Here is a 140599-nt window from a genome sequence, read left to right on the forward strand (position 1 = left end):
GATGCTCATTTAGCTGAGGTGGCACGTAAGCATTAGGGTTAGCACAACGCTTTACAGTACAAGCAACCTGGGTTCAACTCCCACCGCTGCCTGTAGGAGTTTGGGTACATTCTCCCCATGATCCTGTGGGTTTCCTCAGGGTGCTCTGATTTCCTCCCACATTCCAAAGACAAACCGGTTGATAGGTTAATTGATCATTGTAAGTTATCCCATGATTAAGCTCCATGAAATTGGGGAATTGCTGTGCAGTGTGGCTTGAAGGACCGATAGGACCTATTCCCTGCTGTACTCAGTAAGTAATAGAGAGTAACCACCACCACAGACTCACTGGGCTGAAAGGCATTTCTGCACAAAGTATTCTGTACAATCCCCGACCAGAGAGGAGAATGCTTCCAAATAAACCTCGATGTAAAACTTCTACCACAGGGAATAATTCGGTCAAGTGGGTTATTAGTTCCATAAGCCACAGCTTTGCAGAATTTTTCATTCACACAACATGCACACTGGAGGAAGGCCATCATTCGGTGTCTATTTATAGTTGGCCCATTTAGAAGCCACCTCAGAGGGCAACTGCAATACACTGGTGAGTCTTAACTCACGTCCGGCTAGACTGGGTACAAATAATAGATTTGCCTCTCTGAATGTAATTGGAGTGCTACACAGACTTTTATTCCAATTTGGTAGCTTCATGTTTGCTTTTTAATTCTGAATACATTTAATTATTGAATTTAAATTCCCCTGCTGACCTGCTGGGATTTGAACCTGCATCCGTAGATCAATAGTTCAGGACTTTGCCTGCTAGTCAAATAATTTAATCACCTTGCTACAGTACCCAGTGGATCACAGATCATTGTAAGCTATTGGGAACGCAGAGTGAGTCTGGGAACTTTAGAAACAAGCACTTTGATAACCTTTATTACCACCAGAGTGACTGTTCCACTAACTTGGGCAGATAAACGTAACACTGAAAGGGCTGACAATTTAATTTCCTATCCTTTTTTTTTTGCACTAACATTAACAGCAATTACCAGCAAAGTCTGTCCTTCTGTACCACAACCTGACATCTTCAATGCCAATAACCATTGTTCCAATTGTCTTGTCTTCAGCAAGCCTGTCAAAACTGCTTGCAGTGAGATTTCTAACCTTGCTCACCTCCACTGAGTGAGTGCTCAGAGGAAGAATGGGGGATTTAAAAAATCAATGCATGAGGAGGCAGGGTGCCGTTAAAGACTGACAAAGGCAAGAAAGCAATTTCTGATGTTCCAATTGCACACTGCTCATCTTATAACATGGGGCTCCACAGCACAGGATAAAGACCACTTGGCCAAAATATCCCCACTGGTGCTTATGCTCATTACGAACCACTCCCCACCAGCAACTCCCACATATCCCCCATGCAGTTTGCTATCCATTCCTTTACCAAGTGCCCCTCCTGCTTCCCTGTCAACATAACTACTACTCTCCCTTACTCCCTGAGGCAACAAGTTCCACATTATATCTGCCCTCTGGATAGATAGATTCCTCCACAATTCCACTTAGACTCTATATATTTATAATTATACACCACTGGTGCAAACAATTGCTCATTTTTTAAAATTTAATGAGAACATAAGGAAAAATTCAAGATTGTTTTTGTTCGTTCGTCAGCACACATGTAAAGAGGAACAAAATGATTGTTACTCCAGATCTGATGTAACATTAAAAAAAACAATGAAGAACACAATAAATATACATTCAGTTGACATTTTATTTGGTACAGAATGTACCTAATAAAGATGTCACGCAGAGTATGTTTGTGGTCTTCTGCTGCTGTAGCCCAACACCTTCAAGGTTCAGCGTGTCGTCCATTCAGATACTTTTCTGCATGCCACTGTTGTAACATGTGGTAACTTGAGTTACTGTCACCATCCTGTCAGTGTGACTGTTCTGCCGATTCTCCTCTGACCTCCTACATTAAAAAGGTGTTTTTGCCCACAGAACTATCAATCACTGGATTTTTTTTTTTGTTTTCCCCATCATTCTCTGTAAACTCTAGACTGCTGTTCATTAAAATCCCAGGAGATCAGCAGTTTCTGAGATACTCAAACCACCCCATCTGGCACCAACAATCATTCCATGGTCAAAGTCATTTATATCTCATTTCTTCCCCATTCTGATTTGGTCTGAACAACAAATGAATCTCTTGGCTTTTAGGCACTGAGTTGCTGCCACTAAGTTGGCAGATATATATTAATGAGGTGCATAAGTGTACCTCATCAAATAGCCACCCACAGAGTGTAAATACCTGAGAATAGTTCATATACATAGACTAATTTATGTACAAAGACTGGAAGCATTTAACATAGTTAGGACACAAAACAGTTAAATCTGAAAAAAAATTATAATGATGTATTAAAAGTCTCCTCTGATGTTCCAGATCTTTTACTTATATATTGCATAGGTTGCAGAATGCCATTCTGCTGACCCAGAGCCGCAGGCATATAAGGATCAGGGGAAGTCTGAGCAGAATAAATATAGCAGGTAGCAATTTAAAGGGTTAGAATGTTTTTTGCACTGTCTTTTATTATCATATCTTGTCTAATGAACGTACATTTATGCTGTGTTTGTTATCTGAAGCTACATGTATGCGTTGTATCTGAAAGCAAGTTGTTCATTTTACCTGTACCTCACTGGACTTGCACATTTGATAATAAACTCAACTTGACTTACTTATGTAACCTTGAATAGAAGCAATGAAAGCTCTGATTTGCCAGGAGAACTTCCTCTAGGACTGGGTTCTCCATTTTCTTCCCACATCCCAGAGATATGTTAGTGCATAGATTAATTAGATAAGATAAAGATTAGCTTCATGGGTCTCAAGGATCTCTGAGGACTTAACCTGGTCCCAACATATTGATATAGCTATAAAGAAGGCACGACAGTGGCTATATTTCATTAGGAGTTTGAGGAAGTTTGGTATGTTACCCAAAACACTCCCAAATTTCTACTGATCTACCATGGAGCATATTCTGACTGGTTGCATCACTGCCTGGTATGGGTGGGGTGGGGGGATGGGGCTACTACACAAGATCAAAATAAGCTGCAGAGAGTTGGAAAGTTAGTCAGCTCCATCGTGGGTACTAGCCTCTGTTGTATCCAAGACACCATCAAGGAGCTGTGCCTCAGAAACATGTCCATCATTAAAGACCCCCACCACCTAGGATATGTCCTCTTCTCATTGTTACCATCAGAAAAGAGGTACAGAAGCCTGAAGGCACACATTCAGTGATTCAGGAAAAGCTTCTTCCCCTCTGCCACCAGATTTAAGACTGGGCATTGAACCCATGAACATTACCTCACTACTTTTTAAATTTCTATTTTTGCACAAGTTATTATATATATATATATATATAGCTACTGTAATTAGATCATAGGACCATAGGACATAGCAGCAGAATTAGGCCATCTAGCCCATCACGTCTGCTCTGCCATTCAATCATGACTGATCCTGTTTTTTTAATATCTCCTCCTCAACCCCAGTTCTCAGCATTCTCCCCATAACCTTTAATGTCATATCCAATCAAGAACCTATCAATCTCTGCCTTAAATACACCCACCGACCTGGCCTCCACAGCTGTAAATTCCACAAATTCACCACCCTTTGGCTAAAGAAATATCTCCACATCTCTGTTTTGAACGGGTGCCCCTCTATACTGAGGCTGTGCCCTCTTGTCCTAGACTCTCTCACCATGGGAACCATCCTTTCCACATCTACTCTGTCTAGGCCTTTCAACATTCAAAACGTTTCAATGAGATCCCCCTCATCTTCCAGAATTCCAGTGCGTACAGACCCAGAGCCATCAAATGTTCCTCGTATGATAACCTTTTCATTCCTGGATCATCCTTGCGAGCCTCCTCTGGACCTGTGCCAAACTGTTCACAATACTCAAGGTGAGGCCTCACCAGTACTTTATTAAGCCTTAGCATCATATCCTTGCTCTTGTATTCTACACCTCTTGAAATGAATGCTAACATGGCACTTGCCTTCCTCACCACCGACTCAACCTGCAAGATGACCTTCAGGGTGTTCGGCACGTGGACTCCCAAGTCCATCTGCATCTCAGATTCCTGGATTTTCTCCCTGTTTAGAAAATGATCCACACATTTATTTCTACTACCAAAGTGCATGAACATGCATTTTCTAACATTGTCTTTCACTTGTCACTTTCTTGTCCATTCTCCTAATCTGTCTAAGTCCTTCTGCATCCTACCTGTTTACTCAATGCTACCTGCCCCTCCCCCAAACTTTGTATCATCTGCAAACCTGACAACAATCCATCTATTCCATCATCATTTATATACAGCATAAAAACAGGTGGTCCCAACACCGACCCCTGCGGAACACCACTAGTCACTAGCAGCCAACCAGAAAAGGATCCTTTTATTCCCTCTCACTACCTCCTACCAATCAGCCAATGCTCTAACCATGTTAGTAACTTTCCTGGGCTCTCAACTTGGTAAGCAGCCTCATGTGTGGCACCTTGCCGAAGGCCTTCTGAAAGTTTAAATATACAACATCCACTACATTCCCTTTATCTATCCTACTTGTAATCTCCTCAAAGAATTCCAAGGGGATTGTCAGGCAGGACTTTCCCTGAAGGAAACTGTGCTGACTTTGTACTATCCTGTCCTGTGTCACAAATACTCCATCACTTCATCCTTAAGTTTCTTTTTTCTATTATGTATTGCACTGTACTGCTTCTGCAAATACAACAAATTTCACAACATATGCTGGTGATATTAAACCTGATTCTGATCCCAAAGGTGAGTGAGCTACCCCAGCTATGGCCCAGAGGTGCTATCCCTCCCTGGACATGCCATCATCATCATCATCATCAGGTACCATGCCCAGTTTGAGCTTTGACTGCCATGGCCCACACACTCCTGTTTTGGGTCAAGTGGATTAATTCATTGATATTCGTTTCCAGTTCTCTGGCTGCTGTCTCCATCATCATTTGTCTTTGTCTTCCTCTTGCTTTCTTCCCTTCAATCTTTCCCATAATTACCATGCATTCTAACTCCTCTTTCCTAATCACGCGTCCAATGAAGTTACACTGCCTTTTCATGATCTCATACATTATTTCTCTATTATGGACATACCATACACTCTAAAAATGTAAAATAATTCAGCTGTTAATGCATCAAAAATGACTAGATGGGCATTGTATCATGTCCATGGTGTGTGGAAGTATGCTGAAGGGCAAACACACCTGTGGTGTTTACAGATTTATATTTTTAGCTCAGTGATTGAGCTGGAGGCAGAGCTTTGGACACCATCAATGGGAGGGAGGAGGTTTCCTGGGTGACTGGTATCAGGAAGCACTGACATGACAACAGACAGGCTCTGGTGGGCAGGGACTGCTTCTGCAGCAAGTAAGGATATGAGCCTTTGCAATTATCTAATGGGTTTGAGGGTAATTTTTTGGGGGGTGGGGATTAGGAGGGTGGCTCAGGAAGGATAAGGTAATTGAAAAAATTATGAAGAGTATAGAGAGGATAAACACAAGCAGGCCTCTTCCTCTGAGGTTGGGTGAGACCATGAGGTCAGAGCTTAGGGGTGAAAGGTGAAATAGCTAAGGGGAATCTGAGACAGAACTACTTCCCTCAGAGGGGGTGCAAGTGTGGAACGGGCTGTCAGCCGAAGTGGTGGGTGTGGGTCCAATTGCAACATTTAAGAGAAGTTTGGACATGGATGGAAGGGGTATAGAGAGCTATGGTCCAGGTAGGGGTTGATGTGACTAGGCAGAATAATGGTTTGGCATGGACTATAGGGGCTGCAAGGCTGTGCTGTAGTTCTCTATGACCATGACCAGGACACTGTGGACCAGCAAGCCAATTATCCAGAAGCAGCAAGTAAGAATGTTGCAGAATAAATGGGCACTATAGTTAGAAAGATTGACATTGTTCTTGCAGGACAGTCCAGAGGTTGTGTTGCTGCTGTGTATAAGGATACAGGATATCTGTCCTGGATTGAACTGGGACAAATTAATGACATGGATCCAGTCATGGCAGTACATGTAGTAACCAATGCCAAACAGGAAAAATTCCATCTAATCAGTTATGAAGACTAGTTAACAAATTATCAAGCCAAGCCTTAAAGGTAATTATTTCTAGATTGTTATCTGAGTATTGTACAAATTGGCAAAGCATAAATAAGGTTTGATTAATGACTATATGTGGGTGACAGGGTGGAGATACGTCTCTACCAAAGGAGGTGTAAAGCGCTCCATCCCTCCACTACCCTGCAGATCACCCTTGGGCAAGGTGTAGTATCTGCTTAGCCCCCCCACCCCTGATCAGGGTCACGTGAAGCCTGGAAGCAGGTGGTAGGTGGTCATATGAGCAGCTGGTGCACATCACAAGTCCTGGTTATGCGACTGCTGATGCCAGGCAGACAATCTCTGAAGAGATTGGCTGGGGTCACCCGTCTTGTGAAGACACTGCCAAGAAGAAGGCAATGTCTGCTGTAGAAAAAAATTGCCAAGATCAATTGTGGTCATGGTGAAAACATGATCACCATGTTACATGTCATGGCACATAAAAGAACAAATGACTAACTGAGTGACAGACTGAGCAGAAGTCGGTTCTGATTCTTGGTACTAAAACCAGGGAAAGGAAGAGATGTATCATTAAGATGATTGACTCCCAAAACAATGCTGGAATTAGTGTTCTATTTTGCTGCAAGACTGGGGAAACAGATTGGATTTTATATTAAATTAGTTAGGGCAAAAGATTGAAGATGCAAAGATACCATAAATCAGAAAAAGTGTAAGAGAGAAAGCTATTAATATGAGAAATGACAGACTGTGACAATAAGGGGTATAAATTTCTACAAGTAAATCTGTAGATAAGCCTAGAGGTTACAAATATAATTAAAGGACATGGATGAATGTAAACAGCATTCCAATGGAAAAAGACTGAACAGTATACAAATAGATATACAATGTGATTTGATGGAGACAGACGTGAAAGCACAGAGGAACATCTGGAGAAATTTCTGAAACGCCAGTTCGCTGCCACTGTTACTGGGCGTTCGAGAATCTTCCGGAGGGAAGGCTCCAAAATCCCCTGCTTTGCCTGCTGCTGGCGACCAAGACTGAGGTCAAATCGTTCGGATAGAGATGGTGCTCGGTACTCGGTACTCCAAGCTCGAAGTTTTCGGATGACTCAGAGTCGGACTGTGGTCGGGCATGGCAGGGAGAGTTTTCTTCCTGCTCCCGTCTGCATGAGATGTGGGACATTCGAGAGACTTTGAACTTTTTTACTGTGCCATGGCCTGTTCTTCATAAAGTTATGGTATTGTTGCACTGTTGTAACTATATGTTATAATTATCTGGTTTTGTTAGATTTTTCAGTCTTGGTCTGTCCTGTGTTTTGTGATATCACACCAGAGGAATATTGTATCATTTCTTAATGCATGCATTACTAAATGACAATAAAAGAGGACTGTGTGTCCTCATAATCTAATCAGATAGGAATTCCCAATACATGGCTACAAGCCTGAGCCTGAAGGTCAAGGTCAAGCCTGAATATTGAAGGGAACATAACTTTTAGAAAAGATGTGTATCTGGGAAAGGATAGATTGGCTCTTTTAATCTTAGTACAGGCCGAGTACCCCTTATCCAAAATTCCAAAATCCAAAAACCACCGAGATCCAAATTTGTTTTGAGCACTGACATGATGTCACAATTGCAACTCCACAAGGGGCTGGGAAGGTTCTCAAGTGATGCACAAGTCTCTGTGCAGCACAGACAGTTCTGAGAAGTGACCTCATACTCTGTATGTGATGAAAAGAAGCTAATGAAAAATAGAAAGGCATACCATAAAGTGAAAAATGGTCTCGATCATGTATTGAAAGTGTGGATTCGTCAGGCTCAGAGTGAACATATTCCACTTATCGGTACGCCAATCATGAAACAAGGAAAGAAGTGTCATGACAAGATGAAAATTGAAGGAATTTTGTTTTATGCACAAATTAAAAATATTATATGAAACTACCACCCATACCATTGTAGTTGCTGTGGAACGGGCAGCTGTTTGAAATGCATGGTGGAAATAAAGCCAACCTCAGCACTGGAACCAGTAATAGACACAGTTAGGGATGGTCATTCAACTCTGAGTTTGTGGAGGACCCAGCTCAATTATGTCATGGTGCTCTGATTGCGGACTATTCCCTCTGTGAGCTTCACACCAACTCAATTTAAGCTATACATTTTGGATTTTGTGTTTAGGCTTGGGTTCCATCTCCAAGGTATCACATTATATCAATGCAAATATTCCAAAATCTAAAAAAAATCCGAAATCCGAAACACTACCAGCCCCAACCATTTCAGATAAGGGATGCTCAACCTGTAGAGGAGAATGACATAACCTCCAAAAGTCAAGATGAAGAAGTGGCTTCAGCAGAGATAAATAACATAGTCCCCTGTGGAGCAGTGCAGAGATTCTTCAATCCCAAATAATAGAATCGATGGGACAGAGTACTAAGGTGGCTTGTGAAAAAGGTATGGCGATAATTGTAGCTGCAGATTTGCCAAATAAAGTTTACCGTGGAACAGCAAATAAGGCTGCATCGATGGAGGAGAATGAACAGTCGACTTTTCAGGCTGAGGTTCCTAATGAAAGGTCTCAACCTGAAATGTCAACTGTTTACTTCCCTCCATTTTCCAACTCCCTCACCACTTTGGTTAAGTTAGGCTTATAGGCACTAAAGTTTAGAAAAATGAGAGGTGATCTTTTGACGTATAAGACTGTGAGGAGGCTTGATATGATGGAAGCGGAGTACGTATTTCCTTGTAGAAAAATCTAATAACCCAGATTTCTTCTTAAAAATAAGGCACTATTCTTTTATGATAATTGTTTTTCATGACAGCAGGTCTTTAGAAAACTCTGCTGCAGTCTTTGCATAGTTTAAGGCAGAGGGACATCAGATTCTCAAAGAGCAGGAGGATAAATGGGGATATAGAGAGATGTAGAGTTCAGTTAAAATCAGATCACCTATGATTTTACTAAATGATTTGATTAAGCATCTTATTATACAGACCCGAGACGAGAATGCCATTCCTGTTCTTAACTCAAATCTTCAATTTAATGACTTTTGTATTTGATACTAAATCAGATCCCTTATAAAACAGATTGTCTCGGCTGGTGTAGTCCGTGCCCGCTAATATGATGAACTGATAAACGAGGCTTTGTGCTTACCCCGGGGTTCAGATCGGAGGACTCAACTTTGGTTCGAAATCCTGTAACAATTTATACATTCTTTGACAATAAATGAATCTTGAATCAGAGGTGGGTTTTGCACAAGAATTAAAAACAATGAAAATAGAAGGTTTTGTTCTGAACGCCACTATGTAGTAGCAACCAATCATTCAGTTTCCTCTTTCCTTCTTGAAGAAACCATCAAATCAAAATATTTTGGCTATTCATAGCAAAAGTGATGCAGACTTAGTAATCCAGATTTTGACCTTCAAGAGATCAGGAAAAGATAGAGATAACAAATTCTGTTTTACTGAGAAATTAAAAATTTTAGCCACATGTATTAGAAGAGCAGTCAATGTTTCTAATGTAGGAAATCTTCTGAAAATTAACACAGATAATTCAGATTCTGTATGAACACAACTCTAATATCTAGTACAAAATAAAGAGACCTCCATTCCATGACCACTTAATGTAAAATGAGCCAGCTGCAAACTATAGCAGAAAGTATTGACAACTGCTTCAATAGGCAAGGAAAAAAAATTGCATTTTGAGACAGTATTAAGACAGCAGTAAAAATATTACGTTCAAATAAAACAATTCAATTGGTAAATTCAACCAGATCTGCAAAATACTTACATTTTAACATGATACAGTATTGTCGAGAACACAAAGGATATTAACAGAAAGAACTAGCAAGATTCTGGGACAAGATAATCAAAGGTTCCCTCATTTTTATTTGTTCCAATCATGCCCAGGTTATTTAGACTTTGTAACTGTTTAACATTGAACCAAGTAACATAAATTGACAGAGAAAAATTTTGCGACTTGAAACAGAATGCATGATGTGTGTAATTATTTAATACATAATTAATGTCACTATATGTGGTAGTACAAATGACTTGTGGAGTGAATCCTCAAACAAAGCAAAGCAGATTTAAGCAGAAGGCGGCCATGAACCAAAGTAGCTTGCAATAAAATGCGATGAGATAAAGTTATTAAGATCTTGGCACACTGTGGCATGCACTGAACTTGGGCTAGATCCAGAAAAATATATATAATCTGCATCGTCCAAGAGAAAAGAAATTTAAATGCAAAATTCACTGTCACTGATAAATATTTAACAAATACAACAGTTAAATAATACGCGGTTTAAAATTGGCATCGATTTGTCCAAAGGCTCTGACTTTGCTGCCTAGTGTCTGGTAGACAATGACTGATAATAGAAGTGTTCTCTGACAGTGTGAGATGGAATCAAACTGATGAAATGAAACAATACCCTAGATTTCAGCATCTCCAAAAGTTTATATCTTCATTCCCAAGATTGTCAATCCTTACTTTGACATAATTGGGACAGTCAGTACCAAACTTTCAATTGGCTAAGCAAAAGGGTTGATATATTTTTGAGTTGAAGGATACTATAGTCACTCATTTCCACATGTGTAAATCCACAAAGGGTACAGTGGTCATATAATGGTTAAATTATCAGATCAGCAATCCGAAAAGTAAATTTTAATTCCTACAACAGCTGTGGAATTTGAATTATTAATCATCTGGAACAGTCATTAATATTACTAAACCACTGGATTACGATAAAAAAATCCATCTGCCTCACTAATGCCACTGCCATCTTTACTTGTCCTGGACTTCATACAGCTCCTGACACTTGGCAATGCTGTTGACCCTGAAATGGTTTAAACACAGGGATCATTGTGTCTGGATAGTAAATCTGGCTTAGTCTGCTTTCCAAAAAATATACAAGTTAATAAAATGGACCTAATGTTTGAAAACAGGACATTCTAAGTCAGATTTTTGAAACTCAAGTGAAGAACCAAGAGCGCAACAAAGTACAATAAAAAGTGAGACACAAGATTTATAATTTAATGTTCAGAAGGATTCTACTTTAACAAAATAATATTTCTACACATTTATTGCTGAGCTATCAAAGATAAAGCGTTGAACTTGCTTCAAGTAATTTGGTTTGAGGTAGTCTTTCAGCTCACTCTTGGTTACCCACACGTGGTCTTCATTCTTTTTCGTCTTAAGATCTCCATTTATCAGCAAGGCTTTAAAGAAAAATACTTTGGCTCCAACATTACTAGGAGTTCGTACAGCCTTGGGATATTTGTATTTGCAGAAACCGGACGGAGCATTCCCCAGAAAAACAGCTTGCAATTCATTTCCTACAAAATGGGATGGTGAGAGAGAGAGAGAAGGAAACAAGAAGTGAAATCCTAAAGTTAGCAAGAATCTTAATTGAGAGGAAGCAAACTTAAATATGACAGGGAACAGTAATTTTTTTTTGAAAAACGAATTAGAGAAGATACAAGAAGCTTTACTTCCCATTATAAATTGGTGTGAAATGAAATACACTCTAAGGACAATGAAAACAAATTCAATAATATTCAGAAATATCTGAAGAGAAATATTATTACTGGTTTACTGGGAAATAGCAGGCTTAGGCACAATGGATTGATTGGCTCTTTTCTTACAAGACCATAAGATATGGAGGCAGAATTAGGCCATATGGCCCATCGAGCCTGTGCTGCCATTTATTTCATCATAGCTGATCCATTTTTCGTCTTATGCTTTACCATGCTACTATTCTAACAAGAATATAAAGCTACCAAAAGAGCTATTACCAGACACAGTAGACAAGGTGCGTTCTGCAGTCTGCCTCATGGTTTCCCCTGGTTTCCAGTAACTCTGTGGTAGCAACCAGATCTCTTCATCCCCTACTTTTTCTTTTATTAACAACAGCAGCTTTTCATCCAATCGTCTGTTCAACGTTGATCTATCATTCTTCTTGTCAGCTTCTAAAATATATGAAGAAATACACATTTTGAAAAATTATTTGATTACCAACACTGTTCAAGAAATGATTCAGCAATATACATTGGATATTTCACAATTAAAGAATTATTTGCAATAAATAATCACAAACAAATAATTGATAGTTCTGGGAACTGAGATTCTCAGAGTCACAGTAATACAGTATGAAAACAGACCCCTCAGCCCAGATCTCTCATCCTATATTATTCTCCCTACACTCCCAGGTTCCTTAAGGTTTTCATAGTGAGGAAGGGTGTGGTAGTGGGGATGAGCTCCCACTAATTATTAAATGTTCCCAATGGTGTGACAACCAAGTCCAGCTCCTGGCCTTCACATTTGGCTTAGTTACTAAGTGCGGCATAATCATTTCTACTGACAGAAGGGATAAAGGTGGGTTTAAAAAATCTACAATTCTTCACCACTTTTTCCACCATTCTCCAACATCTAGCTGCTCTGCAGTAATTTTGTAAATGCTGGCTACACTCTGCTAATTTCCTCAAGTGGTCATTCAGTGCAAATACTTGGAATGGTGTCAACTCAGCTGTTGAGCACAATTACAAACGTTGTCTGAATTTGCAGTCTACTTACATTCTCTGGTATAGTTAGGAGCAGGAGCCTACCATTATTTTGCTTCTTAAAACACTCGGTTATTTACTGGCTCTATTTTTCACTCAAAAAAAGTTAGCACTGCATCCAACCCTTTCTTCCCAGCCCATTCGAGCCATTAGGGCAAGCAGTGCCTTGTGGCCAAGCAGTTTTCAAAATGTCCTGAAGGCTTTTGCTTCTCCCACATGTTCAGATTCTCACTGTCCACTGAGTAAGAGAATCTTTAACAGCTCCATCATCATTTCAACAATCTTTTTCTAACTACCTTCAATCTATGCTCTATCTTTGTGACCTCTCTGCTACAGGAAAGAGAATCATCTTTGCTCACCTGCAAAATAGCCCTCAATCCAGACCCCTGCCCCAACACAAACACCAGTCTCATCCATCTTTCATCAAAATTAAACTTCAAATTCTGCCAACATTCTGACAAGTCACTTGTTTCCTCTCCCATAGCCAAATTTCTTGTGTACTGGGGTAATCAGACTGTTAACTACCTGCCATCTTGTTGAGTTTAAGCATCACTTTAACACTTTTATATTCTATGTCCCAACTAATCAAGTGTCCCACATTATTTATCACTTTATCTACCTGTCCTGTCATTCAGATGCTGAAACTATTATAAAAGGTCTCTCTTGAAATTGCACAAAACCTTGGAATCCTTTATCTCTTCCTGCATGGGTACTCCGTAATATTGACATTCTTTTCTCACTCCCATTCAATCATTCAGAACATAAAATTAAAAACATTCCAAGAACGCAAGAGGAATTTTTAAAAATTGGTGATAACTCTCTATTCATCATCCCAAGGGAATCCCTCCTCTCAAGATAGATTCTGGTTCACTCTTCCATTTCCAATTATGTCTCCCTATTCAGCTATAAGAGATGACATGATCGGCCTAGACATCCACGAAAGGATCTCAACCCTGGGTTAACTGCTTTACTGAACATTTATATCCAGTCCACAAAGGCGATTCCGAACTTCAAATTACCTGGCACACTAATTCTCCTTCCTTTTGATCTACCCCTGACTTCTTGTATTAGTCCAAAAACGCCCAACACAACTCAAGCACCTCTGATTGAGCACAGAGCAGCAGTCAGGATTTAACATTGTTTAACTATTTTAGATAATCAGTTTTGTTCTAACTAGCCCTTTCTGACGAAAGACCAAATCAAAACGTGTTAATTCTGTTTTTCTTTCCCCATAGACGTTACCGGGCTTGATATCTGTTTCCAAAATTCTCTACGCTCACTTCAGATTTCGGCAGCTTAGAATTCCAGTTTCAGGACAGTTTTATTCCACTTTGCCTCTCCTCCTCTAGTTACATTCATAGCCTTCTAATTTAACCAGTTTCAGACTGAACAGTTACAATCAACAAGTTATTCTTTCTATTATCGTCTCAGCCAGCATCTCTATCACTTGTGACATTCTTTCTCTTAGTCTCTATTCTATCATAGACATTGCTTTAGTTCTCTCGATCCAGTCACCCCACCTTTTCTCCGCAGATTCTGCCTCATCTGCTGAGCATTTCCAGCCTTTTGTTGTTTTTATGCATGTCACTTAATATGCATAATATTACCTTAAACTGAGTTCCCAGATCCACAAAGTGACCTTTAGTTGCTCCAGCTCAAAACTACATACCACTAAGAACTTTATGAAATTTAAGAACACTGCAATCCTTTCCCCCAAAGTGATTAATGTAAAAGATTAGTGAGGCAGCAGTTTAAAATGTACCAATCTCAACAAGATGCAACTTCTTTGTGAATGCAAGGAGTCACATTGTGCTGAATCCCAGTTAGACTGCCATTGTACATAAGTGCAATTGTGAAGGAAGCAAGGCAGTGCCTCCTTCTCCTTAGGATTCTGCAGAGATTCAGCATGTCATGAAAAACCTTGACAAACTTCTATAGATGTGTAGTGAAGAGTGTATTGACTGGCTGCATCACAGCCTGGTATGGAAAGAGTAATGTTTTTAAACTGAAAATCCTGCAAAAGGTAGTGGGTTTGGCCCAGTAAATCACGGGTGAAGCCCTCCCCACCATTGAGCACATCTACATGAAATGCTGTCGTAGGAAAGCAGCAACCACCAGCAAAGATCCCCACCATCCAGGTCACGCTCTCTTCTCGCTGCTACCATCAAGTAGAAGGGAAAAGAGCTTCAGGACTCACACGACCAGGTTCAAGCACAGTTACTACCCCTCAAGCATGACAGACACAGACACACACACATCCATCCATCCATCCATCATTGAAATGTTGCTACAACTAATCATCTCACTTTAAGGACTCTTCATCTCATACTCCCATTATTTATTGCTGTTTATTTATATTTGCATTTGCTCAGTTTGTCATCTTTTGCACTCTGTTTGATCTTTCAATGATCCTGTTATAATTACTATTCTATAGATTTGCTGAGTATGTCTGCAAGGGTTGTATATGGTAACATATATGTATTTTGATAATAAAATTTACTTTGAACTTTGAAAATTCAGCCTACCAAAACAAGTAGACTGCCCGTCTGCCATCTTTTTAATTACAGAAATAGCAAGGTATGGGTTCAAAGCCAAATACTGAACCGTGCAGGAAAATAATGCCCTGAATCTTCCTGCTTTATTCTGAGATATCCTGAAAAGGCTATAACTAGAACTAAGGGGAACTACATTCTCTCTGCAAAGAGGAGATAAAAGTAATCCACATGGGTCTAGTGGAACAATTGTAAAAAATCTGTCAGCTCTTTGAGGAAAGATTAATTTGTGTTGTGAAACAAATCTGAATATACAAATAAGCTTTAAAGAGATTCAAGTCAGGACAATGACATTCTAAGCCATATTTAATGAATTGAAAATGTTAAGTAAGCCAAAACATATTAAAGACATAAAAATGAAACACAAAAAATTCCAAGAATAAATTCCCATGTGCTGGATGTTTCACTGACCTATTAAAAAGAGGTAAAAGCAGCTAATGAAACCAGTGTCAAGAGAAGTAGTCACCCTAACACTACCTATAATTAAACTAATGGAATATTCAAAGTTAAGTTTATTATCTAAGTACATACACGTCACCATGTACAACCCTGAGATTTGTTTTCTTGTGGGCATACTCAGTAAATCCAAGAAACATAATAGAATTAATGTGCAAAAGACAAACCGTACAAATACAAAATAATAAATAAATAAGCAAGCAATAAATATCGAGAACACGAGATGAAGAGTGCTTGAAAGTTAAGAGTCCACAGGGTGTGGGAACAGTTCAGAGATAGGACAAGTGAAATTAAGTGAAGTCATCACCACTGGTTCAAGAGCCTCGTGGCTGAGAGGTAATAACTGCTCTTAAACCCAGTGGTGTGGGTCCTGAGATTCCTGTACCTTCCTCCTGATGGTAGCAGCAAGAAGAGAGCATGGTCTGAGTGGTGGAGGTCCTTGATGATGGATGCTTTTTTTCCTGCTACAGCATTCCATGCAGATGTGTTCAATGGTGGGGAGGGCTTTACTCATGATGGTCTGGACCCAATTCACTACTTTTTGGAGAATTTTCCTTTCAGCACATTGGTGTTTTCATAACAGGACGTGATGCAGCCAGTCAATATACTCTCCACCACACATCCATAGAAATCTGTCAAAGTTTTAGATCTCATGCCAAATCTACAGCAATCTCTAAGGAACTGAAGGCACTGCCATACTTCCTTCATAATAGCACTAATGTGCTAGGCCCAGGACAGATCCTCTGAAAGGATAACACCGAGGAATTTAAAGTTGCTGAACCTCCCAGCTCTGTTTTCCCAATAAGGACTGGCTCATGAACCTCCAGTTTCTCCCTCCTGAAGTCAATAACTAGCTCCTTGGTCTTGCTGACATTGAGTGAGAGGTTGTTGTCGCACCACTCAGCCACATTTTCAATCTGCCTTCTATACAGGTGTCCCCCACTTTTCGAACATTCGCTTTACAAAACCTCATTGTTACGAAAGACCTACATTGGTACCCTGCTTTCACTTTCAGAAAGTGTTTTCACTGTTACGAAGAAAGGCAGCGCGCACCCCAAGCAGCCACTCTCCCACGGATTTGGAACGGCATTGCTTAAACATGTTGCATTGAGCAGCCGTTAGCAAGATGAGTTCTATGGTATCGGGAAAGCCTGAAAGAGCTCGTAAGGGTGTTACACTTAGCGTAAAACCAGACATAATTAAGCGTTTCGATCGTGGTGAACGAAGCAAGGACAAAGTGAGTTTGGCTTGTGGAAGCTGACGAAGATGACGTTGAAGAGGTTTTGGCATCCCATGACCAAGAACTGATAGATGAAGAGCTGATGCAATTGGAAGAGGAAAGGATAACAATCGAAACTGAATGCAGTAGTGAAAGTGAAGTCGTCCAGGAACTGAACGTGAAGGAACTGCGTGAGATTTTCACTGCAATGATAAAGTATGACTTTAATTTTGAAAGGGTACGTAGGTTTAGGGGATATTTGCAGGATGTTTTGAGTCCTTACAAAGAACTGTGTGATAGAAAAATGCTCGAGGCTCAGTAGTCAAGCAAGCCTTCTACATCAGCCACAGCAGACGACGAACCTCGACCTTCAACATTGAGGCAGGCAGTCATAGGAGAAGATGAGCTGCCTGCCCCAATCGACGATGAAATGACACCCCCTTGTCCCACCACCCCAACCCCCGGGCCCCGGACAGATACTGTACCGGTTCGTGGAGAATGCAGCAGTAGCCGGGAGGCACACAGCACATCTTTAAGAAAAAAGCCGAAATAAACATGCTAATTAATTAGGTGCTGCCTAGCACGTAATTGTCGGCCCAGATCAGTGCCGATGCAATCGGCAATCGCCTCTGATCTGCACTGACATTTACGTGCCGGGCAGCACCTAATTAATTAGCATGTTTATATCTGCTTTTTTCTTAAAGATGTACTGTGTGCCTCCCGGCTACCCCTGCGTGCTTCGCGGCAATGTATCAGTCGGCGGCCTGGAGGGTGGGGGCCACTGCACCACCCAACCTGCGACGACTCAGTCTAACACACCATCATCAGTGTGCTCAGCGCTGAACCAATTCCCGTAAGAGATACTACACTGTACATACATTATTTCTACTTTATATAGGCTGTGTATTTTTATGTGTTATTTGGTATGATTTGGCAGCTTCATAGTTTACTGGAGAGCGTATTTATGCCAACAGCGCTTGTGTGAGATTTTCTGCCGAGAGCCCTTGCGTGAGATTTTCACTACGGAGATGTGCAGGCAATCGTTGTAGAGAAGTATTTCTACTTTATATAGGCTGAGTAATTATCATATCATTCCTGCTTTTACTATATGTTACTGTTATTTTAGGTTTTACGTGTTATTTGGCATGATTTGGTAGGTTATTTTTGGGTCTGCGAACGCTCACAAAATCTTCCCATATAAATAAATGGTAATTGCTTCTTCGCTTTACGACATTTTGGCTTACGAACCATTTCATAGGAACGCTCCGCCTTCGGATGGTGGGGGAAACCTGTATAGTGATTCATCACCACCTTAGATTCGGTCAATGGCAGTGGTGTCATTAGCAAACTTAAATATGGCATTAGAGTTGTGCTCAGCCTCACAGTCAGAAGCATAAACCGAGTAGAGCAGTGGGCTAAGCACACAACCTTCTGGTGTACCTCTGCTGATAGAGATGTTGTTGCTAATCTGAATGACTGGGGTCTGCAAGCGAAGAAATCTGGAAATTTAATGTATTCAATTATTAATGAATACCATGAAACATTTTAATTATTACTAGCCTGAAAAAAAATCTTTAAAGAAGTTTGGGAGAATTTGGGTAAAGTTGGACTTCCATAAAGTCAACTCATTTGTAACCCAGGAGCCCCTGATAAGGAAATCAAGGGTTGGTATAAGAAAGTTATATATATTAAAAAAGTCATAATCTTATTAAATGGCAGAGAAGGCAGATTGGGTCAAATAGCTTACTTCTGCATCCATTTCTTATGATTTATGAAAAGCTTTGAATCATATTGGTGTCAGGAACCACAGTATCTAAGCAGCACATCATAGCACTAATGGTATGAAGCAGTGAAAGACAAAAACCTTGTACTCTATCAGCAGGTTTGAACTGTCTGAACTTCTGTTCCCACATATCCTCCAGATCCTGGCCAGTCACAATGTCATGGCCAACGTCATCCTCTTCATCTGAATCATAATCATATGCCTGCCTTCTTTGAATCCTTTCTTCATCTTCAAAGACTCGAAGTTCATGATCAGAATAGAGGCTTTTCTCCAGCTCCATCTATAAAATATAAATGAGATCATTTGCATTTTGAGAAGGCAGAACAAACTAAATGCACCATTGTATCAGAGTCATACCACACAGAAACAAGCTTTTCTGACCACCATATCCACTACAACCATCAAGCACCCATTTTTATTAAACCTATATTACTTATTTACTGCTCATTATGCCGCTGGTATTTAAGGCAGCAATGAAGGACTTCCATCCCTGTTTGTTTTATATCGCTGCACACAGATATAGAAGGATCCTTCATTGCTGTTTCCATTACAATTTTTTTTTGACAAGTCAGGGTTGTTAGCTCTGAGATGAACCCTCGAACCTGGAGGACAGGTGGACCACTCTTGGTCTGGCCTCTACCCTTTGACCTGTTTTGCATGGGTGACCCTACCAAGAGCCAAAGCACAAGGCCCTGACTCCAGCTAGCATAGCTCTCTGAGTCATCGAGGGATGCAAGCCTCCAAACCCTAGGACAAGGTTGTGGTCCTTGGAAGTAAACCTATACTAATCTCATGTTAATCAAATGGTTTGTAAAGCTTTTTTTATTTTCAAAATTAGCTTTGAAAAAACCTTTAAAACCTTTAAAAGAATAAACATGGGATTAGTATACATTTAGTAAAAATGAGTGCTTGATGGTAGATGTGGATAATCCTATGTTATTCTTTTCACATCGCCATCAACTTCCCGAAGGTTCTACCAGTCACCCGCAGCAGGCATATGAAACAAAGCCTCTAAATCTAGTGCCACAATTAAAAGATTAGACTAGGACTCTTGCCATTTCAATCTCAAAGTTCAAAATCCAGAGCCTGCACATTTCCAGCTACTGCAATCAGTTATCATAAGAAATAATTAATTTAGTCTTTGACACGATGATTTGTGTTACATGTACTAGCTGCTCTCCCACATTGATATTCTTCAGATATGCAGCTAAATATATATATATCATTTGCAAGCTAGATATACTTGTGACTACAGATATAGAATCTGGAGCAACTAACAAAATCTGGAGGACTTCATGGGTCAGGCAACATCTGTTGAGGAAAATATAACAGTCAATGGCTCAGGTCAAGACCCTTCACCGAACTTAATAACCCTTCAGAAAGCATAATTGGGGTTACAGTCAGATCTGCCATAATTTTATGGAGAGAATGTAACAATAAGACTTATAGGGCACTGGTCAGCCCACATTTGGAGTGTTGTGAGCAGTTTTGGGCCTCGTATCTAAAACCATTGTTCTGACACTGGAGAGGTTCCAGAGGTTTATGATAATCATCCCTGGAATGAAGGGATGAACAAATGGGGAACATTTGAAGGCTCTGGGCCTGTACTTGATGGAAGTATGGGGAGGGGCGGGGTGGAGTGAGAATCTCATTGAAATCTACTAAGTATTGAAAGGCCTAGATAGACTGGATGTGGAGAGAATGGCAGAATCTAGGACCAGAGGGCACAGCCTCAGAATACAAGGATGTCCTTTAGAACAGAGATGAGGAGGAATTTCTTTAACCAGTGGTTGGTGAATCGGTGGAATTCATTGACATAGATGACTGTGGAGATCAAGTCATTAGGTACATTGAAAGCAGAGGTTGATAGACTCTTGATTAGTTAGGATGTCAAAGATTACAGGGAGAAGGCAGGAGAATAGGATTGAGACAGATAGCAACTCAATGAGCTGAATGGCCTTATTCAGCTCCTATGTCTTATGGTCTTATTAAGTGGCAGACCAGGCTCGAGGAACTGAGTGACCCTTCCCCAATTCATAATACCTGGTGGACAAGAACATATGGATGAAGAGCCTTAACAAATCATCAACTGTCCATTCCCTTCCACAGATGCTACCCGACCTGCTGAGCTCCTTCAGCATTTTGCTTGCTGCTCATTATCAAGCCGCACCATTGCAACCTATCTCAGTAAATGTGGTATCTACATACATAAGCCAGAGATTACAGGACCACGAACAGTACCAATTACTTTTCACTCCTTGCTCATCCAAGACACAGCTGTCAATAAGAGTATCCAGATTTCTACTCCGCATGAGATCAAGTAATTCAATAGAGATAAGGATGAACTTAATGCAGCACGGCCTTATAACATGCTTAGAAAAGTTTATTTGTAAATGTCGAGTCTTGAGTCTTGACTGATCACTACGCACTATGTTGGTGATGCTCAGATCATTTTGTCACTTGCTAGTGACTAAGCATTATGAATGAATATTTTTCCACCACAGGATACACTATACTATATACACCCAGTGTCCACTTTATTAGGTACACCAGTACATCTGTTCATTCATGTAAACATCTAATCAACTAATCATGTGACAGCAACTCAACGCATAAAAGCATGCAGACATGGTCAAGAGGTTCAGTTTTTGCTCAGACCAAACAACAGAATGGGGGAAAAGTGTGAAATAAGTGACTTGGACTGTGGTAAGGTTGTTGATGCCCAGCAAGGTGGTTTGAGTTTCTCAGAAACTGCTGATCTCCTGGGATTTTCATACAGTCTCTAGAGTTTACAGAGAATGGTGCAAAAAATTTAAAAAAACATCCAGTGAGTGGCAGTTCTTAAAGTGAAGACACCTTGTTAATGCGAGAGGTCAGAGGTGAATGGCCAGACTGGTTCATGCTGACAGGACAGCGACAGTAACTCAAATCGCCATGCATAACGACAGTAATGTGCAGAACAGCATCTCTGAATACACAACACATTGAATTTTGAAGAGGGCTCCAGCAACACCAGACCACAAACATATAGTCAGTGGCCCCTTTATTAGGTACAGGGGGTACCTAATAAAGTGGCAACTGAGTGTAAGTAAATTAGTGACTATGTGAAGTGCATATACAGTATCCACTGGAATTTTTACTCTTTGTAAATGTTTTTATTATTGTGATAAGAATCTTACGTTATTTATAGATTACTGGAAAGAAAGTAGCAACTTTGATCTCACAATAAAAGAGTATCCTTCCTGCAGCAACATTCGTAGCAAATGTTGAACACAAAATTCATCTCACAACCAAGATCATTAACAGAGACCATCTGGTTAAACATATTGTCTCTTCTATCACTTAACTTCACCTGCCTTCTAAACTAAAGACCTATTGCAATGTGTTGAATGGAGGGGGGGGGGGGCAAGAAAGAGATCTTGCATCTATATTATTTCTTTCTTGACCTCAGGACACTCTGAAGAGTAATTTACAGCCAAATAACTCAAATAACTTACGCAATGCTGTAGAAATTGGGGTGGCGGGGCAGAGATACATCTCTACCAAGGGATGTGTAAGGCAATCCTTCCCTCCACTAGCCTGCAGGTCAGCTTTGGCAATGTGTAGCACCTGCACCTGCCTAGCCCCCGATCAGGGTCACATGGAGCCACGGGAGCAGGTAGTGGATGATCACAAGTGCAGCTGGTGCATATCACAAGTCTTGGTTATGTGACCACCAACGCCAGGGAGACCATCTCTGAAGAGTACTGATAACGGCTGGGGTCAGCCATCTTGTAAAGACACTGCCCAGAAGGCAGCAATGGCAAACCACTTCAAATGAACAATTTCCCAAGAACAATCATGTCATGAGACCATGATTGCCTATGTCATACAACATGGCACATAATGAAGACGATGATGAACGCTGCAGTGTAGGAAATCCACAAACTTGTACAGAGCAAGACTCTTTCAACATTAGTGACTATGACAAGATAATCAGTTATACCGTTGAATACTGGGTCAACTGACAAATGTACCATGTAAAAATAAGAAAAACTTAAATAGAATTAGATATAATAACCACAATATTTTTATTTGATATTCTCACCACCTTCATCTTTCACTTCTAGATACAACCACCCTTTCTAAAACTGCCAACTCATCTTCCCAATACATAACCTTTCTGCATTCACAAAGGTAGTGTCCATCAAAACTTCCCACTATTAGGGACAGCCATTGAGCAGAAGGTACAAAATCCTGAAGCCCCATGCCCCTTAGTTCAAGAATAAGTGTGTCCCTTCAACCGTTCCGTTTTGAACCAACCACTAATGTCACAATCACCACACTTTAGCAATGCAATGACTACTTTGCACTAAAATATTTATTCTAATTGCATTCTTTGTAAAAATTGTGTAAAATTTATGTTTCTCGTGTGAATGTTTTTCATATGATGTTACGTGCCTGTGATGTTGCTTCAAGTAAGTTTTTCATTGGACCTATACAAATGTGTATTTGACACTAAACTAAGCTATGACATCATTCATCTGCCCTCTAAAGACCTATTGTTCTTTATTTCCTCTCTTTATTTCTGTCTGCACTTTCTTAAAACAATACCAACAATTTTCAAAGCTAACAAAAGGTTAATTGAGCTGAAACCTCAGCTCTTGATCTTCTCTCCATGAATGCAGCCTGGCTTAGTGAGCATTTTAAACAGTTTTCTTTTAAATCTTTAGCATCCACTGTAAATAACAGAAAGTGTGCAGATGCTGGAAATTCGAGCAACACACACAAAATACTGGAGGAACTCAGCAGGCCAGTCTGCATGAATGGAAAAAAGTACAGTCGACGTTTTGGACCAAAACCCTTCGGCAGGACTGGAGAAAAAAAAGCTCAGGAGTAGATTTGAAAGTTGGGGGGAGGGATGAAGCAAAGAGCTGGGAAGTTGATTGGTGAAAGAGACAGAAGGCCATGGAAGAAAGAAGGGGGGGGGGAGAAGCACCAGAGGGAGGCGATGGCGGGCAAGGGGATAACATGACAGAGGGACAAGGGAATGGGAAATGGTGAAGGGGCAGGGGGAAATGGAGCCATTACTGGAAGTTTGAGAAATCTATGTTCATACCATCAGGTTGGAGGCTACCTAAACGAAATACAAGGTGTTCCTCCAACCTAAGGATGGCCTTATCCCAACAGTGGAGGAGGCTATGGATGGACATATTGGAATGGGGATGGGAAGTGGAATTAAAATGGGTGACCACTGGGAGATTCCGCTTGTTCTGGCAGATGGAGTGTAGACGCTCAACGAAGTGGTCTCCCAATCTACTTCAGGTCTCATCAATATACAAGAGGCCACACCGGGAACACCGAACACAGTACATGACCCCAACAGACTCATAAGTGAAGTGCTGCCTCAACTGGAAGGACTGTTTGGGGCCCTGGATGGTAGTAACCGAGGAGGTGTAGGGGCAGGTGAAGCACTTTTTTCTGCTTGCAAGGTAAGTGCCAGGAGGGAGATCAGTGGGGAGGGACGAATGAACAAGGGAGTTGCGTAGGGAATGATCCCTGCAGAAAGCGAAAAGTGGGAGGGGAGGGAAAGGTGTGTTTGGTGGTGGGGTCCAGTTGGAAGTGGCGGAGGTTTCGGAGAATTATGTGCTGGACACAGAGGCTGGTGGGTGGTAGGTGAGGACAAGAGGAATCCTATCCCTGGTAGCGTGGCAGGAGGATGGGGTGAGAGCAGATGTGCGTGAAATGAAAGAGATGCGGTTGAGGGCAGCTTTGATGGTGGAGGAAAGGAAGCATCTTTCTTTGAAAAAGGAGGACATGAATGAAAAGCCACATCCTGAGGGATGATGCCGCGGAGACGGAGGAATTAAGAGAAGAGGACAGCATTTTCACAACTAGCAGGGTGAGCGAGGTATAGTCCAGGTAGCTGTGAGAGTCTATTGGTTTATAATAGACGGTAGGGATTTTATACTATAGCCATATATCCTGACACTTTTAAAGGAATACAATCACAGTTACCTAACCACTGATGGGTTCTGGGCAGATAAAGAACTTCAATTTAAGACAATCTAAATCGACTTCCCAAACATTTTTAATGTCATGGAACCTTACTATTAACCGAGGGGTCCATGGACCCCAAGATGGGAACCCCTGATCTAAGTAAAAGCTGCAGCCAACTTGCAACTCTGTATCACTACAATTCAGAGCTTTACTGGTCCTCAAATTTAAGCAATACATAGTAATTCCTTCCCTAAACTTCTGTCTCACAAATATAGAAGGTAAATACAACATGAACATTCATTTCAAGAGAACTAGAATATAAAAGCAAGAATATACTGCTGAGGCTTTATAAGACACTGGTTGCGTTTGGAATATAGTGAACAAATTTTGGGCTGTACAAACTTACAAGGAGCTGTACTAGGGCTGTACTTGACAGAGTCAGAAGAATGCATAACAAGGGAGAGGTATGGGACCTCAATGAAACCCATGGAAAACTGAAAGGCCTGTACAGTGGATGCGGAGAGAATGTTGCCATTATCTGGAGACTCTAGGATCCAATGGCACAGCATTAGAATAAGTGGGTGTCCATTTAGAACTGAGATAAGTGGAATTTATTCAGCCAGAGTTTTCTTTCCATATGTTCAAAGTTAAGTACATTTACTATCAAAGTATGTTTACACTATACAGCCTTGAGGTTTGTCTTACATACAGCCACAAAACAAAGAAATCCAAAAGAACTCATTAAAAAAAGACCAAACACCCAAATGTGCAGAGAAAGAAAAGAAACAAATCACACAAACAATGAAAGTAAGCAAATAACACTTAGAGCAAAAGTGAGTCCTCGAACAGGAAGCATGAAGCAGGACACAGCCTCAACCTCAGTTTAGCGTAGAACGGAGTAAATTCTGCAAACACAAAGCCACAGCCTCAGCACAGCGCAGAGCGGAGTAAAAGTCACGGAGCAGCAAGAACTGACCCGACCCTCTCCTCTGGTCCCAGCACCCTCCCTTTTCAATCTTAATATCTCTTTCATCCAAATGGTTTTGAAATCCTACTTTGATAGATCCTACATCTTATCACCTCCCAGAATTTTTTGCCATTCAGTGATGTGATACTCAATTTGAAGTCAACAGTACTTTCTTCCCTGATCCCAATGAAAAAATTATGCACCCCTAAAAAGAATTATAAGCCTATGCTCAAAGATTAATGATTCACCCTCTATAGCTCTCTCTGGTTGAAAATTCTAAAGATTTACAACCTTCTAAGAAATTCCCCCCCCCCCCCACATATTATTCTTACATTACTAACCCCTTATCCTGAGACCGTGCCCCAATTCAACTCCTCCACCTATGGGAAACATTCACAGTGTCTATCCAGCAAAGTCTCTTCCAAACCTTCCCCCAATGAAATTACCTCCCCTTCTGAACTCCAGAGAGCTTATATCCATTTTGCTCAATTATTCTATTCACAGGATAGCCCATTCATATAACTATATAACAATTACAGCACGGAAACAGGCCATCTCAGCCCTTCTAGTCTTACTCTCACCTAGTCCCACCGACCTGCACTCAGCCCATAACCCTCCATTCCTTTCCTGTCCATATATCTATCCAATTTAACTTTAAACGACAACATCGAACCTGCCTCAACCACTTCTGCTGGAAGCTCGTTCCACACAGCTACCACTCTCTGAGTAAAGAAGTTCTCCCTCATGTTATTCCTAAACTTTTGCCCTTTAACTCTCAACTCATGTCCTCTTGTTTGAATCTATCCCACTCTCAATGGAAAAAGCCTATCCACGTTAACTCTATCAACCCCCCTCATAATTTTAAACACCTCTATCAAGTCTCCTCTCAACCTTCTACGCTCCAAAGAATAAAGACCTAACTTGTTCAACCTTTCTCTGTAACTTAAATTCATCCCACAGTTTCTAACCATTTCTAAAGTGTAGTGTATCGTGCTTTAAAGGATATCTGTTGTTGTTGCTGTTGAGTGTCGTCCAGTCATCATCGACTCATGGCAATTCTACAGTCATCCTTAGGGTTTTGTATAGTTCATGTAGCACCATGGTCCTGAAAAACGTTGTCTCGTTTTTACTGTGTACTGTACCAGCAGTCATGGTCAAAATGACAATAAAAAGTGACTTGAGTTGACTTGTGTAGTAAGATACAGAAGTAGATTGCCAGGCCTTTCTTCCACACAGATACTGCTGCTGTCCAGGTTGGGACCCGGCCAGATTCAAAATAAGGACCATACACCTCCAGTGCTGATGCCACCATGCCCAATAAAGGGCATCTACAAGGCAGAAATGCTCTATGCTCACTTGTGCAAATACAGCTCCAAAAACTCTTGAGCAGCTCAACTTAAGAATATTTGTATCACCAAGGCATAGAAGGCTTGGGATCACTTTGATGGAAACAGGATTAATATAGATGGATGAGCTGCAGGGCCTGTTTCTGTGCTACATGACTCTATAACTATTCAGAACAAAGCAGCCAACTCCCCACAACACCATCAGACACCCTAAACCTCCATGACAGCACACAATACCTGTGTACCATCTGCAAAATACACTCCAAATGCTTAATCGTACCACTCCAACAATGTGTTATACCATCATGGACAAGAGCAACAGCACTATTTCAGGCAGGTGGGGAATGTGCCAATGTGCCAAGTCACACACCATCTTGACATGAAATTTATTGCCATCCCATTGACTTTGGTTCCAAATGCTGCAAGTCTGTCCCCAATGAATATGGGAATGATGATAGGAGTAAGAAAGGAGCTGCAGTCTCTTTTGAATTATTTATTTATTTATAGTCATTGACCAGTACAGCACAAAAACAGGTCTTTCAGCTCACCTAGTCCATGTCAACCGTTATTCCCGCAGTTCTTGTTCCAGCTGCAGCCCTCCAACTCTTCGACCACATACTCACCCATGAGATTCCTTCTTCTCCAGCCTCAATCATCACTCGGCTTCACCTATTACTTTCCAGCTAGCCTCCTGCCCCTGCCCCCACCTTCTTACCCTGGCATTTTTTCCCCCTTCCTTCTCAGTCCTGAAGAAGAGATTCAGTCCGAAACATCGACTGTTTATTCATTTCCATAGATGCTGCCTGACCTGCTGAGTTCCTCCTGCATTATGTGTGTGTTGCATAAGTTTCTCTCTGCCTCTTCTGTAAATCATCCCTCACAATTTTATAAGTCCCAATCAGATCACCTTGCAACCTTCTCATTTCTTAGGCAAATAACCAAGAATAGTTACATAATGAAGTCAGCCCTGAAATTATTTTCAGAATTTTCATCCGGACTTTTGTCAAAGAAAGCCTTTACACCTTTCTATAAGTGGAACCTCCAGATTGTAATATAGATTACAGGTGTCCCCTGCTTTTTGAAAGTTCGCTTTACGAAACCTCACTGTTATGAAAGACCTACATTAGTATCCTGTTTTCGCTTTTAGAAGGTGTTTTCACTGTTATGAAAAAAAAGCGCGCAATAAAAAATCAGCGTGCGATAAAAGGCAGCGCGCACTCCGAGCAGCCGCTCTCCCACTGATTCGGAACGGCATTGCTTAAACGCGTTGCACTGAGCAGTCATTAGCAAGATGAGTTCTATGGTATCGGAAAAGCATAAAAGAGCTCATAAGGGTGTTACACTTAGACATAATTAAGCATTTCGATCGTGGTGAACGAAGTAAGGACAAAGTGAGTTTGGCTTGTGGAAGCTGACGAACATGATGTTGAAGAGGTTTTGGCATCCCATGACCAAGATCTGATAGATGAAGAGCTGATGCAATTGGAAGGATAACAATCAAAACCGAATGAGTAATGATAAAGTAGGACTTTAATTTTGAAAGGGTACGTCGGTTTAGGGGATATTTGCAGGATGGTTTGAGTCCTTATTAAAGAACTGTGTGATAGAAAAATGCGCGAAGCTCAGCAGTCAAGCAAGCCTTTCACATCAGCCTCAGCAGACGACGAACCTCGACCTTCGACATCGAGGCAGGCAGTCATAGGAGAAGATGACCTGCCTGCTCTAATGGAAACAGACGATGACGAGATGACAACCCAGTGTTCCACCACCCCAACCCCCAGGCCACGGACAGATACCGATTCGCGGAGAATGCAACGGTAGCTGGGAGGCACACAGCACACCTTTAAGAAAAAAGCTGAAATAAACATGCTAATTAATTAGGTGCCGCCCCACACGTAATTGTCGGCCAAGATCAGAGGCGATGCAATCGGCGATCGGCACTGATCTGGACTGACAATTACGTGCCAGGCAGCACCTAATTAATTAGCATATTTGTTTCATTTTTTTTCTTAAAGATGTGCTGGGTGTCTTCCGGTTACCGTTGGACCCCTGCGTGCTTCACGGCAATGTATCGCTCGGTGGCCTGGAGGGTGGGGGCCACTGCACCACCCAACCTGCGACAACTCAGTCTAACACACCATCATCAGTGTGCTCGGCACTGTCTTCCCAATTCCGGTAAGTGATACTACACTGTACATGCATTATTTCTACTTTATATTGGCTGTGTATTTTTACGTGTTATTTGGTATGATTTGGCAGCTTCATAGCTTAAAGGTTACTGGAGAGCGCTTGCGCCGTGTTTTTGCCAACAGCGCTTGCGTGAGATTTTCTACCGATGGCACTTGCGTGAGATTTTCGCTACGGAGAACAGTTCAGTAATAATTGTGGAAAAGTATTTCTACTTTATATAGCCTGTGTATTTATCATACCATTCCTGCTTTTACTATATGTTACTGTTATTTTAGGTTTTAGGTGTTATTTGGCATGATTTGGTAGGTTATTTTTGAGTCTGCGAACGCTCACAGAATTTTCCCATATAAATAAATGGTAATTGCCTCTTCGCTTTACGACATTTCGGCTTACGAACCGTTTCATAGGAATGCTCTACCCTCGGATGGCGGGGGAAACCTGGTACTTAACTGAAATATTAACTTTTTCTGTTCACATCGATACCAAGCGATCTGATATTTTAACTTGAGTGTTTTACGTCATGCACCATACTATAAACAACAAGTTTCATGATATACCTCTGTGATACTAAATCTAATTCTGAAGGTAAGCAGCAGTTCAAGGCGGCCACTCAACACCACCTTCTCAAGAGTAATTAGGAATGGGCTGCAATTGCTAGTCTCTTCATAGTCACACAGATCCCCCAAAAGCTTTGTTTTAATAGACAACTTTTGGGATAACCTTGTGGAAAACAGTGCCCAAGAGTGTTTTACGCACGACTTTCCTCAATCCAACGGAGAAGCGCCTCCCCCCGCCCTGTCCATACCTTTACCTGTGCGCACCACTACCAAAAGCCGCGCGTTCCGCGCACAAGGTCGCGCGTGTCCGCGCCCGCGCTCACACCCACCTGCTCCAGCAGCCGCGCGAACGCGCTTTCCATCTGGTTCATCTCCCGCGACACCACAGCCGGCCGCTGCAGACACACGGCGCCGCAGAGTTGCCAACCGTTCGCCCCCGGCTCCGGAGCGCGGCTCCCCTCGGGGGAACGCCCCACCAATCCCCGCACCGCCGCCGCCCGAAGTGCGGGGCCAAGCCGGGGGTTGGCGAGGCCTCCGAGCACGGGGAGTCGGCGAAGTGCAGCCATCTCGGCTCTCCGACTGCCAGATGTGTGGTAGTGGGGGGGGGGAAGCAGCATATAAACACTTATCGTTCCTCCGCCCTTTTAGCACTGTCTCGCATTGCGGCACTTATATATCTTAACTGAGACTCTTTAATGATGTCTCACAAACACCAAACGAGAACGATTCTGCTTCATTTCTGAAACTATTATTAACTCTCCCCCCATGAACGTTGGAACAGTCTGTATTGAGCGGGACCAACAGGGGCGGGGGCGTCATTTTTCAGCAAATACTTTAAACACAGCTACCTCAGAAAGGGAGAATCGTATTAGAATATTATTATTAAAGTTCTCTTAATTTGTTTCCAACCGAAGGGTTACTGTTGAGAATAAAGGGTGTATCTTTATAAGGACATTGTCGTGCTACACCCTTTCCCCTCCCACTAAGGTCGGGGTCATGAGGGGGTCATTGGGCCTGGTGATGGGAGAAGCCTTCGTCTGAGGCGCGGGCGGTAGGTTTAAAAATGTGGGGGACGCGGAGCCTGGCCTGGGGTCTGGGCCGTGGCTTGCTGCCGGTGACAGGCGGCTGGTAAGTAGGAGCGCCTTCTCTGGCAGTTCGGTGAACTAGAATCAAGGCGCTGGTGGGAGAGGAAGAGGGGCTACCACCTCAGCACCTTGGCCCAACACACACATCCTTCATGTAACATCACCTATTCAAGTTCAGGTTTATTATCACAGGTGTCCAGACCCCCGGGTATCAGTGCCCTGAAAATCAGAGCAATGTATTATTACAAGCACGACAAACTTAAGTTAACGTAGTACAGCATATAACAATAACACTAAGTTTGTAAAAACAAGATGCTGGAAATCCAAAACACCAGGCACAAAATACTGAAGGAACTCAGCAAATCAGCATCATATATGGATAGGAATAAACGGTCGATTCTCTTCAGGGTTCAGTTTGTAAAATCTTGCTGTGCAAAGCAAGTCTTTTCCTGACACCAGACTTCAAAAGTTCTTTGGAGGCACAAAAGACCGCAGATGTGGGAAATCTGGAGCAACGCACAAGGTTCTGGTGAAATTCAGCAGTTCAGGCAGCTCATGGAGTGAAAGGGACAGTCGACGATTGGGGTCGAGACACTTTGTCTGCACCGGAAAGAAAGGGGAAGATAACTCGTATTAAGATATTAAGGTAGGAAGGGCTGGAGCAGGAACTGGCTGAGATTCTCAAGTGAACCAGGAGGTTTGATGCGAGGTGGTGGAGAGTGGGAATGGTATCAAAAGGTGGCCAGCCCTTTGTCACTTCCAGCAAACATCAACCAGCTTCCAACATCATTCCTACTCTCCCCCTTCCCTCATCTACCTAACACATCCTCCCCCCTCAGCTGAATCCACCTATCTCCTGCCAGTTCTTGCACCAACTCTTCCACCTCGTCATCTTATACTGGTTATCTTCCCATATTTCCAGATGAAAGATCTCGACCTGAAACGTTGACTATCCATGTCATTCCATATATTCTGCCTGACTTACTGAGTTCCTCCAGTGTTTCTGTGTGTCTCTTCAAATGTTCTTTAGAAATTGTATATCTTTATTTGGGATGCCGTACAGCTGCTGTATGACCTAAGGTGATGTTGAAGTATATATCTTTCTTTTCTCCCAAATTTACCAGCTAAGTTTATTTGGCCTGTTTACTGTTGTTCGTTATGATTAAATTCATGATGATAATGCCCTATAGCTCATGCTATATCTGTGGAGGGAGAAACAGAATTAATTTTTGAGGTTGTGTCTGGTTTAAAATTCCACCTGTTAACCCTCCGCCCATCTTCGATATGGGCTGTTTTCCTCTCTCCGTTAGCACAGTCAAATCTGTCTGGCATCTATAAAAGCACTGCTTTTGAAATTAATTATGCTTCTTTGTATTATTACCCCTTAGCTTCCCCCATTAATGATTTTATCTGGACTTGATGATCACTGCTGTTTGTAAGTTCTCCCCGTGACCGTATGGGTTAGGGTTAGTAAGTAGTGGACATGCTATGTTGGCACCAGAAACATGGCGACACAGATGCTGCTGGAATATGGAGCGACAGACACCCTGGCTGAGCAGCATCTGTGGAGGAGAGGAAAGGACAACCTTTCCCTGTAACTTAGATCAAGTCCTGTCAATATAGTTATAGAGAAGCGGAGGAGAGGATAAGACGAAGACAGTTTACAAAGATGTTGACAGGACTTGACCTGAGTTACAGGGAAAGGCTGAATAGGTCAGGACTTTATTCTCTAGAATGTTGGAAAATGAGGAGAGATTTGATAAAGGGATACAAAATTATGAGGGGTATATGTAGGGTTTGGGTGGCAGAGTGGAGATGCATCTACCAAAGGGGGTGTAAGGTGCTCCTCCCCTCTACCAGCCTGCAGATCACCCTTGGTTTTAGCTCCTGCTTAGCCACCCAACCTCCACCCCGATCACAGCCATGGGAGTAGGTGGTGGATGGTCTTATGGTATCCGTTAGTCTTGGGAGACCATGGATCTGCGCCTGGAAAGTCTTCACTCTCCAGGGCACAGGCCTGGGCAAAGTTGTATGGAAGACGAGCAGTTGCTCATGCTGCAAGTCCCCCCTCTCCATGACACCAATGTTGTCCAAGGGAAGGGCATTAGGACCCATACAGCTTGGCACCAGTGTTGTCGCAGAGCGATTAAGTGCCTTGCTCAAGGACACAACACGTTCCCTAGGCTGGGGCTCGAACTCACGACCTTCAGGTAGCTAGTCCAATGCCTTAACCACTTGGCCACGTGCTCACACATGGTGAGCAGCTGGCATATCACAAGCCCTGGTAATGCGACCACTGACACCAGGCAGACAATCTCTGAAGAGTATTGTTAATGGCTGGGGTCACCCATCTTGTAAAGACACTGCCCAGAAGGCAATGGCAAACCATTTCTGTAGAAGTTGCTGAGAACAATCATGGACATAGACCATGTAATGATGATGGATAGGGTAAAAGCAAGCACGCTTTTTTCACTGAGGCTGGGTGAGAACTAGAAGTAGAGGTCATGGGTTAAGGGTGAAAGGTGAAATGTTTAAGGGGGTCATGAGGGGGAACTTCACTCAGAGGGTGGTGAGAGTGTAACATGAGCTGCCAGTGGAAGTGATGGGTATGGATTTGATTTCAACTTTTAACAGAAATTTGAATAGGTACATGAATGGAACAGATATGAAGGGCTATGCTCCAGACGCTAATCGATGGGACTGGGCAGAATAACAGTTTGATGTGGACTAGATGGGCAGAAAGACCTATTTCTGTGCTGTGGCGCTCTGTGACTCTGACAAAGGGGCTATCTGTGATAGAATGAGACCAGAGTTTAAATGGGGATAGGTTATAGAAATTAAAGATTAAAGGTAAGCTTTATTTGTCATGTGTACATTGAAACATTGAAAAACATACAGTGAAAACAAGTCAGCAGGGATTGTGCTGTGGGCACCCCACAAGTGTCACCATGTTTCTGATGCCAACACAGCATGCCCACTAGTTACTAACCCTAACCCATATGGTCATGAGGAGAATTTACAAACTCCTTACAGGCAGCAGTAAGAATCAAGTCCAGGCAGAATAGCCAATGGGGGAAGCTAAGGGGTAATAATGTAAACAAGCATAATAAATTTCAATAGCAGTGCTTTCATATATGCCATGCAGATTTAACTGTACTAATGGAGAGAGAAAAATAGCCCATATCAAAGGTGTTTGGAGGTTTGACAGGTAGAATTTAAACCAGATAAGTATGAGGTAATGCTTTTTAGGAAGTCTTGTTAGGAGTAGGACATAGAGCACTACGGAATATTGATGACCAGAGGGACCATGTCCGTAGTTTCTTGAAAGTTTCAAGAGAGGGTGGCAATTATAGTCTATAGCATGCTTAACACTCATAGAACTTCATACAGCATGGAAGTAGGCCCTTTAATCCATCTCGTCCATGTGTTACCCAGTGAGTTAATTCCATTTACCTGTGCTTGACCCACTCCCCTCTATACTTCTATCTGTCTAAATCAGGTTACCCCTTAATTTCCTACATCTCAGGAAATAAAGTCCTGGTCTACACAATGTCTCCATTTCCCCCACCCAAAAGCACAAGCAACATCATGATAAATCTTTTCTGTGATATTTCCAGTTTATTAATTTTTTTATATAACAGGGTAACCAAAACCGTATACAGTGTTCCAAGTACTGCCTGGTCAATGTCTACAACATACCTTCAATACTCTTGTGCTCAATCACTACTCAAAGTTGCAGCCAAAACTTTTAATTGGCTCCCTGGTTCTACTAACGGGAACAATGTCCTTCTCTCTATCCAATCGCCTGTTGCAACTTTACTGAAAGTCCTGTTTAGACTGCACTTGGAATACTGTGTGCAGTTCTGGTCACCGCACTTTTTGGAAGGATATGGTTGCACTGGACAGTACAGAGGAACTTCAGCACGATATTGTCTGGACTTCCATCATGGGGAGAGATTACATAGGCTGGGTTTGTTTTCTAGGGGCTGAATGAGTCTGATGTAGCTAAGGGGGAGTGATAAGGTAGATAATCAGATTTTTGTTTGCCATGGTATTTAAAAACATTAATTGGTTTGATAACCCTGTACATAGTTCTTTCTTACTCTTTGCAGTAATTTTCATTTTGTTCATAAAAGAAAAACTTAAGATCTTTGCTCTGTCAAGTAGCATTTCTAACCATAAATGTTTCCAACTCCATAAATTTACTCTGTTCCAAACACCTACAAAGTTGTCTGTTTTCTGTGACTTAAGTCATCTTCGCATCCCCTAGTCTTTTCCTCCATTGTCTGAAGAAGTACTTAAAGCCATAAAAATCAGAAGTATTAGAATTTTAGAATTTGTTGTACAAAGTTCTGCATCTCCTTATGCAGCCTTTCTGTCCTGGATTCATTTCAGTCTATTACTTCTAAACAAGATAATATTGAATGACCAGCTAATCTGTTTTTAATTAGCAGCTGAAGAAGAATGTTTGCCAGAGCATGGAGACCTCTAGTAATTGAACCATGAGATTTTTATCAGCTGCCTAAATCTGCTTATGAGGTACATCGCATAAAATGCCTTATTCATAAAGCAGTATCTCTGAAAAAAATGCAACTTTCAGTTCTGCTTTATATATAATAAGCATAAACCGATGGTCTTCATTTGCTTAATCCAATGTAGTGCCAGTGATATCAGAAATTCATCACTGTGGGAAGGTGATCACGACTTTCAAATATCAAAGTAAATTCAGTTCATGTTCTTTGTCTCCTGTATGGAGTTTTATTTGTGTTTGTGCTAAATTGGTCATGTTTTGTTCTCCTAGTTCTCATGTTTGTTCATTGGAGGCCCAGTGCCGATTAATGCAAACAAGTTTACAGAGGCAGCAAGAAGCAACAGAAAAGGAGAAAGTCTCTACAGAGCTAGCACAATCTAAGCCGTCAGCAGCAGACTTCAGGTATTCCATCTCTTTCCCAACTGCATTATTTTAAGTTAGTGTTTTCTTGAAGGTAACCAGGTGCCTAATTTTGATCTAAATGGTATAATTTTACTAGTGACCATCAAGAAATAGTAACATTTAAAAAATGAACAATCCATTTCCTCTGCTTTGGAATAGAATTTTAATAAGGACCATTGCAAAATAATCTGGTCTTGCAAGTGGAGCAAGGCAGTTGGTTTATATAGCTTAGAGGGATTTTTACTTTGCTTGCCAAATCTGGCTTTGAATTGGGCATAAGGTACCTTGTTTATTTCTGTCTACTCATAGTACAAAGCTTTACCAAGTATCCTACTATATTAATGCTAATCTGATCTGTCTAACATGTATTGTAGTAAAAAGTTAAAGAAAATTTATTCTTGAAGTATATTATGTCAACACACTAAGTTGGTGCTGGATCCCAAGAGAGAGTTTTGTAGAATGCCTATGAGATAGCTTTTTAGAGCAACTTGTGGCTGAGCCCACTAGGGGAAAGGCTATTCTGGATTGGGAATTGTGTAATGAACTGGATTTGATTAGGGAGTTTCAGGTAAAGGAACCCTTAGGAGACATGTGATCACAATATGATAGATTTCACCCTGCAATTTGAGAGGGGGAAGCTAAAGTCAGATGTGGAGTGTTACAGAGGCATGAGAAAGGAGCTGGCCAAAGTTGATTGGAAGAGGACACTAGCAGGGATAATGGATAATCAGCAACGGCTGGAGTTTCCAGGAGAAATTTGGAAGGTTCAGGATAGGTACATCCCAAAGAAGAAGTACTCCAAAGGCAGGATGACGCAACTGTCAGATATATAAAGAGTAAAAGAGAGGCAAGAGTAGATATCAGACCACTAGAAAATGAAACTGGAGAGGTAGTAATGGTGGACAAGGAAATAGCAGATGAACTAAATAAATATTTTGCATCAGTCTTCAATGTGGAAGACACTAGCAGTATGCCCGAAGTTCAATAGTATCGGGGCAGAAGAGGGTGCACTTGCTATAATTAGGGAGAAAGAACTTGGGAAGCTGAAAGTTCTGAAGGTAGATAAGTCTGGACCAAATGGACTACGTCACAGGATTCTGAAAAAGGTAGCTGAAGAGTTTGTGGAGGCAATAGTAATGATCTTTCAAGAATCATTAGATTCTGGCATGGTTCTGGAGGACTGGAAAATTACAAATATCATTCCGCTCTTCAACAAGGAAGGGAGGCAGAAGAAAGGAAATTAAATGACAGTTCACCTGACCTCAATAGTTGGGAAGATATTGGGAGTCAATTGTTAAGGATGAGGTCTCGGGATACTTGGAGGCACATGATAAAATAGGTCAAAATCAGCATGTTTTCCTTAAGGGAAAATCTTTCCTGACAAATCTGTTGAAATTCTTTGAAGAATTAACAAACAGGATAGACAAAGAAGAATTGGATGTTGTGTACTTGGATTTTCAGAAGGCCTCTGACAAGGTGCTGCACATGAGGTTGCTTAATAAGATAAGAGCCTGTGGTATATTACAAGAAAGATACTAGTATGGGTAGAGGATTGGCTGATTGGCAGGAAGCAAAGAGTGGGAATAAAAGAAGCTTTTTTTGGTTGGCTGCCACTTACTGGGGGGGTCTGCAAGGGTCGGTGTTGGGATCGCTTCTTTTTACATTATATGTCAATGATTTGGGTGACAGAATTGGTGGCTTTGTGGCCAAGTTTGCAGACAACACAAAGGTAAGTTAGGGGGAAGGTACTGTTGAGGAAGCAGGAAGGCTGCAGAAGGACTTTGACAGATTAGGAGAATGGGCAAAGAAGTTCCCTTTGGACTAAAAGGAACGAAAGTGAAGACTATTTTCTAAAAAGCAGAAAATTCAAAAGTCTGATTTGCAAAGGGACTGGGGAGTCCTTGTGCAGGATTCCCTAAAGATTAACTTGCAGTATGAGTCGGTGGTGAGGAAGGCAAGTGCAATGTTAGCGTTGATTTTGAGAGGATGACAATATAAAAGCAAAGATGTAATGCTGAGGCTTTATAAGGCACTGGTGAGACCTTACTTAGAGTATTGTGAGCAGTTCTGGGCCACATCTAAGAATGTGCTGACATTGGAGAGGATTCGGAGTAGATTTACGAGAGTGTTTCTAGGAAGGAGAAGATTATCATATGAGTAGTGTTTGGTGGCTCTGGGCCTATACTTGCTGGAATTTAGCAGAATGATGGGATCTCGATAAAACCTAATGAGTGTTGAAAGGCCTAGGTAGAGTGGATATGGAGAGCATGTTTTCTACAGTGGGGGAGTCTAGACCAGAGGGCATAGCCTCAAAATAGAGGGACATCGATTTAGAATAAAGATGAGAAATTTCTTTAGCCAGAGGGTGGAAAATCTGTGTAATTCTTTGCCACAGGCGGCTGTGGAGGCTAGCTGATTGGGTGTATTTAAGTTGGAGGTTGATAGGTTCTTGATTAATCATGGTGTGAAAAGTTACAGGGAGAAGGCAGGAGAATGGGGTTGAGAGGGGAAATGAATCAGCCATGGGGAAATGCCGGAGTAGACTTGATGGGCCAGATGGCCTAATTCTGCTCCTATCACTTATGTCTTATGGTCATATACAGGTCCTACAGTAGTGTAGCAGTTAGCACAACGCTATTACAGCTTAGGATGTTGGACTTGAATCCCGGTGGCCTCTGTAAGGAGCCTCTACATCCTCCCCTTGGAATGTGTGGCTGCTCCTGTTTCCTCCCACAATCCAAAGACATACTGGTTAGAAGGTTAATTGGGGACTGTAAATTGTCTCATGATTAGGTTAGGGTTAAATTGAGGGTTGTTGGGGGTTACTGGGCGGTGCGACTCGGGTCTATTATGCGCTGTATCTCTAAATAAAATAAATATAGTATACCACGCTGAGATTCATTTTCTTGTGAGCATACTCAGTAAATCCCAGAAACACAATAGAATCAATGAAAGACCGCACCCAATAGGACAGACAAACAACTGACGTGCAAAAGATAACAAAGAGAAAAAGAAATAATAATAAATAAATATCATGAGATGAAGGGTCGTTGAAAGTAGGTTGTGGAGACAGTTCAGTAATCGGGTGAGTGAAGTTATCCCCATTGGTTCAGAGCCTGATGGTTGAAGGGTAATGAGTGTTCTTCATCCTGTGGTGTGAGTCCTGAGGCTCCTGTACCTTCTTCCTGATGGCAGCAGCAAGAAGAGGACATGGTCTGGGTGGTGCTACCACAGTTGACTTCAATTTTCAATTGACACATTTGAAATTTGGAGGGGGGGGTGGTTGAGTCGTCACCACAACTGACTTCAGTATGCTTAGAGAGCATAAAAGATAACCAAGTTCATCACTACTGATCCTTGCTCGGAAGTGACCGCTTGATTTTTTCATAGCATTGTGTTCAACTGGGATAGAATAGCCTTCTATGTCTGCCTGGATAGGGCTGGTTTTAAATCTCTTCCAAGAAACTTTGTAGGGGGAATTCTTTCCACTTGCCTTCCCATGTTATTGATCACACTGTGCTTGTAATTACTTATCAATGACAAATCATAAATACAGGAGTTCAGTACAGTGTCCCTGTGCAATAACAATTAATAATATTGGGCAGGAATATAATGACTTTTGTTTATTTACAGGTGATTTATGGGGTTGGGGAGGAAGATTTGAGTTAATGTTTTGCTTGTTTATCAATTATTTATATTGTGAAATGAATAATATTTCTGTGTTATTTATAGTATCCTACCTCCAATGCCAGGACAGGAGAGCTCTTTGCGTTGGGAAGGCAAAAAATATGAAGATTTGCATATAGTGCATGTCAAGGCAACATATAATAAGTAAGTGGTGATAATTTATACATAAAGCAAGATTTTCTGAGCTAAGCTGCATACTTCTTTGTAGCCTGTTATGCCACTGGCACTTAGGGCAGCAATGAAGGTCCTCCGTCTCTGTTTGTCCATACCATTAGACACGGGTATAGAAGAATTTTTCATTGCTTTTCCATAACAATTTTTTTTCCTTTTAACTAGTCGGGGTTGTTAGCCCTGAGCCGAACCCCCAAATCTGGAAGACCAGTGGACCACTCTTAGTCTGGCCTCTACCCTTTCACCTGCTTGGTATGGGTGACCCTGCCAAGAGCCAAAACACAAGGCCCTGACTCTAGGCAACATAGCTGTCCAGGTCATTGAGGCACACAAGCCTCCAAGTCCTACAATAAGGTTGTGCTGCTCTTGGAAGAAGCTGCGTACAGGTCGCAGCATTATTATTCCCTTTGCTGCTCTAGGTTACAAGGAAGAAAACATTAGCTGTGATTCATCTTCCTCTGTTTTGATTCTTGCTTGTAAACATGCACCTGAGTATTATTAATTTGGGACAGAATCGGCTTGGCTGTAGTTGGTGTCACAGTCAAAGCTTTAGATGACATATTGCCCAATATGAAACATGTTCAGCTGTATTAAGACTCCTTGACAGTTATTGGCAAACAACATGTCCTCAGGAGCAAAATTGGTTGGCAAACTGGTGAGACAAGTAGAAATGGTAGTACAGAAGGCAGTACAGCACTATAACCTTCAAAGTGGTGTAAGGGGTCTGTTGTACCTCAAAAACAACAACTTCCATTTAAATAGAACTTTTAAAATATCAGGAATTGCCCAAAGAAAATTAACATTGCGTCACACTAGAGTGAACAACTAACTTCAGTCAATAATTAATTCAAGCCAGTTGATGCAGAATACAATGTACATCAAAATTCTAGTTTCTCCATGCATTCTTTCACTCTTCCTCTCCCCCTCTCTTCATTACATTAACCGACGTAGTCTTTCTGCCTCTGATACTTTCATCTGCATGAGTATAATCCACACTCTACTATTCCAGTTCTCTTCAGCTGCCCTCCCATTAACCTGCCTTTAGGATTGTCGGCTGATTCAAAAATTTCCTTTCCACATTCTGTCCGCTCCCATCCACTGCTTCTGACCTTGTGAACTTAGATTGTGTTTAGGTGCTCCAATATTTCAAGTTTAAAGTTCCTGAGTTTATGATTAAGTTACTTCATGGACTCAATTCACTTTATCTCTGCAAATGACTCCAACCCTAAATAATTTTACAAATTTTTATGCTTCTGATTCTTTTATTTCACGTTGACATGTTTTATCTCCTCCCAAGAAACTCTCCCACTGCTTTGGGCCTGATTTTGGAATTCTTCTGCCTTTTCAATTAACTTTCCTTTCAGATACCTCTTGAAAGTCATTTTAAACTACCCTTTCCATACTACAATTCTTTCTTTGTTCTACTTTTCATTTTTTCATTGCATTTTCTTGAAACATCTAGGGTTTTTTGCTACAGATACTGAGAAAAGCAACACACATAAAATTCTGGAGGAACTTAGCAAATCAGGAAGCATTTCTTCCATAGGTGCTGCCTGACTTGCATGAGTTCTACCAGTATTTGTGTGTGTGTGTGTAGGTCTCCTTTTTTCTCTTGAAGATTCTGTGCAAACGTAAATCGTAATTTTTTTGACAATATCAGTATTTGAATATGCTCTCATTGGCAGACTGGTTCTATGTATCAGTTGATGCTAAGTTTTTGACTTCCACGTTTTAGTACCATCCTCTCTTACTGGTCAACACTTTCTTCTGCGGACTGAAATAATAGTCATACCATCTTAGGTAGCAGAGCCACTGAACTATCCCTAGTCTGATACCAGTTAGAGATCTGAACCAGGGAGGTCCTATGGTGACTTTTGCAGGAAATAAGAAAAGCACATCGGAGCAATCTGATGTCAGGGTCTCTTGCAGCCCAGATAGAGAGGAGCAATGTTTTAGTCTTTGTGAGCATAGCTATAATTGACATGGGTTTGTGCATCAACAATAAGCATTCTTTATCTAATTTAAGATAACTTTGTGGTAATTAGGTAATCTACAAATTTCTATTGATTGTTTTCTTAACTTTCTCTCTCTTAACCGCCATTATATTTTTCATAGCACGCATATTCAAGTTACTACTCACGATGGGCAGAGTATGCTGCGGACTTCATGTGGTACCGAAGGGTTTAAGAATGCAAAGAAGGGAACCCCCATTGCTGCTCAGACGGCCGGCATTTCAGCAGCAGCGGTAAAGCAACACTTTTTCTCCCCAATATAGATAGCTAACTTGCTCATACATAGTGAATCTGAGAATCTGAGAATCTGTTGACACTTTGGACACTTTTTAATAAAATCCATGAATCCCTAAATCCAGAGTTCACCAAATTTCCTTTAGAGACTTGATTACACAGTGATTCTTTTTGCTGAAGACTCCAGTCAATCTGAGCAGCATTCTGCTGGCTGTGTGATTTCAACATGAAATAAGTTTGGGCAGTGTCATTTAATTAATAGTAAACATGGTCTCACAGGCTCGAGCATACTGATTTAGAGAGGCTACAAAGGTGATTGGTGTGAGAAATAAAACTCCCATGTTATTGTAGTACAAATTGCCATGTGATTTATTTTTTTTTTGGCACTGATTCATTGTTATTGTAGGAGAGAGAGAGTTGATGTGTCCTGGGAGTGCTTGACTGAACATTGTGGAGGGAACCACTCTGCATTGAGCACATTCTCTTTCTCATTGGGGACCATTTGATGCTGATACTGGCTCCATTTCTAAGAATTCATGTCCCTTGCCATGAAGCACACATAAAGTCATCAATAACATTAGCTCTTTCCCTAGTGAGAATCTGTAAATATTCTACACAATATCTTCCTCAGACTGGCAGACAATAGTCCTCTTTCAGTTTCTCGATTGGTGTCAGGCTGGATCTCAACAATAACTAGTGGTATCAGCCAAGGTATCCATGCATTATACATTTGCATCGTGTTTTTATCTACAGGGAAATATTAAACTATCGATTAGAAACAGTGCTGAGAATTTTTTCATTTTTGTGTTTAAGAAATAGAAGGCCTGAGTCTTTCATAATTTATCTTTTTTCTTAAAGCACAATATACCAATTCCCTACTTACTGGACCTGTGTTAGCTTAAGCCTCGAGGTAAATTTTCAAGAACGTATAGCTAAACACTTTTGTCTGAATTGCAGATGTTGGAAAGAGAGTTAAGCAGTGCAAAACTCTTGGGGTAACCCACCTGCTAACTCAGCATGAAGATCTGGTTTATGGTCATGGGCACTGGTGATACCATTATAGACTTTAAAAATATAATTGCAATCGAAGCATAAGTTACTTTATGGTTTGTTCCAAAGGTCTAATGTACATTCCTTGAGTAAGTTAAAATTAGGTGCATTTCAAACTGTGTCTTTGGCATCAGTGATGATTTCTAGTGGTAGGGTGTTATTCAATTCAGAATTCTAGCATTTCTTGATCTGTTTTAAACTTTTTTCCCCGCACTTAGAGGGAGGGCTATATCATTTTCCCCTTATGCTTTTTTTTAGGTAATTTGATTTTTTTTCTTCTTCTATTATGACAAGTCCTTTTCAGAATCCCTAACTAGAGGATGAGCAATCTCCTGGAGATTCTACAAACTCTGATTTGGGGAATATATTCTGAAGAATCAGCCTGTGTAAGATGTGATCTGTCCCTAACTAAAATCAACCAGAGGATGCTAGTTGGTGGATAGTGGCAACTACTTTTACAATGCAAGCTTTCTACCAGATCTGGATTTTGAAACCTTGAACAAAATGAATTGTTCAGGGATACTGGCAGTGTAGGAGCCAATCTTGTATTCATCAAGGGCCACATTAAAATACCATGGGATGTAATACTCTTGAAAGGTGTAATTGGAATAAGCTTTCATTTGTACATTTACATCTAAGGGTGTATTTTATTGTTTACTTAGATATTAGAGAGTGGAAATGCAGATCTTCTCAAGGTTATGACAGGGTCCCGTTCCTAAGGACTGTTTGTATGCCAAACAGTTTGCAAATCAGAAATGTGGTCTCCCGGCAACATATTTAAATTTAAAATATACAGCTAACAAAAGCAATGTAAAAGTCGAAAGTTCAAAGTAAATTTTATTATCGGAACACATACTGCCTTGAGCTTCATTTTCCTACAGGCATACTCAGCAAATCTATAGAATAGTAACTATAACAGTATCAATGAAAGATCAAATAGAGTGCAGAAGACAACAAACTATACAATTTAAATATAAATAAATAGCAATAAATAACGAGAACATGAAATAACAAAATAAAGAGTCTTTAAAGTGGGATCACTGGTTGTGGGAACATCTCAATGGATCGACAAGTGAATGTAGTTATGCCCTTTTGTTCAAGAGCCTGATAGTTGAGGGGTAGTAGCTATTCTTGAACCTGGTGGTGCGAGTCCTGAGGCCCTTGTACTTTTTGCCTGATGGCAGCAGCAAGAAAAGAGCATGGCTTGGGTGGTGAGGATATCTGATGTTAGATGCTCCTTTCCTATGACAGTGTTCCACGTAGATGTCCTCGATGGTTGGGAGGGCTTTACTGTGAGCAATGGCATTGACACTAACCTAATTCCTGCTTGGCAGAAGATTCCCGCGGCACTGCATCTACTAGCATGTCCATCACATGACTTCTTAAACGCTCATTAATATATGTGGACTGTTCATAAGTCAGGCATTCCTGACCAGGGAGAACCTGTAGATCACTTGTCCAATCTGTTTGTGTTAATCTGTCCTCTACTCCATCTCATATGCAGGAGGTACTTTCAAGCAGTAAGTTTATTTGAGGGTTCAGCCTGAATGATTTGTAAAAATCAAAATAATTGACAAATGAAACAGGGCTTCTACCCAGAATTAACACTAAAGCTGTATCTTGGGAAGGTTGCTCAGTATCTTCTTGCTTTCCATACTTGGTCCTGTCCCTGGACATAGTGTATAGAGATGTCCTTTGGACACCCTTTTGTATCCAGCTAATAGGATCACAGCTATCAGCCACTAAACAGTTCAGGTGTCATGTCATTCCGTTCTATATCTGCCAGCTACACTTTGTGCCCAAATGGTAACTTCCTTTCACTCATTTCCAATTCCCTCCACTCCTGTCAATCTTGTCTGATGTATTTCAAGATGGAATGTGTATTCATCCTGTTCAATAGCCTCTTAAAATCTAAGACAGCTGTATTTGCACTAATGGCTAGGAGATGCTCCTCACAGAAGACTAGCACCCTGCAAAGTTATGATGCCACTATAAATAATTATTCTGATAATCTAACCCTACATAATTTAACTATGTTTGTTGATGAATGAAACTGCAAGGAAATTTGAACCTAGCTGCAGATGACCAGACATCTGTAATAAAAAATTGACAGATGGGAAGGACTTAAAAACTCAACCGTAAGGCAATATTACACATTCATCTTAACCACCCAAATCCACTGCAACTTGAATTACAATTCTAAACATCTCTTGGAGCAATTAATGTTGATCAGATGGAAACATGAGATAGGTCTGCATTTCAATTAGAAGTTTATTTAGAAATGAGTACTGTCCTACCTATATATTTTTGGTCATCATATTTCTGTTAAATTTATGTGAATTCTTCAAAGTAACAGTGAGTTTCATTTACCAGATTGATCAACTGAAACAAAACTTGATTGTATACCCTCATTTATTTAATTTTGTTGTGTTCTTGAAACAGTATCTATTTGCAAAATGAGCTGCTTAACCCCAATAGCCCACATTTTAGACCATGAGATACAGGAGCAAAATTAGGCCACTTGGTCCATCACGGCTGATTCATTTTTCCTCTCAGTTCCAATCTCTAAACTTCTCCCGATATCCTGTCATGCCCTGACTAATCAAGAATTTATCAGCCTCTGCTTTAAATATACATAAATACTTGGCCTCCACAGCTGCCTGTAGCAACAAATTACATATTTTCTAAGAAGACGTTCAATATTTTGTGCGAAAAATACAACAAAAGTAATATTCCCGCAAATGAATGTTGCTATTTTCAGTTTCAATCAGTTTATAAAATCACTGCATCTGTGCTTGTTTTCTAGCACTGACTGAACTATATTCTATTAGTCAACTTGATCAACTCCAGTCATTGTGATTTTACAATACTCATGAAGTGACGTTGTCTTGCAGAAGATAGAAAATAGATCCTGAATGTACCTCTGTATGTCTTTATAGACACACAGATGAGCAGAGACATGGATGTATAGAAAACATTGTTAAGAATTGCTCATGCATTTCAAAAATAGTATAATTACCATATTGCATAGTAAAGAATATCTTCAGTAGGTGGTGCTATCACCATGAAATAGTGCAGAAAAGTACACATAGTAAGCACAATAGGAATATTAACTCCAAATGAGTCATTCGTGCTTTTACAATTTTCATATCTATAATAAACATCTTGGTACGTATGATAATGTTCATTTCAGTGAGCATTCAGTCCATGATGTTCTGTACAAGATCCATCTTATTTTCAGGATTTAATTTTACAATTATGTAACTTATTGTCAGTCAATCAACAGATTTGTTATTGCCAAGCCATGCAGTTGCCTATTTGCCAGTCATAAGTCATTCTTCGTGGACAGTCATTGATAATATGATCTACAAAGATAGCAGGGCAGGTAAATGAGGTGGTGAGAAAGCCAAGCAACACACGCAAAATGCTGGAGGAACTCAGCAGGCCAGGCAGCATCTAAGGAAAAGAGTCCAGTCGCCCCCTTGGCCTGAAACGTTGACTGTACTCTTTTCCATAGAAGCTGCCTGGCCTGCTAAGTTCCTCCAGCATTTTGCGTGTATTGGGTCTCGGCCCGAAACGTCAACTGTACCTCTTCCTGGAGATGTTGCCTGGCCTGCTGTGTTCACCAGCAACTTTGATGTGTGTTCCTTGAAGTTCCAGCATCTGCAGATTTTCTCTTGTTTGTGGTGAGAAAGACACATGGGTTGTTTTCCTTTATTAACCAAAGCTTGTAAGAGCAAGTTATGCTTGAAATGATGGAACATTGGTTGGGCCACACTTTTAATATGATGGATAATTCTCATTGCCACATTACAGAGCAGAAGTGTTTGCACTTCAGGAAGTTGCCAGGAATGAAAAGTTATAGCAATGAGGAGAAGTTATAGAACTAACAAATGCATAACCAGTCAGAAAGAAAAAGTGAAAATTAGCCCACTGTGTCTATTCTGGTTGGAAAGGAGCTGATCTAAACAAGTGTCACCTTCCACCGCTAGGTTCAGAGCCCTGCAGGTCGGTGCTCCAGAGTTCATATCTGAGTCTTTATTAATCACTCTGGCAGCTGGTAATAGTGGTTAAGGTGGAATAGGGGAAGCTGAAGAGAGACAAATGAGATGTCTAAAATTTGAAAGAGATAGAAGAATAAGTAGTAAGGATCTATTTCCTTTAGCAAAGGAGTCAAAAATCAGCAATACATTGACTCATTGTAATTGGTGAAAAGAATAGATGGGGGATAAGGAAATTATCTTTCACTCAGAGATAATAGAGGTCTGGAACTCACTGGCTGCCAGAGTGATTAGGCAGAAATCCTCATCACATTTTAAAAAAAGACTTGGATGCATTGACCTGCAGGCTTCCAAACTTAGTGCTAGAGGGTGACATTAGATTAGGTAACTCATTTCCAAGCTACATTGACAGAATGGCAAAGGCCCCAGCTCGGGAACTTTTTTGAAAAAAAAAATCTTAAAATAAAAACTAGATTGTTATCTTCCATCCGTGCTCTCTTGTTTTTCTTAAATCCTTTTTTAAGATAACTCAGAACCGCTCCAGTAAAACAAATTCTACTCGGTCTCAAATGAAAACAAGAAAATTCTGACAGCACTCAGCAGATCAGGCAACATCTGTGAAAATAGAAACTAAGTTAACATTTCAGATCAATATACACCAAATGCTGGAGGAACTCAGCAAGTGAGGCAGCATCTATGTAGGGAAATAACAGACAAAGTTTCAGGCTGAGATCCTTCATCAGGACTGGAAAGGAAGGGAGCAGAAGCTGTCTGACCTGCTGAGTTCTTCCAGTATATTTTATGTGTTGCTCAAGAGTTGCATTATCTGTAGCTTTTTGTGTGTATTTCAATGATGTTTCATTGATACTACATTGCAAGAAGTTCCACTCAACTAAAAAAAAAAAGTTATGTCATGATTTGTCCCTTTTTTGTACTGGCTTCACAATTATCTCTCCCACAAAAATGAAACAAAGCTGTGCTTTATCAAGTAAAACTTGTACCTTGATTTAACATTTGAGTTGCTCAGTAATATGTCATCCTCTGATTTGTTTTCTGAAGCTTGGAATGATCACTGTTAATTTCAATTTTTTGTTTTAAAGTCTTCGTTCCTCTTTGCTACATTTCCTGTCATGTTTGTATCCAATTTAATAATCAAAATTTGTCGCAATTATAGTTTGTTATTGTTTACAACATTATTTGGAATATTCATCAAAACCATGCTATTAACTGAAAAAGTTTCATCTTAGTCAAAAGTAATCATTATGAAGAGAGATTTTTGTTTACTCACCTAATGCTGATTAAATTATAAATATTATGGGTGGACTTTGTGGCTGTAAGAGGATGTAATCCTCATTTTATTATTTGAATTATTCATTGAACATTATGTAGCATAACACTCTTATGATAAAGTCAGTGTGTCACCAGAAATGCCATGAGAAATGCCTGTGTTGATCCGCCATTCTGTTGCCTATCTGTAATTATTTCTTCGTCAGTCATTCATGGGATGTGACTGTTGCTACCACATCAAGAATATGTTGACCACCCTTATTACCTCTAAACAGAGGTACTTGGTATCCAATTTCAGAGGCCATTTAACAATCAAACACATTACTATGGGTCTGAGATATATAAACTTTAAATACAAACATGCCAAATTTTGAACTGTTATTGATCAATTCCTTCCAAGAATAAATTTGGGCGTTTGGGGTGGCGGGGGGGGGGGGAGTGGGGGGGAGATATTGAAAATTAGTGTTTTAAGATTTTTTTAATATAAAGCTCCAAGACATTAGGTAATGAACCAATACCATGGATCACTATACTGAATGTTCAATATACTGAATTGGAGCAAAGGAGGATGAGAGCTGACTTGATAGAGGTGTACAAGATGATAAGATGCATAGGTCAAGTGGTATGCCAGAGACATTTCCCCAGAGCAGAAATAGCAAATATGAGAGGGAATAATTTTATGGTGTTTGGAGGGAAGTATAAAGGGGATGTCAGAGGGAAGTGTTTTTGACTCAGAGCATGGTAGTGCATGGAACTTGCTGCCATAGGTGGTGGTAGAGGACATTTAACAGACTCTTAGGTAGGCACATGGATCTAAAATTTTGACCGACCTCTATAGATGTGTGGTGGAAAGTGTATTGACTGGCTGCATCACAGCCTGTTATGGAAACATCAATGTCCTTGCACAGAAAATCCTACAAAAAGTAGTGGATACAGCTCTGTCGATCACAGGTAAAGCCTTTCCCACCGTTGACCACATCTATATGGAGCGTTATCGCAGGAAAGCAGCATTCATCATCAGAGACCCCACCACCCAGGTCATGCTCTCTTCTTGCTGATGTCATTGGGAAGCAGGTACATTGGGAAGGCTCAGAACTGTCACCACCAGTTTCAGGAACAGATATTATCCCGCAGCCATCAGGCTCTTGAATCAAAGGGGATAACTTCACTTGCCCCATCATTGAACACAACCCCACAACCTATGGACTCACTTTCAAGGACTCTTCATCTCATGATCTTAATATTTATTTATTATTAATATTTATTTTTGTATTTGCACAGTTTGTTGTCTTGCATACTGGTTGAACTCTCAAGTTGGTGCGGTCTTTCATTAATTCTATCATGGTTATTCTATTGAGGATTTATTGAGAATGGCTGCAAGAAAATCAGTCTCAGGGTTGTATATGGTGACATATATGTATTTTGATAATAAATTTGCTTTGAACTTCGAACTTTTGATGAAAATAAAGGGCTATATGGAAAGGAAAGTTTTGGTCGATCTTAGAGTTGGTTAGAAGGTCAGCACAATGTCATGGGCCGTAGGGCCTGCACTGTGCTGTACTGTTTGATGTTCTGAATGTTCATTATTCTGTTATAGACCCTTCAATCGCTGAGGGAAAACAAAAAAGATTTAAAATGGGAAGTTGCAAGCAGTAGCTTTTTCTAGGCTCAGGAGGAAGCTAATCAAATAATTGTATATGGAAAGTATACACTGACAAGTTGAATTAATTAAGATTAAATATAACTCATTATAACTTATCATGATTTTGTTTATTTACTGTGTAATTAGTGCAGCTCAGGTCTATTATATAGTTCTCAAGTTAAACTTCTTGGCATGCTTTTGAGGTATACATGTTCAAGATGTAAGCACCGGCAACAGAAACAGGTTACACTGGCACAAAACATCTAAGACCGCAGCCACCATGTTTTCTTTGTTGGGTCTGACAGTATCCTGTTAAAACTTCCTCCTTGTTCTGCCAAACTTAATGAAGTACTGTTTCTGAACCACAAAACTATATCCTGCCACAGATCTTGCTGATATTCTTTAAAGTTTATATTTGTTGATCTCTTTAAGTAGACATTTTAGATGTGATGAATTTTGCTTCCTAGTTCCCTCCAGCCAGTGTGTAAATTTCTCTGATAATGAAAGTTTCCCATCAAAGATGATCATTACATTGGAAGATTTCCACTGGTATAATCCATTACTGCCAGAACAGCGTCAGTCAATTTTCAGAGAAATGAATACCACAAAAATGCACCTCCTGTTGACAGTATCATGGCATCTTTAATCAACAGCTAGGCCAAGAGTGAAGAGTCACTGATAACGGATATTATAAGGAAAATCAGAGGGGAAGCAGAAACAAATGGGAATAACAATTAATTATGTTAGCAGAAATTAAAAAGATACCATCATTGATGAGAGTGCAGAGGGGAAAGGGAATTAGCTTTTTTAAAAAAAATCTTAACATTATTTTTAGAATAAATAAAATTCTAAATAAAATTTGGCAATTTTTGTTTTGTGGACAGAAAGCAATTGATCGGGGAATAAACTTTGTTCGTGTGATGGTGAAAGGTTTGGGACCTGGCAGGATGGTGAGTTACAGCATTTCAATTGCTGATGTTTCCATAATACCTTTTCTATCACCTGTTTATTGTTGCCTTTGAGTCTCCAAAGCAAAAAAAAAACATTTATCAAATGCATATTTGAGATCTCAGTACATACTTGCTTAACCACCAATTGTTTGTAATTTGAATAATATATCTTTGAGTGTTTTTTGTATTATGTCCTGAAGTGTTTATTGTATGATGCACTATTACACAAAATAATTCAGATAAACAATTGTAGACCAACAATTAGATTGTTTAGAAGCCTATACTTTGAAAACTATTGAGTTTTAAAAACTTTGAAACAGCTTACTTCAAACTAAGATGGAGCAGGAACCTGCCTCAATCGTGAAAAAGGAAGTAGTGCATTACATTTGAAATCTCCAGTAAAATTAAACCTGGGTTGCTGGCACTATAATAGTGTTACACTAACCATTATAGTACCATTCCACCCTATTTTCTTTAAGACGTCCCGTAACACCACCACCCCTATTAGATTTTTTTAATGGCTTTGTGTCAAATTTTGCTTGATATTACTACTGTGGCCCAAGTTACTGGCAATGGGCTTTCCATAATATGGTTAGTTGTATTGTACTATGGTGGGGGAGGGAAGGGTGGGTGTGTTGCTTGGCTCGAAGGAAATTGAGGACCATCCATATTTGTATCTGATTCTAGTCTTACCACAAGTGAGGTCAGCAGATTCTTTTGATTTTAATTCAGCAATATTTTCATTTCAGATCTCTATTTTTCTAGGCTGATAATGTAAGTACAGCTCCACAACATTGAGAAAAGTTATCAACTTCTGGGCAAAATATTCCCATCAATAGTTTAAGAATTAGTTCAGCTTGAATATGTTCTATTTTTTAAGTTCTGGAATCACTCAACAACGACAGTGATGTTGCACCTGGGAAACAAGGGGTGATATAGGGGAAAGAACAAAAAACGTATCTCCGTATAATGTGCAAATCTGAAATAAGAACTTTACCTAAACCGAGTGTTAGTTCTGTTCCTCTGAAGACCACTTTCCCTGTTCACTCTATTACAGTTAGAGTACGATTTCTCAATAAAAAAATAAAAATAAAATACTAATTGGATAGGAAGAATGAGACATCATTCTTGCAGTTAACCAATATTATGTATTCTAAAACACATTAACGGGCCGTGGGTGGTTTGAATGCTTAAGAAAGCATGAAACAGAAAGTGCATTTGCCGCAACAAGCTGATTCCCTTCACTACCTCCGTGCTTTGGAAAGAAAAATAAGCCTTTACACCCTAGAGATGGCTTCTCAGAACACTGCACATAAACATTATTCATTATTATACCCCAGACTGTCCAGAGATTAATTCTTAGCAAATTAACTTACAAAACATTTATTTGGTACACCAGACCTGATGCTGCATCTACTGATGGCATTAGTCTATTTGCTGTAAGACCTCACCGTTGTTAGTCTCCATGTGGACATTTTCTTCCAACTGGCTTTAGTCCTTAAGTACTTAATTTCTTCAGACTTGTTTGAATGGCTAATTAGTGGGAGTAACCACTATATACAGTACTGTGCAAAATTCTTATATGCATATACATAGCCAGGGTGCTCAAGACTTTCGTACAGTGTGTAATAATTCTATGTATTACACTGTACTGCTGCCACAAAGTAAAATTCATGACATATGTGAATGATGATAAACCTGATTCTGATACGGGTCTGTATTGTGGACTGAGAGTGGGAAGGGGGCAGGGAGAGGGGAATCATGGTTGGGAAAAGGTGATGGAGCGGGAAACACCAGAGGGACATTCTGTAAAGATCGATAAACCAGTTGTTTGGAATCAAATTACCTTGCCTGGTGTCTCAGCGCTGAGTGTGCCTTGCACCCACACCATCCCCTGCCCCTGGCATTCCTTCTCTGCCATCTGTCCCACACCCCCCCAGCGGCACTTCACCCTCGCCATTCCCAACATCCTTTGCTCCCACCAGATTTACAAACTCACTCTCCACTCCTCGTTGGCAAATACAGTACTGTGCAAAAGTCTTAAGCACCCTAGCTATATGTCTGTGTCTTAGACCTTTGCATGGTACTGTACCTTTGTAGAAATATTGGTACAAGGAGAGTATTTATTTAGCCCATTGCCCTTATTTATGCTTTCATACTCTCATTCCAGTTCCTTTTGTAATCATTTTTTCTAAGTGTTGCTCTAATTTCCCATGGGTTTATCTATTTATCACAATTACTGAGAGTATTAAAGCCATATAAAAGATAAAATTGAAGAGGTGTCCTATTTAGAAGTATACATGTAGGACTAATAAATGGACAACCTTGGTATTTGTTTTTTAGAAAGAGTTTGGTCTCTGTATTTTATAGGGAAATAAAATGATAGGATACATAGGCACATATTCATAATGTGAGGTTTTATTCACCTTGTTCCTCTTGCTTGTTCTGTCAAATCCCTCCTGACAATGATAAAGCTTTGTAATATTTGGCTCTTATTTTCTTGAAAGAATGTAAAGCTTCAGGCCAAATGATGGTGGGGAAAATGTAGGAAGAAACACACAATGTGGCACTTGAGAACAAATGTACATGCACTGGATGAGATTTTAATAGCTTGCCAGCTATAGGCCCCTTATCAAGAATGTGTGAAGCATGACATCTAACTTGGGCATTATTCAATGGCTCAAGTATTCTGACCTCCATAAATGATTTTTATATGCATTGTAAATAAGTTACCACTGAGGTCTCCAATTAAGTAGAGCATTTTCTCACAGATCCTTCCTCATGTTGTTGAGTGCACTATTTCCTGACTATTTCTAATTTGTCTGATTTGTACTGAAACTGATGATCTGGCTCCCTCAAGACTTTAGTAATGTGAGTCTATCAGATTCCAGACTTCAGGATATTCCTCTTGTAAATGACACCAACAGGCTTAATTCACCTTCATTAGGATTGGGGTTCCCAACCTGGGGTCCATAGACCCCTTGGTTAATGGTAGGGGTCTATGGCATAAAAAACGTCAGGAACCCCTGATTTAGATGTTGGACACTAATATAATGAACTTTCCAAGGACAATTGCAACTTCCTTTACAGTGAACAGAGCTGACAATCCCACACCAGTGGCTCCGTAACCTTGTCTCACAGTGCTGGAGAACTAAAGGACCAACGGGGCAAGGAATTGAAATTGCAACTAGAATTGGTTTATTATTGTCGCATATACAGTGAAAATCTTATCTTGCATACCGTTCATACAGATCAAGTCATTGTGCGATGAATTGAGGTAGGACAAAATAAAGCAATAACGCAAATAATGGTGATTGAAGGAAAGTTTAGGAGGCATGTCAGAGAGGTTTTTTTTACACAGTGCATGGAATGCACTGCTATGGGTGGTGATAGAGGCAGACATTAAAAAGACTGTTGGGTACATGAATGAAAGGAAAACAAAGGGCAATGCGGGAGGGAAGCAATAGATTGATCTTGGATTTGGTTAAAGGTTTGCACAACAACCTGGACCGAAGCACCAGTGCTGTGCTGTATTGTTCTATGAACCTAATGAGCTATATGACCTGGGATTCTGGAGAGGTTAATGCAAGTTTAAAGGGAGCACATGAAGTGTGTCCCAGTAAGCCAGCTGATGTACCATCAGGATTTCCGTCCGGTAGGATAGTAGATCATTGGAATTTTACTGTGGCTTTTGCACTTGTTTGCTGATGGTTGGTATCTAATTCATCAGTGCTGCTTGTACATCAGTTATGATCATTGTCTGAATGTTTATTCTGTTTCAATTACTATAACCTGGTTTCTGATGATACCCCTTTGGCATACTTGCCCCTCTCCATTTTTTTGTTTCTCTCATAAAGGTTGTTTCTCCATCCAGTAAGGTACATTTATGCTGTTGGCATTCAACCATCAGCCCATCATCTTATGTGAATATTCACCAGCAGGCACTGACATTAAGTGAAAATATGCTGTTTTTTTATAGAACATAGAACATTACAGCACAGTGCAGGTCCTTTGGCCCACGATGTTGTGCCAACCTTTTAACCTACTCTAAGATCAATCTAACCTTTGTTCTGGGATAGCCCTCCATTTTTCTGTCATATATGTGGCTATCTGAGAGTTTCTTCAATGTCTCTCATCTATCGCTCTCTGTCACCATTCCTGGCAGGGTACTCTAAGCACCCACTGCTCTCTGTACAAAGCTTACCTCTGACATTGCCTCTATACTTTCCTTCAATCACCTTAAAATTATTTATGGTGGGCTGCTAAATTGATCATATTTTCAAATGATAATTGTAAGCATTTTCAAGCAGAAGTGACTGGATAGCGCTGGGCACATGAATCTAGGTGGATTTTCATTAGCCCAAGGGCTGGTAAGTATTTTTTCCTATCACCTCAAGTGAATTCTTCATTTTGAAATTTAATCAGCTGAACACTTCTGTTGACAGGATAAGTTTACAGAGTTGCTGATTAAAAAGGTGTTCAATGCTTTTAAATACATTTAAGGATATGGATATAAGAAAATTAAGTTGCTATTTTTCCATTGCAGTCTGCTATAAAAGGACTAAGTATGGGTGGCCTCCAGGTGGTTTCAATTACGGACAACACTCCAATCCCTCACAATGGCTGCCGACCGCGGAAAGCACGCAGGATGTAAACCTTTGAAATGTGCAACTAAGGAGGAATCAAAAGGACCAGTCATTTGTTCTAGAATGTCGTCTTTTCAACCCACAGCAACATGAAACATTTGAACTCTAATTATCAGAGGCTTGTCAGAAGAGTGAGTGTAACAGCTAAATTGGACTGTGCGGGGTAAATGATGAGGAGATATTCTAATTCTGCATGTTCCCATTGAAGGGGCTGATTAGAAAGTGTTCATTTTCACAGCTCCAAGACTCTTCGTCCAAATGAGCATAGACGGCTACAGGAACTGTCATAAAATAAACTTTGAAAACACAGCAACTCTTTTGCCTCAAAAGCTTCTTTTCTTGCTAGTTAGTTTTTCTTATTCGCACTATAAAACTATTAGCTTCACTTTTTTTTTTAAGTTGATGTGGTAGCCTGGTAATTGTAGGGAAGAATTAGAGATAGATTAAAATCAGATGCATGCAGAAGTCTGGCTGCTCACCACCTTGGCCATGTTCCCCACTCTAATCTTTTAATGTCCACTGTGTTCCCAGTGCAGGTTGGATAGTATGATGAGCTAATTCAGCTCAGAGCTGCAGCATTTAGACTTATTTTGGGTTGTCGTATGAATGAGTTATTGTTCATCAAAATTTGTTAATATTAATTAAAGCTCTACTTTCCATTCAGCAGGGGGCTGCTGAATGCAAAGATTCATTCAATCCCAAGAAATTGTCATTTACATCCACAACGTTCACGAATACATTACAGATATTAATGAATACTTCCTCCAGTTCCTAAATCGCTGTCAGACAACAATTTCAGTTGCAGATTAGTTTGAATGATATTTGAAATGAAACGAAAGACAGCAGGATTGGTGTCTAACTTCTAACCTTGCATGATTTTTGATTGCAAGTTGACACAATTGCCACTTAGCATGCCTTAGCCACACACTAATTAAGCTGCAGAAGGGTCTGTGTATAGCCCACTTACTAGGGTTATGTCAGTAGGGATCTAAAAAGAATGAAAACTATTACTACTGTAATAATGTTCCAGAAATATCTGCTTGGTATATATGGTGTGTGCTTGACTAGAATAGCAGTTTAATCATAACCATCTTTTTATTAGACTGTCCTGAGAGTTATTTTATTAGCTGTACTGTTCCTTCAAGGAACGACTTGAATAATTACAAGTCCTCCCAGATTGACAGTAGTCTGATGAAGTGGGAAACAGGAAAATTGGTGCTTGAGTACATAAAAAAACACCTCCTCCCTCCACTATTCCATCTTGAAAGTTTTCCATGATATGTTTTATGATTACACCTCTTCAGAGAGTACATTCTGAAGTTATTTAGATATTTTGAATGAGTTTCACTACAATCATTTTTTCTGATTTAATTAAGCTCTGTTCACTTTATGTTATGTTTACATATTTAATGCTCACTTTGGAAAAGCTTGATGGAAAAAACAGTGGCCTAATAGAAGCAACACACACAAAATGCTGGAGAATCTCAGCATGTCAGGCAGCATCCATGGAGGGAATAAGCAGTCAACATTTTAGACAAAGACCCTTCATCAGGACTGTACGGATGAAGGGTCTTAGGCTGAAACATAAACAGTTTATTCCCCTCCACAGATACTGCCTGACTTGCTGAGTTCCTCCAGCATTTTGTGTGTGGTGCTCAGGATTTCCAGCATCTGCAGAATCTCTTTGTATTTGTGGCCTTATGGAAGAGCAGCTTCACTGCCCTTTATATTTGATATTCTGAAGTCCCTGAGAATATATATTTGTATACAAGTATAAATGAACTAATAGTTTAAAGAATAATGTACTTGAACCACAAAATCATAGAACCACACAGCAGAGAAACAAGCACCTTGACCAACCATGTCCATGCTAACCTTTTTGCCCACCTTCAACAATCCTATTTGCCCACATTAGTTTCCTTCTACGCCTTTGCCTTTTAAAGTGCCTGTCTAAATAACTCAAACTAAGATAACCTCTAACTCCACCACTTCTGTTATTAGTGTGTTCCAGATATCAACCACTTTCTATAAAAAAAAACTTAATCAGAATCAAGTTTAATATCACTGACATATGTCATGAAAGTTGTTGTCTTTACGGCAACCATATAATGCAATACGTAATAACAGAGAAAAAGAAGTGAATTACAGTGAAGTATAATTATATTAACTAGTTAAATAAGTAGTGCAAAAATAAAAATAATGAAGTAGTGCTCTTGGGTTCAATGCCCATTCAGAAATCAGATGGCAGAGGGAAAGAAACTGTTAGTGAACTGTTGTGTGCGTGCCTTCAGACTCCTGAACCTTCTTCCTGTTGGAACTTACCCCGCACATCCCCTTTCAAACATATTCTTTTCATGTTAAACCTATATCCTCTTGTTTTTGGTACCCTGCCATGGGAAAACAAATTGAATCTCCACTCTGTGATTCTTATAACTGTATAAACCTCCATTACCTCAGCCTCCTTCACTGCAGAGAAAACAAGCCTATCTACCTGTGTTAGCATTTTCAGGGAATTATGGACTTGAAGCTAAAGGTCTCTCTGTGCATCAATTCCTTGGAGCCTTACCATTAATTGCCTATGACCCACCTCTATTTGACTTCCCAAAATGCATCACCTTGTACTTATCAGAATTAAATCCATCTGCCGACACACCATAAACTAATCTATATCCTGCTGTGAACATGGAAGACCTTCCTTGCTATCCACAGCACTAACTTTCATGTCCAGTGCAACCATGCCAATCATACCTCCAACAATCACTAAGAATTTTCCATGCTATGCATTCTCTTTTTAATTAGACTACTTATTCAGCTTTTGTTTGGCACTTTAGTTCCTGGTGCATGAAATTGCAGAGAAGGTTTTAGCTTTATCTTTCCACTAAAGAATGTGCTTGATGTAGAAAAGCTTTTCATCCACTCGTAGCTGTTCCGTGAACATGTACTTAACGTAAGATATGCAGTATCAGTAGCTTTCCTTTTTATCTTCAGCATGTTCTTTATATTTCTATTGTATTCATTTTTTAAAATACAAAATCGGACTTTATTCATTGGAGCATAGGAGAATGAAGGGTGATCTTATGGAGGTGTATAAAATCATGAGGGGCATGGATAAGGATGAAGGCGCCCTTTCTTTCCCCAAGAGCTAGATAGAGGCTATAAGTTTAAAGAGAGGAGAAAGAGTTAACAAGGGCTACTCTCTACCCATTATGCTACTGGGCAGCTCTGGTGGTGTTCAGGGCTTCCTTCATCATGTCAGTAGCTCGGTTTTCACTGCTATCAGTCATGTAAATTCCAGGTGGAGACTTGGGAATACCATTGCACTCAAATGTAGAAGGATTCCTCATTGCTGTCTCCGTAGCAATTTTGTTTTACCAGTCAGGGTTGTCAGCCCTGAGGTGAACCCCTGAACCTTAAGAATCGGTGGACAACTCTTCGTCTGGCCTCTACACTTTGACCTGTTTGGCATGGGTGACCCTACCAAGATCCAAAGTGCAAAGCCCTGACTCCAGCCAACATAGCACTCCAGTTGATTGAAGTGTGCAAGCCTCCAAACCCTATGACAAGGTTGTGGCCCTCTTAGAGGAGTAGGAACTACTGAGGCAACTAATTTACCCGGCGGGTGGCCCATAGGAAATGGCTGCCAGAGGAGATGGTTGAGGCAAAGGCATGTGAAACAGTTACATAGATAGGAAGAGTTTAGGGGTATATGGACCAAATGTGAGCAGATGGGACTAGCATAGATGGCCTTTTTGGTAGGTCAGACCAAATAGTCTGAAGGTCCTGTGTCTGTGTTGCATGATTCAATATGTTGAAATATGATCCCATACTAGTCATTGTCAAAGTATGCTGGGAGATTGGGAGGGTATTGCACACAGTGAAGAGTTTGTTTCAATAGGTGCATGATAAAGTAAATGGCCTCCTGCTATCTCACAAGCTTTTAATTTATTAGATAACATTATTTAAAAAGAGCTGATAGTCTAAGGAAAACAGGGACCCAGATTTCGTGGAATGTTTATTTCAAACGCGATTCCCCTAAACAGTGCAATCTTGAAATTAGTTTAATTGCAAGAGATGGACAGGCAAAGGTTCTGAAGAGCTTATTAAGACATTACAAGACAGATGGAAGACCATGATTGCCCACATCATACAACACAGCGTATAATGATCATCTGTTTCTGACTATAATTTTATTTATTTATTGGATTTGTAGTTTGTGTTCTTTCGTACATTGGTTGTTTGACACTCTTTGTGGGTAGTCTTTCATTATATTTCTTTGTTCTACTGTGAATACCTGCAAGAAAATGAATATCAGGGTAGTATATGGTGACTAATACCTACTTTAATAATAATTTTGGACTAGTACAAAATGAGGCCATCTTACAGAGTATGGAACAAACTGAGAAGGTGAAAAGATTTGATTTGAAATAGGTGTATATTGTAAATCGAGTGTCCTGTGAATACTCAGCTTTGTTTCCATCTGGAAAAATTAAGTGGATATTTTCAGATGACAAATCTCTTTTTGAAATATTGCCCTGTCTTCTCTTATTTCAGGTGCTGGTTATTTCTGCCAATTTCCTGTTTTATTACAATAACAGAGGAGGATGAATCTGAAGCAAACAAATTATTTCAACAATCTCCATTACACTACTCTGGGTTGCCAAGACAGCAGCAATTAGTAGGCTATACTCAATTCTGAAAGGAGAAGATGAGTCCAGCTAGTCACTCAGGTCATTAGATTCTATTATGCCTGTCAGCAGAACACAGCTTTTTGTCAATCTTAACTCCTCACAGGGGAAAAAAAAACTGCTGTTGCATAAGTATTTTTCACAGCTTTGCCATGACGCACACAAACTATATTTTGTAGAGGAAAACTCAAAAGCATAAAGGCCTAAAAATTCAAAATAATGTAAATAATAAAGTCACAGGAAAAAGCAGGCTGTTGTTAAAGGAGGCAAGCAAGTTTAATACCTCACACACAAGACTGCCCAAGACAACAGTGAGATAAATTTTATAAAGGAATGCTGACATGGAATGCCAGATGGCCTCCTTATGATAGAAGTTAATGTAATTCAATAAATTATTGATAAAGGTATGAAATTAACAAATTTGGGGGATAATCTCAGCAGTTTCTTGGTGCTGGCTACTCCTGTGATTACAGAAACGATGTACATATTTTGTGGATGACAAAATTATAGAACTAAATTAGAACATGAGGTTTTGCTGGGCTGTAAAGAAGGTATATGGCATGCTTGCCTTCATCACCCAGGACATTGGGTACAAAAGTCAGGAAGTCATGTTGCAGATCTATAAAAGCTTGGTTAGGCCAAATTTAAGAGTACTACATGTATTATAGGAAGGCAGCTGAAGGTTTAGAGGGGGTGCAGAAGAGATTCATCAGGATACTGCCCGGAATAGTGAGTGGTAGCTCCAGGAGTTTGGACAAACTTGCTTTGTTTTATCTTGAGTCTCAGAAACTGAGAAGAGACAGCAGTTTATAAAATTATGATGACAGTCTTTTTTTCCTCTTTTTACAGATAAGAATTGTGAAATATGTGAGGGCATAAGTTTGTCTTTAAGGTAGTGGGGGGGTGGGGGAAGAGAGGATTTTAAGACGATGTCCACAGAGTGGGCTGGAATGCACTCCCAGGCACAGGGGTGTAAGGGGGTGTAAGCAGACACAGTCGTGGAGTTTGAGGCATTCAGATAGGCATATGAATATGCAGGGAATGGAGAGATATGAATCACATGCAAGCAAGTGTGATTAGTTTAATTTGGTATTCGTGGTTGGCATAAACAGGGTGAGTCAGAGGGCTTTGTTGTTGAGTGCCGCCAAGTCGTCATCCACGAATGATAGTGTAGTCCATAGGCTTTTTGTGGCAACGTATGGAAGTAGATTGCCAGGTCTTTCTTCTGCTGTCCAGTTTGGGGCCCAGCCAGATTCAAGCCGAGGACCATCTGCCTCGAAGTCCAGTGCTGATTCCACTACACCACCAGCTAACCCAGAGCAGATGTTGTAATCATTCATTGAAATGCAGTCATGAAGCATATGGCATTACTTAGAAACATAGAAACCCTACAGCACAATACAGGCCCTTTAGCCCACAAAGCTGAGCGAACATGTCCTTACTGTAGAAATTACCTAGGGTTACCCATAGCCCTTTATTTTTATAAGCTCCATGCACCTATCCAGGAATCTCTTAAAAGACCCTATTGTATCTGCCTCCACCACCGTCGCCGGCAGCCCATTACATGCACTCACCACTCTCTGCGTTAAAAACTTAGCCCTAACACCTCCTCTGTACCTACTTCCAAGCACCTTAAAACTGTGCATTCTCGTGTTAGCCATTTCAACCCTGGGAAAAAGCCTCTGACTATCCACAAGATCAATGCCTCTCATCATCTTATACACCTTCTATCTGGTCACCTCTCATCCTGCATCACTCTAAGGAGAAAAGGCCAAGTTCACTCAACCTAACCTCATAAGGCATGCTCCCCAATCCAAGCAACATCCTTGTAAATCTCCTCTGTAAATCCCTTTCTATAGTTTCCATGTCCTTCCTGTAGTGAGGCAACCAGAACTGAGCACAGTACTCCAAATGGGGTTTGACCAGGGTCCTGTATAGCTGCAACATTACCTCTCAGCTCCCAAACTCAACTCCCCGACTGATGAAGGCCAATGCACCATATGCCTTCTTAATCACAGAGTCAACCTGCATAGCATCTTTGAGTGTCCTATGGATTTGGACCCCAAGATTCCTCTGATCCTCCACACTGCCAAGAGTCTTGCCATTAAATCTATATTCTGCCATCATATTTGACCTACCAAAATGAACCACCTCACACTTATCTGGGTTGAACTCCATCTGCCACTTCTCAGCCCAGTTTTGCATCCTATCGATGTCCCGCTGTAACTTCTGAGAGCCCTCCAGACCATCCACAACACCCCCAACCTTTGTGCCATCAGCAAATTTACTAACCCACCCTTCCACTACTTCATCCAGGTCATTTATAAAAATCACGAAGAGTAAGGGTCACAGAACAGATCCCCGAAGCACACCACTGGACACCAACCTCCATGCAGAATATGACCAATCTACAACCACTCTTTACCTTCTGTGGGCAAGCCAATTCTGGATCCACAAAGCAATGTCCCCTTGGATCCCATGCCACCTTACTTTCTCAATACACCTTGTATGGGGTACCTTATCAAATGCCTTGCTGAAATCCATATACACTACATCTACTGCTCTACCCTCAACAATGTGTTTAGTCACATCCTCAAAAAAATTCCATCAGGCAGGTAAGGCACAACCTGCCTTTGTCAAAGCTATGCTGACTATTCCTAATCATATTATGCCTCTCCAAATGTTCATAAATCCTGCCTCTCAGGAACTTTTCCATCAACTTACCAACCACTGAAGTAAGTCTCACTGGTCTATAATTTCCTGGGCTATCTCTAGTCCCTTTCTTGAATCAGGGAACACATCTGCAACTCTCCAATCCTCTGGAACCTCTCCCATCCCCATTGACGATGCAAAGTTCATCGCAAGAGGCTCAGCAATCTCCTCTCTTGCCTCCCACAGTACCCTGGGGTACATCTGGTCTGGTCCCAGTGACTTATCCAACTTGATGCTTTCCAAAGGCTCCAGCACATCCTCTTCCTTAATATCTATATGCTCAAGCTTTTCAGTCCACTGCAAGTCATTTTAGAATAGTCTGAAAGTTACTCTTAGCCTCCTTCAACTTGAAACTATTCCACAGTAACACTTAACTCCAAGGAGTAACTTTATTAATTTACTTCTAAGTAAGATTGTAACTGATCTATTTAACCTTTGTAAAGGTCATACACAACATGAGACAGTTAATATTACACAAATACACATGAACCAAAGAACAAAACCAATATGGAATAAATCTGATAATCCCACTCATACTTCACATGATTGCTACTGATATGGTCCTCAGACAGGTTTAATTCTCCAAGTGATTTGATGGAGCTCAATAACTCTGAAGCAGAAATAATTTACTTGCATTTATACAGTACATTTCATTTCTTCAGAATGTCCCCAAGTTCAAAGTTTAAAGTATATTTATTATCAATGTACATATGTCACCGCATACAACCCAAAGATTCATTTTCTTGCAGCCATACTCAGTAAATTCAAGAACCATAATGGAATCAGTAAAATCCCACACTCAACAGGGTAAAGAGACAAACTGCAAATACAAAAGTAATAATAATAAGCAATAAGTATCAAGAAAATAAGACGAAGAGTCCTTGAAAGTGAGTCCGTAAGTTTTTGGGAACATTTCAATGATAAAGCAAGTGAAGTTGAATGAAACTATCCCCACTGGTTCAAGATCCTGAATGTTGAGGGGTAATAATTGTTTCTGAAGTGTGAGCCCTGAGGCTCCTGTACCTTCTTCCAGCAGTGAGAAGAGAGCATTACCTGGGTGGTGGGGGTCCTTGACGATGGATGCTGCTTTCCCACGACAGCGCTTGTGTAGATGGTGCTCAATGGAGGGACAGATTACCTGTGATGGACTGGGTTGTATCCATTACATCTTGTAGGATTTTCCATTCAAGGGCTTTGGTGTTTCCATACTATGCTGTGATGCAACCAGTGAATATACTCTCCACTGCACATCAATAGAAGTTTGTCAAGGTGCAAGATGTCATGCCAAATCTTCACAAACTTCCAAAGGAAATAGAGGCGCTGAGGTGCTTTCTTCGTAGTTGGACTTTGGTGGTGGGCACAGGAGGGGTCCTCTGAAATGATAACACCAAGGAATTTGAAGTTGCTGACACTCTCCACCTTTGATCCCCCGATAAGAACTGGCTCAAGGATCTCTGGTTTCCTCTTCCTGAAGTCAATAATCAGCTCCCTGAAGTAAATTAAGTACTTCTGAAGTGTAGTGGCTGATACACTACACATTTACTGAAAGAATGGGCAGTCAATTTTCCATTACAGCAACAGAAACTTGAGGAGTAATGAACTTACAATCCAATGGCTTCAGTTCTTTTTCCATGTGTGACCCTGTGTTCATATGTGTTTGTGCACCATCCTAAAGTGCATCTAGAAAACCTCTATATTGTAAATGACTATGAGTAGAGCTTAAATAAATTCAAAGATAGCCAAATATCATTCTTGAAAAATTTTATTGATCAAGTAGATGTGATGTCCATACGTAAAAAGGTGTTTATAAAATATAGCAGTCAGAAGAAAAAATTCAAAGTCCATGCAATATTCCATTTGTAAAATTTGTAATTCATAATACTTTAATTCTTGTATACAAGACCAAAATGAAAGCAGTTGCATTGTACCAAGAAATTCTCCATACAAAATAAATCTGGTCTAATAATTCCACATCACTGGTGAAATATAAAGGAAAACATACACCCAGAAATTCATCCCTGGTCATAACAAAATCAATGGAATAAGTTTAGGATCAGGGTACAAACACTCAGATACAGCTAGTTTAGCAATCTCAACCAGGGATACATTTCTTGGCAATGGTACTTTGTATCTAATTTCATTTAAAAAAAAATCAGTTCAGGAGTATAACTAAAAACTACTGAAAAAAAAAGGCAGGTTATAATTTGGAGAGAATCTACCTAATGACTCCATGATTCCAATGAAAGTGTTTAAATATGATTTTTCTGTATTCTGCAAGCATTAATGCCGGTTTATACTTTCAGCAATCTATGCTTTTATTATTAATAACATGAGCAATTCCAGATGCTCAGCACTATCCCCTCCCCTGTGAGCCATGGACTATCAAGAGGCTCATTGATCCATACCTTTCAATTTAAAATGGGACTTACTATCTCCAAAATAATAATTAATCAAGTTTATAGCATATACTATATTTTCGAACCAGGCAGCTAACTATTCAATGATTGAGTCCACGTTGTTTTAGCAATAAACTGCAAACAAATTATGGTTGCACGAAATTCATTTTCAGCTGAGTTGGCCATCCATTTGAAGTTCCTCGTCTTTCAACGGATTAGGTCTCAAAGACGGACTGGAATACTGAATCTAGGAGTGGCTGCCCTTGATTGCATTTCTTCAAATCTCTCTGCCTTTGGTTGTCGCAGGGTTTTATTTGGATCTCTTCATGGGGCTCCACAAGTACAAGCACAACTAAGAAGTACAATGTTTCTTGTGTTACATGGTCTTTACACACATGTGTGGCGCATGTGGAAGCTAACCACATATTCTGCATTGGTCCTTTGCACTGATATGGCAAATGGTTCGAAAGGATGAAAGGTGAAAGCTACAAGGCGTCGCACCGTGTGATTGATTGGCCGTCCCAGCAGCCCTGCTTGGATTTTAAACTTAAGTAGACCCGAGTCCCGAGCATAAAATCTAAAACAGAAAAAAAAAAGTTATTTTGTAAACTTTAACTCCAACAAGTTAACAGCACAAAGACTATTCTGTTATACTCAAGAGTTTCCCAACAAATGAAGCTGTGGTATAGAGTTGGAAAAAGAGGGCAAGACACTGAGGTATCAAGGTATCAACCAGAAAGCCCTGGTCTCCTCCTCTCATCTATGTTGAATTAACTTACCTCCATCACGCAGTTTCTACCTCTCTCTTGGGGTTAGAGAGCAGACTTCAGGGCATCAGGGCTTCCTCTCTCTACTGGTAACACACAGGAAAAGGTGCAAAAGTGTGCACATCAATAAGAATGGGATAGGATTTGATAGGGTACTCAGCAGGTCAGGGAGTGTCCATGGAATTTTTTATTTATTGAGATACAGCACAGGATAGACCCTTCTGGCTCTTCAAGACATGCTGCCCATCAATCCCCTGACTTAATATTATCCTAAACACAGGGCAATTTACAATAACCAATTAACCTACCAACTGGTACATCTTTGGACTGTAGATGCAAACCAGAGTACCAGGAGGAAACCCACACGGTCACAGGGAGAGCGTATAAACTCCTCACAGAAAGCAGCAGGAAGAGAACCCGGGTTGCTGGTACTGTAATGCGTTGTGCTAACCACCATGTTACTGTGCTTCCATGTAAACGCTGCCTGATCTGCTAAGTTCCCCCATCATTTTGCTGCTCTGGATTTTCAGCACCTGCAGAATCTCTTGTATTTAGGACTTGACAAAAGTGTACAAGATGATAAGGGGCATAGATCAAGTGACAGCCAGAGACTTTTGCCACCAGAGTGGAAATGGATAATACAAAGGAGAAAAATATAGGTGGGATGACAGAGGCAAGTACATATATATTTTTATATAGAGTAGTGAGTGCGTAGAGTGCATTGCTAGTGGTGAAGTTAGAGGCAGATACATTAGCAACATTTAAGAGACAGATGATAGAAAAATGGAGGGCTATGTGGGAGGGAAGGGTTGGATTAATCTTGGAGCAGGTTAAAAGTTGGCACAGCATCGTACTCTGAAAGGCCTACACTGTGAGGTAATGTTCTATATTCGACAACTTAGCCAAGATAAATATATCTTACTGGCTAAGCTTAGTGTGAAAAACAATCACAGAAATTAAGGGAAGGGCAGCTTAATTTATGGAACTGGATGTCAAAAGCTGATCAGCTATTGCAGAAGCAGCTGTAGAAATCTAAAGGAACAAAGGATGCAAACTTCTAAGTAATTGCAGCCAAATCTATATTATCTATTTTTGAAAAGAAAACTTTGAAATATTGTTTTCCTGAAGCAAAGGCGGCTGTGAAATAACCCGTGAGACAAAAAATTTATGAAGAGCATAGAAAGGGTGTAGACAAAATCTTTGTCCCCATGGTACTTTACGTTGCTATCAAAACAAGAGGGCAAAGGTTTAAAGTGAAAGGGAGTAGCTTTAAAAGAGATCCTGAGAGATTTTTTTTTAAAAACAGAGAGTGGTTGATTTCTGGAAAGTGTTGGGGGGGCGGGGAAGAAGAGGAAAAAGTTACAACTAATATGTTTAAGAAACATTTAGATCGACACCTGAGTGGGCAAAGCACAGAAAGACACTGACTTAAAGCAGGTAAATGGGAGAGTGTACGTGGGCAGGCATAGATGTGGTGAGCCAAAGAGCCCGTTTCTGCACTGTACAACACAAGCCTCTAAGTTTCCAAAACCTTTTCAATGAGTGAATGAATATGTGGGTAGAACAAAAATATGAGCAGGAAGTGACCATCTAGCCTCTAAATTCAATACAATTATGGCTAATCTGCCACAGGCCTCAAATGTTCGTTCAGAGAGACAGGTACGAGTTTCTTGTACTACCATCTGTAAACAGATTATGGATTTACATTGGTACCCCTGATTAAATACTTGAATCAGAGAGCATCAATTAAGCTGCTTGTTTACCCCTTAACCCAAAGGTAACCAATTACTTTACCTGATAGGGTGATCCCCACAAGTCTTAGGCCTCTCCATGACTGAGACCCACTTGTCATCGTAGCTAAAGAGTGAGAGATCCAGGTATGGACTGCTGCTGTAGGATTGTGCACTGATGGGTAGCTGCCCGAGAAGTCGCCTCACTGCTTCAGTGTGACCCCCATATTTAGCGTTCACGATAGTGTCTTTAAACCTGAAAATAAAGAACAAGGTTTCACGGATTAGAATCAAGGCTGCAGTTTGAATAAAGCCTGCGCTGGGTGACGAACTTCTTGGTTCCTTTCCGAACTGATTTTAACTGTATTGAGCACAAAACACTGAATTCTTATACGTGTACATGAACTCTCTGCCGCTGAGAAGCTGGTAGTTCTACATCCTCAAGGTTGACCACCAGACTCTCACAACAGCTAATCAAAATAACAAGCAAGACTACAGTTTACAATAGCGTGAAATGTGAAGGGAGGGAGTGAAGGAAAAAAAACACAGCTCCTTGTTACATTTCGAAAGGCTTCTTATACAGTGTATTGTTTAGAAATTACATTCTGGTAGCAAATGCCTCAGATTGATTCAACCAAGTGGTACTCAGCACTGATCACAATTGATCACACAAACATGGTATACTCTGACAGCTTTCAGTTCAGAACTATAGATTGCAATTACCGTTGCCCTCAAGTTTCACTGTAGGACATTGCTGACTCTAGCCACCCCTTCACATCCAAACTGTTACGGGAAAGCTTCCACAGGTTCAGTATTAATCCTTCAGCTATTCACAAATCTTGCTAATGGAAAAGACAAAATATTATCGGTAACACACATAAAAGCTGCTGGTGAACGCAGCATCTCTAGGAAGAGGTACAGTCGAAGTTTCGGGCCGAGACCCTTCGTCAGGACTAACTGAAAGAAGAGATAGTAAGAGATTTGAAAGTGGGAGGGGGAGGGGGAGATCCAAAATGATAGGAGAAGACAGGAAGGGGAGGGATGGAGCCAAGAGCTGGACAGGTGATTGGCAAAAGGGATATGAGAGGATTGGGGACAGAAGGCCTCGGGAGAAGGTGGGGGGGGGGAGAAAAGCCCAGAGGAAGGGCAAGGGGTATAGCGAGAGGGACAGAGGGAGGAAAAGGAGAGAGAGAAAAAGAATGTGTGTATATAAATAATAACGGATGGGGTATGAGGGGGAGGTGGGGCATTAGCAGAAGTTTGAGAAGTCAATGTTTGTGCCATCAGGTTGGAGGCTACCCAGACGGAATATAAGGTGTTATTTCTCCAACCTGAGTGTGGCTTCATCTTTACAGTAGAGGAGGCCATGGATAGACATATCAGAATGGGAATCAGATGTGCAATTAAAATGTGTCGCCACTGGGAGATTCTGCTTTCTCTGGCGGACAGAGCGTAGGTGTTCAGCGAAACGACCTCCCAGTCTGCGTCGGGTCTCGCCAATGTATAGAAAGCCGCATCAGGAACACCGGACGCAGTACATCACCCCAGCCGACTCACAGGTGAAGTGTCGCCTCACCTGGAAGGACTGTCTGGGGCCCTGAATGGTAGTGAGGGAGGAAGTGTAAGGGCATGTGTAGCACTTGTATCCTTGTAAGCGGAACAAGTGCTGCACATGCCCTTACACTTCCTCCCTCACTACAATTCAGGGCCCCAGACAGTCCTTCCAGGTGAGGTGACACTTCACCTGTGAGTCGGCTGGGGTGATATACTGCGTCTGGTGCTCCCGATGTGGCCTTCTATGCATTGGCGAGACCTGACGCAGACTGGGAGGTCGTTTCGCTGAACACCTACGCTCTGTCTGCCAGAGAAAGCAGGATCTCCCAGTGGCCACACATTTTTAATTCCACAACCCATTCCCATTCTGATATGTCTGTCCACGGCCTCCTCTACTGTAAAGATGAAGCCACACTCAGGTTGTAGGAATAACACCTTATATTCTGTCTGGGTAGCCTCCAACCTGATGGCATGAACATTGACTTCTCAAACTTCCGTTAATGCCCCACCTCCCCCTCGTACCCCATCCGTTATTTATTTATATACACATTCTTTTTCTCTCTCTCTCCTTTTCCTCCCTCTGTCCCTCTCACTATACCCCTTGCCCATCCTCTGGGCTTCCCCCCCTCCCCGTTTTCTTTCTCCCAAGGCCTCCTGTCCCCTGATCCTCTCATATCCCTTTTGCCAATCAACTGTCCAGCTCTTGGCTCCATCCCTCCCCCTCCCACTTTCAAATCTCTTACTAGCTCTTCCTTCAGTTAGTCCTGACGAAGGGTCTCAGCCCGAAACGTCGACTGTACCTCTTCCTAGAGGTGCTGCCTGGCCTGCTGCGTTCACCAGCAACTTTTATGTGTGTTGCTTGAAATTCCAGCATTTGCAGATTTCCTGGTGTTTAAATATTATTGCTATCCAGGTTTGTTAATGCTACAAAACTGTATAGAAGAGTGACAAATATATTAAATGTCTCCATTGACTTGTACCAATTATTATCAATGCACATCATCAGGCAAAAGATACAAATGCCTGAGAGCACATACCACCAGCCTAAAGGACAGCTTCTATCCCACTATTATCAGACGCTTGAATGGAGCTCTTGTACATTAAGATGGACTCTTGGCCTCACAGTCAATTTTGATCTTGCGTTTTATCGTTTACCTACACTGCACTTTTTCAATAGCTTTTACACTTTACTCTGCATTGTTACTGTTTTACCTTATTCTAGCTCAAATCACTGTGTAAAGATCTGATCTGTACAAGCAGTGAGGAAGACAAGCTTTTCACTGTCTAATGGTATATGTGACAGTAATAAGCCAAAAGTAGATCCACTAGTTTGCATTTTTCTACTCTGTTGATAACATACTAAAAGAAATGAAAGTGTAATACACAGAAAGACAACATGCTTTTCTGTTAACTTCTTAATCATGCCAACTCATTAAAGGTTCTGCCATCTTTTGACTCAGTCTCAAATTTCTTACACTTTCAATTTTCACTCATCGGAAGTCAGTTGAGAAACATCACCCTGCAGTGAATTTGTACATTTTCGACCCTGAACTTTCAATGCATTCTGTTAAGATTTTCTTTAGCCAAAGGGTGCAGTCAGGAAGTGAAAGAGAGGATAACAGAAGGATCACTCACCTCCTCTGGATTTGTCTGGCAAAGTTACTACTGGATGCAGAGCATGGAAACTGGACCGCTTCACTATGCAGTGTTGCATTTCGATAAAGGTCACAGAAATTTTCAAACAGCTGCAGAAGTTCGTCACAAGTGTTCTCAAACACAGCCAGAACCCGAGTGGTAACCATGTTGTAAACGACAAAGAATGACGGCTGCAAGCAGCAGAGGAAATAATGCACGCAAAGGAAAAATTAATACAAATGCATGAGCATTCGCGATCAATTACTTATGCAGATCATTACACACAAAATGCTAGAGGAACTCAGCAAGGCAGGCAGCATCGATGGAGGAGAATAGACAGTTGACGCCTTGGGCCGAGAACCTGCTGAGGATCCCCTCCAGCATTTTGTGTGCATTGCTCAAGATTTCCAGCATCTGCAGAATCTCTTGTGCTTATTTATGTAGATTGGTGTCTGAAGGAAACTTTAGCATCGGAGGTTTGGGGGGGGCAGGGAAACAGCTCAATGGCATTTGCTTCTTGATGAATTTTGTCTACAATAGACAGAGGAGGCAGGATGGTAGGGAAGAGTCTCAACCATTTGAAACTAATTTCAAATCCCTTTTTAAAATGTGTTTCTCCTCTCCCAGGAGCCCATCTTATACGAACATAAAGATCAGTGTCAATAGGATACCAACAAGAATGTTTTCTCACAGGTCTAGGCAGCTGGGTTCAATATTGACCTTGGCTGCAACCGCAGAGTTTGCACATTCTCCCTATTATGTGGGTTTCCCCTGGTTACTCGGGATTCCTCCAGGATCAGAAAGTTGGGTAATGTAAATTGCCCCTTGAGTATTGGGTGGAACAGGAATCAGGAGTTATCAAAGGCAGAACAGGTTACTGAAAAATAATTGGAGGAATGGGATTTATGGGAAATTCATGGATAAAAAGGGCTAAATGGTCTCCTTTATGTCTTAAGAAATATTATAAAATCAATGTATAAAAAAAAACGGAAACTTCAGTAGCATCTGTGGAAACAGAAATCATTTTAATGTTTCAGCTTGATGACCTCTCATCACAATTGAATATACATATTGCAAAGAAGATAAGCCAAGGTATTAGAGGTGAATGCTGGGATGAACCCAGAAAGAGTGGAAAGTGTATGTGCACAGGCAACTTTGGAGATTTTTAGTAGCAGAAAGTGTGCTGGAAATATATTAAATAAAAAGAGAAATTAAGACAATAACCAAAGCCGCCAAGACCAAAGATGCTAAAAGAAAGCTCAAACAGGTAATTTGCAGAAGATGGTGCATTTGAAAGAAAGCAATGAATTTTAAATTTACTGCAGTAGACAACAAGGAAAATTAACATGGGACACAAGACAAAGGTTTAAGAGCTTAGACAGATTTGGGGCTTGTAATAACAACCATGAAGATGGTGATCCGGAAGTGGCAAAAATGCTTCCATCCATCATAACCACATAATGTCACAAATCACTTTGCAACGGTCAATTTGTGTGCAGCAAGTTCCCACAAACATAATTGCAATAATAGGGTAAGCATACATGGCAATAATAAGACAATCTCACTTAGGTAATGATGACAACGGACAAATATTGGTAGAACACAAAGAAATAACTACTCTGCTCCTTAAAATAGGGCAATGGCATTTTTTTACATGTATCCAAGGGGGCAGAATATGTCTTGATTTAACATCTTGCCTTAAATGCAATACCCCCTCTCCCTCCCCCCCCCCGGCAAGAACTCTGCACTACCTTGGTATTGCACTGGAGTAACAGGCTAGATTTCAGTGCTCAGAACTTAGGCTACGTCCACACTAGACCGGATAATTTTGAAAACGCAGGTTTCAAGTAAAAACGACAGGTGTCCACACCAAGCGTTTTTCAAAATATCTCCGTCCACATTAGAACGGATATTTGGGCAAATCTCCTCCTACTGGGCATACGCAGGACACATAGAAAACAAGCGAAGAGGAAACAATATACTTGGCGCGCATTTGTCCAGTTACAGACTAGAAAAACTTTAAAGGAATTGCTCTTGGCTCTCGCGCAGGAGGACTTAAAACTGAGAAAACAACAAATACTGGAGCGTATGGAGGCAACCGACAGGAAGTTCACGGACATTATGACCCGGCTGACGACGAACATTGAAAAACTGACTAACTCTGTTGCATTAATAAAGCACCTTGTTAAATGTATAAAACATGACTGCATCAGTGTTATCTTGTATTTCCATACAATGTAACATTAGGCTGTTACACATCTATTGTCAGAGAAGTACTTGCGTAAATAGGTAAACCACCTTGATACAAGCTAGGACAGAGAACAGGGCGAAGTGAGTATACTTATTTATTCAGTAAGCTATGGGTCAAAGTATTTGGTGAGTACATTTCTAACTCTTCTGGCTTCAGTCTCATTGCCGTCTGTTCTGAAATTGTGAGGTTGTGTGGGGGGGTTGCGTCCAAGAAAACAACGAAATGCCGCGCTGCTGCCATCTGTTCCGGCACGTCGTGACAGCGTTTTTAAATAGTCAAAAAAGCTCACTTTACAATTTAACTCTCACGCCGTTCACACCGACTGCGCGTTATAACAGCCACCCAACAGTGCTAGCGCAGTACCAAGCAGAAGCAGAAAAAGCATTGTTGTTGTGGTGTTGTCATGACAGCATTTTTAAATCTCTGTTTACCCCGTCCACACTACAATGCGCAACAATCGTTTTTAAATTTACACACTCTGGAGAGTGTTTTAGAAAAGCTTCGTTTTCGGGGGATGAAAACGCCGTTTCAATGTGGACAGAGGGTCAAAACGAAGAGAAAAAGCTTTGTTTTCAAAATTATCCGGTGTAGTGTGGACGTAGCCCCAGAAATAGAAAGATCCACTTCAAGAAACCATGTGTGATGACAGTACTGGTGAGGTCTAAATTGCTAGGTTAACCACTAATGTCAGAACTGAGCATCACATTAAGACTATCAGTCATGAAATGTTTAAAAAAAAGAAATCGAACATCAATCAAACGTTTCAAACTCAAAGCCATGTTGATTTTATCTTCCAAGTAGTTCATTCATGTTCTAACCTGATGGGGATTAACTAACTCAGCATTGTTAGAACATTACAGCACAGAAACAGGCCCTTTGGCCCATCTAATCACAGAGAATCTGGCATGCAAATGCATCCTTTCACCCACTATGTCTATGCTAACGGTTAACCACCCATTTGCACTAATCCTACATCCCCAAATTATCATCAACTCTTGCAAGATTCTACTCTCACCAGAACAAGAGGAGAACTTGACAATGGCCATTGAACCTACGAACATGCACACATCCGTGGGACATGGAAGGAAATAAGACCATCTGGAGGAAACACATGCAGTCAAGGAGAGAGTGTGCCAACTCCACACATACAGCTGTAGTTAAGCCTGGGTCTCTGGAGCAGTGCCAGAGTGCCACCCACTGGGGATATCACCAGACAAATCCAGAGGAAAGTTAACCCCCGTAGGAACAAATCTTAGAACAGCAGAGTACAGGCCTTTTGTCCCACAATGTTGAGCCACCCTTTTAACCTACTCCAAGATCATTCTAACCCTTCCTTCCTGCATAGCCCTCCGTTTTGCTTCCATATGCCTATCGAAGAGACTCTTAAATGACCCTAATGTATCTGCCTCTATCACCACCCCAGGTACATATTCCAAGCACCCATCATTCTGCAAAACACCCACCTCTGACATCCCTCTATACTTTCCTCCAATCACGTTAAAACTACATCCTCTCATTTTAGCCATTTTCACCCTGGTGCTAGCTGTTGACTCTATCCTTAAGATTTTGACTGAACTACTTTCATTTCCACACATCTCATGCTTTCCTTTTAGAATCTGACATTAAGACGTTGCTCTCCCTATCAAATGAATGAGTGCTTGACTGAAGAATTCTGAATATTTAATTACACGGGTACTTACACTGTGAACTTTAAATGAAGAATATTGAGCTCAATTTTTGGCATTTGAATTAACAACTTCCATTTACCATAGGAAAAGATCCAAAAGGACTGTAAATTCTGGCACTTTTGAAATAAATTGGACCCTTAATCCTAACATTAAACACTAGAGTCCACGATATCCCTGTTGATCAATACTGCTAAAGTTGTACTTTTTATTATGTGCTTACATACACCTGGGATGATTGTCCTAAAAAAGAAAGTGGTCTTTGAAGCAGGACCTGGCCTCCTTTCCCTGCTCTCCATCCCAACAATGCAAACGTTTCACCAGAAAACCCTAATCTTGATTTGGTCTTTCAGATGAGCACTAAAAAAAAAAAAAAATTCAGTAAGTTTTTACTGATCATTGCAAGTCCCATGATTGGTTTGGGCTGTAACCCATTCATCGGACTAGGCCGCTCCATACCTGAGAGGGGTCAGTGACCCGAAGTGTCACCACATCCTCGCTCGTGTACTTAATCAAGAGATGGTTCTCATCCAGAAGCTGCATCTTCCACATACGCAGTTGCTGCAGCTGGTCAAAATACTTGAAGAATCTACGCTTGGCTGCAGCACTACCATCGTGCTCTGCCCTTTGCCACAGGTACACCAGCAGCCGGTGCTTCAGAGAGTTCAGAGTCTTCTCCTTAAAGGGACGGGAGGTGGCGTTTTGCACGTCACCCTGCACCTCAGGATACACAGCTGAGATGGTAAGCAGGTCATCTTCGTAGCAGAAGCGTCCAATGGTTCGGACATCAATGAAAGTCCCTTCTGGTGTAACCTGGAACACGTGGATTGTCTGATGCTGTACAGAGAGAATGGCCAAGATGTTTTTATACAGGTAGAGCCCTTGGTTGTGGGAGAGAATGATCTTGTCGCACTTGAAGGACCTCGTATCACAGAGACTCCCCGTGTGCAGGTCAATGATGTGCAGAGAGTAATCTTCTAACGGAGAGCGAGGGTTTGGCGTAACTGACTCGTTGTTTCGATAAACCTCGAAAAACAGAGGATGGGGTTCTTCCGGAAGGTAAGCAGCAGACCCAACAATGACGTAACGGCAGTCGTCAGTGAACAAACTGCACTCACGGTTCAGGTGCTCGCCATTCGATGCCACACTCGTGACGTGCAGCAGGACGAAGAAGCGCTCGAAGAGCTTGCCGCGGATGTTGGCAGACTGCAGGTCACCCGTGCCATTCACCATGATCTCCCCATCGTGCCCCTGCAGGAGGTCCTCGGCTGCCTGGCAGCCCTGATACTCGTAGATTTCCAACGAGGTCTGGTCCAGCGAGAATGCAATGAAGTAGCGGCCATCAGGAGAAAACTTGCGCAGGAAGCACGGAGGCTTTTCTACATTGACAACAGTGAAGTTGGGAAACACGTTCTGGTGCAGGCATCGTACCATGTACCAGTGAGCACCTGGCCTGCCCAAATGGATCCTCCGCCGCTCCAGACGGAAAACTACATTCTGATTCTCAATTCGCCGAGGCTTGATGGTTGGGTCATCATCATCCATTCTCAGCCATCACCACGTGTTCTCCGTGCAGCTGCATAGAGACGATTGAACAGCAGTCAGAGTCAGTCCTTCACTGAGTTGGGAATTTAGACACGTGTCAAAAGCAATAGCGTTACAATCTAGTGCAGGGGTTCCCAACCTGGGATCCACTGACCCCTTGCTTAACGGTACCGGTCCACAGCATACTGTAAACAAGGTTCGCAGTCCCTGAACTAGGGAGGTACAAGTAACTGCACAGATTTTGGAGCAACATACAAAACACTGGAGAAGCTCAGCAGGCCAGGCAGCGCCTGTGGATGGAAATGGACAGCCCACGTTTCAGGTCAAGACAGTCCAGCTGAAGTGAAAGACAGAGGGGAATTAGCTAGCAAGAAAAAGGTAGAGCAAGAGCTGACAGGTGATAGGTAGATCCCGGTGAGAGAGGTAAAGGGCTGGCGAGAGAGGTGGGAGGGTGGGAATGATGTCAGAAGCTGGTTTGTGGAAGTGTCAAAGGGCTGAAGATGATATAATCCGACAGAAGTAGTGAGGCCAAAGCTTGGGGAAAAAAAGGGAGGGAGGAGAGGGAAACCAGTGGAAGGAGTGTGAGGGTGATGGGGAGAAGGAGGGGGTGGGGGCCATATGGATCAGAAGGGAAGTGGGGTGGGATGAAGAACAGAGAGGGAATAGTTAACACAAGTTTGAGAATTTTGACATTCGTACCATCAGACAGGCAGAATATGAGATGCATTTACTATCAACATGGCAGTGGAGGGGGCTAGTAAAACATTACATCTGAATGATGGCCTAACGCACAAACTTCATTCTTAACATTCTTACTGAGGTTAACTGAAATTATGCTGACTGTTGCAGACTTCTGAATATTGTACTGAACTGTAAAACAGAGCTAACACTTGCAGCAGCAGTTATGGAAGTGATTGTACAACATTCTATGCCAAGTGGCTTAAGAAGCAACTCATTGCTGCCTGTCCAGAACAGGATATTTATCATTTTAATCCTTTGTTCCACATCCAGCTAAACTGTAGATTTGTACAGCTGATATTAATAATTATACCTGCAGTGGATTGGTTTCTGAAGAGAAATGTAGGTTAACATTGACAATTCAATAGCTTTCTCAGAAGACTTTGCTGGAAATCAGGAAATTCCTAGCTTTCCACTTGCCAGACTTAAATCACCCTATAGTGAGTCTCACTATGCACGTACATGACCACTTCAGGTTACTAGAAATGCAAATGGAGGAACGGCTAAGGATATTGCACAACAACACCTCACACAATATTACACTACTTGGAGTCAAAGAGTATCACAGCACAGAAACAGACACTTCAACCTATCTAGTCTGTGCCAATCTCGTTTTCTGCCCAGTCCAATCTACCTGCACCCAAACCATAGCCGCCTCGTACCTCTCTCATCCATGTACCTACCCAAACTTCTCTGTTAGCGGGACACCATTGCAGCTCAGGATGTAGGATTTCAGACTTCAATTCCAGCGCCGTCTGCAGGGAGTTTGCACGTTCTCCCCGTGAGCGTGTGGGTTTCCTCTGGGTATCTGGATTCCTCCCAGTCTAAGGACATACTGGCTGGTAGGTTAATTGGTCATTGTAAGCTGTTCTGCAATTAGGCTGGGGTTAAATAGGTGGGTTGCTGGGCAGTGTGGCTCATTGCTGCGTGCTGCACCTATCAATCAATAAAAATCAATAAAACCCACATCTACCACTTCTGCTGGTAAGGGAGGTTCCCCCCCCACCCCCGATCCACTTTAGTAACAAACACAACGTATGATAAGCGTTTAAAGCATGAATAATCAGTGTGATTGGAAGCACAAAATATGACACAGTTATGAATACAGAGTTGAGACTCTGATGAATTCTTTCTTTCGGTTTTATTTTATAATTCACGGCTTTAAATTAACCTTGGGCAGAATATGAGAAGTTTGAGTGAATCCTTGGTTACTTTTTTTTAAATTTAGGAGGTATAGCCTGTGTAGTTCTCCCCTCTATTTCTTGCAATAGTAGGGATTATGGGCAAGGTGTAAAGCCAGCAGTTCCCATTCCTGTCAGTTTATTGACAGGTGGGTAGGCAAATTCAACCCCACAGTCAAGCCATCAATTGTCAGCTCAGAGACACAAATCAAGCGGTTTCAGACTAATATCTGTCTAGGGAGTTGGCGTTTGGCTTCCAGTCCATGAATGTTGTTCTTGTTTCGATTATAGCCATTGGTTGTGTTCATGCAAGCCTGACCACTGATCCTGAGCAAAGAGTTACAATCTGACATTAAATTTTACTGCCAGAGAGAAGGTGCAAGAGCCTGATGCACACTCAATGTTTCCGGAACAGCTTCTTCCCCTCTGCCATCAGGTTATTGTATTATTATGCTCTATTTTTGGCACTACTTATTTTTATATAGCTCATTATAACTCAGTCATTTTTATATATGGCACTGTACTGCAGCTGCCAAACAACAGGAAGGGCCTTTTACTGTGCTGTATCTCTACATTTTAAAAAAAATCAGTGTAAAAAATCTGATTCTGAACCTCCACAGTTGCACGAGATGTTAAATTCCAAAGGTTCACTGCCATCTAAGTCAGGGATCCCCCTTCTTTTTTAATGCTGAGTACCCCTGCTCTAAGTGAAGCGGTTTTGCTGTATGTCAGTACTAAATGACCTACCCTTTATTTTGAGATTGTGGCACCTTTTACTAGACTACTAAGCCAAAGGAGTCTCCCACCATCCATCATGTGAAGCTGTCCAATAATTTTGTATGTTTGTTTTAAAAACATGAGGGGGAAAATATTGAAAGTTGTCCACTTGGAAGGCAGAGGATACATGAAGTGAGCTGCCAGAGGAATTGGTAAAGGCAGTACAGTTACAGTTTAAAAGATATTTAGTCAGATGCATGGATAGGTAAGGTTCAGAGGAATATGGGCTAGGGAAATGAGACTACAAGTCAACAAAAAGCGCCCTTTTCCGTGCTGTATAATTATGAAATCATGTTTCACTCTTTCACACTTTACAGGAACTGTCAATTCGATCTTTCCTCCTATGCCAAGCCCACCAACCCACAAAACAGTAATGAATCTTTCAATGCACTCCCTCCATAATTACAAGCAGCAAAGGTATGCACAATAGTCCAGGCGTGGTCTCTCCAAAGACCTCACGGAATTGTTCCTGCATTCTTGCACTCGAATACTCTTACAATAAAACAACATAGTATTAGCTAGAACGCCTCTGAATGTTTCTAGCGTTGCCTGTTTTAAACTATTTGCCCTCCTAAATACCCGCCGTGCCAGCATGTTCGCTTTCAGAATGATGACTAAATACTGGTGTCCAGTTCAGGTGTCATCATGGTCACAGACAAGAGACCCTAACGCCAGACGCGTTTGGGCCGTTCACAGGGGCAAGCCGGGCCCCATTGCCAGGGGTAGCCAGGCGCTCCGACTCCAGCATGAGCCGCAGTACCAGGAGCCTGGGCTCCTGTTCACAGCCCGGCTGCTCAACTAATCCGTGGGTCACACTCACCCCCGCCAGCGTTTACCCAGCGCAACAGCGGTCTACTCCATAGTCCAGCACTCCCTGCTCTCGGCCGGCGGACCAGCACCCTATCCCACATTGCATCACTGTCAGCCGGCGGACCAGCAGCCTATCCCACACTGCTCTGCGTGCTATAGTCGAGCGAAACGGGGTCATCGTTCCGCCTCCTCCCCGTCATTTAACGTGAGACTATCTAAGTAGCTATGAATTTATAGAAGCCGGGGCGTGCAAGGTTTTCAATCACACTCCTTGTAATTCTGCGTTCCACTCAGCCGGTAGGGAGAGGTTTTAGCCTGTTAGGGGTTTTAGCCTGCACTGTTCCCTCTCTGCCAGTAGGGGGAGCATTCGCCTGCATGATCCTCTCCCGGCCCGCAGGGAGAGCTTTACTTCCAAACGAGGGGAAGTGGTTCCAAACTTCAGGTCAGGAAGCATCTCTGGAGATGCAACAGAATTGAAGGAAATTTGAAATCGAACACACTTAACGGCCAGCATGTGGCCTTTGTTGTCTATCTGCTCTGTTCTCACTGTCAAATGGTACGGTACTGACTGTGCAAAAGTCTCAGGCACAAAAAGATTCTGTAAAGCAAACATGCTTTCAAAAATAATGAAATGAAAAGTTTCTAAATATCAAAAACAATACTATAAAGAACAGTAAACTGTAAAAAAAATAAATCAATATTTGGTGTGACCGCTCTTTGCCTTTAAAACTGCATCAATTCTCTTAGGTAAACTGTTGTGCAGTTTTATGGGGGTGGGGGAGATCGGCTGGTAGGTTGTTCCAGGCATCGTGGAGAACATGCCACAGTTCTTCTGCAGATTCTTACTGTGACGCTTGCTTTTATTTCTCCAGATAATCCCAGACACCATCTGCTGCAGAATTCCTTGCTCTTCTTTTCCTAAGGATAGTTCTTTATGACCTTGGCCGTGTTTGGGGTCCTCCTACAGAAGGAGGTTGGGACCATCAGACTCCTCCCTGATGGTATTGCGTGATGGATGAGAATCTGGTTGTACTTCTCAGCATTAGGGATTCCATTAATTCTGACCAGATCACCAACTCCATTTGCAGAAATGCAGCCAAAATCTGCAGGGAACCTCCACCGTGCTTCACTGTTGGCTGCAGGCATTCAGCTATGTAATGCTCTCCAGCTCTTCTATGGACTAACTGTCTCCTATTCGAGCCAACAATCTCGAATTTTTACTCGTCAGTCCAGAGCACTTGCGGTCATTTTTCAACGCCTCTGTCCTTGTGTTTCTGTGCGTATGTGTGTCTCTTAGCTTTGTTTCCACTTCAGAGAAATGGCTTTTCATCAGCAACACCTCCGCTCCATCCGCCACAACAGACAGGATCTCCCAGTAGCCACCCACTTCAACTCTGCTTCCCACTCCCATTCAGATATGTCCATACATGGCCTCCTCTACTGCCATGATGAGGCTAAACTCAGGTTGGAGGAGCATAACCTCATATACCGTCTAGGTAGTCTCCAGCCCCTTGGTATGAACATAGAATTCTCCAGCTTCCAGTAATTCCCTTCCTCTATCCCTATGTCACTCTGCCCCTCCCCCAGCTGCCTATCACCTCCCTCATGGTCCCGCCTCCTTCTACTACCCATTGCATTTTCCCCTATTCTTTCTTCACCTTTCCTGCCTATCACCTCCCTGTCTCCCCTCCCCCACCCCTTTGTCTTTCCCTTACTGGTTTTTCACCTGGAACCTACCGGCCTTCTCCTTCCCACCCTCCCCCCACCTTCTTTATAGGGCCTCTGCCCCTTCCCTCTTCAGTCCTGACGAAGGGTTCCGGCCCGAAACGTCGACCGATCTTTTCCACGGATGCTGCCGACCTGCTGAGTTCCTCCAGTGTGTTTTGAGTGTTGCTGAAGACCACTTCTGACAAGACTTCTCTGGACTGTAGAGGGGTATTCTTGGGTTCCTGTGGTTTCTGTGAGTTAGAGCTGATAGCAGTACTGAACTTCTTCCAATTTAGAAAGGATATTGCTGCACTCAGTTTCCATAGCCAACCACTGCATTTCTGATCCTCAACCCTGCCTGTTTCTTTGTTGTTCTTCAGAAGAGCTTGGACAGCATGTCTTCAAACTTCTGTCAGCCACGAAATTTCTGCTTGGGAGACACCTTGTTGATTCAGGATGATTACCTTGTATCTTATTGCTATGCTCACTCTTGCCGTGGTGTAAGAATTGATGATTAGAAGGTTAATCTGTCACATCTACTGCACACCTTTTAATTTGATTGTCCTTCACCCAGTTTGATTCCTTTAACACTCATTTCTGTTTCAATTAATCAGTTTAGTTAGTTTGATTCATTACATCATTGATCATTAGCACCTGCTGGTTATCTTTGCTTAATCATGCACTGGGTTATATACCTACAAAGTAATCAAGTTTTTGTTTGAAAAGTTGTCTATTATTTAATATGTTACTTTCGTGAACAAAATACAAAAACAATTCTCTTTAATTTAAGTTTTTGGAAACTGAATGCTTGGGAATCTTAAAATTTGTTCATTTCTACTGACACACTAATGCAGAAGACAATAAAATAAGCATCAACACAAAATAATCTGCAGATGCTGGGTTCAAAGCAACACTTACAGTACGCTGGAGGAACTCAGCAGGTCCTGACGAAGGGTTTCGGCCCGAAACGTCGACTCATGGTTTCCACTGATGCTGCCCGACCTGCTGAGTTCCTCCAGCGTACTGTAAATAAGCATCAACAACAGAATTTATATAAAAAATGTTGAGTGTCTCAGACTTCTGCACAGTGCTATATATTACTTCTCTTCCTCAACTACATTTCCAACTTTGGAATGGATGAGCAACATCTATTACAAGCCCATTAAATAACATCAACATCTCCCAGTCTCGCATTATTAGAAAAAACTTGGGTTCATTAATTAAGAAAGGCATTCAAGTTTTTTTTTAAATGACAAGAGACTGGGAAATACTAGTGTAATGTAATGGGCGTTTAATAGACGTTAAAGGGCAAGGGCTCGCTTGAAGGGCAAGGCAGGGAATTACAAGCTGATGATGGTGGGAAATTACCAGAGGAAATCCTTAGAGATTGAGCTAACTGCATTTGGAAAGGCAAGGACTGATTAGGTATAGACAACATAGTTTTGAGCATCAGAAATCATATCTCACAGACTGTGTCCAGTTTATGAAGAGGATTAACAAGGGCAGGTCAATAGATATCAACACAGACTTCAGCAATGCCTTTGATAAGGCCCTACAAGGTAGGCTGGTCCTGAAGGTTATATCAGATCTGATCTAGGGTGAACCCCTGTAGCTATTTACTTACAAAATGGGCTTGATGGTAGAAGCCAGAGGCTGGTATGGGAAGTTTGTTTTTCAGTTTGGAAGCCTGTCACCACCCCTGTGTCACAAGGATCAGTGCTGACTCCATTGCTGTTTGTCATCTACAATGTATTAATGATTTGGATGTGAATGTGGCATGGTCAATTGGTAAGTTTGTTTATTATTGTCACATGTACAGTGATACAGTGAAAAACATGTTTTGCATACTATTCTATTCATTGCAACAGTGCATTGAGGTAAAACAAAGGAAAACAATAGCAGAACACAATAAAATGTTACAATTACAGAGAAACTTCAGTGCAGGTAATTGATAGGGTGCAAGGTCACAGCGAGGTAAATTGTGAGGTCAAGAGTCCATCGCATTATACCAGGGAACTGTTCAATAGCCTTATTACAGCAGGATGGAAGCTGTCTTTGAGCCTAGTGGTATGTGCTTTCTGGGTTTTTTTTGTATCTTCTGCCTGATGGGATGGGGGAAAAGAGAAAATATCCAGGCTGAGTGCAGTCTTTGACGGTGCTGGTTGCTTTACCAATGCAGTGAGAAGGGTAGACAGAGTCCATGGAGGGGAGGTTGATTTTTGTGGTGTGCTAAGCTCTGATATGCCATCCAATTTCTAAATGGACATTGAACACATGAAGACTACCTTTATTTATTTTTTATTATTAATTTTTTTTTTCTCTCTCTCTCTCCTTTTTATCCCTCTGCCCCTCTCACTATACTCCTTGCCCATCCTCTGGGTTCCCCCCTCCCCCTTTTTCTCTCTCCCTAGACCTCCCATCCCATGACCCTCTCATATCCCTTTTGCCAATCGCCTGTCCAGCTCTTGGCTCCATCCCTCCCCCTCCTGTCTTCTCCTATCATTTTGGATCTCCCCCTCCCCCTCCCACTTTCAAATCTCTTGCTAGCTCTTCCTTCAGTTAGTCCTGACGAAGGTTCTCAGCCTGAAACGTCGACTGTACCTCTTCCTAGAGATGCTGCCTGGCCTGCTGCGTTCACCAGCAATTTTTATGTGAGTTGCTTGAAATTCCAGCATCTTCAGATTTCCTCGTGTTTGCGTTTTTAAACACTACCTCTCTTGATCTTTTATTATTTCTGTTTTTGTTCTACTATTTGTAATTTAACTATTTAATAGACAAATATACTTATTGTAATTCAGTTATTTATGTTCCCTCTATATTTTTCATGTACTGCTGCGCTGTTAACAAATTTCACGACATATGTGGGTGATATTAAACCTGAGTCTGATTCTGTGTCCACGCGATTTGAGGTTTCTTTCAGTCACGGGCAGAGCAGTTGCCATGATCATCCATAGTAGGATGTTTTCTGTGGTGCATCGATAAAAATTGGTGAGGGTGAAAGGGGACATGTCAGTCGAGGCATCGGTGAGCTATCTTGGCCATGGTGTCGAAGCAGTTGGACCAGGACAGGCTGTTGTTTATGTTCGCTCTCAGGAACTTGAAGCTCTCAAACCTCTTGGCCTCAGCACCATTGATATAAACAGGAGCATGTGCTCTGCAGCGCTGCCCTCCCTTTCCTGTAGTCAATGACCCATTCTCTTTCTCGGTTGACATTGACGGCGCCATGTCATAGGCACTGTATCACTTTCCTGTACTCTGGCTCACTGTTATTTGAGATATGACCAAATACGATATTATAATCTGCAAAGCAAGTGGATTTATAGCACGATCTGGCCACACAGTTGAGAGTGTAGACCCGGGGGCGGAACACACAAGCTAGTGGGGCACCAGCGTTGGCAATAATTGTCATCTATAACTTCGACAAACTTCTATGGGTGTGTAGTGAAGAGTATATTTACTGGTTGCGTCATGGCCTAGTATGGAAACGCCAATGACGTTGTACAGAAAGGCCTACAAAAAGTAGTAAATACAGCCCAATATATCACCCCCACTGAGCACATCTACAGAGAGCACTGTCGCAGGAAAGCAGCATCCATCATCAAAGACCCCCACCAACCAGACCATGTTCTCTTCTTACTGCTGCCATCAGGAAGGAGGTGCAGGAGCCTCAGGGGCCACACCACCACGTTCAGGAACAGTTACTACCCCTCAACCATCAAACTCTTGAACCAGAGGGCAGAACTTCACTCAACCGATGTTCCCACAACCTATGAACTCACCTTCAAGGACTCTTCATCTCATGTTCTTGATATTCATTTCTTATTTCTTCGTCTTATTTATTTTTTCTCTTCGTATTTGCAGTTTTTTGCTTCTTTTATTTTTGCACATTGGGTGTTGTCTGTCCTTTTAGGTGTGGCTTTTCATTGATTCTATCGTGTTTCTTGTATTTACTGTGATTACCTGCAAGAAAATTAATCTCAGGATTGTATATGATGACATATATGTACTTTAATAATAAATTTATCTTGAACTATGAACTTTGAATAATTGTGGTGGAAGTACTGTTGTTTATCCTTACCAAGAAGAGAAGGATCCAGTTGAAAAGGGAGGTGTTGAGTTCCAGGTTTAGGAGTTTGGTGATGAATTTGGTTGGATTGATAGTATTGAAGGCAGAGCTGTAGTCAATAGATAATAGTCCAACCTAGGTGTCTAATGGATTTCCAGCATCTGCAGAATCTCTTTTGTTTATAATTATACTGTGGTTTCAGGTCTGAGTCTACTTGTTTAGTGCCTCTGTCTTATTCCATTAACCTGTGTTTAGCACTTCATCCTTTATGTTAGTCATCCTGGTCTTTAAGTTAGCTCGCGTTCACAAGGCATGATCCTTTGTAATATTTTCCATTTTACATATGAATCTGTGTGTATTACATTATAGTGTTCGGTGCATTGTATAATATCCTCCAGCTTTGCTTTGTACTGCTTTAGTTCTTGGTAGGGTCACCCATGCAGTTCCAAGGGTAGAGGGCAGACTAAGAGTGGTCCACCAGTCCGCCAGGTTCAGGGGTTTGAGCTCAGGGCTATCAACTATGACTTGTAAAACAAAATTTTTACGGAAATAGCAATGAAGAATCCTTCTACATCTGAGTACGACAGTATTCCTGGGTCTCCACCCAGGTCTTGCATGAATGACAGTAGTGAAAGCCGAGAGGAAGCTACTGAAATGATGAAGGAAATCCTGAACTTCACCAGAGATGGAGGACCTTGGTTGCTGCCCTAAACGCCAGTGGTGTAACGGGCAGTAAGGAAGTAAGTCGTATTGTAAATTCTAATTTATCCAGGCTCTGATACAAATTTGTGTGTTTTCCTGGGTGCTACGAGCACCTTTCTACTCATTGATCACTTTATTAAATCCACCTGCACACCTGCTTGTTAAGGCAAGTATCTAGTCAGCCAATCACGGTGGCAGCAATTCAATGCATAAAACATGCAGTGTCAAGAGGTTCATTTGTTGTTCAGACCAAATATCTAATCAGCCAGTTATGTGGCAGCAACTCAATGCACTAAACATTCAGACATGGCCAAGGGGTTCATTTGTTGTTAAGACCAAACATCAGAATGGGGAAGAAATATGATCTAAGTGACTGGTTGTGGAGTGATTGTTAGTGCTAGATGGGGTTGATTGAGTATCTCATAAACTGCTGATCTTCTGGGATTTTCACGCCAAGCAGTCTCTAGTGTTTACAGAGAATGGCGCGAGACACCAAAAAGAATCCAATGAGCAGCAGTTCTGTGGACAAAAATGTGTTGTAAATGAGAGAGGCAAAAGGAGAATGATCTGACTGGTTCAAGCTGACAGGAAGGTGACAGTAACTCAGATATCCTCATGTTACAACAGTGGTGTGCAGAAGAGCATCTCTGAATGGCGAACCTTGAAGAGGATGGACTAAAGGAACACAAACATATTCTCAGTGGCCACTTTACCGAGTACTTCCTGCACCTAATAAAGTGGCCATTGAGAGTATGTTCAGGCATTTATGTTATTTCATCTCTTTGGACATCATTTAACTGGAGATGGAGAGGAGTGGAATAAGTTCACTGGGACGTCATTGAAAAGGAATGTTTCAGGTTTTTGGAAAGATTAGATATGACAGATTTGTTTCTCTAGGAATGGAAGGGGCTGGGTGTGACCCCACAAAGCAGATATTTCCAACCTGGGGTCCTTGGACCCCTTGCTTCATGGCATTGGTCTGTGGTGTTATCAAGGTTTGGAGCCCCTGCCATAGAGGTATACAAATGATGAGGGGTGTCACAAGAGGAGATAGTAGGAAACCTTCCTCACAGGTGAGCTGTCTAGAAGATGCAGGTTTAAGGTAAGGGATAGGGTATTTACAAAGGGTCTGAGGAAGATTCCTTATCACCCAGAGTGTGCTAGGAATCTGCAGCACTCTACCTCCTTGGTTTTAGAGGCAGGGACTCTCGTAGGTTTAAGAAATATCTAATCAAAATCGAAGAATGGACAATGCACATATGCACAAGAACATGCAATGCAAAGCTTAGAACACATGATCATCAAAAGCATAGAAAGTTATAGATCTTCTGGTCAGTGGGATTAATACTAATAGTTACTTGATGGTCAGGATGGACAAGAAGGGCCTGTTTCTCTGCTGCATGCCTTTATGACTTCATATCTATCCAATATACAGTACATTCCAGCTTGGATACAATCGAATGAGTTACATAGCCAGTCCTATATGTAGCATATTCAAAGAACATAGAACATTACAGCACAGTACAGGCCCTTTGGCCCATGATGTTATGTCGACCATTTAACCTACTCTAAAATCAATCTAAGCCTTCCCTCCCTCATAGACCTGTATTTTACTATCATCCATGTGCTTATCTAAGTGTTTCTTAAATATTCCTAATGTATCTGCCTCTACCACCACCCCTTATCTATATACCCACTTCGCTCTATATAAGAAGCCTACCTCTGACATCCCTCCCCATACTTTCCTCCAGTCACTGTAAAATTATGCCCTCCCGTGTTAGCCATCTTTGCCCTAAAAATTCAAACTTGTTACCTGGAAAAACAGGAGAAAGGTGGGGTATTCTGAAATACACATTCTATAATGCATGATTTAGCTCAGGGGTTCCCAATCTGGGGTCCTTGCTTAATGCTATTGCTCCATGGCATAAAAAAAAGGGGTTGGGAACCCCTGATCCTCAAGCTCTTCTTCACCCTCTATCTGGTACATGTCTGAAGTGTGAATAAATAATTACCACTCAGTAGGAAGTGATACCACATTAGCCAAAGGTTTAATACCATTCAGAATAAAGCCAACTTGTCTGTGAACTCAGTATCCAATACAGGTGTAAGGGGTTCTTCTTTCATGTTACTTGCTAAGGCTAATAAAATGGCTTCTCTGTAATGTTAACTGCTGATGTAAGGGGTTCTCTGTAGCAGCATGTTTGGGTTATAATTAGTGATAACGGGACTTGTATTCATTTGCTAACCAATTGGGACAGATGTTGTTCTTTCTTGTGTATATGAAAGCTGTTGTTTGCGCGGGATTTGGTCAGAACGTGCCATGGGGATGAAGAGAGAAGATGCACACGAAGAGATGCTGTGAGCTGACTAGCGGAGCGGACCCTGAGTGGGGGCTTGGGACCCGGCAGAGTTCAGAGGAAATCGAACGGTGGACCGAGGATATTGCATGAGCTCCAACGAGTTATTATTGCTTGAACTGTCTAATTATTATTATTGGCGCCTTTTTATTTTATATTTTGGTTCTCTGCTAATCCCATAGTTCAAGTAAGAGTTATAAAATCTTAATTATTTAACCACATCCTTTGTACAGCTTGTCATTACAGGGTACTGATTTGAAACAGGACACATCGCACAGCATTCACCCAAACGAGAGTTCTAAGATTTGGCCGGGCAGGGAGTTATTACCCCGAGATCATGCCACTAGGCAAATCGGTGTTACACGGGCAAACTGTGACTGTGCATTCTAATGGTTAAGTTACTGGATCAATCTCCAAATGGTTGAAATATAGGGCATAACTTTGAACCTGACAATGGCACTTAGATTCATGAAATTACATGAAAGAACCAGTAAGCTATAACACTACCAGCTATCTGGTTCACTAGTGATAAACACAAGAGTCCTAACATAAGAACATAAGAAATAGGAGCAGGAGTCAGCCATCTGGCCTGTCGAGCCTGCTCTGCCATTCAATAAGATCATGGTTGATCTGGCCATGGACTCATCTCCATCAACCTGCCTTTTCCCCATAATCCTTAATTCCCCTACAATGCAAAAACCTATCCAACCTTGTGTTCAATATATCTACTGAAGTAGCCTTCACTGCTTCTTTGAGCAGAGAATTCCACAGATTCACAACTCGCTAGGAAAAGCACTTCCTCCTTATCTCCATCCTAAATCTACTCCCCCGAATTCTGAGGCTATGTTCCCTAGTTCTATTCTCACCTACCCATGGAAACAACTTTCCTGCCTCTATCTTACCTATCCCTTTCATAATTTTATATGTTTCTATAAGATCTCCTTTCATTGTTCTGAATTCCAGTGAGTACAACCCAGATGACTCAATCTCTTCTCATAGACTAACCCCCTCATCTCTGGAATCAACCTGGTGAACTCCTCTGCTCCGAATCCAAAGCCAGTAAATCCTTCCTTAAGGAAGGAGACCAGATCTGCACACACTTCTCTATGTGCGGCCTCACCAGTGCCCTGTACAGTTGCAGCATAACCTCCCTGCTCTTAAATTCAATCGCTCTAGCAAAGAAGGCCAACATTCCATTTGCCTTCTTGCTTGCTGCACCTGCAAACCAACCTTTTGTGATTCATGCAAATCCTGTTGAAGGGTGTCAGCTTAAACCTCCGACTGTTTATTTCTCTCCATAGATGTTGCCTGATCTGCTGAATTCCTCCAGCATTCCGTGTGTCTGGGATTCACTAATATCCTATGAGGTAAAAAAAATTTCCATTCTTACCTAACTAACTATAAGTGACTCTTGTCCAATTAGTGGGTTTCTTAATTGCCCTCTGAAATAGCCTTGACTGTCAGGTAGAGAAAGGCAACTAACATTGGGGTTTCTGGTGGCATCCCAAACACTGAAGACTACACAATGGTTAATAACCAAACTGATGTCAACAGCATAACCTGCTACACATCAAGAAAACAGTACAGGGTGGCCTGGTAGCATTGCGGATAGCATAATGCTTTACCGTGACAGTGTTCAGGGTTCAATTCCCGCTGCTGTCTGTAAGGAGTTTGTACGTTCTCTTTGTGACCGCACGGGTATCCTCCAGATGCTCTGGTTTCCTCCCACATTCCAAAGACATTGGGCTTAGAAAGTTGTGGGCATGCAATGTTGCCGCCAGCAGTGTGACAACACTTGCGGGCTGCCTCCTGCGCGTTTTCGGACTGTGTTGATTGTTGATGTAAACAGTACATTTCACAGAATGTTGCAATGTCCATCTGACAAATAAAACTACATTTTGAACCAAGCAAACCCTCCTCACTCTATTAAACTGATCAGAGCATGGTCGCGGCTCAGACCGGGAGAAGCTTCCTCAGATTAGTAATAAATATGAATTTACTGTCCATCCCCAGGAGAGCATTTCTTTAAAATCCCACTTTATTTTACACCCAACATGTAATCTGAAACTAATGCCAATAGTAATAATTGGCCTTAATTAGAGAGAGGGAAAACTGCCAGCATACTCAATGATTAATCGTTGGCTCCTAATCCAAAGTGCTTATGTGTGGACACTGTATGATAACTGATTATAATATTTCTGTGATCAATGACTCCTGATAAAGGGTTTGATAACCTGGTACCAGATACTGAAGTAATTGCCTTGATAATGGAGCACCAACACTCAGCAGAAGCCTATTACTGTTGTAATCGGGAGCTATCAATGCATTGAGGCAATCCATCTAGGTATTGATGTAATTACAAGATAAGATTCCATGTGAATAACCCCTTGAGGTTGCTTTTCCCATGATGAGTTGCCACTTTAAAGGAGGCAGTACCAGAAGAGACAGCTGAAAGGGTCACCGCCCAGTCCACCACATCCTCTTCTGTCTCTAAACGATCAATGTCTCTCATTCTCCAGTCTATACATGACAGGAAAAGGTAGCATTCTGAAAGGCACCCAGCTCCCCTGATACTGCCACCGGCCTTTATATGTATGTACAACTGTGGGTCTTATGTCTGTCCCCCAAAAACTGGAATGAGTGAGCCAAGATGGCGGCGTGCCCAGTTGCAGCAGCTTCTCTGGGTCCAACAAATAATGGAATTGTTTGTCTTATATATCCTTCTTATGATCGCAAGACCCTGCTGGGCATTAAGACAGAATATTTGTTATTATCTGTTAATATTTTTATGCTATATGTGACATATGTACACCCTGGTCCCCGAGGAACATTGTTTTGTTTAGCTGTATACGTGTGTACGGTTGAATGACAATAAACTTGCCATTCATCATCCATCATCAAAGATCCTCACCACCCAGGTCATGCTCTTTTCTCACTGCTGCTGTTAGGTAGAAGGTACAAGAGCCTCAGGACTCACACCCCCAGGTTTAAGAATACTTACTGTCCCTCAACCATTAGGCTCTTGAACAAAAGAGGATTACTACACTCATCTATTGAGATGTTCTGTCAACCAATGGTTTTATTTTAAGGACTCTTTATCTTGATATTTCATGCTCTTGGTATTTATTGCTATTTATTTATATTTGCGTTTGCACAGTTTGTTGTCTTCTATGTTCTACTTGTTCTTTCATTGATCCTGTTTGTAGTTACTATTCTATAGATTGCTGAGCATGCCCACAGGAAAATGAATTTCATGGTTGTATGTGGTGACATGTTATGTACTCTGATAATAAATTTTACTTTCAAACTTTGAACTTATTTGAAGTTGAACTAGTGGGATAGAGACTTCGAGCAGGAGGTGGGAGGGAAGGAATGAGGGGATATGCATTTTTCACCAAGCCACCATCTTGTCTGAAGCTGGCAGCTCTCTAATGAGGGACTTCAGCTCCTGAATGCAGCATCCTGTATCTCTAATGCAGCGAGCAGGCGCTACCATTAAGTCTCCTCGTCACATTCTCCACTAAGTTAAAAGCATCTTCTTCAGACAATGGCTGACCATCTCACCCCACTTAAGCCCCATTTTCTTTGCTGCATTAAAGAAATTGAGGCAGAGAGAATGGAAGTGAGGCTGCGAGTCACTGACTGACGTGTGCTACCACTTCAGCTCAGTGCCGCACACTTGCTCCTGATGTAATGGCTAATATGATTTTGATGAGTGTGCTGGTGAAAGCAAGCACTCAGATCAGAGCTATTAGAGCTGTAGCCCACAGCATGGTGTTTATTTCAGAAGAGTGTGGAGCGAGAGAAGAGGAGAGTAAGTGCAAAGACGAGAGGTGTTACTCAATAATCTTCATGCAGAGCAAGATACACTTTCAGGATCCAATCTGCACGCATTTCCCCTCACTAACTGGGGGAAATTATTTTCTTTATGTGATCCTGGCTGACACACACTGCACAGATCTGCAATAATCAAACCCAATTATGTTCATCTTTTCAAAGGAAGCTTGTGGCATAGGAAAGTCAAAAGCAAGGTTGCGATGGCGCTGTGAGAAGCTTTAAGTTCTGCATACATTCCACGATTAAATTACATTTAACTGATTGATGCAAATTTCTACATTTTAATAAACTATTAGAATCAGCTGTGTGCTGTAAACCCCAGCAAACAGGCCAGGCTTTTAACCAAGTTGGAATCACAGTGTCTGACACTGATGTGAAACAGATTACATTAGAGAGTATACATAAATACAATTTTATTAGCATAGTGATTCGTGGCACTATTCAGTGACTACATATCCAGACTGCCCTCCCTCCCCACCCCACCATCCCCTATTTCTCAACCTACAGGCATGACAACAGATGGTGGCTGTGACATTCAACAATATATCCTCACCTGAACTCCACAATTCGAACAGAGGAAGAGAATACCAGTCTGAATTTGCCACCCACCCCACCGCTTTCAGTGTACCAATTGCATTCAGTCTGTGGTTTGTCATTAGAATGGCAATATCTTTCAACATCTTTTACCATTGCGCCTATGTAGCTGACCAATCCTTCTGGCTCTTTGTTCTCTCCAGAATGAAGCATGTCTTGCCCTGCTCTTCCGTGCAGGCAGAGACCAAAAGCAAATTATCTCAGTTTTCTGGATTCTCTGTTGTATCTGAATCTCTTGAATCTTCCCCCATCCACCTTATTTTGAGGACACTGTCTCCCTTTACATTCCATGGAATACATTTAATTCAGAGCTGGAGAATTACTTTGACCATTTGAAATCTGCACCGCACAGATTGTTTTCTTGTTTTCCCTACGTAAAGCATCCAATGTTCCATGATAACAGTCATGACACAGTCCTGTATTTGTCAGCATGGAGCAGAGAGCGAGTTTGTAAATCTGGCGGGGGCAAATGATTTTGGGAATAGCAAGGATGGAGGGCCACTGGAGGGGTGTGGGTCAGGTGGCAGAGAAGGAGTACTGGGGTGGGGGCGGTGTGGTGATGCTGGTACAGACACATCCAGTCTTAAGACACCAAGCAAGGTAATTTAATTTCAAACAGTTGGTTTATTGATCATTATAGAATGTCTCTCTGGTGCTTCCCACTCCCTCCCCTCTCCCTTCCCCTTTTCTCAAACATGATTCCCCTCTCCCTGCCCCCTTCCCACTCTCAGTCCACAATAGAGACCCATATCAGAATCAAGTTTATCATCACTCACATATGTCATAATATTTTTTCAGCAGCAGCAGTACAGTACAATTCATAAAATTAATACAGTACTGTGCAAATGTCTTAGGCACATATACTGTATATTTAGCTAGGGTGACGAAGATTTTTGCACAGTACTGAACATAGCCAACAGTACCTGCGGCACTTGCATTCTGTGACATGAAACATAACACTTCCAACTAATGCTCATGTGATCACGTACATATAAAAAGCAAGCAACCAAGTCCTGCAGATGATTTAATATTTCCAGTTATTACTCCCTGTACATGAATTTAAAAATATGTGAAGTACACTCAGAAAAAAAGTAAGTGCTGTAGGCAATAAACAAACACATTCAGTCCAGTATGTGAAGTGTGGGTGTGGTTGGTGAAGAAAAGATTTTGAGAGGATATTTTAATAAAGAAGAGGAAAAACAAGATTGGAGCTAAAACATCACAGATCTGGAGTGGCGTTCTGTGAATGTTACATGTGAACCAACAAAATTAAGCCTTGGATAGAACATTCTAACATAGAAAATAAGGCTATGAGAAGGCTGTTAGGTCCTTTGAAATGCCTAGCCCATATAATATACTACCACTGATTATCTAAATGTGTTACGTTATTCCAGCTTTCTCCCAATATCCCTCAAACCCTTAAGCCCAAAGAACAACATCCAACATGCTTTAAGTGCGGCCTCATGCTGTGCAGTTTGCCTCTTTTCCAAAGAGTCAGTGGGAAATTGGCAAGTTAATGGGAACAAAAAAAAATATTCAGAGCTGACGTTTCACTAGGAAAGCATTCGCTCTAAACAGAGTTCAAACATAAAATAATAAACCACTCTGTCTCTGGAGATAAAATGAAGTGTGGTATGCTGTCTTTGAAATTGCTGGTTTAGATTTTGTCAGACGAAAACTTATCGAGCAGACAATGACGTCAACATCATTGACCTGGTGGCCTCTCACTGTAGTAAACATAATTAACAGCAACCGATGATACAGGCTCTCCAATAAAAGCAGAGAAGGTTGGAAATACTATGTACATCAAGCAGCTTCTGAGGAGAGACAAAAACAGAGCAAGCACCCCAGGTCAATCAACTCTCATCAGAACTGGAGAGCTCTGTCGCAAATTAGAAGCTTACTTCTCTGAATTTGGTGAATCCAATGTCGTCCTGACAGCCTTCCCCTCAGGAATTAACAGCAAATTCAATGATTTCAGATAATCAACCTTTCCCATTGATGGCAAATTTCACTGACTTGAAACATTGCCAGTTTTTCTCTCCATAGGTACTGCCTAACCTGATAAATATTTCCAACATTCTCTTTTTTCTTAGTGCAGATTTCCAACATGGGTAGTATTTAGCTTTGTGTTTCACACAGGATCTACTCCCCACCTGGATCTGTTCACCTGACTCCTTTCAAATCAAAATCTTGCTTTAAAAAAGAACAATCAATTCATTACCCTCCGACCCTGTTTCCGAGATTCACACTATTTTATTACGTTGTGGGTTTCAAACATCCTCAGCATCCTTATCCCGTGGGTGTAGTGAAGATCATTTTCTCCCACACGTATCCCAGTAAATGAATGTATGTTGCATATCTGGGAATCACAACCTGTCAAGCCATCATGCACAATATGAGCACCACAGTAGTGTAGTGGTTAGCACAACTCTATTGTAGCTTGGAAAGTTCCAGAGTTCAGACTTCAATTCAGCACAATTCTGTAAGGAGTCTCTGTATGTCCTCCCCGTGGAATGCATGGGTTTTTGCCTGGGTGCTCCACTTTCCTCCCACAGTCCAAAGACGTACCAAGTAAGTTAATAGGTTATTGTAAATTGACCTGTGATTTGGATTAAGGTTAATTCGGTTTGCTGGAGCGGCGTGGCTCATAGGGCCAGGAGGGCCTACTCAGTGCAGTATTGTTAACATAAAAAAATAAATCAAGATTAAAAAATGATGTTGTTTCCAGAGGTCAGGTGCTATTGGTGCACAGAGCATTGCTTATGGAGTTTACGCCATGCAAACATTTTGGTATTCCAAGTTAATGTCCAGACTGACACCAGGGAGGGAGGGTTCATTATTTCCAAGTGAAGCAGCAATTTCATTCCAGCGTCCTGTATTCAGTGCCCACGGTGTGGTCTCCGCTACAATGGAGTAACCAACTGCAGGCTCAGTTATCACATTGTGAAGCAGCTATGTTCAGCATGCAGGAGTGACTCTTGAGTTTCCGTTTCCCTGCCACCTTACTTCCTCATCCCATTCCCACCCTGACCTATCTGTCTTATCATCGCCTGCATTTTCACAGCGAGGCCCAATGCAAACTTTGACAAGCAGTATCTCCGTCAATCTGGGCACTTTGCAGCCTTTCTGGCTCATTATCAAATTCTCCAAAATTAGGTAATGCACTCTTTCCTTCTACCTCTATAAGGAAAGCCATTATCTTCAGGTTTCCTATTTCTATTAGTCTGGCTGTATGTCCCCCAGTCCTGTTATTAATAATAATAACATTGACAAAGGAGCATAATGGGTCACATTAAGTCATTTGGTCTCACCCTATCAGAGATATTCCCTTTGTTCTATCCAATCCTTCCACCCCTTCTCTGCTACTGAAAACTAACTTTTTGTTGTGACTGTGACTGTCACTTGAGACTGAAGTTTCAAAGTCCAAGGTAAATTTATTATCAAAGTACATATGTGTTACAATATACTACATTGAGATTCATTTTCTTGCAGTTATTTACAGGGAGGAAAAAGAAATGGCAATAGAATTTATGAAAAAAAATCTATGCAGAAACAAAGACTGACAAACAACCAGTGTGCTAAAGAAGACAACCCCGTGGAAATAAAAATAATACTGAGAACAGGAGTTGTAAGGTGTCCTTGCCTGTGGGTCGTAGAATCAGTTCAGAGTAGCAGTAGTTGAAGTTATCCACACTGGTTCAGGAGCCTGATAAATGTTCTTGAAGCTGGTGATGTGGGACCCAATTTTCTGAACCTCCTGCCCAATGGCAATCGTGAGAAGAGGGCATGGCCTGGATGGGAGGATGGATGCTACTTTCTTGTGGCAGCGCTCCATTTAAATGTACTCGGTGGTGGGAAGGGCTTTGCCTGTGATGGACCAGGAAAAGGTCTGTATTAATCACTAAGCAGACCTACTGAAGAATCTATTTCTTTTCTCCCGTCACTCTGCAGTACAGTTCTATACTTTTTAAACACAAAGACAATGATAACAGTTAACTACAGCTTCAATAACTAAAATGACCATTTGGAGTGCAGACGGGTAACTTTGCAGAATTTGATATCCACAATGGGAGCACATCCCAAATAGCAGGAAGTCTTTGAATAGTCATATACCATTGGTACATCCAAGGTGTTCTGAGCACAAACACCAGACACCCAAAATAGTCATCTTCGGTTACAGAGTTGAGGGAGAGCTCCCTGAATGTGCAAACAGCAGAATATTAAATGACAAAAGTCATGTCCTGAACTGGGTGTTAAATGGCAGGCATATGTTTTTAATTATGTGTTAATACAGCAGTAGGTTACCTAATTCACTCCCCCAATCTCATCATGGGAGTTATGATGAGAACCGATTATCATGCGCATTCATGTGTTGTCTTCCTGTGTAGTTACATTGGTTTAGAATCAGAATGCACCACACCAAGTGACTGGCTTCAAAGTGAGTTTACACCGAGTCCACAGCTGAAAACAGAAATAAAAAGAAAGAAAGCTGGAAATACTCAGCAGGACAGGCAGCAGTTGTGGAGAGAAAAGCCGAGTTTATTGATGAAAGATTATTAATCTACCATGACCAACAGGAGGCAAAGAGTGGGAATAGAGGGGGCCTTTTCTGGTTAGCTGATGGTAACTAGTGGTATTCCACAGGGGTCCGTGTTGGAACTGATTCTTTTCATTCATACATCAATGACAGAATTGATGGCTTTGTGGCCGAGTTTGCAAATGACACAAAGATAAGTGGAGGGGCAGGTGGTCTTAAGGAAGCCGGGAGTCTGAACATGTTCTTAGACAGATTGTCAGAAAGGGCAAAGCAGTAACAGATGGAATATAGTGTAGGGATGTGTATGGTCATGCACTTTGGTAGAAGGAATACAGGTCTAGACTACTTTCTATACGGGGAGGTAATTCAGAAATCATAGGGGCAAAAAGACTTGGAAGTCCTCGTGCAGGATTCCCTAAAGGTTAACTTGCAGATTGAGTCGGTGGTAAGGAAGGCAATTGCAATGTTAGCATTTATTTTGAGAGGAATAGAATATAAAAGCAAGGACGTAATGCTGCGGCTTTATAAGGTGTTGGTTAGACCGCACTTAAGAGTATTGTGAGCAGTTTTGGGCCACTTATCTAAGAAAAGTTGTGCTGGCATTAGATTGGAGTGGGTCCAGATAAGGCTCATGGGAATGACTCCACAAATGAAAGGGTTAATGTAGGAGGATTGCTTGATGGCTCATAGACTGTACTTGGTGGAGTTTTGAGGAATGAGGGGGTGTTCTCATTGAAACCTATCAAATATTGAAAGGCCTAGATAGAGTGGATGTGGAGAGGATGTTTCCTATAGTGGGGAGGTCTAGGACCAGAGGGCACAGCCTCGGAATAGAGGGATGTTGATTTAGAACGGAGATGAGGAGGAATTTCTTTTTCCAGAAGTGGTGAATCTGTGGAGTTCATCGCCATAGATGGCTGTGATTAGGTATACTTAAAGTGGAGGCTGATATTTCCTTGATTATTGAGGGTATCAAAGGTTACAGGGAGAAAGCCAGAGAATAGGATCGAGAGGGGTAATAAATCAGCCATGATAGAATAGCAGAATAGTCTCAATGGCCTGAATGGCCTCATTCTGCTCTTGTGTCTTATGATCTTACGATCTGGCACACTAACTCTGTTGCCTGATCTGCTGTTTCCATTTGCCTCCATAGATGCTGCCTGACCCACTGAGTTCCTCCAGAAACTTTTGTGTTGCTGCAGATTCCAGCATCTGCAGTTTCTTGTGTCTCTGTGTTCCCAACATTTCCTGTTTTCACTCCAGGTCTCCAAAAGTTATTTACTTTTTGAGGCTTCATCAGAATCAGCAAGAGCAATGAATGAACTGCCACAAACGATTGATGTCCCGGGGTTAGATTATTTGCCCCAGTGGCAGCACACAGCACACCAACCAGACCAGTAAGATCTTCGGTAAGAACTTCTTCCACTTTCATCTGAAGCAGCCATGGCTTGGAGCCACAGAGGGACTGTAATGCTTTTCATGTCTTAGAGGAGACTAGGAAGAACTCAAAATGAAAATGTGAAAAAAGGCAACACTTCCAGCTAAAAACTTCCAGTATTTAATTCTTATCACACCTACACCTAAAGGGTATACACTCAGTGGGTACTTTATTAGATACAGCTGTACACCTGCTCAGTAATGCAAATATCTAATCAGTCAATCATGTGGCAGCAACTCAATGCATAAAAGCATGCAGACATGGTCAAGAGATTCAGTTGTTTAGACCAAACATTAGAATGAAGAAGAAATGTGATCTTAGTGACTTTGACCATGAAATCATTCTCAGTGCTGCGTGGGGAGGTTTGAGTATCTTAGGAACTACTTTTCTGCTGGGAATTTCAGTCTAGAGTTTACAGAGAATGGTACAAAACGCAAATAAAACACAAATCCAGTGAGCTGCATTTCTGTGGGCAAAAGCGTCTTTTTATGAGAGGTCAAAGGAAAATAGCCAGACTGATTAAAACTGACAGGAACTCAAATAGGCACGCATTAAAACAGTGCTGTGCAGAAGAACATCTCTGAAGACACAACACGTAGGACCTTAAAGTGGATGGGCTACAGCAGCAGAAGACCACGAACGTACAGTCTGTGGTCACTTTAAGTAAAGGGAGATACCTAATAAAGTGGCCACTGAGTGTACATGTCTCACGGCACAATACAATATAAAGCAAAGGACTTCTCCCCTGTATCCTGGGCTCAATATTTAATCTTCAACCTGCTTCACCTAAACAGATTTGTTTGCGCGTTATCACATTGGTGTCTGTGCGCGCTCGCTTGCAAGTTTGCTGCCTCGTTAGCAACAATAGATTAAATTCGACACTATTTCATTGGTGACAGTGCTTGGGAAAGTCTACGAGCAGCGAAGAGTATGTAAATTGAATTTTCTCCTTGAATAACGGGTTGAAACCCATCAAAGTAATTATGGTGTGTGAACCAGTTTGACTTTTTATCCGTAAGAGCAAGAACGTGTCATAAACGCTTCCAATAACCGAATAACCCTTTGTTTGTTTAGTTATAAGAGCTGGTTTTATGAGGATACGTTCGTTGTCGAGTCGTGTCCAGTACACGTAAATGTCGCGCAAGATGATTGCATATTTCCCCGTTCACACCAAGAAGTGAAGGCTCCCTGATGAACACTGGTAAAGTTAGTCTTCCAATAAGACTCGCCCTCATTATTCTAGGTTTGTGAAAACGCAACAGCAGACAGATTAAAATACCCACAAGCTATAACTGATGGCAAATAATTTCTACTTTAATTGTGTTTGAATAAAGCCCAAAGACACACTGGGTACATTTGATTGTGTTTCTAAGAGTGACAATTTAACTGTGTGGTGTGTGGGGGTGGGCGGTTCGATTCTTACCAGGCGTGTAATACATACGCCATATTTATTTATTTATTTACTTTAAAAAAATTATTTCAATGATCAAGCACCAATTCCTGAAGAGAAAGCGTTCACATTAATATACCTATTTAGGTAATAATTTGTAGGATCCGGTAAACTTCTAACCGCTCCCTCCCCCCACCACCACACAGTTAAATTGTGACTCTTAGAATCACAGTCAAATGCACCAAGTGCTTTCTGGGCTTTATTTACACACACTTTAAGTATATATTTACGTGCCAGTCATAATCGCTTCACGGGACAGGCGGCGTCCTCGCCTCGTCCTTCGCCACAGAAACCACGCAGACCATTTCACATTTCCTAGCATCGTCCCTCCGTGCGACAGACGCTGGCCTTTGCGGTTGGGGCTGGGCTCCGCAGGTTGCATGTTCCCCGCCCGGGAGATCCCTCGCGGGATAATTTGACTGGGGCGATCACTACTCGGCATGCTCTTTGGCATCGTAGCCCAGTGAGTACAAATGGTCCGGGACAAATACCAAACCTCATGTCGTGATGGCGGGAATTGGCATCAGTGTCGGGCTACCCCGGCCTAACATGGCTGCTGAGATCAATGGGAAGGTTCGCTTGCCGGAGGTTTCCTCATTGGCGTAGTTGTCCAATTTAAGAGGGCATGGGTCTCAAGGCAAAGAGGTTTAGCCGGGGTCTAAGGAAGAATGCATTGGGTGGTTGGAATTTGTAAAGCATTACCTGAGTTGGTGATGTAGGCAGGTACTCTCAGAATATTTGAAGATCTAGACCATCACTTGGTTTTATACGGCGTGATCCAATGCTGGTGAACAGAATCAGTCCACTTCATGGGCCAAAGAGTCCCTTTCTGTCCATTTTCTGAAGTAGCGAACGACAAAAGACGTTTGGTTCCTGTGTGATGCCTTCCCCGCTCGAATTTCTTGCTAGACCGGCCCAAGACGACTTCGCCCCTGTGTGGCACACTCATATTCAGCAGCGGCTGTTTCAGGGAGAAAGGACTGATTAAGCGAACGCAAATTGGGAATTTACATGATATAAACCCTCCATTCAGCTCTGAATCACTTATGGCAGCAGGAAGAAAGTTGCTCCCAATGGTCAGACGGAGAAGGGTAATCAGGCCAAATGAACCTTTCGCCCTCACCTCACCCCTCCCATCCAGACCCATAGACTCCACCTAAACACGAGGAAATCTGCAGATATGGAATTTCAAGCAACACACATAAAAGTTGCTCCATCCAATTATACACTATAAATTGAGAATGTCATTGAGATCAAGTATTTCCACTTCAACTTTTTACGTGTCTTAGCAACATAACTGCATCACTTAGATAGGGTGCATGTTTTGTGGATGACTGGAGATGGAGAGGGGTGAGTTTGATGTTGATCCAGGGACATGTGTATGTGGGATGGGGGGGGGAGTTTGAAGTGGAGGAACTAGTAATAAAGTCATGTCATGTAGTAGTACAGCAGCAATACAGACCATGGGCCCTTCAGCCCAATAAATCCATGCCAGCCATGGTTCCCACTTAGTAAGTCCCAGTTTCCTGCATTTGGCTCCATAGCCCTCTCAGCCCCACCTCTCCATGTATCTATCCAAGAGCCTGTAAAATGATACAACTGTATCTCCCTCAACCTCTTCCTCTGGCAGATCCTTCCATATAGTCAGCACCCTCTGCATTGCAAAAGCTGCACCTCTGGTCCTTTTTAAAACTTTCTCCTCTCACCAGTCTCGCTTTAATTTTAAACACTTCTATAAGGCCATTTCTTTTTCTTCTGTATTCCAAGGAATAAAGACCGGCCTCTCTCTATAACTCAGGGTCTGTGATCCTGGCAATATCTGTGTCAAGTTCTGTATAATTGAAACATGGCTCAGACAGAGTGCGAAGCAGAATTGTTCTGGTCATGCTAAATCAAACATATGTTCACTGTTACTCTGCAGAATGAATTACACATGATCTGATAAAACAAACAGCGGCCCGCTCAGCCTTTATTTGTGCAATGCTGAAACAGTAGAACATCTTTTTCCTGGACCTTTGAACCTTGCGCTGTGTAAGATGGTAATGTTGACCTTTACATTGATTTTGCTGCCTGGTTAATCTGATTATAGCTTGCAACTATCACACTGGGTTTTCTCTCCCCTCGACGATCATTCACTCAATAAACAACCCAGTGGGCCGCCTCTAAAGATCGGTATTAACCTAATTCATGAGCGATTGACAGTCGCTCCAATTTACGTAGGCTTGACCTTAAAAAAGATTAGAACAAAATGAAATTTTCTGCTAGTCTGATTGCCTCTCTCTTGAATGCAGAAGAGCACCCAGGGAGAGCCAGGATATGCTGGCTCCTTTTAAATCAAACATTTTGACAGCTGTTTTCAGCCTTTGTATCTGCACTGATGTAAAAACAAATCCTCCCGGCTCTCCTTTACCTCCACGCTCCCATATGGTTAACCTCTTCCACAAGTGCACTGCTAACCGGCGAGACGATTTGACTTATCTCAATACTACTGTGGACAGGTCTCAGAATCAGAATTAATATCACTGGTGTGTGTTGTGAAATTTTTTGCAGCAGCAGTACAGTGCAATAGATAATAAAAAATCTAAACTACAATAAGAAATATGTATATAAAACATTAAATTTAAAAAAGTAGTGCAAAAAGAATAGTGAGCTGTTTACATGATTCATTGTCCACAGAAATCTCATGGTGGACAGAAAGAAGCTGGTCATTACCATCTGCTTTTTCATAACAAATTAGCCTTTTCCCTACTATTCAGTTTTATGATAAATTCCATGGATTACTCTCACTTTATTTTATATATCTTTTTATTAATTTAACATTTTCATTCATTGATTTGACCTTGTGTTCTTCATGCTGTACCCCAGTTTAAACTGAAGTCATCTTCTATATTGTTTGTTTTTACTTCATAATAAATGAAATCTAAAAATGTCTCCGATGACACAGGTTGAGGCCTCCTATCCATCTTTTCCAGTTGTCTACAAAATAAATTGCTTTGTTGCTATAGACCACTCTTTCAATCATCATGCTCCGATAAATCAATAAATCGCAAACCCCCTCAAGAAATAAAAACAGAGGATGCTAGAAATATTCACAAGGTCAGGCAGCCTCTATAGAGAGAGATAAACAAGCACTGACAATTAAGTTAATGGCCTTTCTTCAAAATCTTCCATTCAAAATGCATCGCCCTCAAGTACCAAGTATTTCTGGTTTCCAGTACCTAGGGAATTTTTCTAGCAGCAGGTGCTGAGGGAGGTGACCAAGCAGATGCATTAACCATCTGCATTTCACTTCCGCATCTTGCCTTTTGGGTGCCAAATGTCCCACTGCACTGCTCTCGGACATATCCTGAGACCTAGTGATGTGTCCTGACTCTTCTGTCAGTCACCCAGTTTGACATCCATTGCAGAATACGTTCACCGATTCATGCTTTTCTTTCTCAATTTCTATACACACTGTTTCAGATTGTATTGAGTTACAATAGCAAAGCAATCTGAACCACATTTACCTCAGAGCATGCCTGTGTCTGTTCTCAGGGCAATTGCAGATTGGAAATGATTGCTTTCCAGACTGGGAGACAATATTTATGATCCTCTCACAAATGAGTATGATCTCTCCCAAATGTTGGCTCATCCTTTCACTTATTTTTCTTTGTCCTTCATTTTCCTCTGCTTTATTTCTATTCCAATTCATTTTTCAACTTTCTTTCTTCATTTCTTTCATTCCCTTTTGACCCCCTTCCCTCCAGTTTGATGCATATATTATAATAATCTGTTCCAGAGTTCCGTCTGCTCCCATTGAAACACAGAGACTTAAAATCTTTTCTTTTGTAATTTATTTTTTATTGAATTTCATCATCAAACAAACGTTTCCATAAGATGTATTTCAGATACTGTACATATATATCATATAGTCATTTTTGTCACAAATCTCCATGTAATATTTATCTGAGGTATACACTTATAGAAAAGAAGAGGAAAGAAAGAACAATCAAAAGAAGAAAAGTATTTACAGAGTAGGGAGTGATTTTTTTTCAACATATTCATTGATTTGTGAGAATAAAATCAGGCCTATGATGTGTTATGTAGTTAAACCATATTTTTCCAGTATGAATAAAATTGTTCCAACTTATGATTAACAGATGCTGTTATCTTCTCCATTTTGTAAATGTCCATTGTAATTTCCATCCATACATTTAGAGTTGGGCTCTCCTGTGATAACCATTTCCTGGTAAGGGTCTTTTTACCAGCCACCAGCAGTATATTCATTAAATATTTATCTCTTTTCCACCATTCTTGAGGTATATACCCAAAATATACGGTCTTACTCTCTAAGGGTATTTCACATTTAAAGGTGTCTTGTAGGGCATTATGTATCCCACTCCAATAGTGTTCGATGACGGGGCATTCCCAGAAAATATGATAATGGTTTGCATTTTGATTTCCACAATTTCTCCAGCAAACGGGGGGGGGGGCGCGGGGGGTTACTATCACAATGGGATTTCTGAGAGGGTGTAATAAAATATCTTATCAAGTTCTTCCACCTGAACTCCCTCCATTTCTGTGAACTGGTACACTTCCATTGATACCTCCATATTATTGACCAGTCTTCCTCAGATATTATTATCCTCCCTTCCTTCTCCCATTTTGTTTTAATGTATGAAGTCGAGTGTGTTTTAAGATTTGACAAACCCTTATACACGCTTGAAATGATTCTACTACCGTTGTCTGAATTATATGCTTTCCTAAATAGCTCTATCAGACATGTACTTGCCTTGGTTACATTTTTAACCGTCCTATTAACATACTGTAGACAGACTTAAAATCTTAAGTAACAACAGAAATTTTCTTCCTTGCATCAGGTTAGATTTAAACTTCCAAACCTCAACTATGAGCCTGTCATCTTCCCTTGACAAATGTGGGCAGATATTCCCTGTATTACCAGCACAATCTCACTATGCTTTTTATGTTCACGGTGTTAGGTTCTTGCTCACCCCACTTGGAGCAGAAGGTGCACAAAGATGGAGGAAGATGAATGGCTCTTCTGATGCAAATGAGGCTTTTCATTTGACATGGCAATCAGTTTGGTGTTGTGAAATTTGTTAACTTAGCAGCAGCATTACAATGAAATACTTGATAAATATAGAAAAAATCGATCAACCAATTACAGTAAGTATATATGTATATTAAATAGTTAAATTAAAAATAGCACAAAAACAGAAAAAAATTGTCTCTACACTCAGGAGAGAAATGTTAATATTTAACTAAAGGCGTAAACTCTAACTAATGTCAAGGCCAAAGTCAAAGTGAATTTATTATCAATATATGTGTACAGTATGTCACCATATACTACCTTGAGATTCATTTTTTGCAGACATTTACAGGAAAATAAAGAAATACAGTAGAATTTATGAAAAACTCTACATAGAGACTGAGACACAAGAATGTGCAAAAGGAGACAAACTCTGCAAATGTCACAAGCAGGTGCTGTTTTTAAAAGGAAAAGAAAAGATTTCCTACATTTAGTATGTGGATTGTATTTTCTCAGTGTCACCTGGTGGGTTTGCAGTGTTCCTTGGATTGTTTACCTTTTATACCTAATTGTTTGTCTTTGGACTAGCTCTAGGTTTTCACTTTGTTTTGCAGGTGTCTCATTTAGTATCATGGGGATTGTTAAACTCGCTTTGTATTTATTACTTTTATTCAATTTGGAATAATTTAATTAGCATGGTATTGTCAATGCCTTGCATTGTACCTGTTGTTTTTGGGAATTATTGCTTCACCTGGACACTTGGGTTGTCTGATTGATCCTGAATTACTAGGTGCTCTAGAGTGTATTTCAGGGAGGCATGCCAACCCCTCTTTGCTCATTGTGGATCCTTACCTGGTGAAACTCTAAACGAGTTCTTCTGTGTATCGTGAGTGATTTCAGTTCTTCAAGATTTGGTGTTGTTTGCCTGAGTTCTTGTTAGTTTTTGCTGGTAATTCCTGGACTAAATATTTTGTTTTCTTAGAATTGCCAAAGGCTCTGGGATTCCTGCACTTGTGTTCCCTAGTGACCCTGACAGCAAATGTCTTGAAGGAAAGAAGAGGTAGAGCGGGAATTTCAGAAGAACATTGAGGATGACAAACACTGGTGGAACGATGGAAATCACAGATGCACAAGAGGTTAGAAATGGAATGTTCCAATCTCTATGAGCATTGTAGAAATGGCGGGAGTAACAATCAGGAAGCGACAACACAATCAAGGAAACTAAAACAAGGATGAGCATTTTAAAAGGTGATGCTGAATCAGAGGCCAACATGAGCCTCTGACCGTATAATTATAGCTGATAATAATTTGGAGTGAGTTGTGAGTTAGGGATGAGCATTAGAGAATTGGGAGAAGGTGATTATATTAGTGTTTCCCAACTCTCAGCCCAGCCTACGCTGGCAGTAAACGGGGACATTCATTCCTAAGTTGTACATACTGGTTTCCCCCACTGCAACGCAGTCCATCCCATTTCTAACACTTTTTACACCACATTCATTAAAATTGCTGCCAGGTTTATCATTTATTTTAAATGGACACATTTGCAGTAGGCAGGTCTGTGTGCAGAGCTAGGCCATGAGTAATCGGATTCACTTAGTTGGTATCTGGAATGAGCTGCCAGAGGAAGTTATGGAGGCAAGGTCAGTAACAACATTTAAGAGCTTCGTGACAGGTAGTTGAATGAACAAGGCATAACGAGCATGGAATATGGAATAAACATGCAATTAATGCAGGCAAGTGAGATTAGGAGAGATAGGCAGTATGATGGGGTGTTGGAAGGGGTAGCACTTCTAGTGGCCAGCTTGTTGTGCTCTGCCCAGGGTCAGCTCCTCCACCTATGGTCCCCACCTGCCACTCACCTCACCTGTGGCTCCAATTAACTGTTTGCATGCAACAGTGGCCACACGCTGGTACCCCTCCCCCCTCTACAGGTAAGCTAAACCAGGTGAGGGTAGCTGGAAACCTCCAACCCCTGTGAGATAAGGATATGCCTACCTCAGAATGTGAAGCCAGTTCCAGCAGATTGGGCAGATGAGATCAACTACAAGGTGCAACGGCCAAGAAGGTGGTGCTGCAACGCTTCATGGAGCGCGAAGGACACGACAAGGCACTGGCAGCGTCATGGCTATCCGCTGCAGTTGATGAAGTCTCCAGTCGTGATGATTTTTTTCATACCATTGGACCAAGATTTTTGAAGCCAAGAGAGTGGAACTGCTCCAGTGCAATGGCTTTTTCACTATAAAGCTCCTCCCACACGGGTTTCATCATCGTTGGAATCAATGGACAACCAACACGTGGTCAGTAAAGATGCAGTGGGCTGAATAGTCAGGTTCTATGCTCTATGTTCATGACCTGTGTTCCTTCAAGCCACAGTTGCATAAGAACCACTTGACAAGGAACAGTGGGGTCAGAGTTCATTCCCATCTCAGGAAGAAAGTTAGTACCAAAGTTTACCACTCGTAGAACTGCGCCTTGTATATCTCTTATGTTTAGAAATGATCTGCAAAATCTTTTGGAGACCGTATGTCTCTTATGGTGTTTTGGGATGAATTCATGTAATTTTTTCCCATGCAAGATTTCTTCTGATTATGATGTACAGATATCCAATTTGAGTGAGCAGTGACTTCAACGTGACATTTAAGAGAAGCTTACCACTATTTTGAGTATCTGTTTTGGAGGACTTCATTCATTAGGTAGAAATTGGTTAAAGTCTGCTCGATTTTCATTACTGAGTTAGTTTCCCATGGAGCATTGATCAGTGTGAATTGACCCGCACCAGTGATGAAACTTCCTTCATCAAGGTGAGGAATTGTGTTTTATTGTATGTAATCCACTTGTTGCTTTACAGCCAAGGAAGGCAAATCTGTAATGCTCTTTCTCCCTACTGTGTCATTGTTTACTTAATGGCACAGCTACCCAGTGCCTCCAAGGATTCATTTGGCAGCCACAGTGCTGATTAGGGCTATAGAAAGATCAATCTGCAGTATATAAAATACTGCAATTAGTCTCAGAGCCCACAGATTACAGAGGGGATAATCAGCCTTAATGTTGTACACTCAGTGGCAGCTTATTCAGTTCCCCTGTACCTAATAAAGTGGCCACTGAGTGATTTTCGTGGTCTTCTACTATAGCCCATCAGCTTCAAGGTTTAATGTGTTGTGCGTTCAGAGATTCTCTTCTGCGTACCACTGTTCTAATCTGACCGTTCTCCTCTGACCTTTCTCATTAACAAGATGTTTTCACCCTCAGAACTGCTGACTGGATGCTTATTTGATTTTGTTTTTCACACCATTCCCTGTAAACTTTAGAGAAGTGTGCATAAAACTCCCAGGAGATCAGCAGTTTCTGAGATACTCAAACCACCCTATCTGGCTTCAACAATTATTCCATGGTCAAAGTCACTTAGATCACATTTCTTCCCCATTCTGATGTTTAATCTGAACAACAGCTGAACCTCTTGACCATGTTTGTATGCTCTTATGTATTGAGCTGCCAGCACATGATTGACTGATTAGATATTTGCATTAAAGAGTGGTATACAAGTATACCTAATAAAGTGGCCATTGAGTGTTTTGTCTGTTAGTGACACCAGTAGGCGTCACTGGTTAGCAATCTGGAGCAGAAAAACAGGTTGATTTACATGATCCCCTGTTTGACAAGAAAGACAATTCAACATCCTAATGCACTCATTGAAAAAGATATTTTCTCCCATTACAGTAGCAGTCAATATCCTCAACTGTACTTTTTTTCCATAGCATTTTGTGTATGTTCCTCAATGATTCCAGGTATTTTGTTCCACTCTCCTATTGAAGAATTCATTCCAAGCATTGAACATGAGGGGATATGAGGAGAACAAAATTGGACTAGGTTAGGATTAGTGTAGGTTGCTTATTGATGGTTAACAAAGAACCTATTACCATGATATATCACTCTATTACTCCATGAATATTACTGTTTGTCGATGAAAAGGTTCATGATCTCAAACTTAAAGTTGACTTCAAAATATTGAACGTATGGGCCTGGAAGGGTAGCTGTACAGCCATGAATATATTGGCATTAAGCAGTTCCCTTGCAGCATTCTGCAGGATGACATATTCCTGTAGGAACTGGATTACATACACCCATATTCCTGTATGGATTACCCACCATCAAGGACGAGGGGCTTGCACATTTCCCAGAACCATTTGGAAGTGGAAATAATTGAATTAAGTTAGAATCCTGCATTTACTTGCAGGCTCTTCCTCCCTCACTCTGATCCCACCTCTAATCTCCTCATTTCTTCACCATTCCCTTCAACCTTCCCCTCTCTAAGGCTGAACATTCTGTCCTCAGCAAGGGCCTTACCTTTATCTCCCTTTGGCCTCACCTCATTGAGTTCTGCACCCGGCATGACGCTGAGCTCTTCCTCAGTCCCATCTGTCTCCAAGCACACTTTTTCGGTAAGGATTCCCCCCCGCCCCCCCCCCCCCACCGATGATCCCTTCTCCCATCTCCAACTGTCCTCACCTTCATGGTCACCCCACACTGGTTCTCTGCTTGCTCTGCATCTTTTCATCTCTTATTGCCGACAAGACATCAACCAGCTTGAATTTAGCACTCTTCTCCCCTCTGCAAAGCTTCCCCCCCTCCTTTACTCCCCATTCTGTTGTTGTTTTACCTTGTACTACCTCAATACACTGTGTAATAATTTGATCTGTAGTAACAGTATGGAAGACAAGCTTTTCACTGTATCTCAGTACATGTGACAATAATGTTCCAATTCCAGTTCCAGTTCCAATAATTCTATAACTGGTTAGAGGTTACCCCCTCTCTCTCTAAACAATTAATTCCCCCTTTCTTCCTCTCTAACCTGAAGATGGCATCAGCCCAGTACTGAAGAATATTTCATCAGGATAATTGCCTTTCAATCCCTCCTTTTACTCTCTGTAACATTCTTATTGCAAGCCTGAAGCTTAATGTTGAGTAACACACACAAGATGCTGGAGGAACTCTGTAAATCAGGCAGCACCTGTGGAGAGGAATAAAGAATTGATATTTCAGCCTTTCATCAGGACTGAAAAGAAAAGGGAAGAAGCTGGAATAAGAAAGTGGGGAAAGGAAAGAGTACAAGCTGGAAGGTGATAGGTGAAGCCAAGTGAGGGGGGAAGTAGGTAGGTAGTGGAGGGAGGGGGAAGAAGAGAGAAGCTGGGAGGTGATAGATGAAAGAAGCAAAGGGCTGAAGAAGAAGGAATTTGATAGGAGAGTGGAGTGGACCATGGAGAAAGGGAGGGAGGAGGAGCACCAAAGGGAGGTGATAGGCAGGTGAGGCGAAGAGAAGGGGTATGAGGGGAGCACTTTATGAAGTTTAATTTTGTAGCCTTTCATCAGCCACTATTCAGACTCAGAGAGTACAGCTTTTGCCTTCCAACGCCCTCACCCCTACCTTCCAGCCAGTGGTCCACAAATATTCAAATGTATACAGCTCAAAGCGATTTGCATTCACTTAATTCATCAGAGACTGGAAATAGAATTTGGGTGCCCCCTGAAGTGCTTGGGTCACTTTCGGATCGGGAGGTGTATATTGACAGAAAACTTGTTATTCACAGGGGCCTTTAATAACCTGCCTCTTTGAGGACTGAAGAAATATTATCAGCTGTAAATCAACAAAGATAACCCGAGGGCAACGTTTTATCTGGGAGAGTGATTAATTTCATCTGATCTGCAGCATTTGTTTAAGCGCCTGATGATATTGTGCTGTCAATCAGGGCCCTGGGAAAGGTTGATGACTTTGCAGGCTTCACTTGGATCCAGCACATGCACTTGGAGATTTCAGATCAGACACAAGCACACGATAGGAAATTGCCTGTGAAGAATAGAATGAGGAGACATTTCCTAACACAAGAGGGCTGTTAATTTTTAGAATTCTACCCCGAGAAGCCTGTGAACAATAGATTAATGGATACAAAGAAAATCGGTGGATATGCGAATTGCTTGGGGAAATGGATTTGAGGTGAAGGGTCAGAAGTGCTGTTGTATTAAGATGATGGAACAAGTCTGAGGGTATTTAGATTGGTTTTGGTTTATTATTGTCAGACACACCACAACACAGTGAAAGGCTTGTCTTGTATAATATTCATGCAGATCAAATCAAATCAGGTAAATAATTAAGCGCACAGGTCCACCTTATTGTGCAAGAGGTCCATTCAGGGGGATTGTACCGACACACTTTTGTATCTTCGGCAAGATGAGAGAGATGAGAAGAGAGAATGTGGAGCCTTTGGTTGCTTTACTGAGGCAGTGACAGGTATAGACAAGGTCCACAGAGGGGAGGCTGGTCTCCATGATGCATTGAGCTGTGTGCACAACTCTCTGCATTTTCTTCTATTCATGCACAGAGAGGTTGCCATACCGAACCATGAGGAAACCGGAGAGGATGCTTCCAACCCATTCTTGATTCTACTTCTTAGATTCTTGGAGAATTGTAGAAATGTGCAGCGTAGCAATTGCACCTTCCGGCCTACTTCCTCCGTGTTGACCATGGTGCATCTCAACACTAATCCTATTCACATTGGGCCTGTATTCTTTTGTGCTTTTCCTATCCAATTATCTGTCCAATTGCCTTTCAAATGCCTGATCAATATGGCATAGAAATAGATCAAAGGCATCCTTAACTCACAGGCAGAAAAATTGAGACAAGAGCATCCAATAAAAAGAGCAAGACTTGAGCACCTATTCCACAGCAAGTGTGCAGCCCCCTGTATGATGGTAATGTGAACATCCAAAACCTGAGGCTGGAATATGCATTTAACACTCTGTCAATAATGATCCCAGAACCTGCTTAAAGCTCTCTGAACCTCAACCACCCAGGTCATACTCTCTTCTCACTGTTGCCATCAGGGAGAAGGTAAGGAGCCTCAGGACTCACACCACCAGGTTCAGGAACAGTTATTAACTTTTCACATTCAAGCCCTTGAACCAAAGGGGATAACTTCGCTTACCTTCACTTACCCCAAAACTGAAATGTTCCCACTTACTTTCAAGGACTCTTCAACTCATGTGCTTGGTATTTATTGCTTGCTTGCTTATCTATCTATCTATTTATTATTCTTTCCTTCTTTCTTTTTGTATTTGCACAGTTTGTTGCCTTCTGCACACTGGGTGTATGCTCAGTTGGTGTGTTCTTTCATTGATTCTATTATGGTTATTGGATTTATTGAAAATAATCCTCGGGGTTGTATATGGTGACATATATATATATATATATATATATATATTGATAATAAATTGACTTTGAACTTTGAAAAGGGCTCTAAATTTGCCAGCATCAGGTGTCCACATTCATCCCGAACCACCTATGGAGGATACAGGATGTGAATAAAAATGATTGCACATCAGACCTTTGATCATTTGGAAAGGAAAGACAAGGCCTGTAGACATAGGAGCAGAATTAGGCCATTCAGCCCATCTGCTCTGCCATTTAATCACAGCTGCTTTATTTTCCCTCTCAGCCCTACTTTCCTGCTTTCTCCCCATAACTTCTGACGTCTTTACTAATCAGGAACCTATCAATCTCTGCTTTAAATATACCAGGAGAACTACATTTGTGTAATCTTCCAAGAGAACTAAATTTGTATGATTATTGTTAGGTAGCTGGAATACAAATACTCTTAGCAGTACTTGTTTCTAAGCATTTACTGTATGCCAATGTTATTTACTTATGTAACTGCCACCAATAACCTGTAAGCTACTTCCCTCTTCAAGGCCCCACCTTCATCTACACTAGCAGCTGGAGATAACACAGCAGGTGTTCAGTTAATCCGTGCGCAGCTGCCATTTAATTAATCGGGACGTGTGGCACATTTCTCAGAAGAGCACACAATGTGCACGGGTCAGGGTTACTTGTGGCAGGCAGGATGAGTTGTACCAAAACATCCTGCCCCCATCCTTTGCTTACATGTCTTTTGGTTAAACGTTGTTCTGAAACGTCTTCGTCACTCGCACATCAAAATGTTGGCGTCAAATCTAATCAGTGGAGATTGTGCTGGGGGCAGCCAGCAAGTGTCTCCACGCTTCTGGTGCACAAAACTTTACTAACCCTATCCCGTATGTCTCTGGACTGTGGGAGGAAACTGGAGCACCCAGAGGAAACTCATGTGGTCACGGGGAGAACCTACAACCTACAAACTCCTAACAGATAGTAGCAGGAATTATACCTCAGTTAGTGATCGCTGGCTCTGTTAAGCAATTGCACGAAGTGCTACACTACTCTGCCACCCCTTACACTGCTGTCCCGTTTCCATATTTTGGACTTTGATCTTCTGCTGCCCGTAAGAAGGCAGAGGTCAGATACAGTAGCACAAAATCCTGGGGATCTTGTTATCCACAGGAGGAATCAGTCACAACTGATCTTTCCTCCAATGTTTCCAAACTCAAATCCCCCAAAGCATATAAATCATTTCTTCCTCCTCCATAAATCCACAAGTAGGACTTCACTATTTCAGAATGTTCATCGTCCACATAATTAATTTCTTCTTATCTTAACCCTGTGCAAGCCTTAAATTGACCACGCACTTTCCAGCCAAACCTGCAAAACATTTAAATCCCTCAATTACATTAATAGTTTTCAGTTTACTGGTTCCACGTGCCTCATCTTTATGCTATCAACATCAGAGTCCTCTCCAACACTTGAGCAATTGGTCTGAGACAACGTTATTAGTTCTTTCAACAAAGAACGAAACAGTCCTTTTCCTGTGGATTTTTGGCCAATACCTATTGTATAACCCACCACCCAGGCCATGCTCTCCTCTCGCTGCTGCCATCAGGTAGAAGGTGCAAGAGTTTTAGCACTCACACCACTAGGTTCAAGAACAGTTACTACCCCTCAACTATCAGGCTCTTGAATAAAAGGGGATAACTGCACTCACTTGCCCCATCAGTGAAATGTTCCCACAACCAATTATTTCACTTCAAGAACTCTTTGTCTCATTATCTCATATTCTCATTATTTATTGCTATTTATTCATATTTGCATTCACACAGTTTGTTGTCTTCTGCACTCTGGTTGATCTTTCACTGATCCTGTTGTGGTTACTATTCCATAGATTTGCAGAGTATGCCCACTGGAAAATGAATCTCAGGGTTGTATCTGGTGATATATATGTACTCTGACAATAAAACTTACTTTGAACTTTCTTTTCCCACCTCCTCTCCTACCACTGAGTTCCCAGTGAAGCTGATTTAGCTGCACCTCCTTCAATACAGTATCTGTTCCTCATTATATGTTCTGTTGGCAGTGGGCAGCCCGACCCCCAAATAGTGACTGCTCAAAGGAACACCTCCAGTCAGTCTGCAACCAAGACCACCAGCAATTTAATTCTCCATCCTACTCCCACTCAGACCTCTATGTCCTCTCTTTACAGTATTCAATTGAAACTCAATGTGACTACAAGAAACAAAACCTTCTCTTCCAAATAGGCACATTACAAATCTCCAGAGAACATAATGTACAACAATTCAGATAATGATTTGGCTGCTCCCATTTATCCATCATCTAGATCCGTTGTTTGTTTCCTTCTTTGTATAATCACCATTCCTTTTCGCCTTACTTCATTTATAATAATATTGAGGACAAGGCTTCTCTGTATGTGCCTTCAGAGGCTGAGTATATTGTAAGTCATCACCAACTTGTTCTGTGAAGTGTACAAGATAATGGAGCTTACATTAAACATCTATGAAACAAAGAATACATGAATGCAAGAGAAAAAGAGCAGCAGTACAACAGGATTGTGGCTGATATACCTCAATACCTGTTTCTTGCCCGTCCTTTGATTCCTCTAATATTCGAATATCTGGTTTGAAATCAATGACTGAACCTCAACAACCTTCTTGGGTAGAGAGTCCCAACAATTCAACACCATCTAAGTGAAGACACTTTTCTTCTCTTCATTCCCTATAACCTACCCACTTTTTGAGAGTGTGACCCTGTGTTTCAGATTGGAGGCCTGTCTGGGTGTGCAAGTGGGTAGGAAGGAGGAATGGAAAAGGGACTTATTTTGCTGTTTTTGCTTTGTTTTATTTTGTTATTGTTGTTGTTGCTCATGTTGTTCTGTAGGCATGCTACGTTGGCGCCGGAATGTGTGGTGACACTTGTGGTCTGCCCTCAGCATATCTTTGGGTATGCTGGTTGTTAACGCAAAATGACACATTTCGCTGTATGTTTTGATGTAGTTGTGATAAATAAATCTAAATCTTTATCTTATCTCGGGAAATATCACCTTGCATCTGCCCAGTCAAATCTGTTCAGTACTCTGAATGTCTCAATTAATCTAAATTCTGGAGAATAGAGGCCCATAAAAACAGATTGTGCTCTTTGAATTATTTCCAATGTTTAAACATTTAAAATTTACTTAACTTTTCTGATTTTATTGCCAATGTGAATAACCTCACATTTTCCAGACTGTACTTCAACTGCCATGATATTGCCCACTCACTCTGCAGGCCCATATCCCAATGAAGCCTTTTTGCATTCGTACCACCACTCACCAGTGAATCTGGAAGTGTAACATATGGTTCTGTCAAGCCAATTATTGATGTAGATTGCAACTAGGTGAGGCTCAAGCACCAACTCTTGTATAGTTCATTAGTCACAGTCTGCCATCCTGAAAAGGACTCTTTCACTCCTTTGGTTTCTACCTCAGATTCGCTTGTTTATCACATGTACATCAAAGCATAAAGTGAAATGCATCATCTTCTGTTAACAACCAACAGAACCTAATGTTGTGCTAAGGGTAGGCTGCAACTGTCGCCACAAATTCCGTCGCCCACATAGCATGTCCACCATGTTCACAAACAACAATGACAGCCACAGTACAACATCAACAAAACAACAAGAGGAAAACAAGCCCCATTCCACACACACACACACACACACACACACACACACACACACACACACACACCACCACCACCACCACCACCACCACCACCACCACCCTCCAACCTCTATCGGGCTCACGAATTCACAGATATCAGCCCTCCAGCTTCCCCAGTGACTTATTGATCCTTTTATCCCATGGACTCTCTGTGACTCACAAGTGAGGAATGTTCATATAAAGTATAGCTCAGAGAGGTTAGCTCTCAATGTAGATGTGTTCAGTAACTCCACAACAGGTTAAACTGACTCTAGGTGAAGTGACGTTACCTTTAACTTGGTAAATTTGCATTAACATTCAGATTAACTTTCCATTTATTTTATTCTGTTCCTGTCAGGCTAACAGGTAGTTAGCTCCACAGGCTAACGATAGTTCCATGTATTTAATTTCCAAACTTTCCTAATTAGTCACAATTATCCTTTCCAGAGCCTTTCCTTTGCAGTACACTTTCCAGAAATGCTTTCAACCAATCTGAACCCCCCTCCACCCCCACACAGCAGTGCCCCTACCCTTAGTTCTGACAATAATCATCCTGAATGCATTAGACTGGAAAAGTTGGACTACTTTCCATATCTTGGGAAACATCTCCCATGGAAGGCTGACATTGGTGGTGAAGTTCACCGTCACGTTCAGTGCATCACCAGAGCCTTTGATGGACTGAGGAAAAGAAAATTCTATGATAACAGTGTGAAACCCAGCACAAAGTTCATGGTTAGCCACAATTCCCTAATTCCTTTTATGTTTCAGAGATACAACTGGCCTTCAGGAGGAAACTCACCAACAACATTTCTGCAAAATTCTCCAGTGGGACAGGGTACTAAAAAGGAGGGTGTAAGTTTAAGATCAGAGTCCAGAGAGTGAAAAAGGCATCAGGGTCAGCTTCTTCATGCAACAAGTGGTGCATATTTGGAATGATCTGCCAGAAAGTCCTCCCTACCATTGAGCACATCTATATGAAACACTGTCGTAGGAAAGCAGCATCCATCATCAGAGATTCACACCACCCAGGCCATGCTCTTTTCTTTCTGCTGTCGCTATCAGGTGGAAGGTACAAGAGCCTCAGAACTTGCACCACCAGGTTCAAGAACAGTTACTACCCCACAACTATCAGGCTCTTGAACAAAGGGGATAACTACACTCACTTGCCCATCCATTGAGATGTTCCCCCAGCCAATGATTTCACTTTACGAACTCTTTCATCTTGTTATTTCATATATTTATTATTTATTTATTTGCATTTGCGCAGTTTGTTGTCCTCTGCACTGAGGTTGAACTTTCATTGATCCTGTTATACAAATGTTTGTAGTTACTATTCTATAGATTCCCTGAGTATGCCCACAGATAAAGGAATCTCAGGGTTGTATGTGGTGACATATATGTACTTTGATAATAAACATTTACTTTGAACTTTGTACTTTTAAATAGTGGTTCAGGAGGGCATGCTAGCAACATTCAAAAGCTATTTAGATAACTCCGTGGGTAGGAGCGGGCTATGGGCCCAACATGAGCAGATGGGACGAGCTTACTGGGCCACACAGTCAGCATGGACAAGTTGGGCCGAGGGCCCTGTTTCCATGCTGTGTGACTCCATGACTAGTCTATGCGTAAAGGAAGTGAGAGACCACCTAACAAAAAGGAAACAAGATCATTCCTTTTGTCCATCCTGACACAGCATTTTCCTTTGTTTGCTGGCTCTCTTCCCCTTTCTCTGCATCTTAAAAAATTGTTCATCTGTATTCCTCCCCACCCAAGTTCTGATGAAAGGTCACCGATGTGAAAAGTTAATTCAGTTTCTCTGCCTACAGATGGCTGGGGACATTCCGCACATCTGCGGTTTCTCAGCTGTCACCCTGTGAGACTATTTAACTCTATGCAGAGCTAAAATGATGTTGACTTCATACAACAAGTCAGATCCTGAGAAATCAGAAAAATAACTCCAAAGGATCTGTTTGAGGATTTCTTGATGGGTGTGCATGAAATTAACCTGCCAGCCCGGAGGAAATCCATATGGTCACAGGGAGAACATGCAAAACTCCACACGGACTATACCAGAGGTCAGATTTCAACCTGGGTTTCTAGCACTGTTCTTCAGCAGCCCTACTAGTGCAGCTGTGGATGTGGTAGATTGTTCCTGGCACCAGTATCTCTGAGAGTTATTCCTAATTATTTAGGAGAAGCTAGCTGAACACACAAATAGAAAGGAGTAGAAGCCATTGTTGATGCGATCAGACAGGGAATGGAAGGAGACTTTTGTGGAATATTATCATTAAAAGGATCTATGTAACCATCTCTGGCTTCCCATTTGTATTATTAGGAATTCTAAAAGGATGTCTATTTATAGCTAGGTAGGAACCTGGTTTGATGGCTTACTAATGCCATCTACTGGCTACTGGGAATGAAAGGGTTAACATATGAGCAGTGACTGAAGGCTCTGGGCCTGTACTCACTGGAGTTTAGAAGAATGAGGGGAGATCTCATTGAAATCTATCGAATGTTGAAGGGCTTAGACAGAATGGATGTGAAGAGGATGTTTCTTTTGTTGGGGGGGGGTCTAAGACCAGCGAGCACAGCCCAGAATAGAGAGACATGCATTTAGAATAGAGATGAGAAGGAGTTTCTTTAGCCACAGGGTGGTGAATCTGTGGAATTCATTGCCACAAGTAGTTGTGGAGGCCAGGTCACTGGGCGCATTTAAGGTGGAGGTTGATAGGTTCTTGATTAGTCAGAGCATGAAAGATTATGGGGAGAAGGCAGGAGAATGGGGTTAAAGAGGAAATAGATCAGCCATGATGAAATGGTGCAGCATCCTTGATGGGCCAAATGGCCTACATCTGCTCCATGTCTTCTGGTCTTATGGTCTAACACAGCAGGTCATTCGCACCAGGTCACCTTCATGTTTTAACCGAAGGCTGTTTTGGTGAGATTGTAGAGAGGGTGAGAATTTGCAGCCAAACAGTCTTCGCTCTCAACTAACCTCTCCACCAATGGGCTTGACCAACTGACTAACTAAGAAATGGGTGGGTGGAAGACCCATGGAACTGCAGTTTGGCACCCTGTACAAGAGTTGCGAGGTAATGGAACAGCTCTATAAATCTTTGGTTAGACCACATTTGGAGTATTGTGTTCAGTTCTGATTGCCTCTGGAAGGATGTGGAAGCTTTAAAGAGGGTGCAGAGGGGATTTACCAGGATACTGCCTGGATTAAAAAAAACATGTCTTATGAGGAAAGCATGACCAAGTTAGGCCATTTCTCTTTGGAATGAAGGCAGATGGAAGTTCACTTAATAGATGTTAAGAGCCATTGATAGAGTGTGCAGTCAGCCCCTTTTTCTCATGATGACTGGCTAATACCAGGGGGCATAATTTTAAAGTGATTTGGAGAAGGTATAGGGAGGTATAGTGGTAGTAAAAGCAGATACATTAGGGATATTTAAGAGACTCTTAGAGAGGCACATGGATGAAAGGAAAATTGAGGTCTTTATAGGAGAGAAATATTAGATTGATCTTGAAGTAGTTTAAAAGGTCGGTACAACATCATAGGCCAAAGGACCTGTACTGTGCTGTACTGTTCTGAATTCTGTATCACACTTCAATAACTTCAGTAGAGAGTAAAATCTGAAAATGGTTCAAAACCAGTGCTGCACCAAATCTGATCAGTTTCCAGAAACCGGATTAGGACAATATCTGATCTTCTGTGTGGGGAACAATTGATTTTTTTTTCAACTGTATTCCAGGAGACAATTTACAATGCCTCTGATAGAAAACAAACGACCACTAATAAACAAAATATATTAAGGGTTAATACTTGCAGTCAAATAGGTTTCTGTTCTACTCACAGTCCCATCTTGATTACTGATCAAATTCATGCACAATACTGATTTATATCAACTTTAACTGGTGAGAGGTCAATTCCCATCCAGGCTGTGAAAATATATTTGTATGAATAATTATTTCCACAGCTCTACTGTATCCAAGGGACAACTAGGTTTGAATATAAATGTGTGTGTCCAGGCTCACACAGTCAGGTTACAAACAGTTGGGATGATGCAGGGCAAATGAAATATGAATTTATTTAGATTTGTCTTGCAGAATGATTGAACCTCCAGTGTGTGGGTAGGAAGGATGGCCAAGCAGGAATTAAGTAAATAGGAAATTGAAAAAAAAAATAGAATATACCAAGTCAGTGGAGTTGATTACATTTGTTTAATTTTAAAGTGTAGTTTCAAATATTTACAATAAAACACGCAATTGCCCTGTATCAATCCATCAGAATACAATATTTGTGGGCTAAGACTACAGAGCAGCACCTAATCAATCTCCTAATCAGCTACCTCAACACACTACCTATGCGAGAGTAAACAGTCAAGTGATATTTCACGTGCACATCGATTACATTACAGTCAAATGGGCCTCATAAAATTATACCAGCTTTTATTTTGTAGAGCTTTTTTTTACATGTATTTGGAGTAAGATTGGACCAGTCTCTGTAACCCGAGCCCCGGTATACTTTAGACTGTAGTTCGGCAATTATTCAGGAACACACAATCAGCAAGAGTTTGTATTTTCTTTAAATGTCTGGAGTGAAATATTCCCCCAGACAGCTTGCTCGCGGCCCAAGGGTTCTCGCCAGCATTTCAAAGATCTAACACAGAGACTCTTCTTTTGAAAATGAGATTTCCCTTCAGGATGACGCCATGAACTCCCGCATAATTGACAGGCCACCTGTGGGTTGACAGGGAGGAAGAGTGGTTTCAGCAGGCAGCCCCTGGCCAAAGGTGAGGGATGGAAGAGGGGGCAGGAGAAGAAGAGAAAGAGCGAGAAAGGAGAGTGACAGAGAAGGCTGGTGGTGGGGGGGGGGGGAGGTGTAGATACTGGGGGAGGGTGAGTGAGGGGAGGGGAGAGAGAAGGGAAAAAAATGTCCTGCCTATTGTTCCAGCCTAACATATAAGGGAGGCTCTGGTCTCCCGCCCAGTACTCCTGGCTGATTGCTTCTGTCACTGCTAATAAAGACGAGCTGAGAACCAGGCTGGGCAGAAGCCAGTGCTCCTGTGATGCAGGGGCTCGGTTCCAGTTTCCTGTCAACAACAGTGTCTCAGTCAGACTCAGAGGCATGAACAGACCTGGCCCCGCGGCTGGAGGGTGAGTTGCAAAAAAAAATTAGAATTAACCATTACTCCCAACAAGGTAAGAAAGGGACGGATCTTGGGGAAGGCATGTTATTGGGGTAATGTGGTACAAATTATATTAACTGTGTATTTATCAAATGCATTCATGGTGAATCTAAATGGATGAGATGTTCCGTCTTTTATCTTTTAACTTATTTTACCAACACATTTGTAGAGCGGATTTACAATACAAACTTTCAGGCCAGCTAATAGTAAACTGGCTTTAGCAAATAATTATTTGACTCAATTTCCCACACAGGCTTTCTTAATTGTGTCCACCACTTCTATTGTCGAATTGATATTCTACATAGAAGGGTGGGGCACATTAAGTGTATTAAAATGAAGGATCGTTTTTTATTTAAAGAATAACATATTAAGATTTTGTTTTATCTTAAATGACCCGGTAAGTTGACGAGTCGGCGCGCATTACTTTCGCCCAGTTGGTTCAGATTGTCCAGTGTGCCTGAAGCGGTCTCCAACGCTCAACAGGTGTTCTGAACGCACTGAGCTCTTTAAACTTCATCTCAATTTCTGAGAAATATCATTAGCATCGTAGATATGAAGTCCCAGAAAAATATAGGTGAAAATGTTGTGAAGAGAGGTCAAGGAAGAAGAGGAAGGGTTGTGAATATTTTGACGCCGATGCATCACTGGCTTATCTCTTCGTGTTTTTTTTGTATTAACAATGCTGCGACATTTCAATCCTAAAATGGAGAGGCGCGGGGGAGATTATCGGAGAACGTTAAAATATTCAGGGCTCACGAGTTAGGAGAGTGTGTGAGGGTCGTCGTGGCAGGTGACGCGTAGGTACAAAACAACGTAAGCATTTCCGAGTTAAAGTTTCGGATTTGGTGGTGAAAGACTGGACCTGCGAGAAGCTACAGTTGACCGCAGCCCTACCAATTCCTCGCTGCCACATCCAGAACTTCTGGCTGATTTGGGAGAGACGGCTGTCTCAAATGCAAGTATTTCTGCCCTCTTTAAAAAAAAACCCGCTCCATTAGTTTAATAAATGGTGCTCAGTGTCCAGTTTGAATTTGTCATCGCGCCTCCAGTTTACGGACTACGGCGTCTCTCCGTCGTGTTTCTTGCTCCGTGGTGTTTCTCGCTGCTTTGCGCGTGACCTCGGTTTTCTTCCCCCTTTCTGCATCGGTATCTGTGAATCTCTGGATCTCGGTGTCCGCGTGTGTCTCACCTGATCTCTGTCTGCTCCTCTCCTGGGTGTTTTGTTTTGAATCCTTCCCTGAATATCTGCCGTCGTGTCTGCCTCTCAGTCTGTCTGCCACTGTCGTGTCTTTGTGTGTCCACGATCTACTGCGCAGTTGGGGGGGGGGGTATTTATTGCTTTTCATTTAACCTTAGAGTTATGCTTTCTTTTTCGATGACATTACATTAATTTCGTGGGTAATCCAGGAACTCTATACATTGACCATCAGGTTAGTATAACTGATAAATCCTACACATCTCTAACATTAATCTCGCTACATATCGAAACTCCTGAGAGTGTATTGGATTAAAAAGTGTGATTTGCAGATTTCGTACATTAGCAGATCCGGGTCCATTCACCCGTCAGCTCAACCCCAAATTTAGTGTCCTGTAAAAGGTGAATGTACTTAATGGACGCTAACTGTAGATCTGTGTATTTGTCTACCCTTTTCATATCTTCAATGGTTTACTAGGTAAACTGGGACCTTCTCGGCGGGGTTCTATAACCCTTGTCCTTTGGCCTCAATATGCGCAAAATCAAACACAGCGACTTAAGACAAAAATGTAAACCAAGTAAAATCAAATATCTGAGACGCCATTGACTGGACATCAAGGATTAGATTTTTTACGCGAACATACGAATTGCTATGTTCTTCCTCTCGCTGTGGTTAATAGCCCTCAATGGATTTGAGGCTCAGGGTATTTTGGGTTTTAACTGAGCACCTGTTTCATTCTTGCGTTGAGTACTGATTGAGAGGTGAGGATGGTCCTTCGTTTCAGCACTGAGAGAGGGACAGCGCCCCAGCTGTACATTCTGCCACGTGTTCAGTGCTACCTCTCAATTCTGTTTATTCTTCGGCTAATTCTGTAACCAACCGTGCAGTCGTCTGGCACTTATTTATACAGCGGCCAGTGCAGCCTGTTCCTAGCAGTTCGCTATAGCCCAGAGCACGGAAATAAATAATTCCCAGATGAAGGGTCTCGGCCCGAAACGTCAACACATATTCCTTTCCATAGATGCTGCCTGACCTGAGTTCCTCCAGCATTTGTCTGTGTTACTCTAATTTTTTTTTGTAGCTGATCGCTAGTTTTATCCTGAATTTTATTGTCCTCATTATTTAGTTCACAATACTGGCTACTCACCTGAATTTCCAGTTTGATTTCTAATGCAAGGTTTATCATTCTACTTAATAACAACATAAAATCAAATTCTATTCCCCAGAACCTTCATCTAGACTCTTTTCCTCATTATCCAGATCTTTCAAACTACACATTTTCTTCACTTTTGATATTTTACAAAAATCACCGTTTCACGATTTGTCCTGCCTTTTCTTCTCTTGAACATTACTGGTAATCCTTCATCTGGATTTCTACCCCGAAGTAAAATTCCCATTTATCCAATTCTTTATTCCCAGTATCCAGCTGTTGGGCATCACCAGGATCAGAATTATCCTATTGATGACCTACTGGAGAAGCTACATGTTACAGCAGAATCTGCCACGTTCTATCAGAAATAATTCCTACTGAAATCTAATTACATGCCCTTTACATGTGCAGTTTGAGACATGTCAGTTCTGTAGTTGACAACAACGACAGTGAATCTATAAAATTTCAAGTGTATAACCCTGGTAACCATATTTGTTCTTCTAAAGCACCCATCGCGTTAATGCCCCAGGCAGAACCTCAGATTAGAGCTGCTTTCTAAATGAATTGGACTCCTTTTGTGCTTTGAAAACAGCCAGCATTTTGTTAACAATTAACTCTTTGAAGATGGCATTAGCATTTCTGCATTGTAATAAAAGTATCATGTGACTCAATTAAAACTGCATTTGCAGAATGTGATCAGAAAGAATAGATTACCTTAATCAGGATGTGATTATATTCCCACATACCAAGTGATTTATATATCAAGTAGGTTAAAAATCAATAAAAGTTCTCAGACAGTTTCACTAGCCTCTGAGCAGTGTTGTACACCCAGTGGCCACTTTATTAGGTACCCCCTGTACCTAATAAAGTGGCTTCAGAGTTTATGTTTGTGCCTTTCTGCTACGGTGCCCTATCCACTTCAATATTTGATGTATTGTGTGTTCAGAGATGCTCTTCCACACTATGCTGTTGTAACATGTGGTTATTTGAGTTACTGTTACCTTCCTGTCATCTTGAACCGATCTGAATATTTTCCTCTGACCTCTCTTATTAGCAAGGCATTTTGCCCACAGAACTGACTGCCATCCACTGGATTTTTTTTGTTTGTTTTTTCGCCATTCTAGAGACTGTTTTGTTAGAAAAAAAAGTAGATCAGCAGTCACTGAGATACTCAAACCACCCCATCAAGCACCAACAATCATTCCACGGCCAGAGTCCATTAGATCACATTTTTTCCCCATTCTGTTGTTTGCTCTGAACAACAACTGAAGCTCTTGTTGTTTGCTCTGAACAACAACTGAAGCTCTTGACCATGTTTGTATGCTTTTATGCATTGAGTTGCTGCCACATGAGTGGCTGATTAGATATTTGCATTAACGACCAGGTGGACAGGTGTATCTAATAAAATGGCTACTGAGTGTAGTCATGTTACAGGAAAACTTATATTTATGCAGCTTTTTTTCATGACTTTGAGATACTCTAATGTACTTGCAGCTGTTGTAGCAGTATTGAAGTACAGTCATTGTATTGTATGTGATCTTGTAATTCAGGTAACTTTCTAAACATGGCAGCCACTTTACATAGATTAAATTCCAAGTAGCAACAATGTGATTATGTTATTTTTGTTTTACTTTGGGTGATGTTGCATGACATTGGCTTGTCAAATGGGAGAACTTCGACACCATGCCTCAAATTAAAGCCATTAGATCTTTTACACCAACCTTGGAGTTTAACATCACAGGCAAAAACAGCATCCTCAACAGCATTGTATTGACTTGGTACTACAATGGACTTCAGACCACTGGATTTACACCATCAGAGTCAGATATTGGAATATTACCCAATTAGCTATGGATGGCCTCAGTTTAACAATGAGCTGTGTCCGACCACATAATAAACGTGGATAAAATTATACATTTTCTTTATAAGTGATACGGTGTAAAATATAATTTGACATAGAACACCTGGTAGTACATTAATCCAAAAATTTTATTACATTATTGAAATGCAGATTATTTTTAGGTTGATGATTCAATGCATAGTATGAGGCTAATTGGAAATATTTGGAATATCATGGTAATTTATAAAAAAAATTCTCTAAGCCCCTAGAATAATAATCATGATGCTACCATGCTGTGATGACAATAAATGGAAAGTTTAAAGGCATAAGTATGTTCAAGGAGTATAAAACATCAACTGTTTATTCCCCTCTATAGATGCTGCCCAAAGCCAGCCAGTGGTGTAATAGCATCCGCACCAGACTTTGAAGCAAATGGTCCCAAGTTCAAATCAGGCCAGCCCTTTGCGTGCTTTCCATCCGTGCTTGGCTCAGCTTAGAGTTAGCAACTCGGCTTCATAAAAAACAGTCAAACGCTAAGGAAGCGGTAAGAATGCCGCCTGATGCTCCATAGAGCGTGAAAAGGAACAACAATAGATGTTGCCTGGCTGTTGAGTACCTTCTGCATTTTGTGGGTGTTGCTCTGGATTTTCAACATTTGCGGAATCTCTTGTATTTATGGGTATGTTTGGTTTGGAATGAAACAGAATGTTTATTTTTATTACAAATAATGAGACATTCAGATGGCAGTTGTATGGATAAGTCACCAGCAAATAAAGGAAAAAAATGTTATGACAAAAGTACAGTACATCAGAGATGAACAAGTATTGGGTAGTATCCCTGGTTTAAAAAGATTGTAAGAAGGATAGGCTGAGAGAGCTAAATTGGTTGAAATAGAGGCACCTTTCAAAGGAGAATAAAATCAGATGAGGAAATCAACGGCCAAGACAAGAACATAGACAAGACACAGAGAGAAGATCAAAGATACAAAAGAAAACTGGAATCAAACTACGTTTGTTTAAGTTTCACTGGAAGTTTAATCTGTGATTAATGGGTTTAGTTACTTCTGTTGTGATCCATAAGATTCTTAAAGTTTACAGGATGGGAATCAAATAGTGGGGTTTCATGATTAATACGATACTGATGGCTCAATCAGGTTATATTGTTGATATTATTGGCATTGGAAGAGATAACCCTCCCATCTTTACTGGATCACTAATACATTGATGTGGCTGGATCCGTAGGAACTTATAAACACATGGGGAATAATTTCTGTTCCTCTTATTTTTTGTCTGGTGCTTGCGACTCGTGCTGTTTCTTCATCTTCAATCCTAAGATGCCTGGACCTCAAATGCATCTCCTCATTTTGTGCTTTCAGTCCATTTAGCCTTACAGTTTTCAAGTTGTCTTCTGCAGCTGCTAATGAACGTACCAGTTTTAGTTATGAACTTCATTCAGGCCTGGTATGCTACGAAGAGGAAATTCAGCTTATGTTGTTAAAGACTGAAATTAGAGTTTGTCAGGATGATTACAAACAAAGGATTACTGGGCAGGAACTGTTGATATATACGCAAGGTAGCAAATTACTTGTCAGCTAAGTCCCATAAACAAAAGCTGTGAGTACAGACTAAGGTATCAGTTATTCTTAATGAGGCAAGAATGTTCATCGAAACATGTTCTTTGTGCCTTAGAACCTTTGGAATCTACTTGAATTAAAATGATCGAAACCAAATCACTGGCAATGCATTACATCTCAGTCCTAAACTCAATATTAATACAGATTGAGCATTCAAGTTAGGGAGTTGGTCTTTAACTTAGAAACAGCTGACCACAATCTGCTACCATCTAATTTAGGCTGATCCTAAATTAATTGAATTTTACTTTTTAACAACAACATCAGGTTCTATTTCAATGCAGGACCTTACTCGACAAGAGCCATTTATTTATTTATTGAGATACAGTGCGGAATAGGCCTTTCTGGCCCTTCAAGTCATGCTGCCCGGCAATCCCCTGATTTAACCTGAGCCTAATTACTTGACAATTTACAATGACCAATTAGCCTACCAACTGGTATGTCTTGGGACTGTGGGAGGAAACTGAAGCACCCAGAGGAACCCGTGCAGTACAACGTGGGAGAACGTACAAACTCCGTACAGGCAGCAGTGGGAACTGAACCCTATTTTTGTAAAGCGTTCAGCTAACCACTATGCTACCGTGCCACCCGACAGTAAACATCATGGCATATGCCTTGTAGTGTTAAAGGAGGTAGCTGTGACCAGCAATCCTGCTAAGTGAGGTTATTGGCTTGAATCTGTATCACATTTTTTGTACAATGCTTCTGGGCTTTTAATTCAAAGATGCAGGTTAAAAATCATGATACTGGCTTGGTACTTGCATCAATATTTGTAACTGCCATACTAAAGTGCAAACAGAACAGTTGTAGTGAATACACCAAACTTTAGCTTTTCAACAGAGAGTGAATGTGCTTGGCCTAAGCAGTCTGAATCTTACAAGCACTCCGAGCTAGTAACTTGTACCGTGTGGCTGTTTAAACGCTGGCACTAGCAACCTGCATACAGAGTTTCAATGTCAATCCCATTGTATGAAGAGTCGGTGCTTCATTTTGGAAATTTGCCCTTTTGGATTCCTGAATCACTTCATTTGGAGACTACAGTGGGTTTTCTACTAAAAAGACACCCGGCCAACAAAGAAAGATTTTTCCTCTATCACTTATTTTCTTCACAGTTGACTTTTAATTTTCATCCCAGCTGCAACTCTTTACACCTTTCATTACGCTAAGCCATATCATTCAAAATGGGCATTTTAGTGTTTCATTTCAGTTCCTATTGCTCTGTAGAGAAGGAATTACACGAGCAGAATCTTACATTAATTGTGTTTCTGTGCATTTTTAAAATCAAGAGCAATATAAATTGCTCTCAGTTATACAATCATTATTGTATAAACCCTTGCTAGGTGGCTATTGGGATATGTTTTGGTAAACTTACTCAACCAGAAAATTACCTCAGTCCATTGCAATTTTGTTTTTAAACTGAAATCTGTAGCCATTAATGTTCTCTTGTCATGTTAACCAGAATCTATTGTTTAATGAAATCTTGTTATTTGTGAGATTGTTCCTCATCAGGTACATACACACACACACACATATTTTGACATCATGTTGGGGTGTTTGATTAATACTCCTACAGGGTACAGTAACTCTGACTAGTTATTGGCCTCGCCCCAGAAACTTCGTTTTTTTTTTAATTGCAGTTTCTACTTCCATTAATTTTTACTATTATAATGTTTTTATGACAGAATTAAAGTCATCGTGAATAGCAATCCTTAATGAGGAGGTAACTGAAAAAAAGCAGTCCCTCTTATAAATGAAAAAGTGAAATTGCCCACAACACAGCAAAGAAAATCTGAGCTATTCATGTGAGCATCAGCCACTCTGCTGACAGGATTTCACTTTTATACCAGATCCACTGTCTCCATGAGGCCTATGCCTAATTTTTGGATGCAATTCAGCGATTTCGGGAGAGAAGGAGATGAAAAGGGAGAGGGGTTGTACACACAAATAAGCCGGAAGAACTCAACAGGTCAGGCAGCAATAGGGAGAGGAATAAACAGTTGACATTTCAAGCTGAGACCCTTCATCAAGACAGAAAGTGAGGAACTACGTGTGTATCTTTTGATCGGAGCAAGGGTAAAAGAGGAGAGAGAGAGAGAGAGAGAGATTCCTGACTCCTTCTTCCTGCATACGGAGAAAACTCCTGTGCAAAGGAACAATTGTACCAAGAATACTGTTGTGAGAAAATAAATGAGTAGGTAGTTTGCTCTTAGAATGGGGTAAGGTAACCAAGCAGGGGAAACTGTACTCTTCCGAGTACCTTCCAGATGATCAGCATTTCAAAGCTCAAAGTTCAAGGTAAATTTATTATCAAAGTACATATATGTCACCATATACAACCCTGAGATTCATTTCCTTGTGAGCCATCAAAGTAAGTACAAGAAACACAATAGGATCAATGCAAGACTGCACCCAACAGGATGGACAACAACCAATGCGCAAAAAAAAACCCAACAGACTATGCAAATACAAAAATAGTGATAAAAATGATAAATGAATAAGCAGTAAATATCAAGAACAAGAGATGAAGAGCCCTTGAAAGTGTGTCCATTTGGACAAAATCAGATTTAAATCTTTTAAAGGTATTTCCATCAAGTTGGCTATCAAAGATGGCAGTTCTCCATATCCACTCCCCAGTTCTTCACTTTCCACTGTGTACACTTTTTCATTCAAACTACAGACTATAGAGTGAGTCTTGCTGTCTTTGCCCTGTTACATCCTCATATAGATGGAAATCGTTTACAAATATAATGGTGGCAAATACCCTTTTTCTTCAGGGGTACTATCCCTGTGTCAGACCAACAGAGGTTAAAAGTATACATAAAAAACATAGTGGGTTCTGTGCAGTCATTCAATATTGCCGTAACTGGATCTCAGTATAACCATTTCACCATTCCTTTGATTCCTACTGTGCCAAAAGTAAGCCTCAAATACACTCTGTGGCCACTTTATTAGGTATACCTGCTCATATCATGTGGCAGCAACTCAATGTATATAAGCATTCAGACATCGTCAAGAGGTTCATTTGTTGTTCAGGCCAAACATCAGAATGGGGAAGAAAAGTGATCTAAATGACTTTGACCGTGGAATGATTGATGGTGCCAGTCAGGGTGGTTTGAGTATCTCAGAAACTGCTGATCTTCTGGGATTTTCTCACACAGCAGATTCTAGAGTTTACAAAGAATGGTGCGAAAAAGAAACCAAAAAAAAATCCAATGAGTGGCAGTCAGTCTCTGTTAATGAGGGAGGTCAGAGGAGAAAGGCCAGACTGGTTCAAGCTGACAGGAAGGCGACAGTAACTCAAATAACCATGTGTTACAACAGTGGAGAGCAGAAGAGCATCTCTGAACACACAGCACACCAACCTTTAAGTGGATGGGCTACAGCAGCAGAAGACCACGAACATGCATTCAGTGTCCACTTCATTAGATAACAGGAGGTACTTTATAGAATAGCCACTAAGTGTAGTTTTAGAAACTAAATGGAGATGAGAACTCCAAAGGGGTTCAGTGAAAAAAAAGGTCTTTGTAACTCAGCACTAAAGCATGTGAATACAAGGGGTGGTTTAGGCATCAAGCATTAGAAGTCGAGTTTGGCTGCACTTCAGAGCAGAGCTGGACAAAAAGGTTGGCCTATGCATTCTGAAACAGAGGAAGAAATGGAATGACACAGTACTAATCAGCAACTGAATTAATTTTGTTTAATAACAAACTAAATTGTGCTATCCTGACCAAATGTACCGCTAATGTAAGATCCATTATCCCAGAAGCCTCGTAATCATCCTCTTCATAATCTGTCCTTTCTCTCTGCCCCACTATTCCTCACAGGCAGGGTTATTCCATTTGCTCTTAAAGAGTTAAAATTGCTGAAATCTGGTTAAACATTGCGGAGTTGTGGTAATTGTTTTTTAATTAGTTTCCAGGGTAACCATGTCAGTGTTTTTTTTAAATAACATCCTTGATCTTGTTTAGTTTTTGGTTTCTCTTTTATTCGGAGCCTTCGAACTGTCGCTGTGTCTTTCTTGTTTTTTCTTTGGATTCCGTGTGTTTTCCTGTCTCTTTTAATCCTTCTATGTTTGTTTTTTTTAATTCCCTTTTGTCTGTCTCTTTTTGCCTAAATCTCTTTTCTTTTCTCTCTGAATGTTTTATTTGTCATGTTCCCTTCCAACCTTTGTTAATTCAGTCTGTTTGGTTCCACTATAACCAGATGTCTCTCCTCCAAAGCTCACAGGCTCGAAGAGCTGACTGCATGCAGCTAAGAGGAGGTCCCTAGATGCTCTCTGTAAAGGTTAGTCTGAATATATTTTGCCATTTTCTTCTCTTTGAGCTGTAATTATCATTGCTTGGTTTCTAGGTAACCTCAGTCACAGCTCTAATGCCTCTTGGCCTTCTTGTGTATGAGCGCATGTCATATTTCTAATTAAGGAAATATTTTCTGTCTGGGAAAGATTATATTGTTAACGGATTTGGCTGCAGCCTTGCCTATGAGCTCCTACTTCTATTTGTTTTTCTAAACTCATGATCTACTCATCTCCCCAACTGCAAATGAGGAGAATCAGTGAAAAGAGCTGAAGGTTAACTCAAACCAGGTTAACAAAGACGTGAAACAAATACAGTACTGTGCAAAAGTCTTAGGCACATATATATAGCTAGAGTGCCTACAAATTTTGCAGAGTACTCCAGTAGTCATGTATTGCACTGTACTACAGCCACAAAAACCGCAAATTTTATGGCATATGTGAGTGATGATAAACCTGATTCTGATATGGGTCTCTATTGTAGACTGAGAGTGGGAAGGGGGCAGGGAGAGGGGAATCATGGTTGAGAAAAAGAGAAGGGAGAGTGGAGGGGGTGGGAAGCACTGGAAAGACATTCTGTAATGATCAATAAACCAATTGTTAGGAATCAAGTGACGTTGCCTGATGTTTCAGGGCAGGGTATGTCTGCACCTGCGCCACCTCTCCTCCCATCCCTGGCATTCCTGCTCTGCCATCTGTCCCAAACCCCTCCCAGGGCGTTCCACTCTCACCATTCCTGACAGTGTCTGCTCCCACCAGATTTACAAACTCACCCTCTACTTCACATTGACAAGTATAGTACTGTGCAAAAGTCTTAGGCACCCTAACTCTATATATATGTATAGACCCAAGGCTCAACAACTAAGCTGTACTGAGTCTGAATTGGTCTCAGGATCTTTGGTTTCATGAAGGGGAAAGTATACCACTGCTGTCTATAAGGAGTTTGTATGTTCTCCCTATGACCACGTGGGTTTCCTCCGGGTGCTCCCGTTTCCTCCCACAGCCCAGGACAAACCGGTTGGTAGGTTAATTGGTCATTGTAAATTGTCCTGCGATTAGAGAGGGTTAAATCAGGGGTTGCTGGACGGTGCAGCTTTACTTCAATAAATAAATAAATATACAGCCCACATACTTGTTCCTGCTTTCTTTCGTTCGACATCCGTTTCAAAATGTATGGTGAAGTTATGCAGGTAATCGGGGAAATTGTGGGAAAACATTTTACACATTGCAACAAAGGAGGATCCTATTGTGACTTTTCCGAAGATGTTGGGCTATAAAGCCGAGCTTCTTTCTCTGCTACAATCTGTAAAGTGGTCTGCAAGGTAATAAAAGGTCTTTGAAAGAGCTAAGTGCAGTGTAAGTCTACCTGTAACAGAAATTGTGAGAGGTAGTCTGCAAGTCAGGCAGTAATCAAGGAGAGAGAAAAGTTTAACTTTTCAGTCCTCCAATAGAATAGGAGTGTTTTCATGGAGCAGGATACTTATTATTCTGCTGATAGAAAAATATACAGACAATCACTGACTGAATCAATACCAAAACCCAAAGCATCCCTTTTCTATAATTTCTAAATTTCTATGTTTTACTCCTGGGACAAGAAATTTGGTGGGGATGGGAAGGGAATAATGACCAATAATGGAGATGGAGGCTGGATTTATTCTCCAGATTTTGGGCTCAATTCCTTTGGAAATCTGTGAGTGTTTTCCTTCTACGTATTTCCTCAACCAACTAAATAGGCGAAACATAACTTCTATCAAATAGATTATACCCTAGCATGAAAAGGAATAAGAGGGTGCTTTAGAATTGAGGCCTGCTACATTTAGAAACTAAATAATTTGGATAGAACCGGATGTAGATTAATTAAATATAGGCTTAGGAAGTGGTTTAAATGCTGGAAGAGAACTGACGTAGTAGGCTTATTGCTTTTCACATCTTTTTTAAGAGATACAGCGCAGAACAGAAGACACCCAGCATCCCGCCTATTTAACACCTCCCTATTCACAGGATGTGGTGCGTGGCCAAGTGGTTAGGGCGTTGGACTAGTGATCTGAAGGTCGTGGGTTCGAGCCTCAGCCAAGGTAGCATGTGTGGCCTTGAGCAAGGCACTTAACTACACAATGCTCCAGTCTACCCAGCTGAGAATAGGTACCAGCAAAAATGCTGGGAGTTAACCTCGCCATAGACTGGCGTCCTATCCGGGGGTGGGGGAGTGGGGGGAAGTCTCGTACTCTCAGTCGCTTCACGCCACAGAAACCGGCATAAGCACCGGCCTGATGGGCCACAAGGCTCGTGACAGACTTTAAAATAAAAAATTCACAGGATAATTTACTGGCACGTCTTTGGGCTGTGGGAGGAAACCGGAGCACCCAGAGGAAACTCACACGGTCAAGGGGAGAACATGCAAACTCCTTAGGGGTGGCGCTGGCATTGAACTCAGAACCCTGGATTCCCCCGAGCTGTAATAGCATCTCGCTAACTGCTATGCTACCGTGGTGCCCTACATTTTATCTCACCTCGAACCGGAATAAAAGGATGGTTTAGAATTGAGACTGGCTAGATTTAGGAGTTAAATAGTTTGGATGGAATCAGATATAGATAGATTAAATATAGGCTTGGGAAGTGGTTTAAATACTGGATGAGAAATAATGGTAGGAAATCTTACTACTTTTGGCATTTTGAGGGATAATCTCCAGGATAGAGTGAACTGTACATGGTGGAAATAAGATTTAAACTGGCGAGGTGGAATGTATTATCGGGTAGAATATAAATATGAAAACCCTCAATGAGACAGGAAGCATCAGTGGAGAGAGAAACAAATGTTAGCATATCAGGCCGATGACCTTACTCCGATAAGTTAAAGATTTTCAACAGTTGTTGTACTTTACTTTGGTTGATTATAAATACTATGTCAGATGGCTGTTTCACACTCCATGCTTTATGACAGTCAGTCGAGGTATGAATGCCTACAAGTTTCTTTTGTCTCCCTTTGTCTGCTTGAAGACATGAACTTGACAAAATACAGATTGACAGCCAGTAGTCATCCTCGAGATCGGATTTATTTTGTATATTTGGACAGGTATTCAACCTTGATCATCATCAAGGCTAATTCAGAGACTGCTTTCTTCCAATGACAATAACCCATCATTTATTGCTCATTCTGGGATACAACATAGTGAGATTCTTTTGACTGAGCAAAATGTAAGTTCAGCTCTATTCAAGGGCATTCACAAGAGGGAACCTTGGACCATAGCTGCCCCTAATAACATTACTTCAATGTGTATAATATATATGTGTTTAACATGCCTTCCAAACCTATCACATTTAAATTCTTACACATTACCATAATTGTGTTGATGTGGAACTGGGGTCACACCTAATCAGAACAAGGAAGGATGTTTGCATTAGCTCTACATGTACGCTGTGCAAAAGTCTAAGGCACACCCATATAGCTAGGGTGCCTAAGGCTTTTGCACAGTACTGTATTTGTCAATGTGGAGCAGAGAGCGAGTTTATAAACCTGGTAGGATCAGAGGATGTTGGAAATGGTGAGGGTAGAGTGCCGCAGGAGCAGGGTGGGGCAGGTGGCAGAGAAGGAGTGCAAGGGCTGTGCGGGGGGGTGGTGTAGGTGCAGACCTGCCCAGCCCTGAGACACCAGGGAAGGTTATTTGATTTTATACGATTGGTTTATTGATCATCACAGAGTGTCTCTCTGGTGATTCCCACTCCCTCTCCTTTTCCCAATCATTATTCCCCTCTTCTTACAAGTGTTTGGTTTTCCGCGAACAATTCTGTAAACAAACACACAGACCTTGATCTTATTTATGAGCCAATACGGGCAAAACTCCAGACCACAACACACGAAGTTCACTGCACAGCCAATCAGCGATGAGATTTCATCCTCACATCACAATCGAGTTTCTGAAAAGACAACCAATCAGCTATTTGAATTGTATATAAAGGCCAAGCATTCAGGGGACACACCACAATCAACAGCACATTCACGATGTCTTCTCGCATGGTGATGAAACGTTTGCAAGGAAATTGCCAAGATTGGAGAACAGCTCAACCCAACCATCCACTACCTGAGGTATGCCTCTTTTAATTTACTCATAGAGTCATACAGAATGGGAACAGGGCATTCTAAGTCTACACCAAGCATCAAGCTTCCATTTACATTAACACAAGAGATTCCATCTGCATTAATCCCATTTTTTAAAATTCTCTCAACATACAAGCTGCCAGAGTAAGTGGTAGAGACAGGTAAAACTACAATGTTTAAAAGCCATTTAAAATAGAATAGGATTATAAGAATATGAGCTAAATGCAGGCAACTGGGAATAGCTCAAAAGGCATCTTGGTTAGTATGGGGAAGATGGGCCGAAGGCCCTGTCTCCATTCTGTATAAGCTTTATGACTCTGTTCCTGCCAATTTCCTCCCAGATCCAGTTTCTATCACTCACCTACAAAACAACCTGCCACTTCTTGCTAATTCCAGCATTTTGTTTTTAACATTACTTTCAAATAAACAATATTCTAATTCCTGAAGTGTAGTGGTGGGGCTTGAACTGAATGTGCCCCAGTTACCCGTGACTGTGTCAGTGCTACCTCCAATAATAAGCCTGCACCCATCAATAAACCAGTCAGTTATCCTGGCTGCCCTGGTCTGGTGCGATTCTGTGAATACCAAGCAGTCCGTGATTAAGGAAAGATGCACCTCAGGGCTCAGATTTCTGGCTTCTCAAAGGAAGGAAAGTGATAAAAAAGGATGAAGCACTTCAACACCTGGCAACCAGAGTGGCAATATTCCTGCACCGATGACGCACTCACTTAACCATCCCCGTGCCAGGCCCCTCCACTCGAATTTTGCTTTTTATTTGCTGGATGTTTGTACAGAATAAAAGGCAGACACCTCACCTTTTGAGAGCTGAAGTATTTGAGAATTGGCGCAGAATACCAAGGCACTTTTGTTTCGGGCCAGCTCGATGTGACTGGGTGCCTGGGAAGAATCCTGCTGGTGAATAAAAATTAAAAGAGGCAGATATTCGCAGAGATAATGGTCATCTGCTCTGAGATTGGGTTGTGGGGTGACACAGTAGTGTAGTGGTTAGTATAATGCTTTACCGTACAGGAGATCAGGGTTCAGTTCCTGCTGCTGTAAGGAGTTTAGATATTCTCGCCGTCAACATATGGGTTTCCTCCAGCTGCTCCAGTTTCCTCTCGCAGTCCAAAGACGTACTGGTTGGTAGGTTAATTGGTCATTGCAAATTGTCCATGGTAAGGCTAGGGTTAACTCAGTGGGTTGCTGGGTGGCGTGACTCGAAAGGCCTACTCCATGCTGCACCTCAATCAATCAATAAATAAAAAACATTTTTTGGATATGATGGTGATGCTATTTTATTTACTTTGGTGATGATAGTGACAAAAATCACTTATGCTGTATATAGAGTCACACACACAGAATGCTGGGGGAGCTCAGCAGGTCAGACAGCATCTATGGAGAGGAGTAAGCAGTCAGTGTTTCCAGCTGAGACCCTTCATCAGAATCCTGATGTAGGGTGTGATATGTCGACTGTTTATTCCTCTTCATAGATGCTGCCTGACCTGCTGAGTTCCTCCAGCATTTTGAATGCATTGCTCTGGATTTCCAGCATCTGCAGAATCTCTTGTGTTTATCACAAACACATGCATATGTAAAACAATATATAAAACAAGCTTTAAAGTAGAAATACATCCTCAGATTTATTAGGTAAAAATTGAACATCACTTTCATAAAAAGTGACTAATTCTTTCACCAGGCGGTTACTGAGCTAATGGAGGAGAGAGGTGGAGGAGTTAAAGGATTTCAGGAGTTTATGAGCTCAGGCAGTCAGATGTCCAGTGACTTTTGAAACTAATGAAAATTAAGAATGTGCAAGGGGCCATTGTTATGGATAATAGAGATCACAGAAGGTTTTGAGGCTGGAGGGGTGATGGAGGTCTCTGAACCCTTGAAGGGATTCAAATTTGATGCCCTCTGCCTCACAATGCAGGACTGCAGTGAGGCTGAAATGATGGATGAGCAAAGTAGACACTAAAGTAGTGAATATCTAACTCCAGACATCAATTTTAAACATCGATAGGTTATGGGGGAAAAGGGGAGGGATGTTTCAAAATCCTCATTATTGGTGTTCTGCTCAATTCTGCTAATTATTATTTATTATTAATTACTGTTTATTTGCATTTCCATACATTCCACTATTTTCACATAAAAATTGTGGAATATCAGAATGGGTGTTGGAGAAATGAGTTGAGTTAGCCAGTGAGTCTATGTTTCTTTCCTCTGCTCAGTGAGGCAATTTTTGTTTTACACACAAACCTCTGGCAAGGAGTTGGTCGAGTTTATATCAATAGTGCAATGCAGTTAGATTTCTCAGAAAACACAACAGATTTTGCCTAAAATTGTTTTAATGTGTAAACTCTTTCACTACCACCTTTTGGAAAGCACGTGTGTGTCTCTGCAATGTTCTGATTGACTCTGAGAATGTGTTTTTCTCGGTGGCTGTCTCCATTTCATTTGTGCTTCTTTCATTTTAATCATAGTACTTATGCTTACTTCTCTGTGTTATTTACTCCCTCAATATGTGAGCAGTTATGTTTCTTGTGTGTGTATGTTTTATTTTACAGGTTACTGTCTCTATGTGTATGCCTTAGTGATATTGATGATTCTTGTCTGTGTCTGTCTCTCTGTGTGTATGTCCATGTCTATATTTTTTTCTGTGTAGGTGTGTGATTTTTATGATCCTTGCTCTATAGTGCATACCCGTGCATGTGTGTGAGATTGTGTAATTGTTTTCTATTTTTATTTATTTTGATACAGCGTGGAATAGACCTTTCTGGTCCTTCAAGCCACACTGCCCAGTAACCCTAATTTAACCCAAGATTAATCAAGGACGATTTACAATAACCAATTAACCTACCAACCTGTATGTCTTTGGACTGTGGGAGCAAACCAGAGCACCCAGAAGAAATCCACGTGGTCACTGGGAGAATGTACAAACTCCTTTCAGGCAGCAGTTAGAATTGAACCAGGATCACTAGTACTGTAAAGTGTTGTGCTAACCACTACACTACCGTACCAACTGTGTGCCTTCCTGTCCTTCTCTTACTGACATGAATTTCACTCTGTGTGTGTGCGTGTGTATGTGAGCGTGAATGTCTGTAAGTGCACATTTTTCCACTCTTCTTCTCATCATGTATTTCTTTCTCTTTCTATGTCAATCTGCTTCTTAATGCACTTCCACGCCACCATTTTTCTTACTACTTACGAAGAATTATCTGCAGAACATTACAGCACAGGAATAGGCCTTTCAGCCCGACAAATCTGCCCTGATGCTGCTCCACGTGGGCATCCAGCTCACTTCATCTGTAATCCTATCAGCATATTCTCACATTCCCTTTTCCTTTTAAGTACCTTTCTAGATTACACTAAAAGAATCTGATGGACTTAATTAGCCCTTCTAGTTTTCTGAGGCTTTATAAGACATTGATCAGAGCATATTTGGAGTATGTGAGCAGTTTTGTGCCCCTTCTCTAAGAAAGGATGTGTTGGCATTGGAGATGGTCTAGAGGAGGATCACAAAAATGATTCTGGAAATTAAAGTGTTAACATATTAGGTGTGCTTGATGACTCTAAGCCTCTTCTCGCTTGAGTTTAGAAGAATAAGGGGGGATCTCATTGAAGAATACTGCATATTGAAAGACCTAGATCGAGTGGATGTGGAGAAAATGTTTCCAGTCGTGAGAGAATCTAAGAACAGAGCGCACAGCCTCAGAATACAAAGACATCCCTTTAGAACAGAGACGATGAAGAACTTCTTAATCTAGAGAATGGTGAACCTATCAAATTCATTGTCACAGACAGTTGTGGAGGCCAAGTTTTTGGGTATATTTAAAGCAGAGCTTGATATGTTCTTGATTAATAAGGATGTTAAGTGTTACAGGGAGAAAGCAGAAGAATGGTGTTGAGAGGGATAATTATTCAACCATGATGGAATGGCGGAGCAGACTCCATAGGCTAAGTAGACTAATTCTGCTCCTATGCCATATGGTCTTGTTCACTCTGTCACTGATGATGAGAAAAACCGGCAAGGTTGTACATGCACTGGAACTCTTCTGATTCTGCCAGAGCGTGACTACTGATATGGCCATATTTCAAACAGAATTAAAACTCTAGATTGGCTTCACTTTCAATGCCAATAGAATTTTACTAATTGGAGCTTTACACCAAGACAGATAGAAGCAAGTGAGAAAAGAGGCATTTTGGTCTGAATTCTACACACTAAGCACCCACACAGTTGCCCCGCAACAAATTGGATACCAGAAGGATGGGCCGTATATCACTCTCTGCTCATTACACCTACAGAGGCTGATGTCTGCTCTGAACAGGCTCAAATTTTTCCTCCCTGCAGTACCTTAACCCTTGGCTTTACTTTATGATTTTTCATGATTATTTTATCTTTGGAGAATAGTTTTAGGTGGGGAGCGGAGTGTCTATAAAAACTGGGAGTTCAGCTCCAGTTGGAAATAACTCCAAGCAATTCTTCAGTTGAAAACTTTTGAGCAAAATAAAGCTCAGAGCATGGGTTAGCACCTCCTACATGAATAGTCATAATTAACAAGGGCTAACATTCATTTTTGGCATAAATATAATTCTTTCTAATAACTATTCTTTTAGTCTTGCAAACTGGGATCAGGTCTACTGCCTCCAATTGTGATATGTTGAATTTAAAAATTAATTATTCATGATCATGTGAAGATAGGCCCGTGCAGCTTTCAGAGGCACTTTCAAAGGTACA

General features: G+C 41.3%; 3 protein-coding genes across 4 annotated transcripts; 1 reads left to right on the plus strand and 2 right to left on the minus strand.

The window, feature by feature from the left end:
* Positions 1–9540: 9540 nt before the first annotated feature.
* On the minus strand, positions 9541–30382 carry mrpl46 (mitochondrial ribosomal protein L46). The gene is made up of 4 exons (XM_063066535.1): positions 30023–30382; positions 18736–18934; positions 11880–12053; positions 9541–11420 (listed from the first exon to the last, which is right to left on the minus strand). The coding sequence occupies exons 1-4, from the start codon at positions 30308–30310 to the stop codon at positions 11158–11160; spliced, it is 924 nt and encodes a 307-aa protein (XP_062922605.1). The 5' UTR covers positions 30311–30382; the 3' UTR covers positions 9541–11157.
* A 304-nt stretch (positions 30383–30686) lies between these two features.
* On the plus strand, positions 30687–55720 carry mrps11 (mitochondrial ribosomal protein S11). Its single transcript, XM_063066536.1, has 6 exons — positions 30687–30821; positions 35580–35711; positions 39444–39542; positions 41685–41814; positions 50680–50745; positions 55292–55720. Exons 1-6 carry the CDS (start codon positions 30757–30759, stop codon positions 55397–55399), a joined length of 600 nt encoding a protein of 199 aa, XP_062922606.1. The 5' UTR covers positions 30687–30756; the 3' UTR covers positions 55400–55720.
* Positions 55721–64536: 8816 nt separating this feature from the next.
* det1 (DET1 partner of COP1 E3 ubiquitin ligase) lies at positions 64537–79986 on the minus strand. Of its 2 annotated transcripts, XM_063066045.1 has the most exons (6): positions 79868–79945; positions 77773–78025; positions 75266–76382; positions 70871–71061; positions 67746–67937; positions 64537–65761 (listed from the first exon to the last, which is right to left on the minus strand). In XM_063066045.1, the coding sequence occupies exons 3-6, from the start codon at positions 76349–76351 to the stop codon at positions 65572–65574; spliced, it is 1659 nt and encodes a 552-aa protein (XP_062922115.1). In that variant the 5' UTR covers positions 76352–76382; positions 77773–78025; positions 79868–79945; the 3' UTR covers positions 64537–65571. The 2 variants fall into 2 exon arrangements, with proteins under 2 accessions (XP_062922115.1, XP_062922114.1); XM_063066044.1 differs by lacking the exon at positions 77773–78025 and having other exon boundaries at positions 64538–65761; positions 79868–79986.
* Between the last annotated feature and the right edge of the window lie 60613 nt (positions 79987–140599).

This window comes from Mobula hypostoma, chromosome 13 (assembly GCF_963921235.1).
Source record: "Mobula hypostoma chromosome 13, sMobHyp1.1, whole genome shotgun sequence".
NCBI classification, from domain to species: Eukaryota; Metazoa; Chordata; class Chondrichthyes; order Myliobatiformes; family Myliobatidae; genus Mobula; species Mobula hypostoma.

What these genes read in the sequence shown, in the direction of transcription:
- det1 (XM_063066045.1), bottom strand. Translation starts at nt 76,351, where the DNA reads ATGGATGATGATGACCCAACCATCAAGCCTCGGCGAATTGAGAATCAG. An exon ending in GCCAGACAAATCCAGAGGAG is followed by an intron (nt 67,938 to 70,870) that starts GTGAGTGATCCT and finishes CTTTATTTTCAG; the next exon opens with GTTTAAAGACACTATCGTGA. An exon ending in TGTGGGGATCACCCTATCAG is followed by an intron (nt 65,762 to 67,745) that starts GTAAAGTAATTG and finishes TTTCTGTTTTAG; the next exon opens with ATTTTATGCTCGGGACTCGG.
- mrpl46 (XM_063066535.1), bottom strand. Translation starts at nt 30,310, where the DNA reads ATGCTGCTTCCCCCCCCCCACTACCACACATCTGGCAGTCGGAGAGCC. An exon ending in ACCTGCTGATAGAGTACAAG is followed by an intron (nt 12,054 to 18,735) that starts GTTTTTGTCTTT and finishes CATATATTTTAG; the next exon opens with AAGCTGACAAGAAGAATGAT. An exon ending in CACCTTGTCTACTGTGTCTG is followed by an intron (nt 11,421 to 11,879) that starts GTAATAGCTCTT and finishes CCCATTTTGTAG; the next exon opens with GAAATGAATTGCAAGCTGTT.
- mrps11 (XM_063066536.1), top strand. Translation starts at nt 30,757, where the DNA reads ATGTGGGGGACGCGGAGCCTGGCCTGGGGTCTGGGCCGTGGCTTGCTG. An exon ending in CCGTCAGCAGCAGACTTCAG is followed by an intron (nt 35,712 to 39,443) that starts GTATTCCATCTC and finishes TGTTATTTATAG; the next exon opens with TATCCTACCTCCAATGCCAG. An exon ending in CCGGCATTTCAGCAGCAGCG is followed by an intron (nt 41,815 to 50,679) that starts GTAAAGCAACAC and finishes TTTTGTGGACAG; the next exon opens with AAAGCAATTGATCGGGGAAT.